General features: G+C 42.4%; 4 protein-coding genes and 1 long non-coding RNA gene across 14 annotated transcripts in view; 3 read left to right on the plus strand and 2 right to left on the minus strand.

The window, feature by feature from the left end:
* Window positions 1-14,993: 14,993 nt before the first annotated feature.
* PRCP (prolylcarboxypeptidase) lies at window positions 14,994-48,211 on the minus strand. Its single transcript, XM_062567358.1, has 9 exons — window positions 48,133-48,211; window positions 31,569-31,709; window positions 30,896-30,997; window positions 30,383-30,564; window positions 29,343-29,500; window positions 28,138-28,310; window positions 25,643-25,807; window positions 24,080-24,267; window positions 14,994-19,442 (listed from the first exon to the last, which is right to left on the minus strand). The coding sequence occupies exons 3-9, from the start codon at window positions 30,989-30,991 to the stop codon at window positions 19,238-19,240; spliced, it is 1,167 nt and encodes a 388-aa protein (XP_062423342.1). The 5' UTR covers window positions 30,992-30,997; window positions 31,569-31,709; window positions 48,133-48,211; the 3' UTR covers window positions 14,994-19,237.
* Window positions 48,212-48,844: 633 nt separating this feature from the next.
* Window positions 48,845-61,135, plus strand: DDIAS (DNA damage induced apoptosis suppressor). Of its 2 annotated transcripts, XM_062578098.1 has the most exons (7): window positions 48,845-48,928; window positions 50,380-50,680; window positions 51,573-51,734; window positions 52,620-52,737; window positions 54,588-54,660; window positions 58,617-58,705; window positions 61,064-61,135. In XM_062578098.1, the coding sequence occupies exons 2-6, from the start codon at window positions 50,568-50,570 to the stop codon at window positions 58,676-58,678; spliced, it is 528 nt and encodes a 175-aa protein (XP_062434082.1). In that variant the 5' UTR covers window positions 48,845-48,928; window positions 50,380-50,567; the 3' UTR covers window positions 58,679-58,705; window positions 61,064-61,135. The 2 variants fall into 2 exon arrangements, with proteins under 2 accessions (XP_062434082.1, XP_062434072.1); XM_062578088.1 differs by lacking the exons at window positions 58,617-58,705; window positions 61,064-61,135 and having other exon boundaries at window positions 54,588-57,401.
* A 2,057-nt stretch (window positions 61,136-63,192) lies between these two features.
* On the minus strand, window positions 63,193-112,577 carry RAB30 (RAB30, member RAS oncogene family). Of its 2 annotated transcripts, none has more exons than XM_062567359.1 (5): window positions 112,454-112,577; window positions 80,137-80,237; window positions 78,084-78,167; window positions 73,412-73,595; window positions 63,193-71,155 (listed from the first exon to the last, which is right to left on the minus strand). In XM_062567359.1, exons 2-5 carry the CDS (start codon window positions 80,227-80,229, stop codon window positions 70,905-70,907), a joined length of 612 nt encoding a protein of 203 aa, XP_062423343.1. In that variant the 5' UTR covers window positions 80,230-80,237; window positions 112,454-112,577; the 3' UTR covers window positions 63,193-70,904. The 2 variants fall into 2 exon arrangements, with proteins under 2 accessions (XP_062423343.1, XP_062423344.1); XM_062567360.1 differs by lacking the exon at window positions 112,454-112,577 and adding an exon at window positions 88,565-88,619.
* A 555-nt stretch (window positions 112,578-113,132) lies between these two features.
* On the plus strand, window positions 113,133-118,255 carry LOC134135673 (uncharacterized). Of its 4 annotated transcripts, none has more exons than XR_009957333.1 (3): window positions 113,133-113,260; window positions 114,172-114,353; window positions 115,264-118,255. It is a non-coding gene; the product is annotated as an uncharacterized LOC134135673 (long non-coding RNA). The 4 variants fall into 4 exon arrangements; XR_009957331.1 differs by lacking the exon at window positions 113,133-113,260 and having other exon boundaries at window positions 113,418-114,353; window positions 115,264-115,439; window positions 117,221-118,255; XR_009957332.1 differs by lacking the exon at window positions 113,133-113,260 and having other exon boundaries at window positions 113,418-114,353.
* Window positions 118,256-142,713: 24,458 nt separating this feature from the next.
* PCF11 (PCF11 cleavage and polyadenylation factor subunit) overlaps window positions 142,714-144,179 on the plus strand; it is a 20,110-nt gene continuing 18,644 nt past the window's right edge. For 4 of the 5 annotated variants that reach the window (XM_062567362.1, XM_062567363.1, XM_062567364.1 and 1 more), the window contains exon 1: window positions 142,714-143,177. In XM_062567362.1, the coding sequence (XP_062423346.1) occupies window positions 142,989-143,177 (189 nt within the window). In that variant the 5' untranslated portion in view covers window positions 142,714-142,988. Of the gene's footprint in view, window positions 143,178-143,335; window positions 143,453-144,179 lie in introns of those variants that run through there. The other variant, XM_062567365.1, reaches the window with a different exon arrangement.

Here is a 144,179-nt window from a genome sequence, read left to right on the forward strand (position 1 = left end):
ACAGGCAGAAAGATCCCACAGTAACCCCAGGAGGTTAACTCCCACTCTCTTATGACACTTCCAGATTATGGGGAGAAAGGAGCTGAGGGAAGAAGTGAATCTGTGAGGACATCCGGAATTAGTGACTCCCTCTGGGGCTACTGTGCAAATCAGGACATCATCAGAAAAATTAATGGTAAAAGCTGCAGATGAGGTGAAAATTGTTTTGACAGCCATCACCTTAGGCTTGTTTCTACCTTACAATTGCACGTTACAATTTTCATGTTAGGCTTACACAGGCCCAGAAGACACACAGTGGACCATAGAGCCCAGTAGACCACTCTGCAGCTCAAAGTCTCTGAGACACAAACGGCAGGAGGATGGGGAGTGCTTGGGGGAGCGTTGTGCTGCACTTCCTCCATCCTTATGGCTCTTCCCAGGCATCTCCTGGGAAGGAGATCGATGACTAAAGGAGATGCCCAATTACATAAAATGTGTAGTTCAAAAGGGTCTGCAGAGCATTCATTTCATGTGCCATCACACACCGTAGGCCTGGACATAACCTCCAGCCCAAGATAAGATCAACATCTGCAATGTGCCTCAAGACAGATGGAGAAACTCCAGACACCAGTGCCTGCACAGCTGCAGGAGCAGGCAATTAATTGAGTAAAATGCCCAGATGATGCTATGAAGTGCACTAAGCTCTTCTATATAGCAGATTATAATTAGAAGGTATTTAAAATGATAATTCAAGTATATAATGCAAAAGAAGTTGTCTTATATGTCACCCCTCATGTTTAAGATTCATTGACCGAAGAGCAGACATGCTCCTGCAGCCTAGTGACAGAGATACTTGCATGGGAAGAGATGACCTGGGTTCTGATATCTACATATCTGATACCCCAGAGCCATTTTGGTATTTTACATAACAGACCACACTGCCTCCCCTCTCACTTCCACTTTATGTTTTCTCCTCTTTCAGCAATGATTAGGTTTTCTTTGTAGCTGCATCCCATGCCAGATGCCTTCACCGTGTCCCTGTTGTTGTTGTTGATGTCCCTGTTCCACCTTAGCTGCTGCTGACAGAGAGACAGGAACCTTCTGCCTTGAGGTTGAGCCCCCAAAAGAAGGACATTTTATCCACTGGGGTTTCATCTGAAGATCAGATTTAATTTCCTGCCTACAGGGTCATTTCTTATGTAACATTGGGCCAAACACTGAGGCACCTGAAGCAGGCACCTGAAGGTGCCTGATGTCCACCAACTTCAGGTGTGACTCAGGGAATGCTGCCTAAATTCAGAAATGAGTTGTGATGGTAACAGCATCCAGTGCTGCAAGACCTGAGGGAGAAAGTGTTACACTTGTTCAGGTGTAATCCCTTCCAACTAAATCCGATCAAAAAGAAAAAATAAGTTATAAGAAATAAAAGCCCTTAAATGCTTTAGACATTTTTTGCTATTTTAACCACATTTTCCAGTTTCCTTTTCCCCATCTATCACACACATTTTTATTCTTTTGCTGCTGGAAAAAAGGGGACAAAAATGAGAGAAAGAAAAATAAAGAAGCAAAAGAAGGAAATGGTAAAACAAATTCTTTTCTGTCTTGGCAGAAAAAAAGTCTTCCCAGTTAAAAAAAAAAAAAGTCAGAAAGTTTTTATTTTCAATAGAACGCTTTTGGTAAAACAATCTCAGTTAGAAATGTCAGCCCGTCCTCGGTGACAAACTGTGCTGACAGCGGAGCCGTGTTCTTGTTTCTGTAGCTGTGGCGGTCGCAGAGGCACATCGGGCGCATCTGAGCGCTTCCTCCCCAAGGCGCATCTCTGCGTAGCCTCCCTTCGGGTGCCGCGGGAGCCGCCCGCGGTGTCCCCTGCCGCCCCCTGCGCTGCCATCCTTGGCTGTGGGCTCTGTGCATGTGTGCTGTGGGTTTTTCAATTTCAAAGCAACCGTGTGTGGACTGAAGCGGCTAATTACTTGGGGCTGGAATAACCTGGAAGGTGAGTGGTGAGAGGACTGTTGGATGCGTGGTCCTTACCCCTCTTGAGGACACAAAGTTGCAGCCTATTTACAGGGGGGCAGAAGGTGCTGGCACATTTTTAGGAGCTGATCGTTTCCTGATCAGAGTTATCCAGGGGGTAATAGCACAGTGATCGTTGCACTAAAATCCTGTTCTTCATCTCCACTTTACCCAACCTTCAAGTGCCCATAGCTGGTCCTGCTGAGACCTTCACAGTCGCAGAAGGACCCTGCGGCAGCACCGCGCCGGCGCTCAGCCGCGTTTCCCAGCACTGCGAGCAGCAAAGCAGCGAGGACAGGATGCACGTCGCCCTCTGAAGTTCTCACGACGGTTTCCTTTAGGAGCTGCTTGTTAACTCTTCTCGACCCAAAACAACAACTTGGGCCACCACCTCCCTTCCCAGCGCTGCGGCCGCTCCCCGAGCGGAGAAGAGCGTAGCGTAACCCTCCTCCGTGCGGTGTGTGGTCTGCTTTGGCGTGTCGTCATGCAGACAGTGCAGAGACGGGGGGTCACGCGGGTCATCAGAATGCTAATAAGAAATCTGATTGATGAGCCGGTGCCCGCCTGATGAATGGGATACTTAATTAATGACTTCTGCTCCGCTTAAGAAAAAGTTTCCCTTAAGTCTCGTTCCTCTCTTTCTTTTTAAAAAAAAAAAAGAAGAAGAAGAAGAAAGAAAGAAAGAAAGGAAAAAAAAGAAGAAAATCTCTATAATCCTAAGTTTTCCAAACAACATAAAGGGAACTTCAAAGACAGACATGGTCAGTTTTCATGCGCTGGGTTGCTTCAGTGATTCTTTCCTTTCTTTGTTTACAAGGGCAGCCAGGCTTGATTCCAAGGCTGAAAAATAAAAGGCCGTATTGTTCAACTAGATTTGGGATTTTTTTTACAAGAAATTTCCTCCTTCCCAGTAGGGCAATTAACTGCTTCATTTCTAGGGCCGTGAACACCAAACTGTGCCGTCGGCCCTGTGAAAATTTGCAATGTGAGATTTCTGCCAAAACACAGCTCCACTTCGGAAACAAGACATACTATGTAGACACTATTGTCTCATTAAAAGCTAACCAGCCAGCCAGGATTGTTTTTTGCAGGGAAATAAAAGACTGTCAGGGAAAATACCTGGTAGGCACTTCGCTGAGGAACACCAGACCGTGCACATTCAGCGCAATTCGAATGGGATTTCGAACTCGTAATTAGCAATGGGAAAACAGCAACAGTTTCGAGTGATCCCTTCCGGATTGATTTGGAAGGTTATTTCATGCTAAATGAATAGCAGCAGGAAAGAAGATGAAAAGAACAAGAAAGCCCCGCACGAATGAATTTTTTCACTCTGAGGTCTTTTTTAGGAACCGACTCAGCTGCGGCTTTCACTGCAGAACAAGTCGCTCAGTATCGGCGGCAGCCAGATGGGAGAAGGGGCTGAAGCCACGCAGGCGGCAGAAAGGGGCCGGCGGGGCGAAGGGCCGAGGAACAGCTCCGAGCTCTGCTAAATCCTAACCCCTCTGCCCAGAGCCACCTCCACGGGGAGAGCATCCCGTCGGATGCCCAACCCATTGCTAAGATGTTGAGGGAAGTGGAAATCATTCACACGCTTAAGGGTTGAAAGCAATGTAAGGAAATTCTTGAGCCCAGGAGCTGCGTGTGGGCTCAGAAGACCCTGCCCCTAGGCTGAATTTTACTGGATTGTGAGAGCCAAATTTTGATATTTTACTGCAGGTCTTGTTTTAAACTCCTCCACAATTCAGTATGCATTTGATACCATCTGCATATTCAGTTGTGGATTTAAATACAATTGAGAACCCTTTCTTTAAAGAAAAAGGGGGGGGGAAGGTTTAGGTACACTAAGAGCACAGGAAATCGATGTGTTTTTGAGATTTGGACACATAAGAAAATGTGCCAACTCCAGCAGAAGAAACAGCAGGCACAGTTCTAGCCTGTCACCCAAACCTACACACTAACACCTCTATTCTGGCTTCTAAAAAAAGAATGGATGAATTTTCAAAGTGACTGGACACCTACTTTGGCCAAAAGGCTTAGAGCACCAGTTACTCTCACTAGCCTCACTGCACGATGGACAAAATCCCACTTGCTAATATCCTACTTACAGGAGATTTAGGAATCCCCCCTATTTAGGTATTTTATTACCTGTAAAACACAACCTGTTTAAAGTGAAAGGCAAGCTCACAGCCACCTTCCTTCCTCCGAACGTCACTCTTTGCAGATCGCTGGAGTGATGAACTACTTGATTTTGTCTGCGAGGCAACCCCTGCACAGCAGATAAGTAGCGAAGCAGTAAAATAAAATGCAAATTTGTTCTCATTTTTTTGGAACGGATGTGGCCCACGACCATTGCTTTAAGGAGTTTGAAGGAGTGCTGGTTTAGTTCAAGCCCTTTGGGTATCTCTGTGCAAGAGGAAAACCTTTCCAAGGGTTAATAAACAAACACACTTTAAGTGCATTGGCCAACAGGAGGTCAGAGGTGTGGGAAGGAGCAGGTTTCTGTGCCTTGGAGAGAGCCCGCTTCATACACATGGGTTAAAGGAAAGGGAGAGAAAAAAGCAGGACAAGACCTGTTAGTTAATGCTGGGCAGTCAGGAAAAACCAACCTAACATTTTAGCACCCAGAGCTGATTTGCATTTGTATTGGACACTTGGGGAATACTGATAAAACACTCTTTATATTTCAGTGGAATTCAGGGAATATCGGTGGCAACATCTGTGCATAAACACAAAAGGGAAAATAAAAGTATTTCTGTGATCCTGCTCTTAGGCAGTTACAGTGATAGCATCAGTCTAATGCATCTCTCCCCCTTTCCTCCTAGGGGAGGAAAGGGGTCTCGCCAAGAAGAAAAGCAGCAACAGCACAAAATTATACTTTTGAAGATGGTGGGTGTGTGGGGGAGAGGGGAGTCAAGGAGGGAGGTTAGATGGAGGATGGCTGTCACTAATGATTTATTTCTAAATCAGGAACAAGATGAAGGGCCTGAAGTATGAAATTAACACCAGAGTTCTCGGTATCTTTTGTGGCCAATGTCTGAGAAAGTCTTCCTGGCGGCCCGCTGAGCACTGGCGGCAGGAAAGCAAACCAAAACCAAAAACCAAAAAAGACCAAAAAGCAACACCCTCTGACTGTCAGGAGCCAGCTCAATGAGTCAGTGTGGTATAGATGAGGAGACCTGACCTTATGGTGTTCCCCCATCTTGGTGATAAAATCTGCCAACCCCATGGTGTTCCTTGACACTGGTGTGTCCATATTCAAGCCAGAAGGGGAATGGCTTTGGGCAAATGACAGAGAAAAGGGCTGGATACTGGGAAAAAAACGTGTTGCTGAAGAAGAGCATTGCCCAAACCATGGAAAAGGCCATAAAACAAAGATGAGTCATTTGCATCTAATGAAACATTTTACATGGCTGATCTGCTTCTTAATCCTCCAGTTGTGGCTTCTCACCATGGAGTCAGGACACACACCTTGAACATAGAGCTTGGGCATTGCTTCTTCTGTCTCCCAACTCTCTATCAGGAGGCAGCAATCTTTCTTTTTATATATATATATATATATTTATATTATTTGATTTCTACTGTCTCCTAAGCATCATTTCACTAAGACTGGATTTGTTCTTACGCTTTTTTATTATGATAGCTGCAATGTGCTTAAATCTCAAGTAGCTTAGAATATAGGAACCTAGATCCCACACAATTCCCAAAGAGAGATCTAGTCAGACTGTTTTTCAGGACTGCCTGGGTCTGTAGATTCCTAAATAAATTAAGAGCCTTCCTAATTATATTCAGACTATTTTTCTCTCTCAATTGCATTTCCCATGCAGGGTCAGAGGCTGTCCTGGGCAGATGGACACTTATTAGCTGCTAGAGCGCTGCTGTAATTCTACTTTTTTAGGTGACTAGTCACCTGAAGTCTACTTAAATCTCTCAAAATTTAGTGTCAGTAAACGCCATCTTTTACTCACTAGTCTAGCAGTCAAAATGGAAGAGTATAATTCCAGATATTATTTGCCCCAAGTGAGAATGGCTCTGTACCGTCTCACTTCCCCACCACCACCACCCTGGAAAGATTTCTCATCGTGAATGTATCATGTGAGCCACATGAAGAGCTGGCACTAGTAGACTATGTCTGATGAGGAAAGCCACAGGCTGGTCTAATGTCAGTGCAGTCGCATTTCAGAGGCAAAAGTCTGAGACTTAATTAAATGCCTTGGTTTATGATCTGTTTGGCTTCCTGACCACAGGGAAACCTGCCATAAATAAGTTGTGAAATAGCCAAAATGGTGACCGATTTTTTTTTTTTTAGATCCTGCACCTCCATAGCGTTTGCCTCAGGCAAAGAGCATCCTTCCACAGGGACCTCACTGCACTGCCAGGCAACCCCACTGGAAAGCACAGATAGGACCTGGTCACATCCCAGTGCCCATCAAATAGGCAAAAAACAGTGCTTGGACACTTAGACGTTTCTTCAGAAAAAGCAGGGAAGGATCGCATGCTGCCAGCAACACTGAAAAATGAGAGCCAGGCTAGGCACTTTGGGTTTTTGTTCAGTAGGAAACATGAAAGCCAGTTCAAGGCACGATTCTTTTCTGTCCTTGCTCACGGGGATGAGAGCCCTTCGGACTGTGCTTTGGCAGCCCCCAATCCAGTAATGCAGTTATAATCTAACACCAGAATCAGCAAGGCCAGTTAGAGATAACTCCTCGGCTGGATGGCGGACTGTTGTGCAGATACGTCTGTGTTCACTCCTTGCATGCCTGGCGTTCAAAGGACGAACGAACTGGTCTAGAGCACTGGCCACCACCGGGCAGCTCCACATGGCTGCACTGTTTTGTAGACACTGACTAATTTTGCGCTTTGAAGGACCAAGCAGAACCAGTAATTTCATTACACGCCCCAAGCCAAAGTGTTGATCCAACTGCTCCTGTAACAACTTCAGCCTCTGGCTAGAGCAATGCTCCATGAAGGCAGTAGGTGCAGCCTGGTGTGGAGGAAGGTACCCCAGGACAGCAGTCACCAGCAGTGACCTCTCTCTAACACACACACACACATACATGTGCATACACACAGACACACACACACACACGACAACAGCCCAGATTTGTTATTGTTTCAGCGTAATAGCTCTGGGGCAGACCCTTCTCTGTTATAAACCAACATCTGCTATTGAACCCTGAGATAACGGCAAGCAAGCCTCTCCTCATCTTGTAAAAGTCCTTTTAAAAGACACCTCATTATTTAACCTCATGTTAAATAAACGGTGACTTCCTCTGCATGAGGAAGAGTCAAAAACAGGGAGTTTTTGCTTGTCCGTTTGTTAGTGGTAAATAACACACAAAAGCGTCACAATAAGTAGCTCTGCCATTTCACAGCTGAGAAACAACTATAAGTTTACTTCAGATAAGTACAGCTACATACACAGTTGCAAACATGAAGAGCGGCACCCACGTGCCTAGAATCAGTGCACCCACTGCAGGAGAGGCTGCCTCGGACACTCGCTCTCAGGTTACACCTACATCCTTTTTATCCAGGAAGTCTCAATTTACAAAGACAAATTTCTGAAGGGAATTTGCTGCCATTTTTAGATGTTTTGGAGGATGAGGGTGAGGAGAGAAAGGAGCAACTGAGCTAGCAGAGGTCAGGACCCCGGCATACTCTGCTGATCAGATCCTGAGATTCTGGCATTACCTTCTTTTTCAGCTGACCCAGTTTGAGCGGTGTGACTGCTTATTCCCACGCCACGTCAAAGAAAAGGTTTACATTGTTCACTGGATATTAATTTAAATTATTCTAGGGCGCTTGGAAACCATCTCCCCCCGTCAGTCTCCATGGGGACTATCGCAGAGGCTGGTTGATATAAATGGCCAGACACTGACACATCAGCCTTCCTCCCCTTCTCCTTCAAACTGCCGTGAGCAATTTTCACTGTCGGTAGAAGGAGATGCACTCAGACATATTTTGCTGAATGACTTGCTGAGATGGCACAGATAGATAGGCAGATAGATTTTTTTTTTCACTCATTAAGAACCGGTACAATATCCTGATAGTACTGGTTTCCATTTGTTCCTTAGGTTCACACGCTTGTGTTGTGGTTCTTTTCTTCACACCAACATCCTGCTGTTTGTTGATGGTATTAATAATATAACCAGCAGGAGACTGTGCCCCCTGGGGTCTGGCCTGTCTGAATAATTATTGAATGACATTAGGGTTGTTCTGTAAATTACTTTGTGACCTAGGAATTCAGCAGGTTACCGCTATAACTCAGGCTCTCTCACTTGATTGCACTTACCTCCTGCTGCCCTGACATTTATTAGTCTAGTTTGCGTAGCAAGAACTGACTTCATCTGCTGGGAGGGAAGGTGGGAGCCATCTCTCTCCTCCAGCTTGACCTGGGAGGGCCTGGCCTTTTCTAGCGGCCCTGCTTGCAGAGATGGAGAATAGGGAACAGGTCTTTACAAGGAAGTAATGTCCTTCCCTTCCTCCCCCATCCCTGAGGCAAATGGCAAAGTGTTAGAGGGTAGCCAAGGAGTCCAGAGTGCAGAGTTGCATGCACCAGCAACCACAGAGGTCCAGGCAGGCCTCAGGAAGAAGCACTTCAAGTCACAGCCCTGTTGTGAATCCTTGGGTGGCCTGAGACACATCACAGGAGTAGATCTGCAAACTTGACCTGGACATTGCAGTGACCTCTTGCTAGCTAGAACAGCCACATAAGGCCTTTCTCCCCTCCCTCTCCCCAGGGAAAGCCAGCAGGGTGAGCAGAGTGCTGTGTAACCTACACAACAGAAGATCCTGATGGGTGCGAGGTGTATCAAACCTTGCAAGACTTCAGCATCTTAATGCAGACATCCTAGGGGACCAGTCAGGATTCACATTCCTATACTCTTCCCCTGGAGCAAGCCACCTGAAAAGCCCTTTCTTTGAAAAGATAGCTAGAGTCTTTTCCTTCTGGAGAAGAAAGAACACTATGCATATGCACACGCACATACACACCTCGTGCTCTCACCAGGAGCTGGGACCACCATTCCCCCCTCAGACTGAAGGGATATGACTCCACATCACGCAGAGCCCCCCTCAGCCAGGAATCTAGAGGCAAGCAGTGGATCTGTAGGATGCTCAGAGGAACACCAACAGGTGATAGACATGGGGAATTGAGTTGACTTCCTGTCAAACTGACACTTACACAGGCCTGGAAGCAGAGTTCTGGGTACTCAGAGAAGTCTAGTGTTAGAAGTAATGACCCTTTGAACTGTATCTGCCATCAGTCTTGAAAATCCTCTGGTGTCTCCCCAGATAGAGTGGCCAGCCTCCTTGGGAGCAGTGAGCAGCCTTGTACCATCTGTTAAGATCTGGGCAATCATATAATGCAAGAATGTTTATAATTCCTTATCAAAAAAACCCAGCCAGGATCTCTCTGGTCTTACTCTGGTCTGAATTCTTCACTTATGAAATGGTGATAGAGTGTCTGTGATATAATGATGGTAATCCAGTACATAGTTCTCTCAAAGAGTCCTTTGAATCTATGATGCATCCTCCAAAAAACTATCCTTTGCAACTGGGAAGGCGGTAGCCCAGGCAAATCTTCCCTCCATCCCAGTTTTTTGGACTGTCCTTAATCATTAAAGCTGTTCCACAGTCCCTAGCAGAAATGACAAAGCTCTGATTTACCATGGCACTGAGATTGTGGTAATTGAACGACACTTTTAAAAATCATTAGTATAACTGCTGTACATCAGAGCTCTTCAGAGCAGAGCAGAGCAGAGCAGTGTGGAGCATTCATCATTTGTTCTGGCAGCTGGAAAGAATTCAGCTACAAAATCCAATGTCGGAGCTGACATTGTGATGCAGTCAGCAATGATGTGGTCAGAAAAGATGTCATACAGCAAACTTTCAGTGCTCAAAAGACTTCAGAAAACAGTTGCTTTTAAGACTAGTCCACACATATCTTCTAGGACAGAGATAAGATAGAAAATGTGCTGTTTTCAGGTTCCAAGTTCTTCCTTGTTGTTTCTTAGTCTTGCAGATGACACCACCCTGAGGGGAACAGTTGATACGCTCAAGGACAGGACTGCCACCCAGAGAGACCTAGACAGGCTGGAGAAAGGTGCCAACAGGAACCTCATGAAATTCAACAAGGAGAAACGTAAATTCCTGCACCTGGGCAGGAAGAACCCCTGGCAACAACACAGTCTGGGGACCAGCTCCGCAGAAAATGTCTTGGGGTCCTAGCGGATGGCAAGCTGAGCACGAGCCAGCTGTGTGCCCTAGCAGTGAAGAGGCCAACAGCCTCCTGGGCCGGATGGACAGGAGCAGAGACAGTAGATCCAGTGAAGTGACCCTACCCCACCGTTCAGTGCTTGTTGGACCACATGTCAAATACTGCACTCAGTTTGGGGCTTCCTGGTAAAAGACTAAGATTGATTAACTGGAGTGAGGTCAGCAGAGGGCAACCAGCACAGTCAAGGCTGGAGCACTTGCCCTGTGAGGAGAGGCTGAAGCAGCTGGGCTTGTTCAGCACAGAAAAGAGCTGGATTCAGGGGCACCTAACAGACCCCAATGACTACAAGGGTCATGAAGAAATCTCTTTACCATGGTGCATGTGGGAGGCTAAGAAACAACACATGTAAACAGAAATGAGAGGTTCAGATGATAAAATTCTTCCTTGAAGAACTGAAGGAAGGTTCAGAATATAATTTTTTTCTTCCATGAGGACAGTTAAGCACTGAAACAGGTTACCCAAAATGGTTCTGCAGGCTCTATCCTTAGACCTTTTCAGGACAAATGGGTAAAGCCCTGAGCAATCTGGTCTAACATTATAGCTGATCCTGCTTGTGAGCAGGAGGTTGGACTAGAGACCTCCTGAGGTCCTTCCTAACCTATGATTACTGATTGTACAGCAGTTTAGTGGGGAGATCCCAAGGCCTCGTCCTGGGACCTCTTCTCAGATTTTGCACTTAGTCCTTGAACGTTGTCTCTCTTCACAAAAGAGAACCCAAGCACAGTAGTAGGCCCATGGTAGTCAGATCAGTTTGTAGGGTTAGCTCCATGCCCATCTCCATAATGAGGATATACTGATTTTGAGGAACCTCTTTTCTTATTTCTATAGCTAGTGGTGAGAGGACACAGCTCATTTAAATACATAAAACTGGAAAAGGCAGCAGCTCATTATATTTTTCCTCATTATGTGCTGTTCCTGGGATGTTTGGATAATAGATTACAAAAGGCAACCTGCTTGCTTTGGCTATACAGCTAAATCCATATGCTGTAAAGGGTTCCAGGCAGGAAGCAATCACAATCAAAGGGTGATACTCAAGCTTTGTGAAAGCTTTTCTGCTTATGTTTATCATCCACCACTATTGCTTTGAAAAATACTTTCATAGAATCATAGAATCAGAAAGGTTGGAAGGGACCTCTGGAGATCAGCTAGTCCAACGTCCCTGCTCAGCAGGGTCAACTACAGCATGGTAGACAGGGTTACATCCAGGCGGACCTGGAAGATCTCCAGAGAAGGAGACTCCACAACCTCTCTGGGCAACCTGGTCCAGTGCTCCGTCACTCTCACAGGGAAGAAATTCCCCCTCATGGTCAGGTGGAACTTCCTGTGCTTCAGTTTCTGCCCATTGCCTCTTGTCCTGTCACAGAGGACAACTGAAAAGAGTTTGTCCTCGTCCCTTTGACACCCTCCCTTCAGGTACTTGTACACATTGATAAGATCCCCCCTCACTCTTCTCTTCTCCAGGCTGAACAGGCCCAGCTCTCGCAGCCGTTCCTCATAGGGCAGGTGCTCCAGCCCTCTGAGCATCTTTGTAGCCCTACGCTGGACTCTCTCCAGTAGCTCCATGTGTGCCTTGTCCTGGGGAGCCCAGAACTGGACACAGGACTCGAGATGAGGCCTCACCAGGGCTGTGTAGATGGGCAGGATCAGCTCCCTCCACCTGCTGGCAACACTCTTCCTAATGCACCCCAGGAGACCATTGGCCTTCTTGGCCACAAGGGCACACTGCTGCCTCATGCTTAACTTGTCGTCCACCAGCACTCCCAGGTCCTTCTCTGCAGAGCTGCTCTCCATAAGGTCAGCCCCCAGCTTGTGCTGGTGCCTGGGGTTATTTCTCCCTAGGTGCAGGACTCTGCACTTGCCCTTGGTGAACCTCAGGAGGTTCCTCTCCGCCCAACTCTCCAGCCTCTCCAGGGCTCTCTAAATGCCAGCACAGCCCTCTGCTGTATCAGCCACTCCTCCCAGTTTAGTATCATCAGCAAACTTGCTGAGGAGGCACTCTGTCCCCTCATCCAGGTCATGGATGAAGAAGTTGAACAGCATTGGGACCCAGTACTGAGCCCTACAGGATGCCACTAGCCACAGGCCTCCAACTAGACTCCACACCACTGATGACGACCCTCTGAGCTCCGCTCTTCAGCTAGTTCTCAATCCACATCACAGTCCACTTGTCTAACCCACACTTCCTGAGCTTCTCTAGGAGGATGTTATGGGAGACAGTGTCAAAAGCCTTGCTGAAGCCAAAGTACACAACGTCCACTGCTCTGCCCTCATCTACCCAGCTAGTCATTCCATCCGAGAAGGCTGTCAGATTGGTTAAGCAGGATTTCCCCTTGGTGAATCCATGCTGGCTACTCCTGATCACCTTCTTTTCCTCTATATGTCTGGAGATGACATCCAGACATACTTTAAAAAGGTGGAGGTCCTATGTACAATACTAACTGCTAAAAAAGCACTACAGTATTTCCTAACATTTCTCTAGACATGGATGCCCCTTCTGTTTCCAAATGGACATCTAGGAATCAAATAATTCAAAAGCAGGACACAGACCTATGAACTTGTTATTGCGGCATAGCAGAGGCATGAACCTGCAGCACGTTAGCTGGTCCATGGTAACTTCTCAATTTCATTCTCTTGTTATAATTGTGGGAATGACAATCAAGTTGCTTTTATTAACCAGAAAGTAACAGATTGAAGGTGGGCGTTCCTATGCAGTAGCTGTAAAATGCTGGGTTCATTCAGCAGCTGGGGTCCCACCATAGCTGCCCCTATGCCAAGGAGGCTTGGCATGCACTCCCGAATCACTCATCACTCTTCTCTGCTGTTCTCTCTTTCAGAGCACAGACATGTCCATCCCCACTCAAGCTTCACCCTGTGATAACTTGTTTGCAGGTCCAAATCTTTCCAAAAGGTTGATACTGAAAATGTGACCTCTGGACACTTCCCAAAATTACTCTTCTTGGCAACCTCTCCCAAACGTACACAGCATAGTGCTACTTTGCCAATGCACAAACACAGGCAGATCTGCGTGCTGTTGGAGAGCAGTTGCTCAGCAATCTCTAACAGACAACGATCCGGCCATCCAAGTAACCGAGATCCCCATGCACTCAGCTCGCACCATTCAGAAACGAGAGAGTGCTGCTGTATTTCACGTTCCAGGGATGTGATTTTGCATGATGTGGAGGGCCCTTTATTCACATTGCAGTCAAAGGGAGCTGAGGGTGCTCAACAGCTTGCAGGAACTGGTCTGGTATTGGTTACACCCCCAGCTATTTGAGGAAAAACTTGGCCTCTCAAAGCTCTCTGCCTCTCTCCTGTGCCTTTGTGTTCTCTAGAAGGTGAAGCGTAGGGGTATAAAAAGCTGCAAACAGTTCCTACCTCTGGAGACCAGGCATTTACTCTAAGAAAGAAAGACCAATTGCTTCCCAGAGCATTGTCCATCCACATTAGAGAAGGGATTAAGCAGATACATTCAGCTATTCTAACAGATTTTCTTTAAACCTTGAATACGCCTCTCACACTCAGTAAGATAATCACATTAGTTTTGTCATTAAAAGATCCCTTTTATAGAAAGTACCTAAACCGCTTAAACCACCCAGAGAGGTCGCATACATTAGAAAACAACAAGACAAACGGAAGGGATTTGCTATTCCTGGTCTTAGTGTTTCACTGCACCTACTTTCTAAACTGGGGGATTGAACTAAAAGACTTTGCAAATTTTCAGCAGAGAGGGAAGCACCAGAAAGCCGGGCAGCAGCCGGCCCCTGTTCGTGCTGCCAAACCCCCAGGAAAGGAGCCCCTGCGGTTACAGATGAGAGAACAGGGCCCTGCCAGAGGAGCACTTGCTCCCCACCGAGGTATCGCCCTGTTATAACAGATGCCTATAGCCAACACATTCACAGTTACGGAGGTATCCAGCGTCTCTCTAGACATTATAACCAGAGCATCCTGTCAGCCAGCTGGTTGCCCTGGGCCCAAAACCCAACTGCAACATAACCAACGACTACCATACTTATTACTGCTTTGGGGAACACATGGCAGCCATGCAAAAGGTCCATGTTCTTGCTCTTGGCTGCTGTGAGCAGCCTTTCCCTGCATCGCATCTCAGGACATGGGTAAATCTCCAGTGCAGAGAAGCCTGTCTCTGCATCTGTGTGTTGGTGAGTCAAAAGAGTCCAGTTTAAGATTTGATGTTAAAAATTAAAGGTTGACTTTAGGCTTCTACATTCATATCTTAGTACCTAAAGGCACAGCTGCAGACTCAAAGAGTACAAATCTATTGATATCAATGGAGGCTGCAAGCAGAGTCTCAGCATCTTTAAACTGAAAAATAAAAATATCCTAATTTTTCTTTAAAGACTCAAAGGAGAATTTTGAAAAGCACATAAGAACTGTATATTTATCCTCTGTAAATGCAAATTTATCATCCTCATTTTAGATCTTTTGCCTTCAATGCTCAGGCCCGCCTGGATGCAACCCTGTCTAACATGCTCTAGAGGTGACCCTGCTGGGCAGGGAGGCTGGACTAGACGATCTCCAGAGGTCCCTTCCAACCTTACTGATTCTATGATTATTGTAATTACTACTGTAATACAACATAGACATAGATTCTGTTAACCTGCACTGGCAAAAGCAAACAATTCAGCCTTTTAATATGGATAGTCTTAAAGTCTGATTCATAAAGAATACATCATTTTTGTAAAACAATGACTTTATTTTAAAAACACATGAGCAAAAAAATACAAGGCTAGATTATAAAATATAGGGACAACACAGTAGCAACACATATTAATATGCCATACGCTAACATTGATGCCACTATCATAGAAAATGGAATTCAAATAAAGCCATCTAAATGATCACTTTATAAAATGGTGTTAGGGACTAAAATATTACATACATAGCTTCAACTTCAGAAAGATTTATATTTTATGGAACATCCATTCAGCAGTTTATTTAAAACCATATGACAATCGTGTTTCTCATCCAACTCTGTGAGGACCCATTTTATTGCTCCAACAACACAGATCTGTCCCCACAGCAGTCTTATTCTAATAAAAGTAACTCGTCAACTTTGTCAAGGCTGCAAGTGCAAGTATTCAGGTCACAAATGTGAGCAGTTTCGGAGAGATACCATTTTTGATTTCAACTCAAGCAACCATAAAAATGTTTCCTCCAAACACATGGTTTCACAAAATGCATGCCACGCATTGCATTGGCTGAAGACAGCACAGATACGGTGTTCTGCTGAATCACAGGAGAGCTATCAATCTTGTACCATTGCCTATCAGCTTAGACACAGCTGGTCCTTTCTTGAGGTAGGCTTGGAGTGTATGATCCCCTGAGCTCTTTCAACCCTATTTTTGTGGGTCTTTCGTATCATCCTCCTGATTGTCAGAAAGACATTGTCAGAAAGTCCTGGAAAATGTATCAACTGTGAAAAGGTTAACATAAAACTCTTTAGGTTATTGATGTTTCCTTCCAACTCCATAAAGGTTGGATTCATGACAGCTAAAATACTCTCTTTAAGAACAGTTCTTAAAGAGAACACTCTCTTTAAGAATTTACTTTATTTAAAGTGCACTGACATTCATCTGCAACAAATGCAATCTGCAAATCTGCAGTCTGGCGCACAGACACTATGGGATGCAAAACGTGCCCTTCATTCTCTGTATGCACATACTTCTGTGATTTGAGTCATGTTCCAGGTAAACAGAGAGGCTTTCTTTTCCGTAGCTTCCTTTGACAACGCAGTATTTGATTATCTTCAAAGTTAAAATTACCTACAAACACAGCAAGGTGCACGCAGAAGCTATGTAACTTCTTCACAACCTGCAGCCTTAGACCTCACTGATAAAATATTTCAGGCTGCACAGCCTAGTCAAACCTCCACTTGCCAGGTTGGCAGGTTGGTGTGATGCACCATTAAGTCAGTCCACACAACCTTCACCACTGATATGCAGGAAGACAACATGTGTTTGCAGAACTCCAAATTTGTCTGGGCAGAAAAATTTGTGTCCTTACAAAATAAAATCCAGTTCCAGAAGCTCACATTTCTATTGGCACAAACTGCAGTTTTAGAAGTAAGAGTCATGTTTTAGAGTTATCATTAATTCTTTTTTTCTTTTGCATTTTTCTGATCCTTGGAAAACATGCATTTTAATTCAAATCATTCATGACAGCAAGTGTATACATAAGCCTGAGAGGAAATATGGCCCATCACTACATGATCGGGGAAGGGAAGGGGGAAGACAGCAATTTCCAAACATCTCTTTAGAGTGTGGTGCTGCTAATGCCAAGGTCGTGGGTTCAATCCCCGTATGGGCTACGCTGAGGGTAGGACTAGATGATCTCCAGAGGTCCCTTCCAACCTTACCATTCTATGATTCTGTTCTCACCTGCATGAAACAAGCAGGCAGAGCTAACATTTATATGAGGCAGCCAAACAACAGTCTCTCACTAGCATATATAGATCAGTCCACAGATTAAGACAAGCAGTTTTGTTTTTAATACAATTTCTCAAAATTCAACATTGAAAACGGCAGGGTTTAAGTTTCCTTAAAGGCAATTTTTTCTGTTACTGAAAAGAGGAAAAAAAAAATAAAGCGGGGGGGGGGGGGGAGAGGAATAAAAATTTAAATTACTTTGTTTGAAACTAACTATGTTTTCCAAGCAATAAACAAGTTGTTTCCTGAGAAAGAGTAAGTTAGCTGGTAAGGGAGGACGAGGAGGAGATGTTAAGATCATTATGATAAACAGTGGCTATTAATTTGGAGTGTTAACAGCCCACTGCATTAATCTACCACATTCATCTCCATACAGCATTAGTTTATTCCAAGAACATGCACTCAGAACACTCTATGCCGTTAGTGAGAGCTGGACCAGGCTCTTGCTTGTTCAGTTACAATCCATTTGTGATCCCAACATCTATATTTATGCTTGTAAATTCTATTCCTTGCCTTTCAGTAAAAAAAATATCATAAAGTAATAAATTCTTAGGAAGCAACAGTATTTTTCTAAAAAAAAAATTGACTTATAACTCACAGTTGACTAGAAAACATTAATTTTTTGTTTTAAAATTTTCAAGGCCAATACATCATTATAAAGTACATGAGCAAGGGAGGGGAATATATTTACATCATGGTACCAGGCATTAAAAAAAAAAAAAAAAAAAAAAAAAAAAAAAAAAGATCTATCGGAAAAGGGACTGCTTTCAGTCAACAGTTTTAGGCAAGTTCTGAATAGCTCTTCCTTTTACCCTTATGATTCTTCTGTGGTCTTGCTCTCTGTATGCTCTGAAGTAATACTCCTGTTCAAAACAGAGCAGGAGAGCTTCACGTTGCTGAATCTGAACATAAATGCCAATGGTTTAAAACTGTTTCTAGAACAATACAGCAAGAAGAGTATGCCAGGAACTATCAGAAGAATAGGATTCACAGGAGTTCATTAAAAGACAAAATTTCAGTGTTAGGTATGCTTTGTTCCCAGAGAATGGAGAGAGAGTGGAAACAAAAAAGGCCACCTGGTGTCTTAGGAAAATAATCAACTATCACTAAAGCTGAGAAACTTTTCAACAGAATTGGAGTTTTAAGAGTCTCAGCTCAACAAGCCTTGCCCACATCTTTCTGAAATGGAATTGTCCTTACAACTGCAAAGAATCCTTTCTGAAGGAGCGCTTCAGCATGAATGAAGCCAAAGCTGGAAAACGAGGGGATTGCCCCAGCCATTTATTAACGTCAAATATGCAGTCTCATGAATCAGGGCAGTTTGTCCATTTTGGAAGCTTTACAGAGAGCCCTAGTGCACCTGGCTTGTTGAGCTCCGCATCATGCTTTAGGCTGATCCAAGAGGATGGCTGCATTCTACGCTTTGAATAGTTTGTCCCACAAACTTTTTTTTTTTTTTTTAAAAGGCTTTTATTGAAGAGCTATCAGCAAACAGATCATGCAGAATTTCAACAATAAACAGAATGGGGAGGGGACTGCACACAAGGCACAGCCCCTATTATTTGTCTCTTCCTAAGATCTGGCCAGCACAAGTGTCACATTTGTTCTTCAAGAGAATAGCTGAGAAAGCTTCCTGATTTGAAAAAGCTAAGTGTTTGTACAGAGGACATACACACACACAAAACACAGCCAGAGTTTCTTTTTGGCTATCATTATCACTGAGGCAGATATTCTAGGGTTAGAATAAACAGCAACAGAAGAAGTAAAATCCTAGTGCATGCTCAGCAAGCTATCAGCAAAGAGTTAGGGACCAGCCCTGATCATACAGTACAGAGTAGAATGGAAAAACCAGTTAAGGCAGCTTTGATTAATACACTGCCAGAAAACTAAGGAAAAAAAAATATTTACTTGCTTTCCAGCACTGATTCCCTAAAGGTAGGGGGTGTTTTTGTTTTAGGTTTTGGAGGGGTTTTTTTTTGGTTGGAGGCTTTGTTTGTTTTTAAACAAACTGCACAGCCAATTTCCTCTTCCCTTCCTTACCTCTCCAACAAACAGAGATGATTTTTGTTCCCTCATTCTCTCCATATCCCTGCCATGACAGTTTATTCCAGCTGAGGATGTTTGAAATTCAATGCCACTGAAGGCAGCAGGAACCATGGACACTAACGGAACTGCCATTTAATCCATGCACACGCTCTCCAGCACCCAGGACAATAATCTAATGCAGCCAGGAAGGCATCAAGCTTAAAACAGGAACTCTATAATAAGGTGCAGCATTTGGAAACAGCAGAATAGGAAAGCAAGCCAGAGCAGGCAGCTCAATCCATGCACTTTATTAACCAAAGCTGGTTACTGCAGAATGCTCTCTATCCGTCTATAACCTTCTCCTCTCCCGGGCACAAGCATCAGTGGTTAGCATTGTAAAGGAGGTGAGGAAGCAGGAGTGAGACAACTGCATGATAAGGCCTGGCCCTGCTCCAAGCAAAGCCAAGGGAGGTATAACAGCCACAGTTGTTACAGTACCACTTCAGTGGTTATGCCTGGCCTTCTCAATCCACTGCTTCATATAATGAATTTCCAAGGCTCGAGCTTGCTGCACAGATGCGGGGTCACAAGGGTTGCGGCTGCGCAGATCCAGGTGATGAGCTCCGTCTGGGATCACAATTGCCACAAGGGAATCGGTGATGTTCTGGGTCACTCCCCCTGCAGACCACGGATCCAGGCCACCATTGCTGTAAGGGAAATAATACCTCATTAGGGTACATCTGCACAGCAGTCAGTGAAGCTGCAGCTCGTATCAACATAACCGTGTTGACTTTCAACTAGTTTTGCGTATGTGCTGACAGAAACAGACCTCAGCCCTGTGTCAGTGTCTTGTGTCCACCCCTCCTCCTAGATGGGCTGTCTTGACAGAGGTAGGCAACTACTGCCATCAAGGATTATCTCCTGATTCAGGTAATAATCTATAATAGTGCCAGTCTCTGGAAAAAAAAAAATCTGTTGTCCTTGCCATGGTCATGAGAAGAGGCTCAGGTTCCCCTGTACCAAAATACACTCAAATTCTAAAGCCAAAGCTCCTTGCTTTCCTCCTTAAACAATCAGTCAAACTAATAGACAGCTCAACCCTTCAGGGCCTGAATTTTCAGGCAGTTCTACCTTATGCTGTCTCAGTCAGGTACCAGCTTTTTTTTTTTTTTTTTTTTTTTTTTTGCACATAAATACTTAGATCTTTTGTTACTACCCTTACTTCTCTTAACAACCACATCAAAACAAAGCTTTTACTCCACTGAAAATTGTCTCCAGTAACTCTTCCTCTGTGATGGGGCAGTCTAAAGCGATTTACTCCCATTCAGTCAATGAAAAGATTCCATGGACCTTATATCTGCCTCCAAATAACGCCTGATCCATGGAGTAAGCCGAAGGCTAAACTGAGATTAGAGCTTTGCACCTCTCATTCTTAGTTTTGGATGCAATCTAGCAATCCCTAGAGCCCTTTATCTTCCTTTATCATACTGTTCTTACTAAATGTGGCTCCATCTTCCTGCACAAAATAGCCAATGTCCATATACTTATGTAACCACACAAATCTAGATCTATTCCTCACTAAAAACATTAGACCTGTCGACAAAAGAAAACAGTAGAGACAGATTACTCTACATTAGTTAGTGTAAGCTTCTAGGAGCAAGAACTGATAAATGAAAACACCATTGGACATTAACAGATATCCAGCTAGAAAAACACCACAATGAGAGCACCCGGAATCAGAGACTGAGTAAGAAGCGTTTGTAGAAATAACTAGAAGTAAAAATCATAAGCAGTTTGAGATAATATTTTGGATAGGATTCTATGACATGTTTCTTCATTGACAAAAAGTATCCTGAATTTCTGTAATTATTTTCAAAGGTTCTAAACGTGACTGAAATTAAGAAACATTTTCTGTCTGCAAAACAAAATGCACACAGAAGGCTGCCCAATAAGCAAAACACTGTTGATTTAAAAGGTCATCTGAATCAGCACAGCACCTTGGCAACAGGGAGTTAAGTTGCTGAGAGACCCAAGATGTACATGGACTTGGATCTTCTGGTCCCAGTCATGTGGAAATTAGGCATATCACAAGAAAAGAACACGTCTCTGGCTTTTCTGGGAGCTGCTGGCTGCATCCTCTGACACTCCTGCCAAGTGATGGCACCACATGCATTAAGGCAGTTTGAAAAGTGACACTTGCTGGGGGTGGCAGTGGGGGGGTGGTGGGTGTTCACCACAGAAGAATCCTAATGCTTAACAGTTTTACAGGATAAGAATTCAGTAACAACTAGAATGGATTATTTACATGCTAAAGCTAAGCAGGCATCTGAAGTGCTCAGTTGTCCATCTGAGGGGACGGAAATTTTGAGGTGTAAACAGAAGTAACAAGAAAATAAAAAACAAAAAGAAGTATAAAAATCAGCCCTTTCTTTCTAGCAATGGCAAGGCAAGTAGGGCTTCAGAAATAACAAATTCCAATGCAAAATATCAGCCAAGAAGATCAAGTGAGACTTCCATGATTGGATGTCTTAATATACCATTCTCTTTAATTCCATCATACTTCCAAGACAGTACAAATAGGATCCTGCCTGTTGCACAGCAAAATATTCCCTTTTCTTTGTCTCTTTAGAGCCTCCTCTGCCCTTCAGCCCTGTCCAGAACAAGCACAGTTTTACATACTCCTAACACTGTTTGCATATCCTATCTATTTAATTCTGTGTAGTAAGTCCACTCCCTCCACAACTACCCAGATTAATTCTCTAAACTTTTCTCCCCTTTTCTTCCACCAGGCATTGTTCTGCCTTCTCCTTTACTCCATTCCCTTCTTTTATGCCAGCAATCCCCTCTTTTGCACAGCCCCAGTATCCCTTCAAAACAGAGCCTTCATGTTCTAGGCTATTTATAATCCCTGCCTGACCCTTTCCAATAAAAAAACTGAATAAGTGGGTGCCCTAGCTTGGAAGTATACAAGTTCAGCTATGATTTGTCCAGAACGAAAAGTTTCAATTTTAGGACTGTGCATACCACAGTTTTATACTGTTTGGTATAATCTGTGATGTTTCTGGATTCAAGGTACAAGAAACAAATTCAGCTCTGCTAAATGCATTCAAACTACTGTCACCCTTCAAGGCTACAGTAAAGAAAACATTTTAAACATTCCAAGAATAAAAAAGTCCACTTCAAATAAAATTTTAAATTTCAACTTAAATTCTCATTTACACTAGGTTGACTTTGACTACCACAGTATGTTGATGAGACACTACAGCTCTCTGCCGCATACACAATAAGGGCATTAAAATGCAGACAGTTTCCATCACAGTATATTTCTATGCCAACTACAGAACATATTCCAATATGAATATCAGGAATGGAAATTGCTGACAAAGCTGTAATGAAACCCCCAATTTCCTCAAGCCAGCATTTTAATAAAGGTACACATCATAGGACAGGCAGGAAACATCTGCCTATAGTCTAAATAATACCCATGCACGAATAAAAATTTAGTAAGGTATCTCTGTAAAGGTACCAAAGTGGCAGTGGGAATTCCCAAGTCAACACTTGAAAATTCCAGTAGAGTTCCAGGGTGGAATCTGGAAGGTGATCTGCTGCTAGCAGAGGGAGAAGTGGTAACATGAGTTTTAGCATCCTGGCTAAATCCCACCGTGGCTGGATAAATCCAAACTACAGCGGTTCTCTCTAAATGAAGTATTCCTCCTTCCCCATGCTAAACTGTTGTGCAAGTTGCTTGACACTTCTGCATGGTGCTTTTTACTCCACAGCAGGGCCTGCATCCCCTGGTAGATATAGGGATTTTTTTTCCCAAAACATTCTGTGGTGTTTGTGGATAAAAAGCTTTTCTATCAAATGTATGGTGTTGACAATGTGTTTGTTTGAAGAGAAACAACTCAGCTTGAGATCCAAAGCTTTGTGTGTACAGCACTTACTTTTTCATTCATTTGGTTGCTTTCAAGCTTTTCTCATTTCAAGCTCCTTCAGTTGGCATAAATCCTTAAACACTTAGATTTGTTTGTCTATTGCTTACAAAGCAGAATTCTAGTGTACAGAGCTGTGGAACCTTGGAAATAAGGAAGCTTGCAGAAATTAAGTTAGATCAATATTTTTTCCTATTAATAACCACAGAATTTCTCACTTTGGAGTAGACATCCCACTGGGGCAGAAACAGCAAGAGAAAAATGAGAGGAAAGCTTTGGAGCCAAACAGACCAATGTTAACGGCTGAAATCCAGAGAATAATCCCCAATTCAAGCCAGGACTTTTTACTTTTAAAATACACTGCTATTTAGCAAGTCCAAAAGACTAATTCTGATTTTTGTTTAAGAAAGTTTGTTTTTGAAAAGGCCTTACACAATTTGAACAAGAGCAGAGGGATACATCTAGGAACTGCCCGCAGTGGGCAATCAGTAGAGTGAGTCAGAACTCCTCAGGGCACAGGCTCCAATTGTCCTGAAAATGGGTTTATTAAATGCCTCCCTACCATCTAGCAACCTAACGAACAGCCAGTACTTAGCTGTTCAAAATTCATATCACCTCACAGCAAAGTACAGCAACATGAACCTCCCTTTGAAGAAACTAGAACAGAATTTAACCTCATTAGAAACAAGGAAAGTGAAGGCTGAGTAGAGAGCAAGCAGCATGCACTAGTTTTTGTATCTGACTGAAATACTTCCTTCACTTTTTGTCCATATAGGAAGGTGTTTCAGACCAATTTCTGGTACATTACTAGTATGCCTTGCTAGAATAAAAACATCTCTTGGTAGTGGAGTCTTAAGTAATTTTGTTAAAACTTAACCCAATTATCACTAAAATAAGGGAACAATTAGTAGTGGTAGGAAAGCCCCTCACGCTACTTCTCTCTTTCCCATATCAAAGAGGAAGAGGAACACAACACCAACTCTCTGCAAGACTATCACCAGAGCAACAATTTTAGTCATCAAGATCTTGTGTTATAGCTAGAGCTTGTTTAGACTTTCCTTTCACGTGCAGGAGACAGTGCTTTGGCTTCATAAAAGCTGGACAGATTTACCAGCATGAGAAACCTGGACTTTGGCCACAAGATAAGCAGGAATCCACATGGGAAGAAAATTACTTTTGGCAAAATCCCAAGCTAAATTCTTGTTTTAGAGACACACAACCAATGACAGAACAGTTTGTTTCTTTGGTCACTGCAGATTGATCATCTTACTCTCAAGTGAAACATAAAGCACCACCATCATTTATTCAGCTGGAATGTTGGAAACAGATGCTTTGCTACTCAGAGCAGGCTCTCTGCACTGACAGCCCAAACTGATGGAAGACACTACTCTGGAAGCCAAAGCAAAGCTCACCTGAAGACGATGTTGCTGTGTGAACTGATGTTTTTCCCTCCATACATGGAAAGAATCCAAGAGGGCCGAGGCCTCACTCCCCACAGTCTGAAACACTCTTCTGAAAGTGCATCAAAGTCCCATTTCTGAGGCTCAAACATGTCATTGACACCATCTGTGCACATGGGCATCACCATCTCAGTGCAAGCCTGAAAGAAAGAGCAGGGCAACAAGATGTATTCATGGGAGACTGTCCAATAACTGCAAGTGCAATATTTAAATGTAAAGCTCAGACAGGATTCGATCAGTGATTACCAAGCTATCAGAACACAGATAAAGCAAAGGCTTTATTTTCAACCTTAAACTATTCCCTGACCTTAGTAGTAGTAGCTAGAAAAAGGAAAAGCAAACAAACAAACAAACAAAAATGCTATAGCGTGGAGGTCTCATACTGCCCACCAGGGTAACTACACAGTCCATTCTTGCTTGTCTTCTTTCCCAGGTGCCTTCAGAAGCACATAGGAAACAAGCTGCAGATTGAGGAAGTGATTTTGATGAGCCCAGCCGCCATATTCTTTGTTACTCATGTGGTGGAGAAGTGAACACAGCCCTAACTTCCTCAGAGAACAACTCAAAAATCTGCACATTTCCTGGGGCCGCCAGGTGCAAAAACCAGGAGGAAACGGCCAGGAGTAGACTGTCACAGCCTGAACACCAATTCAGTTAGCTTGGTTGTGGAAGCAGCTGCCCTTCTGCTCAGAAGAGAGGTTTGTATACAAAGTGTTGCACATGCTCCATAACGGAGATAGAGAGCAGAATGCCCTGGACCCTGTGCTAAAGAGATGCCCATTTTTATTGCCAGCTTGATAGGAGAGAAGGGGTCTCGAGGAGCTACAGCATAAATAGCTTTATTTGAGAGAAATCGGTATCAACATATCCTGGCATATTTGCATACACAAATTGAAGGGTGTGAGGGGAGAAGATGACTAAGATGCTGCTTCTGTGCATCATTTTCCAGTTAGTATATAGAATTGAAACTCAGTCAGGCAGATAACAAAAGACAACACGGACTTCTGGGGAAGTAGTTTCTCTTGTGCACTGCCCTCCCCCAGCTACAGCCATACTTGCTTCACATTCACATTTTTCATCATTAAATTACTTTATTATAATAGTCCTTTTTTTTCCCCTGTATGTTTTCTATAGGACAGAAATTAATATCAAAAACCTATTTTTAATAGGTAACTATTTTCTACAATGACAGCATAGCATAGTGTTCATCACTACTCTTAAAGAGAAAAACATACAGTTTGCAATTGTTTGGAGAACATCTAACAACATGAACTGCCCATGAAACTATGAAAATTGATCATAACCTCATTCATTTTCAGTTCTAAATCCAGCCTGATTTTGAAGGCTTGGGTTGTGTTTAAAGCTATATATCAATAAGCACAGAGTAGTGATTCTGCTGCAGCCCCATCAATTTAAATCTGGCCTAGTGTGTTGCCAGTGGAATGACTTTAATTCCCATGAGCTCTAGCCCCCCAAAAAACTCAGGGAGTTGAATTTGGAGAATGGAGCACATACCTGATAGTACCAACCCATCTGTCCCAGATTCTTTGTTGCAGTCTGAGACATGTCAAAGCACGAGGCTTCTCCTGAGTAGTTGTAGTAGACGTTTACTGCCTGGAAAACATTCTGCAGCAATGACTTGTCCGGAAGACTGGGATCCGTCAAGAACTTGCAGACTACCTATTACAAAGAAGGAAGATGAGAATCTCAATCTAAAGAGATACAGATTAAAACATTATACCTGATGGGATATCAGTTTCTTTTGAAAGTACAGTCTTCTGTACTTCCAGATAGTGTCTTCCTATGCAATTATATACCCTAAGTATTATCATAAAAAAATTACAGTATTCTATTATGCAGTGCATTCTACTACGAAGAACCTGAAACTGTTTCCTGATTTAGAATTTAAGGAGTAACTTAGCTTTTCAATTCAATGTCCAGTATTTAAAATAGAGAATACTTAATAAAGAATAAGTGGCTCTCCTGGAATGAAAGCTATTACATGCAAATATATGACAATGAAGTCCCAGGCCCAAATTGGGGTTCTCTGCAATTTGCCATAGTATAAATGGAAGCATCTATGTCAGGAAAGGTATACATATACATATATATACATATATAAGTGCTATTATATAACAGTATTATAATATTTGTACTTCTTCATATTTGGAAAATATAAGGTGGTATAATGAGAAACTGTTTTGCTGCTGAAGAATTAAGAGCACCCTTGGGTAAAGTTAAATTCAGAATCTTAACTATGGACAGATCACACTAGAGCAGAAAAAAAAATACCCAGAAAACCCCCAAACCACTGCACCAGAGATTTTTTGCCTCACAAAATGTAAAATAGACAATATGCTTCCTGGCAGAGCTTCCTCCTTACCCCTCTCTCATAGAATTGGGGTCAACACAAGGACAAAGGGCAAAGACTATGTATTTGAGCTGCTAGCCCATTAGCAGAATCCAAAATTATTCCTGCAAGAAGCAAAGGATGCACTGCAACTCTAGAGCTGTTCAAGCACAGGGTTATATGTGCAAATGGTTGACTTACAGGATTCCTACTAGTTCCATCTGTTACCGGTTATTAACAGATCGTTACTGGAAATTAAGTAGCAAACTGTGCATCTTCCAAGAAATGAATTTATTATCCATTTCTCCCCCATTTAATCTTTTCCCTCATTTTTATCATGGAAGCTCAGGAACTGATCTCTTCCTTCTTCCTAACAGACAGGGCCAACACATAAGTCTCATATTTTGCCATTCCAAGACGGTTTTGTTATTTGGCTAGCTTAGCCATCTACTCTGAATTTAGCAATTACTGGTTTGGAAAACTCTCTCTCATGAAAATACACACTGCAGACAGATGATAGTACAGAGGGCTGCAGACAACCCTGTATCCGAAATTCAGACGGTGTGGTGAAGCAGAGATCAGTATTTGTGAGAGAACACAGGCAGCCAACACTAGAGAACAGATTAAGTGATACATATTCAGCTACTCTAACATACTTTTCCCCCTTTTTCACCATCAGTCAGATCAGAAATCCTGTTTCAGAGAAAGTACTGGCACAGTTTGTGTCACTCAGATTTCATACATTACCATTGTCCAAAAAAGCAAACACCTTTTCTATTTTAGGTTTTACTGAGTTATATCTCAAACAGAAACAGTGGTGAAGGTGAGCACACTTCTCATGTTGCATTAGGTTGATAAGAAAGCAGAAATTATCTGAAAGTGTTCATACTGTCCTCTGAAGACAGCTACACAGGATTGATGAACATCCATTCCTTTCTCCATTAGTCAGCTCTAATCAAGAGGAATTCGATATCTTCATTTTATTTGTAACAACCACAATTTAGCAGCAAAAATACTAAGTGTCATTTTATCCATCTCACTTGCCTTCACAGTAACCCAAAGACATGCAGGGAATTCAGACACTAACAAGAACAAAAATTCCAAGAAAACAGAAATATGGGAGAAAGCACTGCAGAAAGCAAGCTTCACAAATGACATTTTGCTAGTGTGATAGTTCTGCTTAGAGAAGTGACTCTACAAGGAATACACTTGTGGGGAACCTCATTTCCTCTCATTAGTTTGCTCCCATCAAAAGGGACATAGGTTAGACATTTTCTCTTTGCAAGCTCTGCCAGCTAAGCTTGGTATCAGAATCTCTAATGGCATATGCTTTTTCTGTGCAGCATTTATCCTTGAGAGTAGTTCTGCAGGCCAGCTGAGATTTTTCAGTCATTTCTGCCACTTTTCTTTCTCTAGGTTCTTGATATAATCTATTAACCCTACAAACAGCAGTTGGTCAGCAAAACAGCTGATATACAAGAAGGCATTGCCCCTGGTTCTCCTTTTTCAGCTCTGTTGTCTTTACAGAACCAAAAATGAAGAGAAAAGATGCATACAGAAGGGGAGAATCAGTTAAACTCCTTCAGCAGTAAAACCAAGCAGAAAAGACTTCAACAGCCCAAGCTCAACTGAGGTCTAGAGGATATAGGCTCTCAGTTACCTGTATAGGCCAAGCTGGCAGAGGCTGTAAAAAGTCAGCTTTGTAGGGATAGTCTACCATAGCCAAGTTTACCCATGTTTCACTCAGCCAGCTCTTCAATATAGCAGCATCCTGAAGATTTTTTAATGGGCTGCACAAGTGAAATGTGCTGGAAAGCCACTGCAAACCTGCATCTTAAAAACAAAAACAAACACCCATGGAATTAACATTTAATGTATCCGGGTCAATCACACATAGGTCAGCTCTATTTTTGTTTTAAAAAATTATATATTTCCCTTAGTTTAACTAATCTATGAAATTATTCCATATACTTACAAACATAGCAGACTAAAATTTATTCAGCATCTATTTCAGTGAAAGGAAATATCCATATGCTGAAACGTACAGATTGTATGTCATAACTAAGATTTAACTTTATGCAAAACAACTTAAAACAAACCCCCCAAAAATCACAAAAATATCCCCCCAACACATACATTTACAAGGCACTTGGCATTTTAAGAAAGGAAGTAACATCCTCTGAGGAAGGAAAAATCATTTTGAATCAATTGGTTCAAAATGCAGGGCCTCTTATTTGATCTTCCAGAAATATGCTTGCTTTTTCTTCCATTATTTTAGCTGATCTAGAATTCATCCATTTCAGCTTCCCACACTAGTCAGCTAACTTGTGATACCAGGCTTTCTCTTGTAGGATTAGGAACTGAAGTAGCAAGAGAAATGGGTTTTTGAGTGTTTGGGGTTTTTTTTTTTTAATTCCTGTGCTGTACAGTGACCCCAGTTGATAAATTCACTCAAGCATCAAACTATAAGAACTGTTATTATTTTCTATTTCCAATTGCCTCAGTTCCTATTTAAACTACTTTTTAGAATAAAGACACCGTTCATTCAACTTTGCCAGAAAGGAATATGAGTCTTGAAGTTCTGGTCTGGAGTCAGCTCTTACCTGATCTTAAGTGATGTTTGGATGTTCTGAATCACAGATAAGTGAAGCAACTGATCCAACAAGACAGACCGATTTAAAAAAATAACACTGAGTCCATTTCAGAGTTTTGCATGACTAAGTATAGCACCTTCTCCCCCCCCCAAAAAAAACACCCCACAATATATATACAAGTGTATGTCATAAGCAAGCTCACTGATTTTATGAAATCATAATACAATTCAGACCATAGTTACCCTTGAAAGAAGTATTGGTGAGATCTTACCTGTTGAGGAAAGACGGTTAATGGCATTCCAGGAATTCCGTATGCTTTCTGAGCAGCCCTTCCCACTCTTTTTAAAATCATTAGTTACTATACTGAAGTAAGTGCCACAAGGAACCAAATCACCAAACTGCCAGATTGGGGCTGAGGCTGCCAGAGCTCTACAAATGCAGAGAGGATTGTCTGGTGAAACATATGCATTCTGAACCTCTGCAAAGCGATCTTCCCTCCTTTCAGCAATACCATCCCCACAGCCACTAAGTAGCATTTATAATTCTGCTCAGACACTCACTCCTAGCTAAACTAACTAAAACGTTGCAAAGCTATTCCACAGGTCTGCATGCAAAGGCTATTGAAGGTTACCAATCTCAGATGCTAACATAAAGGTATCAGTTGATACATAAAGTAGAAATTTAGAGATCACTTACTTTATGTGTCATTCTCATTGAGCCTCTAAGGCTTTCACATAGGCCTTGTTCAAACTCAACTAAAGTGAGACTCCCTGCCCACAAGAACCTATTCTCTAGCAGACAAGGGGGGGATTATTATTGTTTACCAGGGGGGCAACTGAGGCATTAAAGAGATTAAAGACCTGCCTCAAGTCACCAGGAAGTCTTATTACTGAATTAAGAATTCAACACCAGACTCTGGAGTCTGGTGTCACAAGAACATTTTGCAATAATACTGAATGCAGTTCAAAGGGGTAGGGGGTGGTGGAGAGGACAAAAATCAAAGGACACTAAAGAAGTTAGTTACAAATTCAGTGTTCATAGTGACTGTTTTTATAAAACTAACAAATAGATCTGAAAAGACACACCAGCTAGTACTTGCTGACCTACAGTTGTCTTTATAAGGAAGAAGTACCTCTTCTCAAATTCAAAATGACTTAACTCCTCCTCCTAAAGGTGAAAAATTCAAGTCAGCTTGAATTATGGTACTTGTCCCAGTGCCATAATATTTACAGCACTGAAGTTACAAATGCTGAAGTTACAAACGCCCAGAATAATAACTGCTCTGTACTCAAGGAGGACAAGCACACTCACCCAACTACCACGTGGGGGTACTTCATTCTAAACCAAGCTGCAAGCATTCCTCCATAAGAGCCTCCAATAGCAATGACAGGACTAAAACGAGCTCCTACAATGTTTTCCTTTAAGTACTCAATTAGTACCGCAAAGTCTGCCAGAGCTTGTTCTGACGTCAGGTAATTCAGATGCTTGGAATCCTGAGGCAAAGAAAGCAGATGATACGCAACACGGGAAAGACTTACAAAAGCAGCCCTTCTCCTCCTTGTAGGAGCTACTGAGTTCTAAATCTGTGTCTGATAACAATGAAATATTCTTTGTAGGTATTCCTTAAAATGCTAAAAAACACCAGACTTTTTTTAAACATCCTAGAATTGAGGGTTAAAAAATTGGATAGTTGTATACCTCTAGCACATCTGAATCTTATTCATCTTACTCAGGCAAGCAGTCATTGCACTGGCACGAATTACAATAGGCAGAATTATTTTGATATAGATCACATCTAAAGAGGAAAAGAAATAAGACACTTACACTGAAAGACTCATTTCCAAAGGGTAAAGACTCTCCATAATATCTATGTTCGGCAAATACTAACATGGCACTAAGTTCTTCAGCCACATCCCACATAAAGCCCTGGTAAGAACAAAAAAAAAGACATTTTAACAAGTTGAGAGTGAATTAGTCCAAATGGGCTGCTTTCAGTCCAGGTCAATTGAACACACATTCTTTGATTAGGAAGATAACACTATCAAAATACAACTAGAAAGACAGAGTGCAATTTGCTTTTACGGTATCATTGAAGTAAGAAAATACACAAGGCAGATATCTACCAGGAAACATGCAAAGGTACTTGTATAAATAAAAATGCAGCAAAACAGTTAGCAGCATTGTTTTGAGGGTACACTCAGACAATCCTGCCAGAAGTCCTATGGCACAGGCTTAACCCCAAGGAGGAGGGGGGAAAGAATCCCCCCATTATTTTGATTTCTATGGACTTTGAATACTACCATGAACCCCTTAAACCCCTTAAAACCTTTTCTGTGTTTTCTATTAGCTTACTTCTCCTTCTGTAAACATAACCATCATTGTAAACTTTCACTTTAAACTATATTCTGACGCTGTCTCCTTGCTCTTCCATATTTTTCAGTAAACCACTACTGAAAAGCAAGGATTGTAATTCAGCAACAACTTGTTTTATATGTACCGTGTTATTGCAGAACCATGTGATGTCTCCTTCATTGCCTGTATAAAATAGTATTGGTCCATTTCCTTTCTTCCAGTGTTGATCTGCTATTAGATATCGCTGCTGGAATGTAAGATTTTCATCAAATCCAAAATGATCAATCTGTCAAAGCAAGAAATAATATCTTCAGAAAACTAAAACAGATCATGCAGTGAACTGCAAGTGGTGGCAGTTACTTTGCTGAGGAAAAAAAAGAAAAGTTTTAGTAAGATCAGAAAATCTAAAACTAAATTCACTTACATTCTTGGATTCCTAATGCATCAAAATCTATTTTCCTCTGCTTTATGAAAGGAAATCAACCAGGATTTTAGGTCTATACATTAAGAGAGAAGTGTATTTTCAGGTACAAGATACACATGCCGTTTTTACAGTACTATATGACATGGAAATGTACTGAATGCATTCAGGAAAGCAGAAAGATCTGCTGAGGGATCACACAGTATTCTGAGACTGTACTAATAAGTAGAGTCATTGTCCGCCAACATCTACAGTCTTAGAAAAATTCCTGACTAACCTTAGCATAAATAATATAAAAAAATAAACTTTCACCTTCTCTGTCTTTTGGCATAAAGTTGAAATTTAAACAGATTCATGTCAGAATGCTGTGCGTGCTTTTTTGTTTAATTCTTAGGGGGAGAAAACTAAATTCTCTAAAACTAAAACTAAATTCTCTGCAGATCTTATGCTATTGACAGATTTTGCAGATAGTTTTGTCAAGTGCTTCCCTCTCATGGCAATTTTCATTAGTTCACATACCCTCCAGCATTTCGCCTTTCCACCTCCCTACCACTTTTAGAAATAGTCTAAGACATCATTTAAAAAACTCAGACTCCATAGTGTTAGCTTTATGGCATCGTTAGAAATACCCTTTCAATTCCTAAGGTCAATTTTTCAGCTTTCATTCATATTGCTTTGTATGCACTATCCTTGTCGACCCTTTCGCAGTTGTATATCTATACTTGATACTTTATTGAAATTGCTTTTATAGGGCAACTTGCTGCATGGGCAAAATCTTATTCTGGAATCAAAACACCCACACAGGCTTTTACATAAAAACAAAAAAGCAACCAAACAAAAAAAACCCACTCTTCCAGAAGAGCTATGCTTGTTAGTTTTCAGGTATTCTCGAATCCCAGAGCATCACTATTTTACTCATCAGTTGTAAATGACCTGTGATTTTTCTGTTTTGACTTTTATCCGCACAAAGCATCACCTTTTCTTTCCATCCTGTTTTGTGCTGGCTCAATCCATCTGACTGCACACGTCAGAGCTGCCGGTGGTAAGAGCCTGACATCTGCTGGCTTAAACATCTCCGCTCATCCCATCTGCCTTTATGCCAAACTGCCAAATTCCTCAGCTGCCCTAGGAACAAACTTTTCAAATTTTGTCCCTTTTGAGAAGATCTGTAGGTTAATGTTTAAAAAGAAGCAGACCACATCAAACTCAAGCACTAGCTGCTACTGTAGTGAACTAGCTGCTAGGCAGATTTCTCCAGCTCCAGAAAGGGAGCCTGACTCTCGACCTCCAGGATCCAGCTACTCTACACAAGAGGTCTATGCCTACTTGGGCTACAGAGAATCTAGGAACTTATTTATGCTAAACACTGCTGCAAGTTGTTGTTTTTTTTCCCATTCCCCTAAACTGTCTTAAAGCTTACCCACTGTTGGGCCTAAAGATCAGGCTCAATCAGACTGAAGCAAGGAGACAGCTGTGTGTTGCAGTTCAGTGCTATCTGAATAGCAGGAACAGTTGAAGGTCTGTGTATTATCTTGATATACAAATAAGAGAGACAAGGTCCTCATCCTGAATGAGTTAACCTCATTGACTATTTCCAAATCTAAAACTATTTTACGCACGTTCTATATTTTTGCTCAATGGGACAATTTGCTACTTACTCATAAGCACAAGGCAATGTTATTGTGCACATACTTAGAGGATTTTTCACTGATTTCAGGTCTTGAGAACTTATGCTGAATTAATTTTACATGTGTAACTACCATGGTCTTTGGTAAAATTCAAGTATGTATGTATTTTTCCTGAATACTTACTCTGGATACTGAATACTGAACTTACTCTTTAGATAGTTGATTTACTAGTTTTCTTCTGCTGTGATCTGTCTGTACTTCCACTAAACAGAGAAGACCAAAACCCCAGTACTCCAGTGAGCGTCTCTCAGTAACGACAGGGAATAAAGAACAGGAATTTAAGTTCTCCTTTGCCAGTTTTACTGGCAAAGTTGACTAAAGTGGCATGATTCCACCCCTTGATTACATGAGACATACTGCAGGCTCACTCATTGCCATTAGTCACTTCTTTCTTCTTTCCCATTCCTCCCTCAACCTGTAAAATTTGCATAGGCTTTGGCAGCTAAACTGCCTCTGTTCATTCTATTCATAGCACAAATCATAGAAACAACATAACAGATAACTGAGACCCAAGTCCAAATTTCTTCTCACTGCCCCCCCAGAACCTATTACTCAATAGAAGACCAAGAAGTTTACTGCTAGATGATGCAGTTTCTTATCCTGTAGCAACTTGTCTTTGCAAGGGTAAGATACATAGCACTACCAGAAAATAAAACCTAGTATCTGTAAAGCAGAGAGAGAAAGATGCCGTAAGGACTAGTTACTGACAAGAAAAAAAGAATTTCGGAATCCAAAGGATCAACGTGCAATTTGGAAGTGTACAGCGGAATAACTCCTCACAAGAGCAGCTATGTTTGAAAACATGCTAGGACAGGCTGGGGAAGCGTAAAATTGTAAAGTGAAACATTATGGTACAAAAGGAAAGCTGTAATCCAAGAGCAGCAGATGGAGCTATCGCACAGCCAAACTGCACCGCAGGAACCTACATGGCTCCCACAGGGGAGCTACCTGTTCTCGTTCAGTAAGGAGTTTCTTCTGCTATGTGTTAAAGAACAGACACACAAGTAAATGCCATCGTGTGTTGAACTATATTCTACAATTCAAGTCACTCAAATTTTTGGTGTTTTTTTTTTAAACAGATTTTATTAAGAAGTCGAACCAGATAATTTTTTTCCATACTTATGCAAAAGGAGTAAGACAAGAACACCCACTTTTACAACCAAACTGACTAATGAAATAGAATAGACCAACAGCAAAAGAAAACAGTTTAATACACATTTCAATACAATAAGTGCTGGTTAAGAGTAACACTGGCAAAAGCATATTAACATATATAAGACATTTCATAACTACAGTTACTACCAGGATGAGATTACATGTCAATAGCAAATGCAAGGTCCTGAGCCACCTCATATAACTCTGAAGTTGCTCTTTGAGGGGGGAGTTAAACAAGATTACATGCAGAGGTCCCCTCCAAACCATAATAGTCTAAGATTCATCTAAGACATAGATGTCTGAGACGTCATAGATCAGGCTAATACAGCCTCAAATTTTCAAGCTTCCCTGAACAGTGCTACTTAGTAAAATGGTTAGAAATAAGAATACAATCATCAGCAGCAATACAAACCATACTCTCCGAACTACAGTAGCATTTTAGAAATGCAGCTATGATGCACACACAAGAGTAGTTCTGACACAAATTGTCATTCGTAATTTTGGCAGTACCATTCTAAAAGAAGATAAATATAAGAAAAGAAAGGGTACTGGAAGTAAGAACTTAAGTTTAATGCACACTTCTCTAAACTAAGATGAGCAGAATAGGAATGGTTTGGAGAGCTGCAGCCCTAAGAAAAGGGAAGCAAGCAACAAACTGTTCAATGTACAAAAAAATCTTCATTATTAAAAGAGGTCATCTCTTTTTGTCTATAGTTTTGACCCAAAAGTTGCACAAGGCTTTTGGGAAAAACACCTACATATAAACAACAGATTGCTCGGTAGGCAGCCAACTCCAGATGGAAGACTGCAGCCATTTCACAAAGCACTGCCGCAACTGCTGAGAACTACGCATACTGAGCTTGACTGAAAATACAGGTAGGCAGCACAAGCCATTTTGTCTGAGGCTGATGAGAGCTCCAGATGCCAGGTTCAGGTCAGTCACTTTGCTCTTCCAGCTCAGAACTCCTCTCTGTAATGAAGTACAGCTCATTTGCTCAGGATGTGGAGCTTTTTCTGGACTGGTCCACTGAGCAAATTCTCATTGGAAGGAAGGCCACAGCCTTCCTCATCACCTTCCGCTCTAAAAACCAAGGCCCATTTCTGCCTTTGCCTTATATGTACACGTGTATCATGTGCTCATGCTAAGCTGCCAATGATAATTTGTCTCTGGGGTTTTTGTGTTTTGTTTTGCTTTAAATGGACTTCCCAGTCTAGCTCCTCTCCTACACACTTCTCCCCTGGAGAGCAGATGAAAAGACAAATGCACAACAGACGTTAATCTGTGTAATATACTTCTGGAAGTATTCAGAAACTACAGAAATGAGTGAAGTATAAAAGACAAAACATGACAAGGGGGCTAAAAAAAAAAAAAAAAAAAAAAAAAAAAAAACACTTCTTCCTCAGCAGCACCTTAAGATCATTAATGACCACAGAGTCAGCACGGCTAAGCTAAGCTTCCTCCAAAGGAGATTACCCTTCACAGACTAGCGTCTAAACAAAAAGCTGTGGTATTCTTTTCCACTCTCGAGTTTCTGGCAAGATTACAAGCTTCTGAAAGTCCTTCTGTCAGGTCTTGTATTCCAGTTCTCCAACAGAATATCCACGCTTGTGAAAATGTAAAATCAGTCACCTAGTTGTTTACTGGTGAGAAGCCAGAGGATTTTAAGAGACTTCCACCCTCTAAGCATTCACAGAGTTGTTTTGAGTGCTCATCCTGTCTAAATTATTTCCTCAGGATAGAAAGATACAGGATAGTCTGAGGATATCCTCTGACCATGAACAGCAGCATGGGCCCTGAGCCTCTGAGATTTCAGTGATGTGTTTCTATTCCTGGCTTTAGTCTTAACTGTCTGTAAGACTCCAGTCCAGTTAGTTATCCAGTTAGTTAGCTATCATTTTTGATTCCTCTTAAAAACATTTGTTTCTTCCGTTTAAGTTGTAAGCTTATGAGGGCAGAGATGGCCTTGCTATCTCTGTACAGCACACTATTCAAGGTTGTCCCAAATTTGTAAAGAGCACTACTATAAATTATTAAACATTCACAGAATAGTTGAGGTTGGACTAGATGATCTTCAGAGGTCCCTTCTAACTTCCCTGCTCAAGCTGGGTCATCTAGAACATGTTAGACAGAGTTGCATCCGGACAGGTTTTGACTATTTCCAGAGAAGGAGACTCAATCTCTGGATAACATGGTCCAGTGCTCTGTCACTCTCACAGTAAAGAGGTTCTTCCTCATTGTCTTGTACTGGGAAGTTCCACCTGACTCATATGGAGCTACTGGAGAGAGGGCAGCGCAGGGCTAAAGATGATCAGAGGGCTGCAGCACCTGTCCTACAAGGAACAGCTGCGAGAGCTGGGCCTGTTTAGCCTGGGGAAGAGAAGAGTGAGGGGGGATCTTATCAATGTGTACAAAGTACCTGAAGGGAGGGTGCCAAGGGGACGGTGACAAACTCTTTTCAGTTGTCCCGTGTGACAGGACAAGAGGCAGTGGGCAGAAATTGAAGCACAGGAAGTTCCGCCTGACCGTGAGGGGGAATTTCTTCCCTGTGAGAGTGACGGAGCTCTGGACCAGGTTGCCCAGAGAGGTTGTGGAGTCTTCTTCTCTGGAGATCTTCAAGGCCTGCCTGGATGCAACCCTGTCTAACATGCTCTAGGTGCCCCTGCTGAGCAGGGGGGTTGGACTAGATGATCTCCAGAGGTCCCTTCCAACCTTACTTTCACAGAACCATAGAATCAGTATTTATCAGGGACAGAATCTTGATGTCATTGGAAAGTTTTAGACTCCCTAAAACAGTGGGGCAGTTCAGAGGTTTAAACATGATGAATTAATGATTAAACAAAATACAGACACAGCAATGCATGTTTCTATACATTAATTGATACTAACTTCTGTCCAACTGTTGATGAACTAGAACAACAGTTACCAATCTTTCCTCAGCTGCCAAATGAGCTCCTTGAATAAGCTTACTTGCACCAAAATGAATGTAGGCTTAAATGCCTCATCATGGAAGCATCTTATGATGCTGTTTTCATGAACACATTTGTCTTCTACTATAATCATGCTTCATGTTTTTACTGAAGCTTCTTTTATGCTGCAGAAACCATATCATCTGCTTTAAAGAAGCTGTAACCATTCAAGGAAGTCTGTTTTTAGCAGCCTATTATTGCAGTGATTAAAAAGCACTGACAAAATTTCAGACATGATATTGCTGTGTATCATACAGTTTGGTCAGGCATTTCAAAGAAAAAGGCTGGGAACGTTTGAACAGCTATGTTGCAGGAAAGCAGCAGGCTCTAGTCATGTCAGGCCTTATTAGAAACAAGTCCCTTCTCATATGGTATATGAAAAAAAGGTTATTTCTATGTCAAAAATCTAAACTAAAGAGAATACAAAGAACAAGTTCTTTTTGAAGGTCAAGTTGTCAAAGAGTTTTGTGCTGTAATTGAAACTGCAGATTCTCCTTACCATGCAAGATAAAACTCAATGTGCCTATGGACTTTAAAACTTAAGCAAAAAAATCATCCAGTAGTCACAGTAAGGCCATAACTCCTCATTACGATTTATCCAGTTGGAAGGACAGTCAAAGGTTCCAGTCCTCCCAGAATTTCCTGCCCCACAGTTGAGGGTGGCAAAGCTCCAGTACAAGGGTTAGATCAAATCAGGAGATAACAAGAATCACTTCATTCAGCTTTACTGCTGACACTGCCATAAATATTTTTCAATAGAATCATAGAATCGGAAAGGTTGGAAGGGACCTCTGGAGATCATCTAGTCCAACCCCCCTGCTCAGCAGGGGCACCTAGAGCATGTTAGACAGGGTTGCATCCAGGTGGGCCTTGAAGATCTCCAGAGAAGGAGACTCCACAACCTCCCTGGGCAACCTGGTCCAGAGCTCCGTCACTCTCACAGGGAAGAAATTCCCCCTTACGGTCAGGCGGAACTTCCTGTGCTTCAATTTCTGCCCACTGCCTCTTGTCCTGTCACACGGGACAACTGAAAAGAGTTTGTCGCCGTCCCCTTGGCACCCTCCCTTCAGGTACTTTGTACACATTGATAAGATCCCCCCTCACTCTTCTCTTCCCCAGGCTAAACAGGCCCAGCTCTCGCAGCTGTTCCTTTTAGGGCAGATGCTCCAGCCCTCTGAGCATCTTTGTAGCCCTGCGCTGCCCTCTCTCCAGTAGCTCCATGTCTCTCTTGTCCTGGGGAGCCCAGAACTGGACACAGGACTCGAGATGAGGCCTCACCAGGGCTGCATAGAGGGGCAGGATCAGCTCCCTCAACCTGCTGGCAACACTCTTCTCAATGCACCCCAGGAGACCACTGGCTTTCTTGGCCACAAGGGCACGTTGCTGGCTCATGGTCAATCTGTCATCCACCAGCACAACACTCCCAGGTCCTTCTCTGCAGAGCTGCTCTCCACAAGGTCAGCCCCAAGCTTGTACTGGTGCCTAGGGTTATTTTTCCCTAGGTGCAGGACCCTGCACTTGCCCTTGTTCCTCTCTGCCCAAATTTCATTGCTGCCCTGCTCTTCGCCAAGCAATGACTAGACTTGTGATCCTGAAAAAAAAAATCAACCAACTGTGCAAATTTGGAACAAATTACTACAGCAGTAAGTACATTGAATGTTCACATCATCGATGCTTCAGTTCAAGGCATCATTATCTTGATGAGATGCTTCCATGGGATAAGGGGCAAGGAGTAGGGAACCAACAGGTCAAATATAGATTACTCCAGGCACATTGTTCTGTAAGGCTGAAATAAGTGAATAGATACAAAACACCAGCAAAAAGAAATTCACTCTTGTGAAAAGTCTCAGTCCCATAACAGCCACAGGCCTGTGACTTTTTCCTCATCTTTCTTCCAGACAAAATTACAACCCAATCAATATTTGGAAGATTTTGCAATACTTGGAACACTTGCTTCAGAACAGAGAACAAATTTGTCCATGAAGCTTCAATTTGTCACAAGATGAAGCTGTGTAACGAAAAACAAAAACCTCCCATCTTTCTAGTTTTGCTGAGATAATTCTGAAGTTTTGAAAAAGAATAATTAGCTAAACAAAACTTTCCAAAATTTGATTTTCCCCAATAAAACTTGTTTTCATTTGTAAGGCTTCCTCAGCCTTTTTTAAACATGTATCTGGGGAAAGTAAGCATTTCAGATGTAGGACAAAATATTTTTATTTGGACAAATTAAAATTTTATACCACCTCTACCCCTCCAAAAATTATTTAAAGTTTTGACAGCTTTATTTCCCCAGTTTTCAGAGCTACAAGCAAAATTGCTCCATTCTATTATTTTCTCAGCTCTAGTTCACCACTATTATTTGTGTTTTATTTTCTACAGATAATTCTAGGCACATCAGGGGAATTCATAAAAGACAGACAAGACAATGTGAAAAATGAACAGGATAACTGTCCTGTCATCCATCCAGCTGTTCTAATTATACAAAGCACAAGCAAGATAACACTTCAGTACAGGGATGTCTGTTTATTTGCATGAAAAGACACTTAACAATACTTACTTAGGACTAAGTGTTAAGAATTTTACATATGCCGCTGTGGATCATTTATTTAACAGCTGCCAGCTTTGTTGAGCATTTGTGGGTGAGGAAGAACCATTTCAGAAAATAAACAGGGAAGAAGCAACTACTCATACACGCCTTACACAATAGCAAAAAAGACTAACCCTACACCAACTGCTACTCTGTCATGTTTGCAAAATCCAAAACACCAAAAAAAGCAATTATCTACTTACAGGGCTTTGAGATACTGGTAGACCAGACAGTAGGAAGACAGTAGCATTGGGGAAAATATGTTTGGATCTCCGCAGCTGATTTTTTCTAGTTTCTCTAGAGATTGCTCTAGAGAAACAACATGCAGGTTTGTTGCAAGCTCTCCAGTAACTGAAAACTCTGATGAACATACAGCTACACACCAGGTCTTTATATCATTGCAATTAACACCCAGAATTGAGTTGAGTCACAGATGCTTTTCTTCTCATTGCAAAGCAAGTTTTCTGTTAGAAAGATCTCAGATTTTTATATGAAAAGATTTTTTTTCTATTTTCCTCTTTCCACTTCAAAATAAGCAAGAACATACTGTAATGGACTAGTTCTGAATCTGTTCAGAACAGATTCTGAATCACTGCACAGACTTTGCTAATAATTATTTGCCATCAGCTTGTAGAACAGCAAGTTCCTGCTAAGGAGCTGAAGGAATCTTGGGTTCCACCATAGTAACTGTAACTTGCAGGAATGAAAACTCTACACTTGTAGGTGGCCATTTATCACTGCACAGAAGAATATAGTAGGAAAGCCAGCATCTCCAGAGCAGCACATGGTTTTGAACGGCTTTTGGGGAAGACCTCATTTTCAGGGAATCAAATAGTAAGGGGAAAAAAAAATTAGCTGCTATGAGGCATAAATCAAACATTTTGTTAATGCTGTTTTTGCTTTCATTCACTTCCTGTAGTTCAAGCTGGACTCAGTCCAAGTCCCACTTCAGTCAAAGGGCCTCATGCCCTTCACTTTCTGTTCCTGTTATCTTAACAGGAAGGTAGTGCACGAAAATTACCATGCAAGCCTACTTCTGGCTAGCTTTTTCACACTAAGTCTCTTTGTGGACAACTTTAGGAAGGTTTTTTGCTTCACAGTGCAAGGAAGTCTACCCCTTTTGGAATCAGAATTGATTAATCAAGACAGAAAGGAAGTAAACCAAGCATGCCCAGATGAACTGCCAAAGGGAAAAGGCTGTGCACAGTTATGTCCTTATCTTTATATACCCTATACATCCCAACACACGTAGGCCTTTCAGTGAACACCCTCCTCTTCTGAAAAGAGATGTTTCTTAGATCTTACTCTACAAAAACCTTTTCCAGGTCATTTTCCACTAATCACTCACCTTAAGCCTGACAGCAGTCCACTTACACAGAAACAAGGTACAAAGTTTATATGAGATAGAAAAACAGCTGTTCAGTCACCTTTAGAAAGAGCAGACCAAAATGCTGTTCAGTCACCTTTAGAAAGAGCAGACCAAGATGTTTTGCTCTCTGAAGTTGCTCACTTGGCACGTTTAGAGAACAGCAACCAGACCACAGCACAACTGACAGTTGTATGTATGGCCACTTCACCATCATAGAATGGTAAGGTTGGAAGGGACCTCTGGAGATCATCCAGTCCAACCCTCAGCGTAGCCCCGTATGGGGACTGAACTCATGACCTTGGCATTAGCAGCACTACGCTCTAACCAACTGAGCTAAACCTTCCTCCTCAAAGCAATCTGTGCTCCGTTAAGAGTTAAGCTAGTTAGCTCAAGCTAGTTGGGATCACAGAATCAGCAAGGTTGGAAGGGACCTCCGGAAATCATCTAGTCCAGCCTCACAAAGATTCCCTGATACTAGTTCCACTGGGGCTTGAACCCAGGACCTTTAGCATGTAAAGCAGATGTGAGAACCACTACACTATCCCTAGTCAAACAGCCATACAACAAGTACCAGAGAGCATTCCATGCATGTCAGGGCTGAACTAAGAGCGTGAGAGAAAATATTTAAGTTTTAAATAAAATTTTAAACCCCACATAGTACAAGAAAAGTAGGACATTATCTGCTGAACTATGCTGAAGAGAAACGCAGTTCTTATTCTCCATATTTCAGACTTCACATACCTGGAAATAAACAGATTAACCATTTTTCAAACATCTCCACTGAGTACACTCTATTTTCCAATTAAACTTCTGAGTTTCACTGCTTTAGATATAAAAGCTATATGTTCCAGAACTATAAGTTTTTAATCTTAATATTAGTTTCATTTTGTCCTAAAATGAGAAAAAATATTGATCAGTTACCCGTTATCTCAGAAAAAAGTTGCTTAGCAGATGAAACAGCATCTACAGAACAGCAATGTTACAGCCAAGAAAGGAGAAATCTTCTGTGTTTCTGCAAGTTTCAGAACCACACTTTGGATATGCAAGAATCCAGAGAGAACAGACGTGCAGAACCCCCACACCTTACTACCCCATCATCTAATGGCCAATTGAAATAAGAGACCAAGGTTGCCAGATTCTGAATAAAGAATGACAGTCCAGAAGTACAAAAGAGTACCATGGTTTAACTTTTCTATAGATTGTCCATCCCAAAAAAAACCACAAACAAAACAACAAACAAGAGTGACAAAGAAAATTAATCTTAAAGAAAATTAAGATACTTCTGATTTTGAAGGCTTAAAAATAATCAAGTATGTAGCCTATTATCTCTCACAAATATGACATGTTACAAGTTATCTGCATAGTCCACAGGGACTTTTTGTGCTGTTGGATGGTTTTGATCTCTTCAAACAGGATGATGAAACCAATCAGACCTTTAATATCAAATTCCACTTTGAACACTTCACGCACGCATTTCCCTCTCCCCCCCCCCCACACACACAAAAAGAGAAATTTAGATCCATGGTTTCAGCTACTGCAACTACAAGAAGCTCAAAGACAACCAGCGCAAGTCAGCATAATTTCAATGAAATTAACAGTATTCATCTCTGCTGAAGACTCCATGCAGGTCAAGTATTTATAAATATCTTTCTAAATCAGCTATTTGATATTTAGTCCTTTAAGCTTTCTTTATTGAAGGAATCATTCAGTGACTTGTTATGGCTTTTTATGATTAAAGCTAATGCTGCTTGGGAGACAAAAATACTTATTTTCAGAGAGAGTAGTGACTACTGACACTTTTTGCAGTATTAACTGCTCCCTTGAACAAAGACTGCAAGTTGTGAGGAAATTAAATGCTTCCTGTTTAATTTGAGAAGCTGATGCCTGTACTGTGACCTGCAGATAAGTAGCGCATAAAAATAAAAATTCACTAACAAGCTTTAACAAGTACTTCCCTGATTTCCTGTCCACTGAGCAGGAGCTATTGTTTTCTGCTTATAGACCTGGTTTATAGCTTACAGCTCCATTTTTAAAATCACATTATGAAATCAGAATGAGAGTTGCCAAGTCCTTGATGAGTAAAACATACAATGTAAGTAATTCACCAATCATCATCATCACTTCTGTAACTATTAACATTACTTTTAACAGGTATACATGGGATACACAAAAAGCACTTTGTTTTTTCCTTTACCAGAAGTTAAAAGGGCTATACTATTATGTTGTCAGACAAGAAACAAGTCTATCTCAACTGTTCCCAACACTTGTTACTATTCTGAGAGGCCAACCTGAGTCACAATAAAATTGTTAATCAGAATTAAAAGTGCTAACCTCAATCTGTCTTTATAAGGGAGTTTGAGCCCCGTGGATGAGGATTACCTCATTAATACAAAAACACTATACAAACACAACAGTATTGTGTGTGTGTGTATACACACACACACACACACACACACAGAGGTATATATTTAGTGACATTCACACACAATCTTCAAAGCTTCTAAGACTGAAAAATGCAGAATTGGATTAAAATACATTTTGTTCCTTAATTACAAGATTCATTCCTGTGAGTATTACAGATGCAACATTTAAGAGCAGAACTCCACCCTTATCTTACTTCAAACTAAGACAACTTTGTCACTTCACCTCACTTTTTATTCTCCTCATTTAAACACTGATCTGACTGAAGTCAGACTGTGTATGTTTGGGGGAGGAAGTAGGGCTGTAGTAGTGGTTTTCAAGTGAATCAGAAAAATTGAGATTCATTAGTTTTCTCTAAATTGACCATTCCTGTAAGACAAGAAGCATGTCAAAAACATAGCTTCTCCCTACCAGTCTTTCTCAAATTGTCTTTTCTTCCTTGAAACCTGCATTCTAACTTCTAATCATAAGGTCTACATTTTCTATGCCTGAAACATCAGTCTGTAATATGAAATAGGATACTAAAGACACCTGATACAGCTGGAAAAAATCAGGATGTGCTGCTTCTAAAACTTTAAAAGCATCAACATAGCTTCCTTTTATGAACACACAATTTGAAGTGTGAATGCTTATAGAGCAAAAAGATTTGCATATGGCTTGACTAAGATACAAAATACATACATACAAAAATAGAAATTCATTAGAAGCAACTAGAACTTTCTTCTGAGAAGTCTATGAAAGATTGAACTTGACTGAAGAAACAGGCTTGGGAAACTTGCTAAACAAAGTTTGATTTGTATATGTTGCATTGGTTCTTAGGCCAATTTGTAACAGTTTACAAATGATACGATCACAAAGTATGATTGTGGTGAAGAATACACCAGCACATTAAGCCTTCCAGAGCCATCAATCATGAAATTGGGTGAAGACAAGTTACAGTCACTCTCTTTTTCAGAAAAGACAGTTTGTCCCTGAGATGCATTCAAGTATCAGAAAATTTAAGGCATCATCCTCTCAGCAATATTGCACATAAAACATTAAAAATTCACAGGCTATGAGTTTTGTAATACTGCTACGTGTGTTGAAAACATGAATATAGAGGTACAAGGGAAGACTCTTCAAAGGTCAGAAAAGCTACTCAATTCCTGACCCTCCCCACTATGCTAAAGGACTACACAGGCAAAGAGAAGGAGATGGCTCTTGGATGACTCACCAAGCCTTTCCAATTAGTTTGCATTGTGGTCACCAATACAGCTGTCCAAAAAGAAGTCATTCAGACAATGGTTTTCTGCTTGTAGCTCTACATAGCTCTTTCTTTGTAAAGTTCAACTTTAAATGGAATAATTTAACACCTAAACTACAAGCAGTCTTCTAGTAAGCAAGCTATTAAAGCAGAGGCATGAATAGTCTTACCTAGAAAAGACACACTACTACATCGTGAGAGCTGAAAAGGAGACCAAGTCCACCAAGACAGATGTAGTATGTTGATATAAAGGTGTGAGTGATATGACAGTTTCTTAAAAGGGCTGTCAATTAATCTATGTTAGCTTAATTTAACTTTATTCTGGCATAATTTCATTCAGGCTTTGAAGAACTGAAGGGCTGGAAGTGATTGGCTACTTAAGGGGGAAAAGTCACATCCCAAGTATTTTTAAAAAGCAAGTTGGGGAGGAAGAGCTTCTAAAGACAAAGAGTGAATAAGCCAAAGTTACAACAATTAAAAGCTTGGAAGAGAAAAAGCTTCCACTCTTCATTAGTTATATTCTACACATTCAGCAAACAAGATTTGCAAGCATGGACATACATGGGCCAGTAAGCAAGATACTGGAACTAAAGATCCCAGGCATACTGACCTAGGCACTGTCCAACCTAATTCTCAGTGTTCTATATTTTAGTCCTGTTAGCAGAAATGTTTGGCAGTTAAAATATTAAACAGGAAGAAGTTTAATGTAAGTTAGTGTTAAGATGAAATATCTGATCCTGCTACTTCCCAATTTTCATAAGAGCAAGTTTAAATCATTGCCTTTCATGAAACACCAACCATAAATCCACAACGTTACAGAAGGCCTATATGCCTTCGTGTCAGAAAGCTCCACTTAAGCATTCCAATTCCACTTCTCCTCTGTAATGAACTGTTTAAACAATTCCCTGTGAACTTATGTACAGAAATTCTAAGCTGCTGAAATGAAGTTCTTCAATGTGCCAAGTTAACAAGCTGTTTGTAGTGCTCAGGAGCTAACTCTTGAGAAGCAGAACTCATGCAAGGAATCTATTTAAACCTTTCAAAGTCGAATTTTGTGAAAGTGTGAAGTATATAAAGCCTCTATTCAAGAGATTTTTTTTAAATACAAACAGACATAAAAAGAAATATTTTTCTTTCTGACTTAGCATAATACATTGCTGTATTACAATGTCTTTTTATGCTGCATGATTTTATAAAAATAGTTTTATTTGACATTAAAAATCATTAAAAGGAAAAAACAAGAATCAAAACAAGAACTTTAGCTAAGAAGAATCAGCAGTAAGGAGCAGAAACAGATTCATGTTGTAAGCATCTTTAATATTAATTATTAAACAGTCATGTGGGGTAGCAAAGTATCATCATCCCTATTTAATATGTTGATCAGTTTAAACTGAGATACTGGAACTTGCCTGAGGTAACAATGAGTTGGCAGTGGGCTGGGACTAGACACAGGATGCCTGGTTCTTACTTCTCAGTTTCTAGCCATTAGAACTTGAGATGATCTATAGCCTCACTCTGAGGCTTACAGTGCTGACACTTCAATTAAATGTCAAATCTTAGGAAAACAGGAGGGATTCAAAAGGGTGGAGCGAAGGGAAGTCACTGAAATCCTATTAGTGATAACATCACAGTACTTATTTTCCACTACGGAGTCATAACGTAATTACAAGCTCCTAGACATCAGCACTAAGCATGCATTTTATGAGGGCTGAAGAATATGCCTGTCAGTTCTGCACACTATGCTACTAATAAGACTTTTTTTTCTTTAACCTTTGTGGAATTACACCTCTTATGCAAGCATTAGAGCTTTTAAGTGGCAGACAACAGGATTTAGATCTTTGATGTTATGAATTCAAGAATATATGAATATAATGTCTCCTACCACATACTGCAACACTAACATATCTTTGGGCAAGAAAATTGAAGTTTTAATGGTCTGTTAACTCTTCTCCTACAGCAGCCACTCTTAGCCAGTATGATTTTGCTTGAGGTGAGAAGAAACATGGAGCAGAATCCAGTGAGCAAGATGTGGCACCATCTTTCATAGTGTGTCACTGTCACTTTCCTCCCTTCTTTCATCATCTAGCTGCACAGATCTCAGATACACAGAAGCTCTGCCACTTTGTGGGCAGCCGAATGGAACACTCTGCCTGTCTCCCATGCTCTCCACAGACACCTGAAGAGCCAGATGAAACAACTCAAAGAGGGTACAGGGACACAGGAATAATACGGCAGTGACAAAGTATGATTCAGACCACAGCACACAAATTGTATCACTGATACTATGACAATATCAGCAATGAATGCACCTGAATGATAGGTGTTACATTTAGAGTTACAACACTACCACACTGATATCCTGTCCAACACAGGCTACACATTACAGAAGGCCTCTGCAGCATGTTATTGAAGTAAGATTAACAAGCACCAGGAGAACTCAGAGTCACTGAAATCTCAAATCACTACCTGAGTGACTGAAGAATATTAAATAGCGAGACTTTTAATGCATAGAAGTCCATGATTTATGCACAGAGCCCACTGGAAGAGGAGAGTTCCCAGCCTAGAAACAGCCAGCAGAACAGCAGTATTCTCAATACAGTGATTTCTGAATAAAACTGTTCCCAGTCCACCTCTTAGGGGCAGAACGACAGAGGAGCTGGATTCTGCAACTATTTTGTAGCTATCCAGAGCAGGATCGCACAGCTCATCTTCCCTTTGTGTCTCTTCCCCTTGAAGGCACACTCTCTCCACTTCGCTCTTCTTTTTTCCTCCCCGCCCGGCCGGGACAGGTGCCCGCAGCCGTTAACGGTCACCCGCGCGCGCGCCCCCCGCCACGGCCGCCGCGGGCCGGCTCATACCTGCTGCGCGATGTAGCGGATGAGGTAGGGGGCGGCGGCGGCGGGCGGCGCGGCGCCCCGGCTGTGCGGGGCGGGCAGGGCGCCGGGCGCGCTGAGGAAGAAGAGGAGAAGGAGCGGCAGCCGCGGCATCGCCAGGACGATGGCGGGGCTGCCCGCCCCGCCCCTTTATAGCGGCCCTGCTCCGCCGTCCCCCGCCCCGCGGGCTGCCCCGAGCCGGCCATGTGGGGGCACGAGGCGCGCCCGGGCCGCCCGGACCCGGCGCGGGGGCGGGGGGAGCCGCTGCGCATGCGCCCTCTCACCGGGAGCACTCGCTCGGCACCACCCTCCTAGGGGAGGGGCTATTCCCGCAGGAGGCTGGGGGGCGGAGATAAAATATGGGCCTTCTGATTGGATAGCGAGTTATGGATGGCTCGCGCGAGCGGTCACGGTTGGCCGCGGCGGCTGCTTAAGCGTGCGCTCCCATTGGCCAATGAGCGGGAAGGTGCGCGGGTCAACCTGCTCCGGCTGTAAGGAAGCAATGATTGGCTGTTTAAGTCACGTGCAGCTCCCCCAGACAGAGGGACATGTGAGAGCAAGGCTGGTGTCCTCACTTGTTATTGGACGGGTGGGACGGTCCTTCCTGGAGGTTTGTACCGCGATTGGGTGAGTCCCGCCTCGTCCCCGCCCCCTAGCAACGGCCCTTAGCAACCCCACCTCCGCCCTTCCGCGTTCCGGGCCCTGCTCAGCGCTGGCCTCCAGCGTGGGGGCCGGGGCCGTTACGGTGCTAAAGCGCGGCGCAGTCCGGCTCGGCGTCTGGGTGAGGCTGAACACGCTTCAGTAGCTGCGCTGCTCCTGGGCGCTGGGCATAATTTAACACTTAAAACGCTGAGAGCGAGCGGGAGGCGGGGGTGAAGCTCGGCGGCTCCCTCTGGCCTTCAGGTCCTGGAGCTGGGCCAGAGCCTGGCTGGCTCCGGGAGGGCCTCAGCGCTGCGGCGGTAGGAGGCTGGCGGCTACGGTTAAAATTCGCAGGATGAGGCCTGTCAGAGCTGTTCTTGTGTGTTTGGCTCTTCTTAGGGAGAGTCTGAAGTGGCGAACTCCCTAGAGAGCATCAGCCACTGAGCGAAACTTAGGTGAGAAGTAAGGAAAAAACCCGGCTGTTGAGGAGGAAAGTGCTTTGGAGTCTGGGGATGGAAGGCACGTGAAGTGTTACATGGTCCCTGGGTGGGAATGTGGGTCCAAAGATACATTAAAAAAAAAAAAAAAAAAAAAAAAAAAAGTCGGTTGGTACTTTTTTAATGAAAACTTAGGTCCAGTTAACAATCACACTTTTTCTACCCAAGAAAATTAGACTTAATGAAGCCTTTGGAAATACGTACTACACTTTACCTCCCATATTTTAGTAAATTCTTTAAACATTTGGTAAGTTTTCCAGAATGCATCTGCGTATTTCATTTAGAAACTGCGAGTAGGTAAAAGTATACTTTGATTGTATGGTTTTGAGTTGAAAACTAGTTGGATTATGAAAAACTTGGTGATTTCTGCGAGTCTATCTTATTGCTATGTTCTCTTAATTCAAAATCAGCTGAATGGCTGAATGAACCAAGGCCTTGTCATCTATACCAACTTTCTAGTGAGAATGTCAAACATCCATACATTGATCTTAGTTACAGATAAACTGTAAGTGATTTTGAATGAAGCTTATAATTTAAACCAAGTCCTCTGATGCTTTTATTTGATTACTTTGGAGCAGACGTTTTGATACAGACCTATATTTGTTTCCCCAGTCTAGCAATCTGCACAGAAGATAATGTGATGATTCACTGATGATAACCAGAAAAAAGGGGGGAAAGGGAAGGGGGAGAAGGAGTACTGAAGTCACAAATGTAGAAATTACTTGTGTTCTTGTCTTTTAAACCTCCCAAGTAAATAAAATACATATTTGAGACAAAGAAAGTTTGAAATAATTTTGGGGAGGAAGGGAAAAGAGGTGGACTCTGTGCTTTTGACAGTTTTTTGACTATCCCATGCTTTACAGAACAAAGCATGGATAATTTTGGAGCCATGTCTTAAGGAAATGAAAGAAACTATTCTAAATAAATATAACACTTGAGGGTTTTTTACAAAAGCAACGTTAAGTCCCACACATTGTCCTGTGTTATTAGATTGTATCATAGTTGGCCATTTGTGTGAAATGTTGTATAAACATGATGAATGTTTGCTTTTTAATGCATATTTTCAAGCAGCTTTTTCCCCCCCTTCTTTTTAAAGGTGTAATTAAGGCTAAGAGTAGACGTTGACTGAATTGGGCTTCTGCTGCAAACAGAATCACTATTTCCTGAAGGCTGCCTTTCAACAGCAACAAAAAATCCAACCAGCAGCAGTCTATGTTAACATCTCATAAAGTGAGAACTTGCTGAACCATTTTGAGGCACCTCTTTCAGGTGATGCTGTAACACATGAGTGGTGGGAGAGCACTTTTGGCTGCCTCTGTAATTTCCATCCAAAACTCCTGCTTCGTCTATCCTGCTTGTCAAAGCTGCTTTTCTAGGCTGATACTGGATTCTAGGAGGTATGTTGTATTTAGGGCATTGCAAACTGCTAATTGTGGGTGGCTTTGGGTCTCTGGCAGCTGAACATCTTTATGGATCAAGAGCTCAATTGTGTTAAGTGCCATATCAAAGAACAATTTAGGAACAAGTGATGTGTGTTAATGGCTTTCAACTGAATCCCCTGCAGTCCAGTTCTTCAGTGCTGTTCTTGTGTTGGAAGGCATTAGTGTAACTGAGCAAAGCTGACTTAGGACTTGATTTTTAGAGGCTCCTAATTTTTTTTTCCTCATCCTGTTTGTGTAGTGCATCGGGTTATCTTATATGACTCTTCTACTAACTGTGTGTCCAGAAACACAGGCTTTCCTTTTTGCTACCATTGTTATATCACGTCTATCATACAGAAGAACATCATATCAATAAATATCAGCACAAAATAGAAGGAGCTGCCATTGCAAAGCAAGGACATTTGTTGTTTCAAGTGCTAAGGTAGAAGATAAGATAGGACTGTTTCCTGCTTTTTTTCTTTTTTCTTTTGAAACTAGGTACTTTACTAAAGGTACAAGAAGATTTCCAAAAGAAAATAAAATACAAATAAACAGGAGCGCCAAGAAATTTGAAGTTACTCCCCAAAAGGTCCTTTAAAGCACAGTGTAACCCTCCAACTTCACAACAGGCTAGCGTTTAATAGACCTGTAGAAGAAGCCAGAGGGATTTAGCATTGATAAAAATGCTTTGCTGAGTATAGGGTAGGATTAATGCCACAAGGGGCAGAGAATAGGAAAAATCCTGTAATTTATAGTAGTGTATCTGATATATTATTATAGTGGCACATACAGCTGCAGATAAATTCTTACTTCAGCAGTGACTAAGAGAAGTATTCAATTTTTTTTTTACTTTACTGTCTTTTGTCAGGTTTAACTGTCTAAAATGTGGCTGCACAGGTGAAGCTAAAGATGCAAGCTACAGATATAGATTGTCCCTAAAGATTGCTGACACTAATGATTTGTTTGACATTACTGTTTTTGGAAGCTGCTTAGATCCGTTCTTTGGAATCACTGCAGGAAATTTGCAGAGGTAAGGAATAGATTGCTGCTTAACCATATAACTGCATCCTCCTTCTCCCCTGTCTTAAAAAAAAAAAAAAAAGAGATGATCTTGGATGGTGGTGAGAGAAGTGGAGAAAAAGTTGTTAAAATTGTCCCTTCCAGAATTTCCTCTTTAGACATCACCATGAGAAAAAGCTTAAGGATTTAGGCCATGTCTGTGTCTCCACCCTGTGTTCCTACCCCCAAAATCTTCAAATTTCAAGATGGGTTAATTCTGTGAAGGAGATTCTCCACTGTCTATTGAAGGCAGCTACCAGATGCTAAGTGACCTTTGCAATTTAGTTGGCCTCCTCTCTTGTTCTTCCTTTCTTATTTGAGATGAATGAATATTTATCTAACGGCAAATTACTAAGTAGGATAACTTTTCCATACATTTTTTCCCTCATCACTTAAGAAGAAAAGTCTTAAGGTACAAATAGAGACTTTGTTTTGAACATTCTCATGGCAGGCATTCTACATTAGACCACTGTAATATTTTAAACTATGAAAAACAACTATTTGCATGTCTTAACCTGGATGCTGCTGTTACCATAAAGATGCAGGCAGGAAGAATGTATAAGCAATATCAGTATTATAATACACAAGTCAGTGTTGGTACAAAATTCACAACCACCCATAGAACACTGAAAATTATGTGTGCGTTAAACCTATTCACAGTGGGTTTATTTACTTCCATTTCACTAACAAATTAAGCGAACTAAAAAAATTTGTAGGTTCATCCCTCACCTAGTTTTCATTCCATGTTTAGTTCAAGCTAACACAGGGCCTTCTATGTTTCCTGCCTATATTACAGCTGAAATGCTATGCAAGGTTTCCTATGTTGATGCAATACTTCTATGCATTTTTATTCAAGGTATATTCAAGACCTTAATCAGCTGTCGGGAGAAACAAATAAAGATACTTCTCCAGGAGTGTTAATTCAAGCAGTTGAAACTTGTTTCATTGGAAAAAGATTTATATTTGGCGTGAAGGTAACTTCTAATCCACATTACTCTCATTATAACGATTTCTTTTCATTAGCTTGTGGCCAAGTGGGAGCATAGACTGAGTTAGCAAACCATTGTATACATTATCATTTGGGAATACAGAGGAGAAAACTTAGGGCTAGGACACAGGAAGAACTCTATTTATTTTTTTCGTACTGACTGCCAGATTATTTTAAAGTAATTGGATTCAGAAGCCATCTTGAATGACAGTAGTCAACAGTTAGGATTACTTTTCAGAGAGCCTGGGCAACTCCAGCTCCTGTGCTGGTCAGTAACAGCTTGGAATATTTTTGTTTTGTTTTTTGGGTTTTTTTGTTTTTTAAAAACAACAAAAAAAATCAAGCAAGAAACAAAGACTGTCTTTGTAAGCACTGCCTTACCTTTTCATTGTTTGCGTAGTCTCCTGGTGTCTGAAATGTAGGAAGACACACACATGCACCCTGCAGCATTTTGATACTTCTGGTTTAAGGAAGTGTTTAAAAATGTTGATTAAAATAGAGCTGTTCAGCATAAGCATCTGTGGCTCTTTTATGTTTAACAGACTAGAAAATATTAAGAACAAATATTCCAATAGAAACTGTCTTCCAAGTTCTGTTCAAATGAGGCTTATGTGAGTCATTCATGTTATGAAGTCTGTAAACTGAATCTCATCTGGAACAGGTTTTTATTTTGGACAAGGTGTGTGTCTGACACAAGGTTTTGCCTAGTGCACAATGTCTGAATAATGGGAGTTGGAGGGCCTTGTAGATTAGCCAGAACCATTGATCAGTTCTCCGGGGCTGATGTATTTACAAATGCAAGTAATCCTTCTGCGTATCAGCAGCCTTGCTGCTGTTCATGCCTGCACAAGGGGCTAAGCATACAGTTAAAGAGCATTTGCTGAGCCTTTGGGTACAGATGTATCTAAGCAGTTGCATTAATCTATGCATACAATTGCATTCTCCCAAATAGGACTTAGAGTTAATATAGTGTGTGGGGGGGGGGAATTGGGGGTTGTTTTGCCTTTTTTTTTTTCTTTCTTTTAAATAACTTATCTAAAAGGGCATTGTCCTCAGCTAACAGCTTTTAGCCACAACTTTTACCCACTGCATAGACTGGGGGAATAGGGGATTGCTGAATCTGAAGGCAGCTCTATCTGCTTTGGTCTTCTGGCATTGCCAGATCTTGAGGGGGAGGGGAAAGGTTATCCACTTTTCAAGGGATTAGGTAATTCCTTATGGTTTTAGATGTTATTTTCCACCTGAAATTTCCATATAGTGAAAAGCAAATGAATTACAGGTGAAGCTCCTTTGAAACACTGCTCTCTAAGTAAATATAAGAAGATAAACGTTAGAGCTTATTTCTGTTTCATGGAGGCAGTGCCTAGGAAATATGCTGGCTTTGATAGTTGAGCTGCCAAATCAGGTATCTGGTACTAGAATACTTTGCTTCAAGTACTGCCCAGTGATTGGGGCGGAGGGGTGAAAGCATTAAGCAGCTAGCCAGTTGCACAGAACACCGCTGGAGGAAGACCCAGAGTCCTCAGTGCCCTAATGGGAGGGAGAAAACTTGTGTGGAGTCCTTTCTTAAAATTCTTAGTTTTTCCCAGATCTAAAAAAACCCTCTGCATCATTGCAACAAACAAAGCACCTCTTACTGTTATGCCTTTTATCAGCCTTGCTAGTGCTTATTTTCCAGAGAGTACTGGTTTGTGACAGTTTCCTCTTCTCTTCCTTGCAAATCCTGACAAAAAGTGAGACCAAAATTTAAGCCTGACTTGAAAGTGATGCCTTAAATCTTTATTTTTTTGTCTCACAACAAAACACTGCACTAATTTTTTTTTTCTCTGCCTGCAGGGTTGTGTGAGTCAAGATGGAGGGCATTTTGTTGGCAGCAGCATCTTGCAAAACTGTTCCAGAATTAATAGAGGTACAAAAAACCTTACAGCCTGCCAGATCTTCCTGCCAAACACTACTGTTACTGGCTTTACTGTTATCAGCTATTTCCATCAGCTCTTGCAGTGTGCAAAATTCGGGAACTGCAGTAGCAGCTCATACTTACCTGATGCATCTTCAGCTGCAATAGATCAGCCTGTCAGTGAGCTCAGCAGCTTGTCTAGTCTGAGCAGAAATTCCTGTTTTCTTCAGTCTAGTGGCAGAGAAAGTTTTTTAGGGTCCTGGCAGCAGTCCTTCAGCCTGACTTCGTCTGTTGCTTGGATAACTGCAGAAGACTTTCCATCTTCAGAAACGGAAAAGCTGATGAGTGAACAGAATGAACAAGAGGAGAGGCCTGTCTCTGAAGAATCATGCACTGTAAGCCTCAGCAATCAAACTCTTTGGGATTCACAGTTTCACAGCTCTTCTGTGAGGAAAGGGAATAAAGAGGAAGATAATGAATCAAGTTCACAGTCTAATCATATTAACATTTCTGCACCTGACAAATTAGAGGGAATTTCCTCTTCAAAGACAGAGTGTTCATTTGATAATAGTTCCAGGTTATTACAAAATCTCTTGGAATTTGGGGTAAAAAACACTTACCCAGAGAGTAATAGTGGAAATGACTGCTATCCAGAAAAATCCCCCAACTCCCTTTTTTACAAAGGAGACGCATCACCTTCTGATCATGTAAATGTAGCTGAAGTGCCTCCAACAGATTCTATGCTTTGGGATGAGCTCCCTTTCTCAGAAAGTCTAAATGAGTTTTTAGCCAGAATAGAAGACAAGAGTGTTGTAACATCACCCAGCCTTGATACAGGGAGACATGCCCTTGTTCAAAGTAGCAAATTGGATACAAATATTATTAAATCATATCCTAAGCAACCCTTGGTAGCTGGTAATTTGCATGAAATGAGCATATTAGGGAAGTTCTTGTCACCAGTGGAAAAGGCTAGTTGGGAGAGCATGTCTTTGGCTTGCTTTCAGTCAAATGCAAATCTTCCAGTTGATGAGGTATCACAATGTGAGTCTTTTTGTAGTGCTTTGTCTTTAACTACCAAAGGACATGAAACATCTTTCTTTAGACCGAATCCACATCAACTAATTCCGTCACAGACCTTGCCAGTTGCATCAGAGCCTTCTCCATTCACGAGTAGATCTGTGCAGTCTAAAGAAGCAAATATTAGCATTTCAAACTCTGCTTGTTCTTTCATCAGCCTACAGGGTACTGCTGAACACAAAAAAACCTTATGTTTACGAAGCAGCAAAACAGCTGCCTGTGTACCTGGTGCACATGATAGCTGTTCAGTTGATTGGGAGAATAAAGAAAATTATTCTTGCATACCAAGCCAAAAAGCAGATCTTGCATGCTTGGGGGCATGGGACTCTGATCCAGCAACTCCCAGTAATACAAGAAAGACATATAAAAGAGAATTAAAGCCACTGACAGAACTGCAAGAAAATACCTTTAGAAGTATAAATAAGAGAGAGATGCTGTGGAACAGTGGCTGCCCTGAAGGCAGCTACAATGCTTCTGCTGATCTCTTTGATGCAAGTGAGATAGCAAAGACAGTAGAATTCTTAAATAAATCACATAACTCTTCCTTACAGGAAGGTGCTTTGACGGAAAAGGGCAGAGCTGAATTGGCTGTAGATGTTCCCTGTAACAATTCAAAACGTAGATCATCTCTACATAGGTCCCCTCCTACTTTTAGGAAACACAGCACACCGGCAGCTTACTCCTTTTGTGATTCAGAATGCAATTCAGTAACTGCTCAAGACTTTGTTCCTTATTCACAGTCAACTCCCGTAGCAAAACCTCTTCAAAAAATATGTCCTGTTGGGGAAAGAAGCTCTTTTGTCACTATATTCACTCCTAAAAATCTTACTAAAATCCATTCCAAGTGTAATCAATCAAGGCCTTCCTTTCAAAACACCCTGCTGCAGCAACTTACTGGCAAATCACTGAAACGTGAAAGGCCAAGTAACAGGGGAGACAAAGAAAGTAATAGCTCTGCTTCACTGCGGTCAGTTATCAACAGCCAGCTACCTGAGGATGACTTTGAGTGGATCCCTCCATCTACAAAGAAAAGATTGAAACCAACTGCATCTTTAAATTTTAAAACAGTTAGCTTGGCTACTGACTTGCAATCAACCTGCAAGTACACTGACAGGAACCCTACTTCTGAAGGGAAATTCAACAGTGGAACTATGTGCTTCAGACGTGATAAATTAAGCTCTGGGAATACAGCCAGGATTCTAACAACTCCTGTATCTGCAGGTGTGGCCAAGGCCTTGTTTTTAAATGATACGGTCCTGGAAAATTGTTCTGCTTTAGAAAGCAAAAATCGCCTCTCGTGCAAATTCTTCTGGGTGTATATTGGAAGGGACAGCTGGCTGGTCTCCCGAGTTGTTCTTCCGAGCCCGGAGCCCTTTTTTCCAAAGGCAAAATACTGAAAAATGATGCTTCTGTACTGTGTTCTTTGTAATTATTTTTAAGACTTTGGAAAGGACCCAGATGAAGAGAAGAGCTGCTTAAAAACAAAAACTTATTTAGAAACCTATTATTGTATGTGTTCCTAAGATGAGTTATGTTTATTTGCAGAGTTTTGCACTGCAGAGATGTTGGATAAAATGGAATTTTGCTGTTGCTTTGTTTTACTGTGGATTAAATCTAAAACGTGGAATAAATGGTTATGTAAATGTGTGAGCATTTAATAAATCTCATTTTTTCAAGTAGAGTTAGGTGAAATCTTCTAAGGTTCAGTGTTGTCTCTTCCTCACAGGTAGAGCCCCTGGAATCCGTGTCCACTCCAGTTTCTTACCTGATGAATATCTGTAGAGGGACCTAGTTTTCCTAAAAAGAATTCATCACAAAATACCATGCAGGAGTCTTGTATTTGGGCACATACAGGATCCTGCTGACTTGTGAGGGAAGATGCTGTACTGAGAGGCTAATAGTAGGTCCCAGCTTTCTTGTAGGCTTTTTCAGGCTAAAGACTGCTGGTGCAGACTCCTGATACTGTGTTTCCTCTTCCTTGCTTTGGAATTTTCCGTATTTTCCACTCAAAACAGCTGCATTTGGGATGCTGGAGTAAAGAAGAAAAATCTTGTGGCTGCTGCAGCAAACTGGTAGGACATGTCCCACAGAAGGATGTTGGAATCTGACAGCACAGGAACCCATCGGTCTAGAAATGCTGAAGAAGCAGACCAAAAGTTATCTGCAGTGACTTTTTTTTTTCCTTTTTTCTTTTTTTCTTTTTTTTTTTTTTTTTTTTTGAGGCATAAAATAAGTATGTACCAATACATTGTAGTAATTGTTTTGACTGGAGACTGGGAGATTTCAGTTCGTTCTTTGCTACAGGTTAGATGTTATGATCTATTTATTTATTAGAGGTCTCTCACTGTTATTTCTAATGTACCTACTTAATACTCAGGTCATTGCTTGTTCAGGAGAGTCTTGTGTCTCTGCGAGGAGCAAACTCTCAATGCTGATAGCTGTACAGAGGCGACCTCTGGCTGAGGAAGTCTAAGAATCAGAAGTGGCTGGAAGTTAGAAGAATATTTTGGGAATGTATCACTTCTTGCTAATCTTGTCCGTGTATGTTTTTCTTAGTGTCTGTTCTTCGTCACTGTTGGGATTCAGGGCTAGATGGCCTTGTACTGTGAATCTGTATGGCTTTTCTAACCTTACACTCTCTTGGTCTCACAATAAGAGACTCTGGAGCCCTAGACTACATGTTGTTCCTTACCCAGTGTGTGAGGAGAGTTAGGTACTTCACTGGTGCACAGGGTATGCACAAACCAGCCTGCTAGGCAGATCCTGCCTAAGACAGCCAAGAAGACCATACTTTGAATGGATGAAAAAAAAGTCCTTTGGAATTTGAGCTGTACTCTTCCTGTGCATCTCTATTCTGTAAAATTAATAACTTCCCTGCTCATTATTTTTAGGACACTCAGGAAAGTATGAGTGCAGTGACTCTCTCACCACCTTGTCCTCCACTACCTTCTAGCGTGAATCACCATTGTGTAGCTTACAGGTAAGCCTTTTCAGTTTCTCAGTCTCTACCATAAGTTCTGCACCTTCTGTTCAAACCCATTTCTTAGTGGGAGTGAGAGGGAGCAAGAGTGGAGGAGGTTGTCTGAAGTTAAAGGAGTTTCTTAAGCAGAGCATTAATGAGATGCATCCTCCCTTACCAAGGGTAAGGTATGCTGATGCTGCAAGTGATCCTGCAGAAAATAACCTCATGCATACACAGCAAATCAGCATTGGTAAATATACTTCATAAAGATGTTTGATAGCAGTCAGGGTTTTTTTCACTACTTACTTACATTTGAGGAAATTGAGGCTCAGAAATTCAGAGACTTGCCCAATGTTAAACATAGAGGCTTGTTCTTGCGTATTACTGAAAAATCTTAGCCAGCAAGCCATCTTTTCTCCTTACTATCCTACTCAGCAAGTTACTGAAGCACAGACCAAAAGTTCTTCTTAGTGTTAAGGGATGCTGGAACAGTAGCTGGCAGTGGGAGGAAGCAGGCCTGTATAAGAGGATTCCTCCTACAAGTCAAAGCCTAGGTCTCTGCAGTCCCTGGATCCTAAATATAAGAAAAGGAAACAGATGCAGTTATACAAAAAACAAACAAAAAAGACCAGAGTTAAAGATAATTTGATATCTCAAGTAACATCAAACATCTTACCTGTGACTGTAGTCACTTGTTAAGTGTTGTAACAGTGGTCTCTGCCAAGCCAGCACAGCAGTGATACACATGCAGATCCCTATGCAGGACAGGACTTTCCTGACACAGCCAGGGAGATGTGATAGTAGTAGCACAATATTCTAGGCTGTGGCATAAGTGAGCAAACCTAGGTCTGTGCGTGTACCTGAATTTGCCGATGTTACGCCTGTTCAAAACTTGTTTAGAGTATCAAACGAGGTTGTCTTTGCCAGCTGGTATCCATGCCAGGCAGGCAGTGCAGTTGGGTGCAAGCTTCAGACACGTGTGCCTGAAATACATACGACTACAACATGTAAAAGGGAGACTCCTACTTGCTATTCAGGCAGGCAGCCAGAGGGTATGGAAATAATCATTTCAGCTTCAGTGCTCTCTCTATTTCAGCACTATTATGGGAATGTTGCCAAAGCCTGGGGTTTACTTTAAAAGAAGATGTTATAAATACACACTTAGGATGAGAGCGTGCAAAACTATTTCAGCAGGGGCTGTGATTCTTTATAATAGAAGACAATTTGGCCCTTGATTTCCAAAATATATCCTTAATTTGCCACAACACTATGAGAGCAGGAGAGAACTTTTTGCTGCACATCATTACTCAGAGACGTCTACTGTTGTTCACTGGAGGTCTGACTGGTTGGGTTGAAACACACCTGCTAAGCAGCCCAACTCATGAAGTAACACCTGATCTGCAGCATTTAGCTAAACAACAGTAAGTTCACAGCAAAGCAGAAAACACCACTTGAATAGGACACATGCATGTACAAAGTGGGTTCAGATCACACTAGCTGAACTATATACTGTCACCATGTTTTATGCTTGCATGAACTCAATGACACACTCTATAGTGACGGGACTCACAAGGACAGGCAGCCTGACCCCCTGGGAGGAACACCACACTGCTGGCTGTACCCAACCATTATCAGGGATATGAGAACACCTCTGAGGAGGCAGTTTGCTGAGTGAGAAGTGCTCAGAAAGCTGTAGCTGTGCATGGCTGTTCAATCAAGCTGCAAGACAATAAAGTTTTCTGCCAATAGAATTGGCTACTGTAGAAAACAATCTTTGTTAGAGACTCAGTACTAAGATTAGGGAAGAAACATGAAAGACAAGTGAATAACAAGACTAAGTCCTGTTACAATAAAAAAAGGTGATGACTCAGATTGCCTTAGCTTTCAAAGCTAAAAATCTCTGAGCTTCGAGGGGAAGACGGGGGACAATGTGCAACATGGCTTCAAGGGTTGCCTCTCAGATTGCCTATGACTTCAGGGATTCAGAAGGACCCTGAGGGAGAGGAAGGCCCCAAGTGATGTGCTTGCAGAACACACAAGCCCCCTCTCCCCCTTGTGAAGGGCTTTGCAGAATTCTAGGATGTCTTGAGTAGGGGCATAAGAGCTGTCTGAATCATACAGATCTTTTTCAAAAGAATCTAACGTGTAACCTCCTATGGAACAACCTAAATAGACCAGGAGATTTGAGCTACTAAAAAAACTCATGGGAGGCAGTAATATTGAACTACACAGTGACACTGAAAACAAGACACTGAAACCAAAAATGAGTTTCTTACTTGCAAGTAAAACCCTACTTGATGAATCTACATTAGGGGAAGGGCAAAAGGAGTGAGTAATTCAGCCTACTTTTTAAATCTGCATTTGTATCTTATATAGAACAAACCAAAGAAGAGACTGGAAGTCAAGAACAGCATTACTCATTCCCACATCACTGGCAACAGGAAAGCCCATGTTGAATCATCAGAGATCAGCAAATAACAAATAAAGCATATGACTGAAACTAGTTTCATTCTGCTGCAGTCTTGCACATCATGCAAGACCATGGAATATGGAATAACTGGCTCTTTAAGGACTTTGTAATGAACTGCACTTTCTTTGCAATGAACCTGCTTTATCATGGGGATTAGTGCTAGCTGCATCAAATCTCTGGCATATTAAGCTGAATCTAAAACATTGCTAGAGTTTCTACATTGTACATTGTCATATACCTCACAGCTTCCTGATGTAAAATCTTGCATCCAACATGGAGTAATTTTATCCAGTGGATGATTCACCCACCTAATACAGATAAGTGGTAGCACTGGTGCAAGCTGATATTATATAATTCTGGATTTTTGTATGCAAAAAGAGTAAAACCTTGTAGGTTTAATTTTCAGGGTAATAAACTCTGAAACAACATACCAGCTGTGTGATCAATTCCCTCTCCTCAGAAAGCCCTAAACGAAGACTAGAGTTTAAATCAAGTAGAATTGGCTATAAGATACTGTAGAAATTCATGCAGGGCAGTCGCATCACCTGTGCTTCATGGGAGATGCCTGCACACTCTTACCAAGACCAAAAAGCACTGTTGCGTGAAAGACCCTTGTCAGCGAGCTAGCTGGTATCTTTTGCAGAGCTTCATGAGTGCTCTGTAGGAAGCACTGGCATGGGAGAAGATGGAGGAGAGGAAGGAAGCTGTATCCTTTTCACTTTCATAGCCTGTTGGTCTTGCATCTGTTCCCTATGCAAGTTGTTCCCTTTTTTGCAGGGAGCCTATGTGGTCCTACAATGTTTCCTAGTCCTATCTACACACACCAATGCCTGCCACAGCAAAGGCTTTCTGCACGACATTGCTGTTCAGCCGCTGAATAAGAAGAGTGCATATCCAACACATTACATCTTGCAAGGAAGAGCAGCCTCTCAGCACCAAGCAGATGCATGCACAGAGCAATCTCTACAGCATAAGGCTGACTCAGCTGGGCACCTGCGAGCACATGGTTGCTCCACAGCTCAGGTCTGCTGCTCTTCACCTTTCCCCAGGAAGGAAGCCTTCTTCCCCACAGGCACCACACTCCAGCCCATCTTTTTCAGTGAACACTAAGTCACATACTGTTTGATTTTTAAGGATGTTTTTCTTAACCTCCCTTTATCTAGTTCCCAGCCAGAGGCATGCAGAGACTTTTCCAGTACTTGTTTTATTGCTGATTCAAGTTGCCAGCTTCCTGGGGGATGTGGAGCAGATGGTCTGGCCCTGATGTCACAGGCACTTACCAGGGAAAGAGCTTCAAGGTCACTAGAGAAGGCAGTAGAAGACACATGAGGTCTTCAGTCTTCACAGCTCATTTCTCAAAATGAGTGTGAACAGAAGTCATCCTTGATGTGGAGTAGAGCACAGGGAAGAAATCTTATCCCCAGAATGAGTCAGAGCACAGACTTATATATCAACCAGAAAGATTACAGACTGGTAGGAGACTCCACTTTTCTTTTTTTTTTTTTTAACAGAGGTCTTTTCAAAACGATTCAAGTCATCCAAAAGGGCAGTTCGTTAGGAAGCTCCACTACAAGGCAACTCTTTTCTTCTATAAGCATGAAAGAAAAGCATGTTGAAGGCTGGAGAGAAGCACTAGAACAGAACAGAGGCACTTAAGCAACTACAGGTTCATAACGACCGTGAGTGAAAATGCTACCTGGCCTCGGTCAAATACTGCCCTCTAGTGATCACAACTGGCATTTCACACTTAGCTGTGAACTCTCTGGGTTTAAACGTAACTTTTTCTTTTGCTCTAGTGGGAAGGGACATTGCCCCCAAGGACAACAGCTCTATCTTTGCTCTTGCTGAGAGAGCCCAAAGCTAGGAGAGTCGTGGTATGCTGAACCGAAGCAGAAAATCCTCAGCAGCCATTCATTTGTTGATCCGATATTAAATCATGTCCTTCTAAAGTGAATCAATTTATCTCATATGTATTTTAAAGGTAACATTGCTTTGCAGATTTTGATCAAACAAATCAGACATTTAAAACAGCAGGTGGAAAGGATTAAACATTTATTTACATACAGATACATATGTAAGCAATTCCTAAGTATAAAAAGGACATTACAAATAAACATGAAGCTTCATACATTCATCATCCTGGTCATCCAAAATACATTCCTTTCTCAACCCCACTGTACCACACTTGACAACAAGAAGTTAAAAAACAGACAAGTCAAATGCTTCTGACAGTTTAATGATTCACAGTTTGGCAATTTGCTAACACCTATACTTTTTCCAAAGACAATATTCCAGCAACTGAAGAGAAGTGCTCTGACCGAATGTAGTGCATTTTCACCACTGAAATGGTTGTGCTTGATCAACAAGAAAGGTGTCATCTCTTCATCCTTCTGGCTATGTGTTTAGAACGTTTAAACAAATCAGGATTCTTACTGAAATGCTATACATTGTGCAGAACTCATTATTGTTGGGAAAAAAAGAACAGATCTTTAAAGAACAGCTGAATGTGTGGGAAAATCTCCAATCCAGGAAATTCCTTTAATCCTGTGGCTTCACTGGCATGGAAGCTGCAAACAGAATGCTGGGTTTAGCCTGTAAGCAAGCTTTTAATCTGCAATTCAAACTACAGCTGATGGTATAAAATGTACTTAGTTCATGCTGTAAAAGCAATTACATGCTTCATTACTGATTTATTAGTAATCAAAGCTGAAGATAGATCAGCTTTCTCTTCTGTGGAAGAAAAAACCCTTTATAAATCTCTAAAATTTATTGTAGCTCTTGGGAAAGAGGAAACATTTTAGACTCAATCTAAACAAAACACAGAATATGAAGAACTTGTCAGTTAGGTAACATTACAAAGGGGGACAAGCCATTAAACATAAAATTAAAATGCCTACTCGAAAGTATTAATGAATTCAAAGGAGAGCTGGGTGAGCCTGCATAGATCAAAGGCAGTCAGAAAAGAAATCTCATAATCTGCAAATTCACAGAACAGCCGAATACGTGCCACAGAACAGAGTGAAGTGGAAATGAAAAGGAGCAGAAAGAGCCTCGTGCCACATTGACAGCTGAGTGACTGCAGCTGCTCCAGTCTCAGATTTTTTTTTCTTTTGTAAACATCTGTGGGGAATGAAGTGAATGTGACATATCTGCAATGCATCTTGTTATGTTGAAAACCCATAGTACATTTTAAACTCTTTCTCTAATATTCAGAGATAGACTTGTAGCTCAAAATCATTTAACAAGCAAGCTCAGGGCTTACTCACTTGTCACATTAGATTGCCCCTTTTTCCCCAAAAATGTTGGCTTAAGTAGCTTTCATTTTTTTTTCCTTCAGTGCTGACTGTTTGAGAAGACCAGCTGTAAGGCTTTCTTTCCAAAGAGCCTGCAAGAGTTGAGGCAACAGCAGTGCCTGAATTCACTGTTACTTTCCTTGTTGTTTTGCTCTTACTCCATTAAAATACCAAAACAATATTCCCCTCTTCCTCTTTCCCTGTAACAGCTTGGCTGCTGGGGACATCAAGACCATTACATTTACTAAAGCTGGTGCCAATGATGTAGCCCAGCCCCTCAGAGATAGTCACCTCACGGCAAAAGTGGCAGCTCAGAAAGACTCTTCACATCAGTTGGCACATCTCATTGGATTAAGAACAGAGTCCACCTTCATACTGGTAATTTACTTACTTACTCCAAACCTCCAATGGCTCTTAACATCCGAATCTCTCACATTGGTCCCATAAAACCTTGCTGGAAAAGAACTTCAAAGAAACTGTTCATATCCAGGAAACATTAATAACTAGCCATTAATGCTAAAACAGAGAGAGACTCAAGAGTATACACCATAGCCAGTCCTGTTATCCATGGACAGATGAGCTGAACTGCTAACCATGGCTACACTCTTAAAACCACAATAAGCTTTCACTGACAACATTTAGAGCCTAGTTATACTCATGCTGTCATCTTGGCTTCTACTTTATCCCAAGTTGCTGTATTTGGAGCTAAATGCATCAGAGGCGAGCTTTTCTCTGGATCTGCAGCTCCTAGCTTTAACCAAACTTAACTCACATGGCACACAGTTTTTACGTATAGTTTTAGTTGCAGCTCATGCACATGGTGGAGTGGTTGCATTCATGAGTGATGAGAGCTGGTAATTATCTCAGCTAGACATAGTGCAGCGTAGCAAAAGGAGGCTTTGGGACAGTTCAGCTTGGTGATTAAGACGGTAAGTCAGATCAACACAGCAGGCTACGTTTGGAGTCTTGCATCATGAATTCACATCAGTGTGATGACCTTGTCGCCCATTTTCCTAGCCAAAACAAATCCTAAATTATGACCATCAACATTTCAGACAATTTCTTACTCACTAGGAATTCACAAGGTTTCCTCAAAGAACAACTTTTCTAACTGAATAAACTCAAAAAGGTCTTCTGTATATATATTCTTCTTCTATATATTCTTCTATATATTTATAGGAGCAGCACCTATGAGGATTACTGGATACCCTGATATTGGAAGCAGAGAATCCTAAAGAACTCAGATGAAAGTCGAATTCAAAGCATCTCTTATTAAAATCCAGAGCAATCAAAATCATGCAGTATTGGCTATTAGCCACGAGAGGGTGGCTCTGTTTGTGCTCATGGCCGTATCTGTGATGGCACCACAGCCTCCCCAGGGCAGTGCATCTTGCATGCTCACTCTGGTACTTCACTAGCTTGAGAGTTTTGCTCATTTTCTAAGTGAATTCTGTCTCTGAACATAGAATTTTGCCAGCTCAATATCTTAGCAGGATTTACGGACAGCTCTTCATGCTGAAAAGAGGACAAGTGGAAAAGCAGCTGAACAAACAGCAGTCCTTAGGGATAGTGAACAGGGCAAAACCTAGTATTGACTACAACTAATCACATCCCTTGTCAGCAAAAACTCAGGAAAGGCTGTTGTCCTACATGTGTGCACCCACTCTCCTCCTGCATCACTAATTTCCACTTTCCCTCTTTTCAAACCACTGTCTGCAGTGTGAACCTCAGTCTGCTGCTATTATTGCTGATGCTGAAGGAATTCAATAGCCATTAACCAGTCAACCCAGACTAGCAGGAGCAGACTGTAACTGCTATAGCTGTTTCCAGAGACAAACAGCACTAACAGGCTAATGGATTAAGAGCTGTTTCATGCATTCTACAGCAAAACCCAAGTAGCCTTTCTGATAATGTTATATGTGTTTTTATTGAATAGTAATCATAAAGTCATTTAGCATTCAGCACAGGCAGGTAACTGACTGCATGCGCCAGTGACTTACCTGGCAGTCGAATCAGAATCTCAATGTGAGAAGTGGGAAGGGACGTAAAACACCCTGTTCTTTTCAGAGCTCAAACTTTCACTATTTCCATCATAACTCTTGACCTTGTCTTTCTCCTGAAGAGGAGTTAAGAAGCTTTTCCTTAACGCTTTCTTTCTTATGGGAAATACAACTAGGAACAGAAGGCAGCTGCAGCTTCAGGAAACTTGTGGTGTAAACAGCCAATGCAAAGTATTAGTGAGAACACTTTACAGATAGTGATCTGAAGCACAGAAAATGTAGTGGTTTTTCCAAGATCAGCTTGACTAAATCAGCAGCTAATCTGAAAAAAGAGTTTCGATCATCTAGTTTTCAGAAGGTGCCTTTACTAATCTCTCCAAACAGGTCTGCTTTGTCTGCAGGCAAACACGTGTTGAACATACGTATTGGCTTCTCCTTGGAGCTAGTCATAGTAAGAGGTTTAAAGAACAAATAATGTAATTATGAGACTACTATAAAATTTTATGTTCACTCAGAAATAAGATAACTCCATGACTGTGGCTATATTGTCTTGAAAAACACATCAGCATTTAGCAACTGCACTAAAGCCAGCATCTTATACTCTCATCAGTAGGGAACATTTCCAGTCATATTTGGCCCTACCATATCTCTTGTGCAGTTTTTGGACCCTTGCCCCAGCAAGCATCATAGTTTTTCCTTACTCTTCTCTTGCAAAAGTCCCTTCATCTAGCTAGAAGGTGTTTGCCATAGATGGAGAGATGATTGCCATAAAACTGAGAGTTTTTTTTTTTTTTTTTTAATCTCCTGGTATTTTTCAACTCTTTGACCAACGTGCCACAATGTTAAATTGTCATTTGTAGTTGATAAAGCTCCTCTTCTAGTTGTAAAGCCTTCAGCAGAGGACCAGATTGCAGAAGAGATTAGCCCTCAAACCCACAAGGAGAAGTGGGTTCTATGCACTAAAGATAAAAATTAAAATGCATAAAAATAACTCCTGCAAAGGAGTTATCATGACAAAATGTCACTTACCAAACAGCTAGTTTTTGTTAACTTGGGGGGGGAGGCAAGTTTCAAACTACAACTTTGGCATACAGCCTTAAAGCACTGACCATGTAACCAGTTTCCTTTCAACCCTGTAATAATCTGCACTCCTAAAAGACTTAAAGCACTCGGGCCCAGAATAAATTTTGAAAAGAAGGATTTCAGATTTGTCCGTGGAGAAGAAATTTACCTTATTGCCCTGTCAATTCAGTTGCAGCACTTCACTGGAATAGCACATCACTGTCCGGAGATTGAATTCTTGAAAGATTTGCTAGCAACAGAACAGACACTTGCCAACTGGGAGGCAGCTAGTATACAAAATCATCAGCTAAGGGGTAGGAGAGCACTGAGAAGAGACTTAGCCTTTTAGAAACCTCCAAGTGAATATTCAAGTAAATAAAGTGAGCAATTTTCGCTATTTGATCAATTCCGCTTGTTCAGTCATGATGATGCATTAGTGTTCAATCTCCAAAGACGATGCAAGGAGCATTTTAAAATGCATTTGTAATGGTACTCAGCAGGAATAAACAGTACCTGTCCAACTCAAAAATCAGGTTTATGCCTACAATCATTATTCATTCTCCATTTATTCCCATCTCACTGGTGTTTTAACATCATTCCCTCAGTGATGTGATGCTCAAAAATATTTCTCTAATATTCTGATTTTCACTAGCAACACATTTATGTTTATTAGCATTGATCTTAAGCCGCAGGAAGGTCATCCAGTTAGGATAGCTCTATCACAGAGGTGTATATATCTCACAGAGCTTTTTCTGCATGTGTTGCCTGGCCAGAAAAACAAACAGTTAAAGGCTGAGTTGTCTCTATCTTTCCTTCTGTGGGGCACAAATTCGGCTCTCTCATACTTAACTAACAGCTTTCAAAAACACACAGAAACTTCTGAAACTTCTGCAGGCTGAGGTGATGGGCCTCTCTGTCAAGTCAGTTTGAAAGCAGCCAATAGCTTCCAAATTTCGCAGAGGAATGTTTTGGAAGATTGGGTAGATGAAGAGGGTGTTGGACAGTTATACCTGAAGCTTTGATGCTATTGGAAAATAAGGCCACCCATACGTGCTGCAGTGAGCAGTCTCTTTCCCCCTTGATTACCTTGATCAAATAGCCCTGCCTTCTTTGTTAGTAAGTTTTATGCTTTCTGACAAGGTCCACCATCTGCAGAGTAAGAACTTTTACAGATTAAATGTATGTAATATTGATTTCTAACTCCAGTATTATCTTACATATAACCTCATGAGTCTTGCTTTAAACAAATACTAAGAGCTATAGAGAATCAGCTCTTTCAGAGCTGAATGGTCTTTCGGAGTTGGTAGTCCCATGCATTTCTAAATCCTCTGGGTTACCGCATGAGCAGAGACTAAAAAGAACCAGTAGAAGCCAGTGTGACATTTCCCCAGCATTTAACACTTAGAGCAGCACTTCATAAAATGTTACTTAAGTGACAAACAAGTTTTGTACCACAACTTCTACATTGCATTTTGACCACAACTTATGAAAGAAGGAAGTGACCTAAACAGTGGCAAGAAAAATATTCATTAAAATGGCTACATTATACAGTACTCTCCTCTCTCTCTCAAACACACAAACATACAGTTAGTTTCCATTGGAGATCAAAGGCACAATATGATATAGCCCAAAGAAGGTTGGTTGTGTGTTTTTTTTTTCTTTTTTAGGAAAATGAAAAAAAAGCATTTAAAAATGGTAGTGTTTTTTTTTTTTTTTAATCTTCAAGAAGTACTTGTTGGCAGCTTTTTATGTCAATACAAAAGCTCAGTTATAATCACCAGTAAGTGCCAAATGATATTAAGCTGATTAGTTCTAACTTATAGCATATCACACCCATGTTATTATCAGGAAAGTTTCATCCAGACTAGCTAAACTGATGTCAAACTTTTTTTAAAAAACATTGTTCTTGTGCGTATTAACCTCTCCTCTAATTTTGCTTTAACGTCAACATGTAAATTTGCAATGCATTATTAGAGTATGGCACTAGAGGTGTAATAACAAATTCCATAATGCTTCCACTCCAGGGGGTTTGTAGAAAGAAATTGCCTTAACAGTTATACATACACCAGAGTCTGAGATGTAAGACTACAAAGCATCAAGTAAATTAAGTGACTCTACAACCCTGAATCTGAAAGCTACTCTAAAGAGAATAGATGCCAGGAAAATACCTTTAAGAGCTTCTCAGAGTACAGTTCCACATGGTGATTGCTGGATGAGTTAGACACAGAATGATACCACTTGCAACCTGTTGCTATTTCCACTTAGCGTAAAAAAAAAAAATTCTACAAAACTGTATGCCTGCTTCTCAACAAGAACGGTATCTACAAGCTTTATATTTACTCAAACATATTGCAGACTGCCATTTAAAACTGTGCTCTCTTTGAACCCTTATATACAATCAATGCACACGCAATATTCTGGTCAGGTCTGGCGCATTTTTTCCAACTCCAGTAATAAAATTTCCCAAATTTTTCACATAAGGACATTACTAAGTAGGGAGGAGGAGAATTTGTTATTTTTTTTATTATTATTTCTGGAAAGTCTTTTCATCCTATGTTGGATGTCAAAAAAGCACAGTCCCTACCCACCATGTTCAGGCTAGAAAAAGAGGTAATGAGTTTTTTTTTTTCTTTTTTAAATGAACAGTGCTTATTAGTGTTCTTTTTCCTAATTATTCTAACTTACACATTCAGAGGACAGTAATGTAGTAAGACTACATTTGGTCTATGGAATACTTGCTGAACTGGTAGCACCAAGGGGAGCAAGGGAGTTGTATCCATATCTCTTCTCAAACCATTGTTTGGAAGTGTTGCTATATATAACTATTCTTTCTTTTCTTTTTAGATTTCATGTTCATGAAAGTGCCTGTAGATAAGAGAGATAATACTGTTTCAAACACCAGAGTCCTCCATGAAGATGTGTGGACAGACTCTACAAACATGTCCTAAAAACTCATTGGCTGGCAGCCCACAAGATTGCCAGTACAGTCCAGGGTCAGCATTCATTTCCTCTCTTTCTTTTTTTAAAAAGGACCAAACACATTGTCCTGTAAGAGAGCATTTGAACCCTTCAGTATCTTCAAGTGAGGCTGTTCTAGTCTCCTAAAGAAGGAAATACAGCAGCTCATGTTCTCCATTTCATGAAGCACCTTGTACAATTCTTCTTTTCCTATCCAACTCCAGCGACTGCAAAAAAATTAAAATTAAACCATGTTATATTCTGCTATGTTGCCATGCAGCTGGAGCTGTCAGCCTGCCGTGCTTCTAGATCTGCAACCCGACTCACGGTAAGTCAGATGGGTCACAGATTGGCAGGAATTCCTTTAAAGGAGATGAATCCCAGAAAAACAATCCTCTTGGCCCACGGAGGACAGGGAATCACGTGCCTGCTCTTTAATTAAAATTACAGCAAGTCAAATAGCTGATGCTTTTCCCCTCTCCTGGTAACGGAGATGCCACATTGTTCACAAGGGTGTTCTGTCGTGCCTCACTGATCAACCGACAAGCTAAGTCCAGGAAGAGTTTTTCCACATTATCTGATTCTTTTGCAGAGGTTTCCAGATAGTACATGTCTTGCGCTTCAGAAAATTCTGCAGCTCTTTGTTGGGACACTTCCCTCTTATCAGCTAAATCAATCTTATTACCTGCATTGATAAAAGATTTTAAAAAGGGAATTAGACTTCCGAGACAAAAGGAACAGAAATGGATCAGCAACGAAGTAGTTTTTGGTGCACAGATAGGGCTTTTGATGGGAAATTCTTAGTGCCAGCCCTCCCCTCCAAAGAGCAGATTCCCTGATATGTGCAACCAAGTTCATTTAATGTCAGGTCATTTAACAGAATATGCCCTGTGAACATACAAGTCAGTTAGCAAACAGATGCATTAGTGCTAAATTAAAGCTAATCAACTGACATTAAAGGATTTTCATTTTAATAACTATTGAAAATTCTCCTGTTCTTGCTCTAGGGAGCACTTAAAATGTCAGGTATAAAAATGTCAGGTAAAATCAGGTAATGGGATGCTAAATGTGATATTTTTCATGTAATTATAAGCTTCAGAACAAGCCCAGCACAGAAGGCTGCTTTCCTGTTTTAATGAAATATTCCTGTGAGTGATATGGCTGTGGAGCCTGGAACATGGATGGGCTCAAGGGTGCTCATAGAACAAGGTGGGTAAAGAAATCAGCCCTTTCCTTTGGGAGCTCACTTTAGTAGACAGTTGATTAATGTCCCAAGCAAATGTCTGCTACAATTATATCCTAATACTGCCACTTCACTTTAAACGTTATGTCTTTACCATAAATTAATCTCACAAAAAGAGACCAAGACCTGTGACTGCAGGGGACTGTGTGTCCAGGGATTCAGCAGGTTCAAGAGGCAACCTCCTCGACCTAGTGTCTACCTCCTCCAAGGCTACTGTGAGGATCAGTAGGAGGAAAAGCTCTTTCATGCTTTCATTGGAGAGCCACATCTCACTGCCATCCATTCATCTGAGATGTCCTTTTTTTACGATAACTACTTGAACACAGTATATACACCAAAGTTACATTTATAAACAGATCATCACAAGCTGGGTAGGTCATCACTTGTCAATCACTAGCAATCACTTGTTAATGTAAGTGGGCTATTGCTGGTGCCATCTGCAAAAGTGTGCACAGAGGCTACTAGCATTTATATTTTATGCCGTAACTGTTGATAAGAAACTTAATGTTCCACAAAAATCTATGTATACATCTGTCAGTCATTTACTAATTATTTCTGCATTATTTGTACAAGTCTCGTATTCTTCTTAGGCAGTGTAATGAGTTTCTGGTATGGAAGTGCCTTAAATCCTAACATTTATGTGCAACAGCATTGGGGCATGTAAAGCTCAAAGGATTTTTAAAAATACCATATTTTTCAAATGAAATTGATAATAAAGATACTAGATCATCCTGAAGAACTTTATTATTTTTAATGGCAATCTATTAATGAGAAAAGGACACTGCAGTAAAAAAATTAAATACCCCCCACTCCAATTTTTTGGCTTTTCCCAAGTTAATTTTTTATTGTTCTTCACATACTCTGGGGCCTTTAAAGGTCAGGTTCTGACTGCCAGATTCTGAAAGGAGAGCCAAGCAAAGCACAGGCAGGCACAATACCTTTCACCTTGCTTGTAGCAAACAGATGGCATGAGGTCTGTTTTAGCTTGAACTGAAGCTGCTACAGATAGATGGTGGAAGCTATATTATCTTTAGTTTCACTAAAATCCATGGGAAAAATGTAGATTTCCAGCTCTGCCCCACCTATAATTTTAGGATACACACACCCTTGGAGTTCTGCCTCCCAGGTCTTGACCCACTCTGGCCAAGACACCCGCTGTCCCACAGCTAGCAGGGTATAACAACCTGCAGGCGTTGCCAGCTTCAGCAGGTCCCCGTACCTTTGCAGAGATCTCAGCTGGGAGTTGCAAGGGAAAGGGCTCTGTGGTTAGCTTTATTGGTAGCTGCACAGTCACCATTTTAGTTCAATCTGCAGGAAGTATCCACCTCTACAGGCAGAAACCTTAAGCCTGGGAGAAGTCCACCCTTTGAGAAGTAGCTGTTGCTGTCCTGCACATCCTCATCAGGGCACTGGGGTTATCCACAGCATCCAAGCAGTGGGTCATCTCATTCAAAGGGACCAGCTGCACCTTACACCCATGGGCTGTTACAGCTCCAACTGGCAAGAAGAACTATTGTATCCACCTGGAAATGCTGCACTGCTGTATCTGTTTGGGATTCTTGCACTGTCACTTAATGCAGGTGTTGCATTTTCCCCCTGCTAACACCTCCGTCCGCCTTTGGCTCTCAGCAGGGTCCCAACACACACAGCTCACGACCTCTCCTCAGACCCACCCTTTGAAGGATGGCCGGCACTTACCGACTAGCACAGTTATGACCTTGTTGCTGGCGTATTGCTCTATTTCTCTCAGCCACTCGGGAAGACATCGGAAGGACTCCTCACAGGTTATGTCATACGTCAGTATTAACGCGTTGGCGCTGCGATAGTAACTCTGCGTTATGGACCGGAATCGCTCTTGTCCTGCCGTGTCCCAGATCTGCAGCTTTTAGCATAATAAGGGGAAGGAGGGAAAGAAAAAAAGAATAAATTTAACATTCTTTATTCGATAGCCGCACCCTTTTGACCTAAATGCCTTCAGGGTAAAAGCAATGCTGGGAAAGCACTTAGCTCTTCTCCCCTTTGGCTCCCCTTCCCCCAACAATTTTTGTTTCCATTTCTGCATTTACAGATTGAAATGCAAGGCACAAGCTCGGATGGTAATCCAGCCGGCATCCCTGGGAAGCCAAGGGTCCGCAAGCTTTCATGTAACTTTTGGCATTTCGCTCAGCAGCGGACGGAGTCAGCTTTGCCAGCGTGGAGTTATAATGCAGGCACTGGAGGGAGAAAATCACTTCTCAGGCTCCTTCCCCCGATGTCCAACGGGCGTCCTGCACCAACAACAGCGTCCATCGCAGAAGCGTTAGGAAAGCCTCTCCTCTAGCTCACAAAGTTATTTAGTTCTGTCGACATGATGTATCAAAGGGGTAGAAACCGTAGGAGCAAACGGAGAGCTCAGACTTGCAGCAGAACGCCGATTCAAGGTTTCTACTACATCTCCCCTACGTAACTTGGGATATATCACCCAGTTGTTTGCGACCTTTCTTCCCAATATGTAGAAGTGGTTAACAACACCTTCTCTATACAGAAGAGGTCATGAGGCTTAACTGATGCTTGTAAAGCTCTCTAGGGCCAGGAATACAACATATAAGACATTTCCCAGTATGAATTAAACTTTTCTGATTTTTATAATTTGACCATCTGATCAATTTTTTCAGTATTTCAAAAATGCAAAGAAGCAAATACCCAAAATTAAAATATTCCAGCTTCAGAGAGTATTTCTCTGCTTCATCTGTTATTTTTAAAGTGCCCCTCTCTGGAGCAAAGTATATGAAAGGTTGATTTCCAGACAGAGTTTTTTGTACTTTGGGCAGCAGAAGTTAAAATATTTAGGATTTTTTCCATATGTCGCGCAGCCCATAACAGAGCAAACGTTATTCTCGCTGAGTTCCAAAGCTGAACCACATCAGTTAATCATCATAAATACGTTATTTTGAATTGAGAGCCCTCAATAAAAAGCTTTCAGACATAGAGTATCATTTTGAAAAAGTACATTTTTGCAAAAAAAATAATTTGTGGCTCATTCACGACTCCTAGGCAACTTGCAGTCTATTCCTTTGGCAACCTGCGTTTAGATGGCTGACATGGCACCTGCATTTAAGGTATGCAAAGCCATAAGTGAAACTACTTGCATGTAAAATACAGACAGCAACCAAGCCCTCTTTAAAACAGATCAGCCTTCAAACTCTGACAAATTGGGGGGAAAAAAACACAAATAATTCTGTGTTGTTCATCAGTTTCTCAGAAAAAAAGCTTATTGATTAGTCTACTTGTTAACGAGTTTATAAATTCTTTGCATTTATTCAGAAGATCTCTGAGACAATAGGGACTTTTTATGTGGCTGTGTTCTGCCACTGCTTTAATACAACAGCTTTTGAAATCAAAATGGACTGTACTGGGCTGCTTTGGGGGAGAAGGTCCTGACTTTTGCTGTGAATCTACCTGCTAGGCAGGTACAGACATTAGAAGAAAAGCCCTAGAACTTACAACCACAGATAAAATTGGCTTTGAGACAAAATGAGTGTCTCGCACTTTACCCCACTGAATTTATTTCTGCCAAGTGAAAGACTTGACAGCAGCCATTTCACTCGTCTCATTTTGTCAGAGCTACCAAAGGCTGGTGGATGACTCAGCCTGCAAAAATCCAAGTTATTTGGATGTTAATTTTGGGAATTTTGGGAAGCTCATGCTTCCCCATCTCCCAGCACTTGCATACATGTTTAGATTTATGCACATGAACACTTCTGCATGCACAGTACGATCACAGATGCACACAGCACAGCGCTGTGTTTGCAGCACTGGAGACGTTCATCTCTGACCCGCATTACAATTGCCATCTACTTGGCTCGAATTTGTGCAGCCTCTTACAAAGTGCATATGCTAAGCATATTTTGGGGCCTGTTAGAAAAGCTCACACAGACCAAAAACCCTTCTAAACTGCACAGTGCTGTCTCACACACTTCACGACACTGTATGTAAAGAACACGAAGGGAAGCAGGCGCTCTCTTTCGTCTTACAGTTGGTCCGTCATTCAGCATTAGCAGCTCTTCTGACATCCGAAGCGGCTTGCACAGCCCTCGTGCTAGCAAATCCTTCTCCACCGACTTTAGAATGCAATTCTGAAAGCTAGGAAGTGATCTTCCCAGAAATCTATCTTTTCTTTTTAAAATTTAAAACCTTTTCAGTAAATAGTGCTGCGCTCTGATCCTGGATTCTGACAGACGTGCAGGAGACACTGCCCGGAACGGAAGCGGAGTCACAACTCGAGCGCTGTTAAATGCACTAACGGCCACAAAGCGCTCAGATTGAGGAGTATGTTGGTTTTATTGCTCTGTGCTCTGAGTCATACTGCTTTTCCCACTAGCTCATTCAGCGTTTATTCCTACCAGCATTGTTTATTCAAGAAGTTTTAGATCACTGCCTGTTTGCACTCATGTGAGAGGTGGAAAGGAACCATTTTGTCTTTCAGACTTTGGAAAGATTGTTCAAAGGGGTGAATTTATAGTATTTCTTCATACACTGGTGACTTCTGCTTTCTCCACTGATGGAAGAGGGAGTCCTTTAACTTAACAACAACTCTTATTTGACTTATCAACTCTTATATGAAGATTCAACAGCTAGCACTTACCAACTGCTCTGTTGATCTGATGGTTACCTGTGTATTTGTTAGATGTTTTGAAGGCAACAGGGATTTATAATGCAAACAAGTCCACACTCAGCTTGTACAGCCTCCTTGCACAGTCCCTGTCTCTGAGTTACCCACGTTGGCATAACTATGTTCACAACCTTCTCTCCATTAAAGAGTTTGCACCCTCAGGCCAAGCAGATTATGTCACAGGTACAAATAAAACACAGACAAGTCCTTGCTGAAGGTAACTCCACTTAATTTCAACCGGCTAAGAAACTGGATCTCAAATACAAGCTGAGTTACCGGGGCTCCATCTTTGCTTGTCAAGGTAGTGTTGCTTGCCTGCCTGCTGCTCTATCCCACTTGCAAAGCAATGGGCAGCACATTAAGTCGGTCCATATCCTTATGTAGATATTGATATCTCCTATCCTTTACTTGGTTAAACTGTACAGTCTTTTGGTCAAGGACTATCTCTTGCCACAGGCTTCTACAGCTCCTCACGCAGCAGAGTGAGAGCCTGCAGGCATTATCATAGGTTTTCCAATCTGTCCTGAACTTATGAACACGATACCCATTTTTTTCCTCAAAAACTCTGCACTGAAAAAATGGGTGGAGGATTAAAAAAAAACACCCAGGACTGAAAATCTGCGCAAGCCCACTGTCTCCATCCCACCACTTGTATGAGCTTAAAAATGGGTCCAGATCTTAAATCTAGTCACTGCCACACTGCTGCAGGTTCTTCTACTTGCTCACCATCAGACTCTGTGTAGGTAGCAAAGAGAAAACAGCTGTTACTCACTTCCATATCCTTGCAGTTAATACAGGCACAGTAATTCTCAGAGTAGTTTAGGGACCCTGGACATCTTCTTGACACCAGAAGCTCATATAATCATATTCTTCTCCCACCTCCTGAACACCACACTAGCTGTGACTAAACCTCTACTAATGAATTAAACAGTGCCAGCCAACATCTCTGGGCACTGCCCCCTAATCCTGTATCTCATTAAATTGTTAGATTGGGCTCTGGCATGTTTTGGCCTGGGTCAACTAGTTCTCTGCCCAATGATATCCAGCTTCAGTTCAGGAACTAGCACAGGACAAGGACAGTTTCCGGCAGGCAGTTTGGATAGGACTACCCTGTTTTGGAGGGAAAATGGTTAATAGTGTGGACATAGGTCATTGTTGCCTTTATCCTTAGGCCTGTTGACTTAAGGGCCAGTATTGCAACAGTCTCAACTTCTCCCACACTCATAGCTCAGCAGAAGTTGACAATGAGCCTTCGCTTTGCAGAACCCTCCCCCATGCAAGCCCAGAAATCTGCTCTGCCCTCCTCCAGTAATCTCAGGAGCTCAGCGGGAGGAAACCTTCATCGAGCACATCCCAGGAGGGATGAAACAGATTTCAGCTTACCAGAAATGCAATAAAATGGAGATTGCATTGAAGTGGTTCTTTGCACTTCCATAACCCCTGCCAGCTAAGATCTCTGTGCCTTATAAACCAGAACAGAGTTTTGCAAAACCTCCCCTTTTTATTTTCTTCCTTGGAAGAGGTTCACTATTATGATCCTTACAGTAGTTGGGAAGAGGGGCACAGAGATTAAGCGTGATGCTCAGCATCTTCTGAGCCAAGACGCAGAACCTCACACACCAGTACCTGTCCATGGGTCTCCTATCAGCAGGATGGCTGCTTTCAAAGAGAGACCTGAACTGCTATCTGACTTTAAGCTGAGAATCATCAGGTTCCTACCTTTACTTTTTCACCATTGATCTCCACAGTTTTAATCATAAAGTCAACCCCAATCGTGGCTCCTTGACCTGGTGGGAAAAGCCCCTGGAAGAAAAGAAGAGTTTCATTAAGTTCTATAGCAAGACAAAAATTTCTCTGCATACCAGTTCTTACCCTTTTCCACCCCCAATACTATTCCACCCATGTCTCCTTTCCCGGACACTTCTTTCCAATCACATTTAGATAGGAAAACAGCTCTAAATGAACAGCACTAAAAGGTGCAACTGGTTGTTGAGTTGCCCCAGGCAGGAGGAATGGGGTCTGGCAAAGCTCTGCATGCTGATCTGGCCTCAATTACATTGAAAATCCAGTGCAGGAGAGAGCAAAATCTGCTTCTGCATCTTGTGGGGAATAAAACGAACATTTCACATAGTACAAAGGTTACCATAATCCAACCCCACAATGTTTTCCTTGCTTACAGGTCCCTAATCCTGTAGAAAGCAACTGACTTGAGGTAGGAGAATAAACAGGAGAAGAGAAAGAGGACAAAAAGGGAAAAATAGAAGGAAAAGCCCTTTTACTTCTGTATAAGCTGCTGATATTGGCAGCCTCTCTGACCCATTTTTGTAACTCCTTTAAAGAGATGGGAACAAAACTGTAAGGAGGCAGGATTAGATGAGATGACTTTGCTCCTGCAACCTCATGCCTCTTCCCCTCCAGTGTGCCGCAGGAGCGTCAAAACGCTTTTCGGCCAGGTCCTGTGCGACAGGCTCACGAGCCTGCACAGCAGCTCAAGAAAAATGGCGAGAGCTGTTATCAGCACTGCAGCAATGCCAAGAGTCTGTAGCTGTCACGTTTCTGGCAGCATTCAATCTCGATGCCATCTGAAAGGAATAACAGCAAACCAAAAAAAAAAAAAAAAAAAAAAACACCCCAGAAAAGAGCTTTTTGATTTCTGGTGTCCAAGCCTACAAAGTCACGTAGATTTGGGGGCGTATCCATCTCTTACACCAGCAGCAGCAATAGTGCTGCCAAAGCACAAGCAGCAGCAGAGCTGGCTACAGATTTCCCAATTAACCCTTCGGGCCCAGTTTTATTGCCATTAGCTATTTACGCTCAATAGGAGAGCATGTTAAACATTACTACAGTTTTAAAAATGAAACTAACAGTTGGAGGAAGTTGCTGACAACTCCCAGTGAAAACTTAAAAATAAACAAACAATCCAACACTGCAACAAAAACAGAACTAACATTATATATTGCATCATGCAAACTTCTCTCAGCTAGGATCACAGAAGTCTGGTCCTTTACTCACCAGCATTTAAAAAAAAGAAAGGCGAGGGGAAGACAGTTCTTAAATTTTTGCATTTAATTGATTTTCTGCAATTAGGGTGACAGATAAGGTCTGCCAATGCCCAATCTCAGGCAAGGTTTTCTGGAGCCTATGCATGTAAAGCCACAGAAGCAGGGAGCTCAGGTTTTCCCTAGGCAACACCAGGTCTCATTTTATTGCCGGCAGCCCACCACAACAGACTTCAAGTCATGCTCTCAGTAAAACTCTAGAAGTATAAACTCTTTAGAGTCTGATGTTTAACAAAATACACTGGCCTGGCAGCCCTGGACCCTGAAATTATCTAATTGTCTAATAATTAAGAAAAAAAGACATCTTTTTGCACAAGCAGACTGACTTACCTCTTCAGCCTTGAAGGGATCAGATAGAAAAGGCATACTGGAAAGTGCACCAGAAAGTGTTCTGGTCAAAACCAGGAGGAGTTTTTACAGTAGTTTTAGAGAAGACTTTCCATTGTAGGAGGGGGATGTGTTTTTCTAAGCACCAGGACCCCAATAAGCTTGCCTACGGCATTAGTGAGGTATCGTTTGTGCTGGTGAGGTTGCTATTAGTGACACGTGCCCTCAGAAACGCAGCCAAGAAAATACCTCACTGCTGCACTGCCAGCAGACACCTTAGCTCGCAGTCACGGGGTCCGAGTTACTTTAGAGCCCATTCCTTGTCCGAACAGGCGCAGTAGCATTCCCATCTCCTTGGCACACACGCGATGGACACCCAATCTTACCTGAGTGAAGCGACGGACTAAGCAGGTCTTCCCCACACCAGCGTTGCCAATTAAAACAATTTTGAAGAGGAAATCATAATCTTCCATACTCATTTACGCAGCTGCAAGAGAGAGCGCAACACAAGATGAGCCAAAGCGCCAGTTGCTCCGTGGTCCAACTTGACACCCAACGCTCTTGCCAGGCACTAGCGGAGAGGAGTGTGGCAAGTTCTGGCTCCCTCCCACCTGGAGAAATACCCTTTCATCCCTGCTGAACTTTATTCCTCCAAATCCTCAGACCAAAGGTCACGCCAGCACTCACACGGCTTCCAAGATAACAGAGAAAGGCTCCTTGCACTCCAACACAGAGACACTCCTCACGGACCTGCCTCCAAGCAGGCAGAGTCCAGTCCACCTAGTCAAGTCGCAGCTGGTGTGAAACCTTGACCGCGTTGCAGCTCTCATGCCATCCTGCTAGCTCCCCACAAACGCCTTACACCGATGGTTCAGCCTTATGGGCATTGCTACATAAGCCTGAGCATGACGTTTCCTAGATTCCTTCTAACGCTTGTTTCACTGATGATTGCGCCCACTCCAAAGGACAGTCTAGACCATGCCACATTGTCTGAGAAGACCACGGAATTTATTTCTGCTATGGCAATACCCAGAAACCTGCAGTGAACCTCTCGACAGCACCGGAAAAGGTGACAGTAGGGGTCTCTTGAGGGACCTCCAGCCTGCAGTTAGCAGGACACCAGTTGATGAGATGGCCAAACAGCAGCACCCACATGTTGGGCCACAGCAGCAGGAGGACAGGAGAGACAGGAAAATTAAAAATAAGATCAGCAGTGTTTGGTATAAGGACAAAAAAAAAAAAATCGCACACAGAGCCCAATCCAACATCTTGCACCTGAGTGTGCAGTTGGCACCAAAGCGAGAGGAGAGGGTTGTGATGGTCAAGACAATTTGCAACAGGCAGAAAAGATTAAATCAGAGATGCCAGGCTGAAAATCCACAGACATGGAAGCAGATCGGCAGTGTCCTTGCCTAGCTGTGGCCAGGTACTCGTGTCAAAGAACCAGGTAGCACTTGAGATCAGACAGCACGAGGGACTTAGTCAAGAGAAAGATTTACAAACCATCACTGGAGATACCGGAGAATAGGCTGACGGGGTATTAGTACTTACAGGACAGGCACTGGATGAGGAAGTAGAGCCAAAACCAGGAAGCTTAAGAGATGAGAGGAATAAGAAGAAAAGAAAAAAAAGAACAGAGTGAAGAATTTCAGTTCCTCAGTAAAACCCTAGATGGTTTAGATTGCTTCTATGGAGCTGCTGAAGAGGGAGCTACCACCACGTGGCAGCACACCAGACACTCCCAGCTACAGGTCCAGTCTCACTGCACAGCTGTAATAGGGCTCGTAACCAAACAGTAAGAGCAGTCAAAGAAGTCACAACAAAATGACACTGCCTGAGTCGGTCTGACGAGGGGCACACCAAAGCATCACCCAAGGGTCCAAGCACCACCAAGTACTTTACACACCAAAAGGCAGAAGAGGTGGAGGACTGATTCAGCTGCTTTGCTTGCATGACCCTTGGTCCTTCCAGGAGCCTACAAAAGGGTAACCGCTACCAGTCAGTGACTAATGATCTACATCACATCAGCTGATGGTGAACAGGGACATAAGTCACTACACCACACAGACACCTCACCTTACCAGGGCCAAACTGCACTGCTAGTGACACAGCTCTGCTCCTAGTTTACTGAGCTGCAGCTATGGTCCCTGGCAAAATCTCACAAAGCGATGCGTGTCAGAGCAGCACAGATGAGGATTTAACCAGGCCTTGCTCTAGCAGGCAAGAACTAAGCAGTTCCCCTCTCTCTCAACATGGCGAAAGCAGGACCTTAGAAGTGCAAGTTCTAAAAACTTGTTCTCATTTTTGAGGGTTGTTATTTTGCACAATAATTCTATTTTTTATTTCCTGGCACTGGATAATAATCACATTACAAAAATGTCAACATTACTCTTAAAATCAAATTAAGTTTTTATATTAATATACAGTTTCAAGCTTTCAGACTAGCCAACATGAGAAAAAATGCAATCATCCATCAAAAGTTATTTACAAGCACTGCATAATTGTCTCTGGGATTCTTCAAAGCCTCAAGGGCATTGCTCCCTGGAGCAATTTCAGTTATATTATTTATACCCTAAACAAGCCAACATTCAAATTTATCTTCTCAGGAAGCTTAAAAATAAACTTCCGTGGCAGATCTTTAAGCTCTACATTCACAAACGTTAAACAGCTCAGACATACCCTAGAGTCATGTCTGATCCCCTTCATTAGGCTCCAAGACTAATCATACATGTTACTAACCTAGAACTGGAAGAGGAGCCAAGGCCGTAAAACAAGCAATACAATGAGCTTAAACACCAGAACTAAAGCGATGCAAAGAGGGTGCGGTGGAAGGGGAGGCAGAGAAGAGGAGAAAGAGAGCAAAGAAGAAAGGGAAAAGCAATTTGGGAAGTGGAGGGGACAGATGGGGCTGAACACCATTGCCCCCACTTGTCCTTTTCTCTCTCTCATCACTCCCACCCCAGTTATATAGGTGGAAGGGAGAACATTATCCCACTCCTATAGGCACCATCTCCAGCAGCATCACTCCCATTCGCACGGAGCACCTGCAGTCACCTCCTGGCCACAGATGGGCTGTGGAAACCCAGCTCCTGCTGCGTGGGCCGTGGGAACCTGCCTCCCACCGCGGTGCACGTGGGCCCTTCCCGCCGAGAATGCTCCCACCAACTCTCCAGCCCACAGAGACAGACGCTGACTGCCCTTCAGGGACGGACGGACAGCGAGCTGTCATCTTTGGCCGCTCACAACATTCCTGCTGGGTTGCGGGGAGAGGTCCATGCAGAGCCAGAGCCCTAGTTACAATTTCCTTGCTTTAAATGTGTAAGAAAATTGGTATTTCTCCTCTCTTGCATACACACACACACTAACCTATTGCACAGCCAACAATGAACAGGCACAAACATTGCATCAGTTACTGCTATGAAACCCTCTTGCTTCTGCACTTTGAGCCTTTTGGCCAAGTGACCTTTCCTCCAGGCTCGGTCACAAATCCAAGCAATTCCCTCTCTCAACAGAGAACGCACGTCTCAGCCTCGGTCCTTGCCCTCTGCAATCAGGGAGTGCAGATCTCGCAGAAATACATCACACTATGTTTTTAACACAATTCAGAGGTCAGGTTTTTCATACCCTTGGGGCCCAGCTCTGCTCCATTTCACCACAGCCCATCAGTATTTTTCTACAGTTAGTCATTCTAATTTGACCAAAAGACTGGTCAGACTCACCTGCAATTAATATTCACCCAAGTAGCAGGTGCATTCACCTTTTCTTCCCCGCTGTGTCTGTGCAAGATGACACAAGCTAGTGTCATCTCCTAAAGAAACATCTACAAAAGGAGGCACAAAAGCCATGGGCTGCCTTCTCCCTCGTTGCTAACACAATGGCAGAAACTTGCCAGACCTTCCCACTTCACCCAGCATCTCAATTACTAGAAACTCTCATGTGAGCATGGTCAGCAGGACATGGCCTTTTGTTTTAACTGGCCATGGGGTCTTCAGTGCCTATAAATGGGAGAACAGTACAGCTGATGGAAGAACAAGGTACTCTCTCACCTGCTTCTCCTGTTCACCATGTGCCACAAGGCAAGAAATCGTAATCTGCAATAAATACACACTCCAGGGAATAGAAATTACAAATACGTTTTAGTTTACTCCCCAATGTGATTTCTTCTCCTTGCATTTGCTCCATTCTTTGCTCTACCAGTTCTCCCAGATCCAACTCAGTTTATTTCCTAGGGTTTTTCATTGCAGTTTCTGCCATCTGAACTAGTTTAACCTTATTTCTGCAGTGTTTTCTCACCCACGGATTTGGGTGGGTACAGAGGGTTCCTCCTGATCTCTGATTGCATGACATAAGATGGACTCTGCCCATGCCCTCCTTAGTGTCTTTTGGGTAACAAAGAAGTGGTAGAAATACAGGGCAAAGATTCAAAGGTTATCTGGGAAACAGTAATCACTTTGGAGTGGTGAAGCTCTCCTTTGCCCTTCTTCAACTTCTATGTCAGCATCACTCTTCGCAGAACCTCAGCTCAAACTGCACAAAATACACATCACTTATGAGCAAGGTTGATGTCAAGAAATCTCTGGCACTTCTCTCTGGACTCCATTGCTTCAGGAAGACTGTTCCCCTCTAGGCCTGGTGAGCAGGCTCTGTGATAATGAACTCACTCCAGTCATTTTGGCTTATGAAGCCAAAAGTAAAAGTTGGAGGCTTCAAAGGAGCAGGCTTTCTCAGGTCAACCACAAGGTGTGCCAATCTCTGTCTTTTGCTCTCCTCAATGATCACAAAATAACTTGTGTTCAGGAAACAAGATGAACAGAGACCTCAGTCTGAAGTCAAAAGCTTTTTTGTCTGAGAGAGCACATTTGTTTTAGACTAGCAAAACAGGTGCAATCTGTTACAGCTACACCTCCTTGGTATCTCAGTCCCTCTCTAAATTATAGAGGTCTGTGAGTCTATGGAGCAGCAGTTCCTACCTCTGCTGGTCCAGGCGACAGTATAGATGACAGGTAGGGACATAATCTTCTCTCCACATCAGTCTCACCTAGAGGCTTTCATTTCCTGTAGCTTTGAGAAGTTTCAGAAGATTTCACAGGCATGTCCTGCTTACAACCCATAGTTTGGGGACCGCTGCTGTCAAATTTTTGCATTACCAGAACACGTTTAATTTAGACAAGTGATGCAGATCCATGCACAATCTTAGGTGGCTATCCACAGCCTACAGTTCAATCTACATTACAAAGGCAGTACCACATGAGGTGGTAAGAGGTGAAAATGAGGCACTAAAATATGCCATTTATTTCTTTGGACTACAACATACCACAGACAAAGCCAGGAATACAGATAATTTGAATTCCAGTCCAGAGTTCTATCCCAACTCACACCCTTATGGTATTTTGGAGACCTATTGCTTCAATTCAACACAGAAAAAGAACCATAGAATCAGAAAGGTTGGAAGGGACCTCTGGAGATCACCAAGTCCAACCTCCTTGCTCAAGCAGGGTCACCTAGAGCACATTAAACAGGGTTGCATCCAGACAGGTTTTGAATATCTCCAGAGAAGGAGACTCCACAGCCTCTCTGGGCAACCCGGTCCAGGGCTCCATCACTCTCACAGGGAAGAAATTGCCCCTCACGGTCAGGCGGAACTGCCTGTGCTTCAATTTCTGCCCACTGCCTCTTGTCCTGTCACACGGGACAACTGAAAAGAGCTCGGCCTCGGCCTCTTGAAACCCTCCCTTTAGGTACTTATACGCACTGTCTGCGACCTCTTCTATCTGCTATATCTTTAGTTGGTCAGAGCAGGACTTGATGCATTTACATAATCCTTATTGAACAGAGATTCTGTTCTTCATTATCCAACAGCTATAAAGACAGGCAATCATTCAACAGCTACAAACAAAAGGCAACTTACCTAAACTACCGAAATTCAAACAGTAGTAGTTACGTATATAGGTATAATTCTGAATACGTTTGTGATATTAGCAGGAAATTCAAAGCTAAGGCTAATATTTCAACTAGAAAAAATATTTCTTGTAGGCCAGGAAGTTGCCAGGAACTCAGATTTGGACCTGCTGTTGTATTACATAACACAGGCTAAAATATTTCATTTTGAGAAACCTGCTAACCTAAAGAGACTCCTTGCACTTGGCAAACAAGTTCCCAGCTCATACTCCCTCTGTGAACAAGCTGCTTGCAGAATCTAGTCTTTCCCATCTCCTTCCCATCTCAAATGGGCAGGAGAGCATTTTCCCAGTTACCAGCACACTGGGAGTCACGCCGGCCAGCATTAACCACTCCTCTTCCTCAAGGACTCTCGTTTATCTAGAGGAGACAGGACAGAAATGGATCTCAAGTACAGAAATGCTGTAACTCTAAGTGGAATTTCCCTAGGTAGAAATCCATATGTATTAATGCATTATGCATTTTTTTTATGTTCATGCACTACCTGCAGACTATTTGCACATACACAGCAAACCTAGCAACTCCAGGATGCAGCAGGTTTATAGCTCAACAGTTGACAAACGCAGGCACAGCAAATCCATCTGACCCTTCCAAGAAGCGTGAGGCTACCAGGCAAGCAGCACAGGGACATGTAGGATCTCCCTACATGCAGACACCAGTTGGGACTGGTTCACAGGTGTCCATTTTCCAAAAGTCTAGACAAATCTTTTTTAAAAAAATCTGCAAATTGCACCCAGACTTTCCAGCTGGAAAAATATCATTTTGGGAAAAAGTTCAGCCCTGCCCAATAATTTTATTTGGAAACATTCCTGCTTCTCAACCCATTGCTCAATACATTTCTCCTATGGAAATCCAGGTGGCTTTCCTGCCTAAGTGGCAGGTATAAGTTTATATGCACCACAAGGTATGATCTGTCTCACAGAGACAGTCCTATAAATAATTTTTAAAACTCCAAAATTGCATAGTTGGATTTAATGGCTGTGCAGAACACAAAGTCTCTCCCCTTGCCTCTTTTGCACACCAGGGAAAATCTGCAACTCACTGAACTACTGTGGTCAGACCTTGGTTCATACACTACATGGCTCCCAGGAGCTCATATATGTGCTAAGGAGCAACTCATTGATCGAGGATTAAGTATTTTCACCATAAACTAATAGGTAAAAACAGCATAAATAACATTTCAAATAAAAAGCCTGGGAAAGGAGCCCTGCTTTTCTCTTCAGGGTGAACGCTTGGCAGGAGCGTAACATTCAGCTGTGATGCCCACACTCGACACGAGAGTGCTCAGGTTTGCCATGAGCCATAGCTGGGCACCAAGTCTTTTTTTAATTATTGGAGACAACAGACTGCAGAACGCTACCTTGGTTTGCATGTTTTATCCTAATGCTCTAGGTCACAGATCTCATATTTCACATGAAAGACCAATCCTTGATCTTTCACACAGTATTTGCATTGCCCTAATATCAAAACAAATTCATGCCCAAACTGTCCACCATTGGGTGAAATCTTTGAGGGAGCTCTACCAGTAGAAGTATCAAGAGCCAGATTAACATACGTCCCCAAACATTTTGGGGAGGACAGTGGAACAGTTAGGGAAGTTTGGCTTCAACATGTCCCTGAGAGGCAGGGAGGGACTCTGGTCTAGTCTCAGTCCCACCAAAGACTCATGAGCAATCAGGTAAATCACAGCTGCTGTGGTCCACTCTCCTATCTTCTGGAGGGAGGAGAGACTTGACGACATTTGTAAAACACTTCTAATGCAAGGGGCTATGGAAATGCAAAATATACAGACAGCAAGCTGTAGTCTATCAAATATATTTTAGGCTTAAACTAGTAATCAACAATTGATTCTCCTCACACAGATCAGTTACTGCTAAATTCTGTGTTATTTAACGAAAACATGAGAGAGCGAGGAAAGGAGAGAAAGGTAGAGAGGACAGAACTTGCAAAATTACAAACGGATTTTTTTTTTCCTTTCTATAGGATTGAAAAGATGCTGAAGCACAGGTTCACAATTCCACATTAGCAGCTGACCAAACAACATACAAGAAAAAGCACTCCCAGCACACATACCATTTTAGGAAAACTGTTTTCAACAGCCCCACACTTCATTTACTGACACAATCTGGGTTCCAACTACAGAACGTCAAATCAGCCAATGCAACCTTAATATACTCTTACAAACACCTTTCAAGACACTTGTGGACATGGATACTCAATAGTGCATGCTCAGAACAACACTGCATCACTTTGGGCCACGTCTGAGCAAGCCATTCAGCCACCAAGGTGTATGAGGTGCAGTGACTCCAAGGCATTTGTATGGAAGAGGTTAAAAACAGCCAGCACAGCAGCAGGGCAGACTTTCAAGTGTGGAAAACTGCGCTGCCAGAAATCCAGCCAAAAATGCCTTTATCTACTCAAATACAACATTTTCTTCCCCAAGGACAAAAAAAAAAATTATATATATATATAAAAGCTACAGCCAAATGTTTGCTGGAATGTATCTTGCATGGCAAAGCCAGGAAAGCTTCATATGGCCAATTCTCTGCAACAGAAGATAAAGCTTTCCTTCCAAAAGCTGCCATTTTAAAAGGCTGCCATCCCCCACGGGTAAGCCAAAGGGAAAAGCAGCAATGCCACCTCTTGCTACCTCTTCCTTCTCCTTCCCTGCAACCATCATGCAATTCCTGAGGGACATACAGCCCCCAAACTTCCTTGCCTCCCAAAGGGGATGGACTGAGGATGCCATTTCTGCTCCAGCACTGAGACCTGGCCACCAAAATGGGGAAACCTATAAGTTAGGTGAGAATTACTCAGTTTTTAGGAACCCGAAAGCAAGAACAGGTCTAGCCTCACATGTGCTCTCCACGTTGCTGCCCAAGCAAGGTCTCCGTAAACTCCAGCTCCGCTGGTGGAAAGCATATGTTGTGAAGTCTGCAGGATGGCAAAGCAGAAGTAGGAATGATTCACCCCTGGTATGCAAGAAAGCTTTGTGCGGTGACTGGGTAAAAGGCAAGGAGTCTCATGATGCATTAGTTGCTGGGTAGGCACACTTTGGAGTGGAGCTGCGGCTGTATGTGAAGATATTTTGACACTGTGTAACAGAGCCCTGATGAAATGCTTGTAAGATTAGACTCCACATGATACCAAGGTTTTTGATAAGATACTAGAAAAGCTATCACAACTAAAGGATCTTGATAAAATATTTGTAAGGCCATTGTGACCGCAAATGTGGAAGTAGCATAAAAGTAAGTATGTTACTAACCACTGACATCAGGCTCCATAAATGTATTATGAAATATAAATGAGTACGTGCATTAGATATTTTTATAAACTATGTCTAAGGACATTTTTTGAATTTTAACCATAGTGATATATCTCACTGCTGTTGATCATCTTGTTCTGATTGTGCCAGAGGCTGTGGTATAAAAGAATAAAAATCTTTGTTAATGAAGTTTTGTTTTGTTAGAATGCTTTTTAATGTTAAAGAATAAAAAGCTACTAATTCCACCTCTTGATTTCTGCTCAAGTAAGCTCGTGATTTACCAGGGTTTACACCACTTGCCAAACCTAGTAAAAATAAATGGTCATTAAGCCTTATCTACCCTTATTTTTAATGTCCAAGCTGCTGCCAGTAGGTACATGAATCTTGGGCTGGGTCCATGTTGCACTAAGCCACACTATGGTAGGGGCATACTAGGCTAGCGTCAAGCAGCCTTGAGGTTTTGGGTTTTCTTAGCTGCCTTGGTTCACTTTGACACCATGGGTGGGTGGCCAAACCCCACATCTTACTGAGAGTTGAGGCTCCATCATAAGTGCAGGCCTATGCTTGTTTCACAGCATGAAGATATCAGAGAGCTTAAACCTGTCTGAGACCCTCACATTTGGTCTCACCTAAGAAATCTCTCCTTGCTGACTCTGGCAACTGTTTAGGAGGGTAGATGTGGGGGGTACAAGTCTAGGAAAGGCATTTGATCTGTTATAGATAAAAAAAATCACGGTTAATGGTAGCTAACTCTCTATAGTAGAAGTCCATCAGCTCAATACAGTTGAACTTTCAGAACATCAGCAATGAAACCTACTAACAAACATTCATCACAAGCACTGGCACAAGCATGTATTTATCTGAACTGTACTAGCTGCAGATGTCCAGTGGAGCTTCACCTGGGAGAAACCTGTCCCACACAATGTTATCAGTCACCTATAGATAGCCACCAACATAAAACCAGTACCACCACTCCCTTGGGTTAGGCTCATGCTAGAGATGCACCATGTACATCAGCCCAGATATGTTAGCTCATCGTGTGGGGTATAAGCAAAGAAACCAAAACCATACGTTCCCCAAGAGACTGTTGTGTTAAAAGAAGTCATTGGTACAACCCTAATGAGAAAGGGTCTATTTTTCCTTTGCATAAAGAGGTGGTGGAGCTACATTGGGAATGACTCTGCTAAATGTGCTTGAGGGCTTCACAACTCTTACGTGGACTGAAGCAATGGCACAGACAGCAAATGGACCCTTGTTCTAGGCAAGTCAGGGTCTTCCAACACTACAAGCATCTACAATGTGAGCTGGAGGGATGATGGGGTAGTCAGACATCCTTGGGGGGCCTGCAGGCTGGGATGACATCATGTGAGTGCTCCTCAGCTGCTTCAGTGCAAAGTTTTGGGTAAGTAACCCCTGAAGTGCGTGAGAAATCCAGACATGGTGTGCTGCAAACTTTCAGGCAGGTCACTGAAACTGAAAACAGGCACAAATAAACCATTTCAGCTGCTTACAAAGTGACTAGGCTCCACGGTGTTGTTTCTGGACCAGGCAGAGAAAGGGCTGACAGAGACCTGCCACACAGATGGCCACCTTAGGGTGGCAAGGAGACTCTGATCTTTGCTGATGGTGACCTCCACCAACCTAAATTTGGCAACAGGGACAGGTGGAAGCAATAGTTGAGCAACACCCAAAGGCAAGATGTGGCATCACTAAAAGTTTTTGGGAGCAGATGAAGAAAAATTGAGGCTTACAAAGGGGCACCAAAGAAGCACAGGAATGGCAAAGGATTTTTGCTACTTTGTGTAGTAATGCAAAAAATAAAAACTGTCACTGCTGTATTAAGATGACAGCTGCTGTTTGTTCAGAAGGCAAAAAAGCAAATAGCTTTCAGCTGCTGGCTCCGAGACTAGGGACAGACAGCAGATCTAAAAGCAGCTTTTCAGACTACAGGTAGCAGCTTGCCAGAGAAATAATAATAAATTAGGAATACCAACAGTAAAGAAAAGAGCTAACAAACAAGATAAAAGTCACTGCCTGTCTCACACACCAGTCCTGACATCAGATTTCATCCATTTACTTTACTGTGCTAGCATTCAGACAGCTACATCTCTGGAGGAGCAGACACAGCACCTATTTTTCATTTATATCAAATTCAGTGTGCTTCCTATATCTCCAGATCTCTGAAAAGGAGACAGATATAAGCTATGTCCTATTAGACAGTTACATGCACTTGTGTTAGCAGTTCTCTTAAAATAGCAAAAAAATCAAAGTCAAAACTGCAAAAAGCCAAGATGCTACAGCTGTAAGAACTGTACGTGCACTGTCAAAGCTGCAAAAATTTAAAAAATGTTTTCCTGAAGCACTTGGACCTATAACACCTCAGTAACAAAGCTTTTCCAAGGCAATTCCTTGAGGAAGTTTTCTCCAGCAACAAGCACAAAGCTCTGTTAGAGTAAGAATTAGCCCAGTACAGGTAACCCACCTTAAATCATAGCCTTTTGCATTTGGGATTTCTGGAGCAGCATCTTCCCAGTGACTGGAGAGCAAACAGGAGGCTGGAACACCATGCTGCCCTCCGCTACCGTCTCCACGCATGGCCTTCAGCAAATCATTTCACTGCTTGGTGCTTTCCTTTACCCATAGGTAAAATGGAGCAACACAATTACAAAATGGTATTTTGCAGAGCGGTAACATCTACCATTTCTCAGTACTTTACCCTGAAGATGCGGGAGGCTCAGGTCAGGCATAACAGCAGCCAGTTCAAAACGCACTTAAAAATAAACTGGCCGTGTTCATCTCGCTATCTTGTTTGCCCCTGCCCTCAGAGTTTGTACAGCAGTAAGAGAAACCTCATGTGCCATTGCCACTTATAGACTAATTCAAGAGCATACAGCCTGCTACAGAGCAGGAAAAGGTGGGTTTCAGGGGATCTTTTTTTTTAAACACATGCTTATACAGGGACATACAGGGATGTCAACCCTCGAGACCATGTTTTGTTGTAAATCAGCCAGAGCCGCTCTTAATTACATCAGCAAAAATTTGGGGAGACTGTCGTCTTCACTGAAGCTACTCCCGACTGAAATACAGCTAACGAACAGGACTGGTGCCACAAAATCAACCTGACATCCACAATTCCTGCTCTTTGCAGACACATCCCAGAGCTTCGTCATTATAGGAAAGTATCTTTTCTGTAACTAATAGCTCCATAATGGTCATTTCATATGAGAATGGCTCCTGAATAAGATTTTAAGGATACCGCAGGTCTCTTCATAGAAAAGAGAAAGATATTTATGTTCTGGCCAAATTTCAGCTCATATACTAACATCTGCCCTCCCCATCCCCATTCCCCTCATAATTTTAGTTCGTTACAGTACTTTTTGCTTGTCCTGAACCACTGCAAGAATGCAGTTGCTTCTCCAGCACGGCTATCTGCTGCTAAAGCTTCATTTCAGCTCTAGGCTAGTTGTGTTTCAAGACACTGCACAGGTTAAAGTCTAAACTAAAAAATCCTGAAGGCAAAAGGAGAGTTGTTATTGGGACCCTTCTACTCTAGATTTCCCACCACTGTAAACAGACGTTCTAGATTTTCCTAGGTAGGCAGCACTATATTACATATAGCAGCACATAAGATTGAGAGATGGTCCTTCAATCTCTTGGCAGGAACCTACTGAAATTTTGACTTCTTCGATATTAGGAAGCAGAAAAAAATTATTTCCTTTTGTTTACTTAAAGCAAGTAGCTTCAGCACCGAGGCCACCATGACGTGCACAGTCCTGGGCCTTGCTGCCACTGCCCAGCTACAGGAATGCAAGCAGAGCTTGCACACAGCTTTACGGTCGTGGGGACAGGAGCTGGTATATCTGCAACTTGTTTGTGACCATTTATTTTTGTTCCTTAGCAACAGAGCAGTTCTTGAGTTTTTCTGTTTTGAATCTATATTTGGTGTCCTGGGGAAATTCCTCAGCAGAAGACAGCAATTTTTAAATGGCACAATAAACAGTGGGAAATCAAGTGTGCTGATGATGACTGCAATCCGGGGCTTTTAGTTAACGTGAAATGCTCAGACCCGGAGCTAGTGAGAGCTCTCTCATGGACCTCAATGGCAGCAGAATCAGGCATCAAGAGTTGCATCTGTTACGTTTTCTACCTTTGCTAAACTTCACCCTGATGTAAGAACACAAGGGGATTTATTGGGTTATAAAGCCCATCTCTAGAGCCCTTTGGGTGACATGCAGACCAACACCTCCCTGAATCTCCCCACCACTAAGCAGCACTCACAGGTCTCATGACAATTTGGCATTTGCCCTGTGTAAGCCAGGACTCGGGTATGGGTAATGCCACCATCTCGGAGCAAAAGAAGAAAAAAGGTTTCAGTACAATACAACAATTCTGAGCTAAGACACTGCTCTTAACATGAATCATGGAAATATCAATATCCCTCCAGTCTCTACGGCCCCTGAGCAAGCATGCAAATTAAATTCTACCTAATCTACATGAGAAAAACAAATAACACCTGATGTTTCCCAACTCTGTGAGCAACATGGCCTTTAAAAACAGATTTAATCATAGGAAGGATAGCAAAATCGCATAGCTCTGCAGTTTCATGGGTTGTCATGGCAAATGAAAATCCCTGACTCTCCAGCTTGTGTGTTTTGGAGGAAAGGGAAAAACAAAATGCCTTTTTTCATGACTAGAAAGGAATGTTTTCCTAGCAATCATTCTGAACCCACTCTATGCTCTATACACACAGCTGCTATTCCCAGGAAAAATGTTTGCTCTCCGACTTACTGAAGAACCACCCGAAAGTCAGCGAATACAGGCAATTCAGCATAAGCAGACATGCAGAAACTGGTAATGAGAACCACGCGCTTTTATTTGTGACGACTTCTTGCCTGCCAAAGAGACAGTGCTGAATTAACCACCAGGATCTCAGCTGCATCAAGGGAGCTCACTGGGGAGGCCAACAAGGTACCACATCAAGAGAACCGCACAGCTTCCCAGGTTTCCTCTCCCATTCCCATATGCCCCAGGAAATTCAGTATCACGGCAGCATTTCTTGCCGTACATCCAGTAATAGAAGCTGCTTGAAGTAAAACAAGAATATAGGTATTTCTGCATCTGTTTTAATCTGAGTAGAGGCAGGACATAATTTGGCTGTAACTTCACCAGCCGGCCCCCGGAGAGTTGCTTTTTTCCCCAACAACGCTGCACCGCCTTTTGTTCTTTGGCTGGGCGCTAAAAGGTTGGAAGTCCAGGACATCCACATGACAGATTTACATCATCCATTCCGCCATGAGGCTTATTCAGTCACGTTTACTCTCAGCCCTTCCCCTCCTGCAAATCTTTTTTGGTACTGGGCTCCAAGGCAAGGCCTTTCGTCTTGAAGGAACAATGCGACCCTAAGGAATAACGGTTATTACATGGTGTTGTAAGTGGTGCTTCTCTGTGGTTGGGATTTTTTTATACCACACTTCCCTGCCCTTATCCGTACAACGGCATGGAGGAGACCAGAAGTTGCACAACTGCACACATGTGATTTGCTGGAAAGCAACCCATTCTTTAATCAAAAACACAAGGCTCCCTTACTTATATTCAAAACTCCACCACCCCACTCAGAAGATCTGCATCTGTACATCAAGGGCAATATCTGACCAAGGTGATCAGCATTTACTACCACACACTATTGAAAAGATCTTGTAGCTACGAGAACCCAACTGGACCAGGCTCCTCCTTACCCTTCATCTGCAAAACTCCTCATCGAGTTGCAACTGGGGATGGCAGGACAAATCAGTTAAAATTAGCAAGCTTTTAACAAGGATAACCAATTTGGATACTTTACTTCTTGGATAGGAGGCAAAAGAAAGAATCATAGAATCAGTAAGGTTGGAAGGGACCTCTGGAGATCATCTAGTCCAACCCCCCTGCTCAAGCAGGGTCACCTAGAGCACGTTAGACAGGGTTGCAGACAGGTGGGTCTTGAATTTCTCCAGAGAAGGAGACTCCACAACCTCTCGGGGCAACCTGGTCCAGTGCTCCATCACTCTCACAGGGAAGAAATTCCCCCTCACGGGCAGGCAGAACTTCCTGTGCTTCAATTTCTGCCCATTGCCTCTCGTCCTGTCACATGGGACAACTGAAAAGAGTTTGTTCTCACCTCCTTGACACCCTCCCTTTAGGTACTTGTACACATTGATAAGATCCCCCCTCAGGCTTCTCTTCCCCAGGCTGAAGAGGCCCAGCTCTCACAGCCTCTCCTCATAGAAGGTTCCTCATCTTTCTCCTCCCCAGTTGAGCATCTCCTAGGACAGGTTGTGGTGCGGGCTGCTGGCTACCAGCCCAACCTTTTGTGTAGGAAGTGTCCACAGGCCAACATCAAGCATGGGACAAATGGATTTCCATGATCACTATTCAGCTTCAAACCACAGCAAATCTACCCGAAGTCTCATATGTTAACCCTTACCCTAAGCCACACCTCAGATAGGAAATGTTGAGGTTGCTAAAAATCATTGGAACTACAAGCATATTGCAGGAGACAAGGAGGCTCTAGCCATTAGCCTACAAAGTCAGGCAAAAGTACAGAGGACAGGGCCTTCCTGCACAGGACAACGGGACAGAATACCCTTCAGCATCCCTTCCCTGCAAGGGTTTCTGGCGAGCACATTCGATCCTCTGGCTGCTTGAGGTCTGGAGCATTTTTGAATTCCTACGCAAGTGGGTGGATGCTGGAAGCGAGCAAGAGGACAAAAGGGGAGTTAAAAAAGTTATGTTGAGAAAGACAAAGGAAAATAAGAAAAACAAAACCAAGTAAGAAAAATCCTTTTATTAGGCTGGAGTTGCTTGACAGTGCTGGAGCACAGAATAAACACAACTTCAGCCCTTTATGCTATAAGGATATGACAGAGTAAGTGTTTTTTATCCTGGAGCAGGAGGCTTGGTCCTGAGGCTACTGCCAGCTAGTTACAAGGAGGTTTTCAAGTCTTAACAGACAATGCTGCAAGATGGGGTTTTTCTTCTTTTGTATTTTTGTTTTTCTTTAAAAGTGTTTCAGTCAAAAAAAGACTGCATTATCAGCTTCTTTTATACATATAAATGTACTCTGACATTTTTCTTTAGGAAATGGCTTATCAAAGGAAGTGGCATGTAACAGACTGCTTGTGCCTTTGTGCAGATGTGGAACATCTTATGTTTGTTTCTTGCAGCTCCCTAATTTTATACAAAATAATTCAAAGTGCCACCATTTGCTCGTTAGCAGAATGGGCAGCAGACTGCCCAAAAGCAAGAATATTTGCAATTCAATACCAAACATAAGGCATTTTCGTTTAGTAAAGCAAAGACTTCCCTCTTAAGGTTTCAGCTAGCCGTCTATGCTATCAAACACAACCAGAGCCTTACGGTTCCAGCATAGTGCACTTCCACGAAGCATAAGGCCATGCAAAAGCACCAGACTGCGCTGCACAAGCTGCCATTAGAGTTACGATTTCAATTCTGATGAAGTCTAGAAAGGAGAGCCTTCCCCTAGAAGGTATTTCTATAATATATACAACTTTCAATTTGCAACAGAATATCCGAGATGGCACCATAAAATCAAGAAAATAACAGATTTATCCTCACAGCAGGGAAAACAAAGAGCAAGAGAAGTGAGAACACTGGATGGTTTTTCTGGCTCTGCCAGCAATGGCTTGCATGACACGTCCTCTTACCTGACACTGGAGAATTTAAGCTTCCACATGTGACAACAGGCCATATAAGCAGTCTCAAACTGGTGCTGTAAGACTAAAATCATGCACTCTGCAAGGCTCTGTTAGGAACTTTTGCAGAAGCATTATCTTAACACCTAAGTTCAAAAGCAGATTTACAACATCATTGATTTCCTCCCATCTTCTCTCTGAGCACAGGGTGTTTGCAAAGGCTTACACAAATTTGCAACAAATTAATTCCCGTCAGAACAAATGAATTCCAGCTTCAAACTCTTTTCAGTCTATTCTGTTCTTCCATCTAACATCAGTGCAAGGGATGACACTAAACACCAGGTATTTTCAGAATTAGCATGTCACTTAACATATTGCTCCCCCTTAACAGATTGCCCCATGCTCCCTTTCAGCATAAACATCTCAACATCTCTGCAATTCTCACATGCAGAACAACTTATATTTAGCCAAGTTAAAGCAGCACTCGATATATATATGATAACAAGCAGAAGAGAAGCTATTGCAGTGGTAAAGAATACAAGAATGGTAACAAGGCTCATGAAACAGGGTTCCTCCAGAGGTACTTGCTTAACCGGCAGCACCCCAAATTGCTACACTGAGAGGTAATATTTTATAGCTGTAATACCTAGGTTTAAATATATATATATATATATATAGGTAGAAAAAAAAGTCCTGCAAGGCAGTTTCCGATGATGGCTATAAAAGGAAGCAATAAAGGATATAGGATAAGGAAAGGATATCTGGATATATCAAGGATAGGATATAAAGGATATATAAGGAAAGGAAATAAAGAATATATGAAAATACAGGGAAAACAGGAAGGACACAGGATGGATCTGGGATCAGACCAATACTGCTAGAACAAGAAGGCAGGAGCCCAGTACAGTGAAGGAAAGCTGGAAACTCAGGCATACAAGGGGCAGGAAGCATTGTGGAGAAATGCATTCAGAGAACGAACTGACAAAAAACCATCCGTGACCCTGGAGGACACTCGCCAGCTACCCGTGGAGACAAACAGCAGGGCCGTTTCAGGATTACTTCTGCCAAAAGTTAGGAAACACTCCATTTTTGGAAGGACAAAGGAGATGTGTGTTCTGTTGAAACTGTGTCAGATCTGTGAATCTCAATTCAATCCTAAACACAAATCAGATTTCAGTGAAAAATCTCGGTGCCAATCTGAACAATGCTCATTACAACACATTGTACAAAACAACATGGGAGAACCATGGAAATTTAGGCATTAAGTGTCAAGCAACACATTCGTGGTGCAAATACAAGGGGACAAGTTTAAGCATTGCTTTGGCATAGAAGTTTAGGTTGGCTCATGGCAAAGACAAGTATTCTGCATGAAGAAAAGCGTTTTTGTAGCCTTCAGAGTGAAGAACTTCATCTCCGCTGAAGAAATCCAAGTTCTCACTGTGCGCTCCCTAATCTGCTTCTTTGGTTCACTGCTCCGCGTCTGCTGCTCTGCAGTAGCCTCACATACTGCCTGGGGTTAAAGCTGGCAGCTCCAAGCTTTCACTTAAATTGGTTCAAGTTTCTCTTCTTGGCAACTAATAACCTCTCCTTCCCCTCCCGCTCTCCATGAAACTGGGTAAGCATCGAACAAGTCTTCCCAGGTACAATACCCGGGTAGCAGACGATGAGGATTTTGCAGAAAGCACCGTGTTTGCATTTGCTGGGTTATTTGCTACCCCTGAACACAGAGTCAGGAAAGACAGGGCATGCCCTGAGGAGCCGGGCTGTGCCACCTCATGCTAACCCCAAACATAGCAAACTAAGGCCCCAAGCACAATTACAAACACAGTTGCCTTCACTCTTGATACAAATACACTTCTGAAAGTAGTCCAGATCCCTGTTGTAATAGGCATGGGGAAATTAGGAAGTCGTGATTTAAAATATATTATTGTATTAAGGTAAGTTGTTCATTCATCATGCTCTTACAACATCCAGCAACACAAATATAAAAACTACTAAGACATCTGTTGAGTTCTTCGAGAAAAGAGGAAGAATACTGTAGATCCTATATACGTGGCTTTTCAGCTTAGACTGTTCTTCTCTCTTTTTTTGTTACTTGCTATTTGTTTGCATCTCCTTATGCATTGTATGAGTTGTATTGATACAAGGCTGTACAAAAGGTGAGGTTTCAAATCAGAAAAAAAAAATGAGTGCTGTGTTTTGGAAGAATATATTACAGTCTCTCTGGTCTACCATGTTGAGGGAGACCTCTTGGCATTTTTCAAAGGTCAGAGATAAAACTCAAGAACTTTATTCAACATTTAACTATCGCAGGCAGCGAGTATGGAAGCAAACACTGCACCACGTGCATGCCCACTCATGCACCCTTTGCATTTTAAAGCAGAGCATCAGCTGGGCACAAACAGCCTGTACTTCATTCTAGGTCAGCACTGCCACTCTGGGAATAAATATTACATTCTTCCCCCCTTTCCTCCTCAAGAGTAAATTCAAATTTGAATTACCACAAAATCTGAGATCAAAACCAGGCTGATGACCTCGCTGTACTCCATACTATAGCTCCCTCTTAGTGAGATTTTCCACCTCCTAGGGCTTTCAGGACACACAGGCAAGGCAAGAGAGCTGAACAGATAAAGTGACTTGCCCTAGCTCGGAAATTTGGGAATAGCCTCTCTGTAGGCAGACCATAGCTAAAGGCTCTATTCATTGGACTGTTTCACCACTTCTAACTGTTTCTGGTCTCCTCCACCACCACCACAACCCAACACTACTACACTTCCCTTTACTGTCTGTATTTTTTTCTTTCTTCTTTGACTCTCAATCTTGATACCTGTCTTGCTCTGTCCTTACATTGCATTCTCTACATTTTTGTCTTTGTCTTTCTATTTTTGTCCTTGTTCTGACACTCCACTTTTCAAGTAGTAATTCTTATGTAACAGTTACAGCTCCCAGAACTGAGAAGATAATTCTCTCTTCCTGCATCTCTCCCCACCATGCCTAGGTGCTGAAGCATGGGAGCTCCTCATGGCTGCACAGCTTTCCCGCAATCTGTCTCAGTTTCCCAGCGCAGATGGACCATATTCCACTCTTCTGTAGTTGCCTAAATCCGCCTCCAGCTGCCCTCATGCCATTTCCTTCCCCATCACTGGCAGAAACAATTTTAGTCCTGATTTAGTGTTCTGCGGGCACAGTTGAACTGACAGAACAGAGAATAGCAAGAAAAATGCTATTTTTTCTTGCACTCCAGGTTACAAGACTCCTGGACAGCAAAAGCGTCATTGAGGCTGTTGGCAGGCTTAGAGCTCATTTGCATTTGGAAAACTTCCGCAATTAATAACCAAGAGAGCTCCAGGAGCTGACGACGAACACCCAGGAAGTCTTCCAACTTAAAACAGACAACATCCACCTCTTCTTAAACCCCCTCCTCCTTTTGCTGGAGAGAGCCACCCTCCCCTCCCCAAGTGAAGCCTGGCCAACACAAAGATTTGCTGTTAGCGCAGGTCATTCATTTGGAGAACTGGCTTAAACTGTGCTGGCAAAAGAGCTTTCCTGCGGAAGTACATCAGCGAGTCCTTCTAGGATAAAGAAAGTCCCTTCAGAATTAATCTAACCCAACAGTTGGGTTGGACACGGTGACCATCCTCCTTTGGCCTTGACAAATCTCGTCTTGCATCACTGGCAGCCACTCAAAAGCCACTGTTAACGAACAATTTTGGCGGTTCACAACTTCAGGGTTTCGCTTTGCTCCTCCTTGCTTCCACTGGCTCACCCGTTCCTGATTACTTTTCACATTTTACAGTCTACTCCACATCTCACTAATTATCAGCAACACATAGCAGCCGTTTATCACGGTGTGCAGTGCCAACTATTCCTTCTCCACCCTGCTTCCGAGACAGCCACGAGTTTCGCAAAGAATATTAACACACAAAGATATCGGATAGCCCTGGAAGTTACACTTGCTTCATTTTCTATTCAGGTTTTCTTGTTCTCTCCAGCTAAGAAGTAAAACTTAGCTAAACCTTCATAAATCATTACCTGCCACTTTTTCCCATCACATACACCATCATCACAAAAATTTTCACAGCACACACCTTCACACTGTCAAGCACGCTCTTCCTCACGCGTGGGAAGATCTCCCCATAAACATCCACCAAGCTGTCTCCTCTCAAAGTCATCTCAGGCTCTGCTGCCTGCTGTAAGCTCAAAAGGTAGGCAGCCAGCAGGCTGTCACTGCTGCTCAAAATAATGGTCTCGCTGTTCCCTGGCCTTCTCCTGGCTGTCTGGGACCCTGATCTGCTGTCACTCACTGTAAATCTCTACAAGATGGGAACAGATTCTGCTTTCTGTTTGCCTATATAGCAGCAGGGCAAGGATGGAGCCACTTAGTGCTACTGCAATACAAACGAGCAAGAGTCAGCAAAAAGGATCCTGCTCGATAAACCACCTGGGGCAGTCCATGTCCGCATGTGTCTACGTTTAAAGCAGGAAAGCTTCCATCTTGAAGTTTACTGCAACTATCACTATGCAGAAATGTCAGTTTGTTATCCACACACCACTCATTTTCCCGCGAGTCTGATTCATGGTAGATGTTCCAGCTCCATCAGGTTGAGATGTACAGATATACACTTTAAACTCACTGTCAAGTTCCTTGCAAACATCACGACAGCAAAGAATTCAGAGGAGGGATCAGAACAGTGTAATGAGACATTTGTAGATGCTTTCAGGGAATCCTATGACTGTCTATAGAGAGGTCTTCCCAAGCAAGAGCAAAAGTATGATGGAGAGTATCAAGACTTGCCTAAGGACAGTCAAAATAGTGATTAAGAGTTGGTCCTTTGTAAGAGGAACATGCAGCAGTCTCCAGGCACACTCTGAAACTCTGGGAAGCATTTCAGTTTAGATAAAATAAGATTGCCTTTAAAAAAAAAAGTTGGAGAGTGAAATGTCAAAATCTTCAAAGTTTCAAGTGCCAGAAAAACTATAAAATATCCTACACATTAATTTTTAACTTCAGTTATTGAGAATAATTCACATTCTCAGCAACAAACATATCTTGGGACATACCAAATCCATCTGGTTTCAGCATATAATATTTTCCAACATATCCCCCATCACCATATGTATCAACACATATTAAGATTCAATTAATACCTCCTCCCTTTAGAAAGCGCACACAAATTACAAGCCCTTCCTTCCTATGAGGCGATATATGCTGATTACTGAACGGCATTCTCTGCAATAATTCTCCTCGTAAAGCAGATCAATTGCCTTGTCCATTTGAAAGGTGCATTTGAAAAAAGCCTTCGTAATTAGCAACGCCTGAACTTCTGGCATTGAATTTGCTCATGTATTTGCAACGTTACCTTTTTCTGCATAGTGCTGCTTAAAACCCCATCACACCTTCCCAGACAAAGCTCCATTAACATGCAAATGAAGCATTCACACTCCTCGTTCATCTGGTGCACAAACAGCAGGTCCTATTTGGGATGGTACACTAATAATTAAAGTCATAAGCAAAGATAATAAAAGGATCAAAATGAAACAGGTTGGTTATACATGTCACAGTGATACTTGTGTCAGCCTCTCCTCTAACTAGTGTAGTATTTCCAGGATGAATTGATTGTAGCAATACGGATGGATGAATGAGATTCTAAAGCCAACAAAATATCTCTGTATTAAACATTAATGCAGTCATTGATTGTCATCAATACAGACATTTAAAGCATGGGCAAGTGTAGCAGTGGGAAGAAGATGGCTTAACAAAATATAAAATTTAGAGGGGTTTAAATACGTACAAAGACAAGAATCTTGGACTCAGAGTCACAGCACCACAATATAACCAAAATACACACTTTTACCACATGCTATTATTATTTGGGAAGCACACTCGCTGTTTAGTTTTTATCATAAAGATTGGCAAAGCATATAACTCAGAGACAAAGGCAGGAAGCCCAGCCTGGACCTGCAGTCTATTGACTGCTCAGTTCATCAGTCCAGACCAAGCCTAAAGATCATACAACAAAACTTCTCCATACCAGGTGAGCTTTGGACGAGCATTGCCAGACAGGCATCCGAACTCAACAAGCTGCCCTCTCCTCCAAGTACTATGCACATTCTAATCCTATGGCAAATTGGCATTTGCAATCATATAGCCAGGCTGACCAAGAGCTTCAAAAAGTTACTGGAGAAACAACTATTTCAGCAAAATTACAAAAATGATGCTATTTCTGCAAACTTTGTTACCAGCTGGCTAGAGGAGAGATCCCCAAATTAGCATCTGCATTGAAACTAAGGTGGACTGGCCCCTGATTTTTTCTTTTTTGTTTGGCTGCAGCCAACTGCTCACTCAGCATGTTAACATCAGTCCACCTCTAGCACTCACAGCAGCCACACATCTCATCTCTGCACGGTCCTGTCATCGCTTCCAACTGTAGCTACCAATTCACGGGAACTGGTTTCTGGACCTCTCCAGCTTGATTTTTTTAGTGGCTCCAAGTCCTCATAGCCTCGGTGCCCAGCCCTGGCACTGAAGGCGCTCAGAATCTCTTCAAAGCATATTCTCACCCTGGATGCACAAAGGCTGAGGAACCTCTAGTTAATAAATGATTTGACAACTTTAGCCTTAAGTCAAGTCTTTTAAAGCACCAATATGTGACACAGATCTAGCAGATTACACTCTACACAGTGGTACAGTCTTTTTTTTTTTTTTTTTTGCCTGCCTTTGCAGAGCTAACTGAAATGTCTACATCAGCCTCACACAAGTTCTAGTTCCCCCATCTAATCATGGGGAGAAATTACCTGCTCTGACAGTACTTCTAAATCTGCCTATTTCCCTCCAAAGACTGTCTGGGATCTACTGTAACAACACTCAACCTCAAACAACCTAATTTTGGTGCCTAAAATTCAGGGGAGATGCCAAGGCTCCGTCTTTATGCAGATAAACACAACTGAACATCATAAAACCTTAGCCAACATCTCTGCAAAGATACTTATGCTTTCTAAAAGGAAGCGGGGTTAGCAAAACTTAAATTCTGCAGTAGATTATCTGGGTTATACCTTCAATTTCTTCAGATGTACAGAACAAACGGCAAGTGCCTGTGCAGCCTGAGCCTGGTCTGTCACCTCCCTAAGGAAAGGACACTATCGGCATGGCCGCACCAGAAGGACATGGCTGAAATCACACCGTTGTGCCACAGTACCCAAACAGAAGACCTCCAGAAATGCATACTTCTTGCAGAAAAGCAAAGAAGCAACACCCCAAAAGCAAACAGCTAAACTCTTTTGCTTAGCTAGAACTGAACCAGCATTGCAGCATAGTGGGATTGCAGCACAAATGCTGTATGTCACACGAGAGCCGCTTGCTCTCTAGGAATCGTGATTCACACTAAAGCTAAATATCAATTTAGGTAGTGAATTCTGCCTTTCCGTTGGTCTTTCCAATTAACTCTGCTGTCCTCCATTTAACTCTGTGCTACTTCCACTGCATACAGTATCATTTCTCTCTCGGTATTTTGCTGTATACAGCTGCCAACCATATTACAGCATCCATCACGCAGCACCTCACTGCTAGCTGGCAGCTGATAAGGTGATAGCTGCACTTAGAGCAAGTCTTTGGAGTCCTTTGAAAGGAAAAAGCACTGCATAAACTGAAATTATTGTCACCTATGGACTAAATGCAGTTAAGAATTTGCTAGTGCTCATGGCAGAGAATGGAGATGTCTGAAATACTGATCAGTCTGCGATGGAGAGGCTGAGGAACAGACTTCATTAACACTGCCCATAATGCTTTTCATCAGCAGCATACAATAAAACAGTGATGAATATTCACGGTATCCCTCAGAGGTTATCTTCATTTTACAGATGGATGCAACTAAGATGCAGGAAATTTAAGTGACTTGCCTATATCCATAAAATGGTTAGATGCAGAAGAACTCAATTGTCTTGCCTATAAAAAAAGAAAAAAAAAGTCTTTCTAGATAAGATTAAAAATTATAGATTTACTTGCAGTAAAACTAAAAGAAACTGGTATGTCGCAGATCATTAATGGTTTATCCCTTTTTCTCTCCAGTTACTGCACTGGTTACTTAACTGGTTTTTATATTACCGTAGCACCTCTGGATTGCAGATCACTTCAGATTCGCATGGCACAAAGTAGGGATTAATGGATAAAAGCTCTTTCCTAAAGGCCTGACAACTGATAATAAAATGCAGCCTATAAATATAATACTGGAATGGTCAGAGAGAGATGAATGGCTTGAAGAAAAGCACACCAGAGACAAACGGGAATGGACTAATGCCTCAGAATCCGTGGGATACCGAGACCCATAATTAAACTAGTTACCCAAGTTACCACTCTACATTGTGAGAGAGGTATTTTTAAAGCATTCTTGTATCTGCAAGAACTAATGTCAGCAAGCAAAATGAGGAATACTGAGAAAGAGGTATTAAGACGATGGATTTTTTTTTTAATTTAGTTTTATACATTTCTCAGCAGAGTTTGACATTTAAACAGGATGGCCTGGTTACTAACGGCTCCTCCGTGAATGTATGCAACCTGCTTCCCGGCACGCTGACTGACAGCCGAGATAAACAAACAACAATCCATGCCAGGTTTTTCCCCCTACGGCGACAGCTTTTGTAAAAATGCAGAACTTAATGAGAGACTTTATTTAATATTTATTTCACAATCAGCCTCGTTTATTCTAACGGAACCAACCTCAGCCCACAATGATTTCCCCCCCCCCCCTTTGGTTATTTAGCTGCACAAGTCAATACTCAATATGTTTTGAACTTCATCTTTGAATTTCTAACTTGGGGGATTTTTTTTTATATAGGTGTATTTTTATTAGTTTCTAAAGATCTGAAATTTCTATGCCCTTTAGGAAGAAAATTTGCTGTTTTATTTACACCTTCATCCTTTTTCTGCATTGCCACACGGTATTTAAGTGGTTGAAAGCGCACACAGTAGGTGCCTTCTCCATACTTCCACCTGCCCTGTGCTGCTCACGTTTTTGCATCAATTAATCATCTGCATGGCTGCAAAGTAAATTAGTAGCCCCAAGAAAATTAACTTAGCATAAAAGATTCCTTTTGCTTTTTTTTAAGGTTGTTTTTAACCAGGTAGTTTCCTGATTCAAACTGTTCAGTGGATAGAAACACTTAAGTGCAGGACACCCCCCCCCCAAAAAAAAAAAAATATCATTCCTACAGAAAACAAAGCAGTTTCCACCTGATTTGCAATCTCCCACTTCTTTTGTGGACAGGTCGAACAGAAATAAGTTATCCTCTTCAGTCTAAAAGAGAAGTACTAAACTCCACAGTCCCAGTTTGTCTGCTGAATCTAAAGAGTTAACAGGAATCTGGGCTTGTTTGGGGGTTTCTCTAAGCACATGTACATCTATTTGAGCAAAACGCTACTACTACTACTACATTTTAGAAGTGTGAATACTGCTGGCCTGAAAAAAAAATGGGCACAGTTCCCTGTGCAGGGGGAACAAATTGTTCAGAACAAGGACAAATGCAAGAGAAATCAAGCAACAATTTCTGATGTTTCAAGCTTCTCTTATCTCCAACTCAGCACAGTTTTATTTTATTTTAAGAAAACAGACCCCAAATTGCTCAGGAATTGCCCCATAGCTACGTAATTCTCAAGCCCAAATATCTGCAGTGGGGATTTTAGTTATCAGATGTGTACGCGAGAGATCAGAGGGTGCCACGGCCTTCCACCAGCCACCGACCGAGGAGATTCTGGAGAAGCACGGAGGACAGTGCAGACATTCGCTTCACTCGAGCGGATTTTAGACAGAGAACATCAGAGTTGCAAACTGTGTTAAAATGACCCCTGCACGGTGAAAGCACTACTCGTTCTGTAGTCACACAGCAGAAACACCAGCGAGATTACCGGAGAAGAGCAGCAGACCCCGAACCCATCACTGGGTTAAACTTCCAGCCTGCAAAATTTGCTGTTTTTACCTCAGGGAAACCAGGATGCAGAACCAAACACTGGAACTGCAGCCGTGCGTTCTCGCGAGTTCAGGGACGTACATAAATCCCAAGCCTGTCCCTACTCTCTTGTGAAAGCTATGGACTACTTCAATCTCCACTGGTGTCTTAATTAAAACTCATTAACTCAGGTAAACCTGTGGTAATACCTCTTTTCCACATGACACGATGCACCATGAACTTCGGGGGCAGGTGCAAAAATAAGAAGGCTAATGTTATTTCTCTTAACCTTTTTCATGATACACAAGAACAAGCAGATATTCCCATCATGATTTCAGGAGGAAAGAGAAAGGCTATCTGATCCTCACGTCCAAGTATTAGTCGTCTCAGGATGGAACAATCTGCTGCTTTCTCCAGAGGATCTGGTGAGGATACCAAATGAGTCAAAAAAAAAAAAAAAAAAAAAACACAAAAGGAGTCTCTTTTTTAAAGTGGCAGCCTCCTCCTCTCTCAGTTAATCAAGCTGGGTAGCCAGTTTAACAAAGCCTGAATCTCCCATGTTAGAGACAGTGGAATTGAAAATTCCCTTCTGTCACCAGAAAACAGGAAAATAAGCCAACACAGTACTTTGTTCTCAGCATGGAGACCCCGAAGGGGACTTCCTGAGGTCACTAACAAGAATTCAGATTAAGCAGCAAATTAATGAGTTTTTCTTGCAGACAAATGTTTTTAAGGAGGTTATTTTAAGTAAATATTCCCATGCTGCATCCATGTTGCAGTCATGAAAATACCATGCATTAGACCCTGGAAGCGTAAGAGATGACACTATTGGGAACTTATCACTAATTAGAAGTGAAGCTGGCTTCCTTTAAAACCTTCCTAGATAAGAAGCCTCGACTGATCTATTTTCCATTACTCCGAGTTCAAGCAATGAAATTTAAATCACACAGAAGTGCTAATGATTATTTTTTCAAGTCAGGTTTTTATTACTGAAAGCATTTCTTTACACCACAGCAAAACCAAAATCGAGGGAGGGTGTGCGTGTGGGGGGGTTAACAACACGATTTCTTTTTTCATCCTGACAACCTCTTTCATTTCTTTGATGATTTGTAAAGCTGAAAATCAGCATGCACCTTTTGACCAAAGATGTCGATTTAAGTTCCTAAATGTGGCGCTCTCAGATTTTTCCTGCAGCTCTATCACTTCCATAGCTATAGATGAACAGGCATTTGGAGCGAAAGACTAATTGGTAGAAAAACAGAAGCTCTCACAAGCCCCTACGCCTTGAGTTTCACTGGCTATAGGGCAGAGCATAGGTGCAGGTTTGCTAGTCACACACACACGCTCGTCTTTCCCCACAGCATCTTTTGCAACTTGTTCCTTATTGGCATTATGTCTCTTTTAAGATGAGAGTCTCCGTTTACAACATTCCCTGGATTCACTGGCAGTCAGGGAGCATCCAAGCCTCCCAGGTCATTGCTGAACGTAGCTATATAGCAGAAAAGCTGTTGGGAAGGGGAGATGCATTGGAGGAGGGGGAACGAGGAGGCAGATGGAAACGAGTATTTCTGCTCTATGGATGCGAGAGGCTTGGTCAAATGTGCTCTGGAAATACCTGCAACTGCTTGTCATACAGATCTGCATCTCTGCAATAGCTGTCAGATGCCCTTTTCCTCCCCATTTCCAACAGATCAAAGCCAAGGCTGATCACCACTCTACCTGGATCAGGGGTGTCACAGCAGTTCCCTTTTAAAAGGTAATAGATGAAATACTTGAATCAATTTCAATAAATTCAAAGAACTACTTGAAATGTACACTTGCTGCCTTTTGAGTAACTGACCTTTTGCTTAACACAATAAACCAAATTGTATTTTTTGCCAGGTAACTTTATAATGAATGAGGAGCAACACAGTAGAGAAGCAGGTCAAGCCGCCGGGGCTACATGTTCCACTATCCACGGACTATGTCTTAGTAGGACCCAGTTACCCAAGGACTGCTTGGCTATTGGGCACTTCAGCATCTCTTACATCTTTGTATTTGTATTTATTTATTTTTTTTAAGGACTGCTCAGCCTGTAAGATAGTTTGAGAAGCCACATACAAGCGCATCTTTTTTTTTTTTAAATGAGAGTTTTCCTTCCTCTTCCCCTTCACATTATTCTTTAAGTATCTGAATAATTATATATATACTTTTTAACTTTGAAAAGAGTACAGTCAACTTTCACTTCAGCAATACCTAGAAGAAAGTATTTCTGTTAAAGCAAAAGAAAATAAAAAGGATATCCTCTAATCTTTTGCTGGAGAGTAGCAATTTCAGTAAGGCTCTATCTACCTGGAGCAATACGAGGCCTTACTGGAAGCTTTTTCCTCTGCACGACTATTCTCTAATTAGTCTCAGGACAAAAAACAAAAACCAAACAAATAAAATCTCCACACAGTTAGTTTAAATAGGTGTTTTAAATTTCATCTGAAGTATATTAGGGAATAGTGCAAATCAACATATAGAAAAAGCGTGGTGCAGTGAGAGCAGCAGCTCTGGGAGGGTAGACAGCAAACAGTAATCAAGTCTCAAGCTGTTTGCAACCTAAACACCTATCAATGCAACCAAGCGCTCTGACGGTTTTATCTATGCAGGGTGAAATCAAACAACAGTACATCACAAGTCTCGCTAGTACCTTGCTTTTGCCCTACATTCAGGGCCAACGTTTAGTAGCAGATTAGTTATGCAACTACTCTAACAGTGACACGTATTAACGGAGGCTTGATTGCGTTTAAATACTGACAATTTTTAAGGGCCACGTTCATTCCTGCTGTACCTTAACGATTTCAATAGATTGAGTCAAACATTCCTCTGACGCTGATCTCCTCCCTTTGATTTCATAATTAAAGAAGAGACCAGCTAAGAGGCACGAGGATTGTCTCACACACTCGACAGCACTGTTTCACACTGTAAGGCAGACATTAATAATAAAATTTAGTCAGTTCTTGACAGAACAAATTGGGGGGGGGGGAAGCTGAACGACTTGCTGCAGAATGAAATCACAGAAACTGCAGATGAAATCATAAGACTTAGGTCATCTAGTCCACCTTCAGCCAAAGCAAAGCTGCTGCTCACCACCCTTGTTCCAAGCTTCATTTAAATGAGCTGCTGATTTTGGCGTCGGAAACCCATCAGGAATACAGAATATTTTATAGTCTGAACTATAGCCCTAGCACATCTCCTGCTCACATTTCTGTATCTATTAAGAGTAAAGCTCGTGTTCAAACTGCAGAGTCCTGTCCTAAGGAATTTATCTAATTCCCAGCTATTATAATTTCTTGCTCAGCTGTATTTTATGTGAAAACATGAAAAGCCAATCATCAGCCCTTACCCCCAAGAAAGAGCTGCATGTATACCTGCCCGGGACATATCACAGAAATTACAGTGAGTGCTGCACTTTGACTGATGGATGCCACCTTTTGCAAGAAGGTATCTCCTCACCAGACCCCCAAAACCTAGGCTAGAAAACCAACATCTTCCCTTTGTTCAGCACTGTAGGAGAGAAGAAAACAAAACTTGGGAGGAAAAAAAAAAAAGTGAGTCTGCTACAGCCCTCCCTCTCCTGGGGTCCCCCATCTCACCAGTCTTTCGGACCCCCTCTATGCATTAGGTGTGAATCACTCCAGCATATTAGGGGTGGCTTGAACCTCCTTCTGCAACAAGTCTGCGATGAGGACAATTTAATACAATTTAGGGCATGTAGCCAACACTTGCTGTCTTGCAAAGGCATGATTTCTGGTTTTACAAATATCACAAATAATGCACTTTAAGAACAGGACTACTACAGGGAGACCAAGAGACCAGAGATCCGAATCAGACCAGAGATTGCAGCTCTGACTCCCCTTTGAGACTCCAGCCACTAATAAGACACTGAAAAAAGTAAAAGAACAGAGAAAATACCTAACACTACTTTCCTGGGATAGTCTCCCAGTCCCCAGCAACTGGCATCTTGGGGACTTCTTGAGTCAAGTCAAGAAATGCACATATTGAGATCTTTGCAGGATCATGACCTAAATAACTTGAGGGCAAGGGCCTGTGAGCTTGTCTTTGCCTTTTCACAGCAATCACTCATCTCCTGAGCTTCGAAGCTTTGGCCCATTTTTATGGGGTCTGTATTTCTGTTGCCGCAAGGCAAAACTTCACCTGGTGATTAGCATGGATTTCTGAGCTACATTTTTAATACACTTACTGCTGTACTATAATATAGCTTGAAAATGCTACCACACAGGACATTATTAGAAGTCTATCTAATCAACCAAATCCAGTAATTTGGAAGAATAATAAAACCAGCATAAACACCAATACCTACATGTAAATAAATACATACACTTAAAATCACTAAATATGAAGGCAGAACCAAACAGGGATATCACAAAAATTGTACCATTTTTCAAGTACAATCCTTCTGGCCATGGATTCCCTACTTGTTCGGCAAAACTTCTGTATTCATATTCCCCAGAATAATTCCCAGGCTTTTAAACTATCACTTTTATACTATCGTTTCATTTCCAGTGCCTTTGGTTCATAGCTAAGAATCACCGCTGTAAAACTTCACCTTTTGTAGCCAAGATGGGAAACCTTATATTAGGTTACTGGCTCCCTCCTTTGCAAAGTAAAAATAAAAGAGGAAAATGCCATTCCGGGATTTTTTTTTTTTTTTTTTTTTTTTTAAGAAAGACCAACCCAACAAAGGCATCTGCTGCATGCACTGTTTTTCTTCCCCTCTGAGTCAATAACAAAAGGGAAGGAAGGAAAAAGAATAGAAAAAAAAATAAAGGCTAGGAGGAGGTCTGGATGCAGAATGGCCACCCTTCAGGAATTTGCTGGCCAGAGGAGAGGATGTAAGCGGCCGGGCATCGCGCACCCGGACTCCCTGACCATTGTGCTGGTGTTTACAAACACTTTGATCCAAAGAAACAGGGAGCAGCATTGTCCACCCTGCACTCATGTCACCCGTCCCTCTGTGCGGCGATCCCAAGGAAACTCTGCCAGAGGACAAAACAGTGTCGGTTACACAAGAGAGGCGCAGAAGCAAATACGCAGCAGAGGGGGAGGAAAAAAAGAAAAACAAAAATCAGTTCGGCTGTAGGCTCTCCTCCTGCTCCCAGAGGAGGCTCCAAACCAGGCTTTGGGGCAGGTTAACTTTGAAGGGCGCTGGAAGATGCTGACAGCCAAGATGAGCAGGACTCTCCCACACGCATGCATTTACCTGCCACCGTCGCCAGCATCATCAAATTAGGTGCTTTGGAAGCACAAATAATTGCAGCAATAATACGGGGGGGGGGGGGGGGAGAGAAATCCTGAAGTTTTGCACAAAAGAAAGAAAAGATATATAGTATTTTGCACTGACATCTTTGCACTGTTCACTCGGGAGACCTGAAAAGCACCTGACAGAAACAAGAAACAGGAAAAACGAACTAAAGAAAGAAAGAAGGAAAGCAGTCACACCAACAAAACGCGAAGCTGCGCCGGCAGGACCGCGGAATTCCCGAAGAGCTCCTCCTAAAAGGACTTTTTAGCGCGGCTCCGCGGGCAGCAGCGAGCGCCGGGAGCCGCCGGCCGCCCGGGAGCGCGGAGCGGCGCGCTGCGGCCGCTCATCTCCGCCGCGCTTTCCTCTATTCCGTTATTATTATTATTATTATTATTGCTGTTACCGCTCCCGGCAGCGATGGCCGCACGGCGCGGCCCCGCGCACCAGCGCTTTACCTCCGCGGGGGAATACGCGGTACGCGCAAGCGAATTGGGGACAGAAAGAGCAAAAAATGATTAATTTTTTTTTTAATAGAGATAAATAAAGGAAAGCGCGGAACTCACCTGGCTTGGGATTTCCCCTCCCTCCCCACGACCATAAAACGAGGCGGGAGCCGGGGTGCAGCCAGCCGGCGGCGGGAGCAGGCTGGCAGCCGTGGGAGGGCGGCGGGGCGCGGGGCACCCCCCGGGGCCGGGGCCGGGAGCGGCGGGGCCGGGCCGGGCCGGGCCGGGCCGGGCCGGGCCGGGCCGGGCCGGGGCGCGGGCGGAGGCCGGTGCAGGGGCCGCCCCGCCGGGCCCGGCGCTGGCGGCGGCGGGAGGCGGCGCCCGCGGAACACAATGAATCGCGACGCGCCCCCGCTCCCTGCCCGCTCGGCAATGACATCACCTCTCGCGCCCGCCCGGGCGGGGCGAGCAGCCGCGCAGCCGCCTCCCCATTGGCTGGAGCCCGCCGGCACCGCTGCCTTCTGGGAGTTGTAGTTCCGCGCCCGCCAGCCGCCTGGCCTCACGGGCAGGCGGGGACTCCAAGTCCCGCGCTGCTCCGCGCTGCGCAGCCGCAAGGAGGAAGAGCGAGGAGGGGGTGGAGAGGGAGGTAGCGGCGGCGGCGCCATGTTGATGGCGTTGGCTGCTTTTAGCCCAGGGGGAGAGAGGAGGGAAGCGGGCTAAAGTGTTGGAAAAGGGGGATGAGTGGGGCACAGGTGTTCTTGCAGGGGCCGGAGGGCACAGGGGAAGGGGGCGAGCGAGGAGAGGGTGGCTGACGGGGCATCGGAAGACCTGTCGCGGCGGCCGGTTACTGCTGGCAGGGGGCGCAGCGCTGGGCCCGGCCCTTTCGCTCGCCCGCTTTGCGGGCCGGCGGGGAGCGGCGCCGCTGAGGTGGGTCCGTGGAAGCGGCGGCTGCGGCGTGGGCCGGGTGCCGCTGGGTTTGGGCAGGGCGCTGCGGCCCCTGGGGCGGTGTGGGGGACGTGGCCGCCGGGGGCAGGGGCAGGGGAGTGGGATTAGCCGCACTCCGTGATCTCAGGTGCAGGGCTGAAATCACGGCCTCGCCGTGCTGGGGCGGGAGAGGCCCTCGGCGGGGCGCAGGCCAGGACGCGCCCGTCTCACGAGGCCGGTGGGTGACTGTGCTGCCCGCTCTTGGGCCCTTTCAAGGGTTGTGGCTTGGGTCTGATGTTTGGTGGCGGCGCTGATGTTGCTCGCCGTCAGCATGTGTGGCTTCTTGTGCCCAGCAGGAGGAGCTTTGCTTCATCCTAGAGGCAGATCCTCTCAGTGTAGACTGTAATACTGTACACTCTAGAGGCTTAAACTAACGTCGAAGAAGCTGATGGGGTGAATGAGATGGTATAAGACCTTTCAGCATGGTGTGGAAGCAGCCAGGTTAACTTGCATCTGTATTTTCTTACCTGCGTTAGCTGTCTAGTGTTGGTATGGTTTAGCCTGCTGATCAGCTTTTAGATGCTCTCTTGGGTTCAGCAAGCCCTTGCACCCAGCATACCTTCTGGCTGGTTTGGAGGACAGAGGCTAGATTTTGAGCAGTGGGTTGTGATTTCTCAGACTGAACAGTCATGCCTGATCATACCAGGCTCCCTGCTGGGGAGTAGGAAATGATCCTTCTGTCAAACTGGAGATTAGTTAAATATCTGTTAATTTTTAGGAGCTTGGTGTTCCTTTGCTAGTCCTGAAATGATTTGTGGAGGATCTTAACTCAAAACTGGGAGGGAAGGCAGACATTGTTTGAAGGCTTGTATGGTTTGTGAAATAATGCGTGTGTAAAATAATACGGTTTCTAGTCACAGCAGATTCCTGTGAAATAAAGTGCTTTATTGCTTCAAGAAGATACTTCATTGAAAGGAGTTAAGAAGAGTTATATGGGCTTCCTGGAAATTCTGGCTAAAGCCACGTAGTGGTGGAGTAGCTTAGGAAAAGGGGGTTATAGCTTTATGTTTTTAAAATACTTTGGCTTTTCCTGGAGGTAAGTACAATGCATTTACTGCATAAATGCTATGCAAAGTACAATGCATAATGCTTTGCAGTAGTAGCGCAAAGGTGTAGTATCCTATTTGCTATGTGGTACGGTCACATGCTGGAGGGAGGCTGTCATGACAAATGGTTTTTGGTGCAATTATGAATAACTTAACCTAAGCCTTGTAGTCTCTTGAAACTACAGCAATACATTATATATTCAGTTCTTTCATTTCCTTAAATCCGGTTCTGTCCAGCATTTAAAAAAAAAAAAAAAAAAAAAAAAAAAAAAGAGGGGGGGAAGATCAATTCTCTGCCTTTCCCACTCATTCTCCCATAAAATGTCAGTTGTGTTGGGAGAGGAGCTGCACCTTACATAGCTGCCCTTCTCTCCCTGCCCAAGTTTGTCCAATTTCGCTAAATTCATTGCTAGAGAAAAGGAGGAGAGAGAGAACATAATAAACTTTTGCTCATAAAACTTTCAGTGATAATTGCACAAATTTTGAATAATTTTGGATTACCAAATATATATAGCTTTTGGATTACCAAATATATATAGCCTTATTTGTTTCTTTTCTTACTCTGTGTTCCTGTTGTGGATGAATTATCTTCTGGATTAGTGGGGGTTTTTGGGGTTTTTTTTTTGTTTTTTTTTTGGGGGGGGGGGGGGGGCAAGGTGAGGGCAGCCATTTTAGACTTTAAGCCTGTGCTTATATTAGTGCAGCTGCTCATTGAATAAGGATGGTAAGTATTGTGATGGTGTAATTGAGGGGGGTTCTCTAACTGGAAAAAAAGAATACTAGATTTTTATGCAAGTCAAGTCAACTGACCTTATGACTGTTTACATTTTTAGTTAAATTACTTTAGTAACAATTTGTTTCACATGCATTGATTTTCCCCCCTCCTCACCTCTTTCACAGTGGTGCTTCTCTGGGGAAAAGGCATGGAAACATTGTTTTACAAGTACAGTTCTTTCAATGCTTCAGTATTTCTTCAGTCTTTCAGATGTTTCTTCATCTGAAGATACTGCTGATACCATAATTGCTATAGCCCGTTGAAATGTGGAAATAAGGAATTGACTTAAGCAACTGCCCAGGTGAATGCCTAAGGCAAGAGACAAGTATGGTAGAATTCTGCGTGTTTTATAGGTCACTTTCATCAGTTCAGGGGTGCCTAATATTTGTCAGTGTGTGGATTTTGCTTGTAGATTACAACTTGTCAGAGGTTCTAACGATGAAGCCTGTGTCACATGTCTGAAACCTGCATATTCTTATCACACTGTTCATTTAGAAAGTGCTAATGTCAAAGTCTCTTTTGTGACCCGACAGGTCTTAATTGCAAGATCCGTAACGGGCACACAAACAGGCTGCAGACTGTGGAAATACCCGTTGTTTCAACACTTTATATAAAAGGCTTAAAGTGACACGAAGGCTGCCTTTGGCATTTCTTAAATACGTAGGTGGAGTCTGTTTTAATGCCATCTGTGAAAACTTAATCCACCCGATGGTCGTGAGGCTACTATGCTGTTGCATTTGTTTGTACTTGGACTTAGCATCCTATGCTGCAGATCCTGCAGATTGTCTTTGCTACTAAAGTGATTTTAGCCATGTGGGTCTTGGGTAAGCAGCCACCCAGTGTCCTGCAAGCCCCAGAAGAGGTTGGATGCTCCTGCAGGAGGGATAGGGAGGATGAGGATATGTAAAAACATGTAGCTACTCTGTTTGTCTTCTCAAATTGCTTAGTCGAGGTCATATGTAGGAATCTGGCTTCATCTCTCAGCTTTCATTCTGACAAGTTACTTCTTTTTATGGAAACTTCAGGGGGTTAGCTGCTATAAATTCAGCCTTTACTAGATAATTATTAAAAACAGGTCTGCAGACTGGATGAGAAATACATGTTTGAGGTTAAACATACACAAAATAAGAAAGGTTGAACCTTTTACCTTCACCTGAACTGTGAATTAGGCTGTATCATAATGTAATTTTAAGTGTTTGATACCACAATATCAACATCCATGTCAGTGCACCACAGCAAAACTGCTGTCAAAATGGTGATTTCAGAGTTCCTGCATATTAATTGTCAGTCCTTATGTAAATTCTTGCTACATAAGTTAGCTGGAGTGAAAATTTGTGTGCACTCAAAAAGTGGAGGATTGTTGTTAAAGACTTGATGATGCTGACTGACTTGAACTGTGCTAGTCTTGGCACATAAAATACCATAAAATGCAGTTTTCTAAGTTACTCAGCCATGAAACTTTGTAAGAGCTGCCCATACTTTCTTGGTAAGGGTATGGACTGGGAAAGAAAAGTGAGAGTTGAGAAACTTACAGACCATTGCCTTTTAGAGCCTGTAATGAGGGAAAGGGGCAGATTATTTAGCTTTCAAATTTCTGCTCTGGTTTTAGAAGCTGAAGAAACTGCTCTTAAGGCTTTTGATATATAATGGCTCCACATGGCTTCAGGATGGTTTCCTGAAGAGTTATTGGGGCTGCAAAGTAACTGAGTCAATTCAGCATGAGATAAGTACTTTTATATACTACATGAATACTTTCATATGGTGTTATTGTTTCCCAGTATCTTAATGATAGCAATATAGAAAGAAAAGTATGTTTTTAAGTACCTTACTGTCTACTCTGTTCTTAAGGAGAAAGTTTGGAAAAATACAGGTAAGAGAAAAAGGCTTCTATCTTCCTTCTTAGTTCTTTGACTTTGGGAAATTCTAGTGAGGCAAATGTTTAAACCAGTTTCTAGAACATAGGATTCCAGGGTAGCTGAAAGCTTACATAGAGTTTCTCTGAAATAATTGTAGTAACTGATGAAAACAAGATACTAACAGTTACATGTTTGTTCTTTCTCTCTCCCCTTCTCTCTCTTTCAGCACAAGAACAGTGCTTTAACAACTGTGAAGAGCTTTAAGTAGCATGGACATGTTCTCTAACTGAAACATGGCAGCACTTCAATAGCAGTTATATAACAGGAAAGGAGGTGCAAGCTGCTGCAAGTCCCTGGATTCATAGGAACTGGTTTCTGAAAGAACTGATTTTTATCACAGATAAAAACTCAGATTCTTTCAGAATTTTTAACTCCTGTTGACTTCAGATGAGACCTAATGGCAGTACTGAATCAGGAAATTACTTCTATCCTGGGCACTGGGGAAGGGGATCCAAATAGGAGATTTATAAATGCTATTCACTGTGATGGGCCTGGGGGAAAACAGGCCATCCAAATGTAAGAGATTGCAGATGTGAAACTTGCTCCTGGGAAAAGCACACTAGTATTGCCCAGAACTGGCTAAACAGAAGAAACTTTGGAAATTGTGTGTGTTGTGCTGCTCCTTCTTGTTAGGTATGGATGTATTTATTCAGGTAGGATGGTCTAAAGTGACCATTGAAAACTAGGATCATAGGCAAAAGAGTTTCCCATTTCTGATGAGAGTATATGTTCATCCATGCAGTTCAGAACCACCAGAGCAGCATCAGGCTTGAACAAATATGATAATACTGCCTGCTTAAAATAATAGCCTGGCTTGGTCCACCTGACTCCTGCTGAGCTAACTGACTTACTGCGAAGCACTGTACTGAAGACTTCCCCACCCTGAACTGCTGGAGAATTTGACACACAAATGCAACTTAGGGTTCAGTGCAGGGTGTAAATCCTGTGGTTGCCAGCATTTTAATATATTCAAAGATGGACCTTGCAGTTAATCTGGGAAAAGATGAGAATGTGCTGAATGTGTGTGGTGTGCACTTCAGTACATAACTCACAGTTAAACTAATGGATTGCACTAAGTTGAGTATTGTGATGAGGTAACACTAGGTGTGGACCCCTCTCCACACCACTAATCTTGGATGGATCTATTTTTGTATGTGTTCAAGTAAACTTGAGCTGGTAGCTGGCAGTGTTTTTCTGGCAAGCCAGTCTGCATGTCTGTGCCAGGGAGATGAGACAAGCTGTGATCTGAGAAATTCTCAAGCATAGTACCAACTCTTGAAAAAAAAATTTTTTTGAGTCACAGTAAACTAAAAGCCCACTAAAAATACTTTTTTAGCAAGAAATAATTGTAAAAACACAAAGGATGTTGTGATAAGATAATGAGAGAGTTACTGCAATCTTGAAACACTGTTCCTCATCCCTGATGAGGAACACCCCCTAAAATAGCAGGGGGGGGGGGAGGAAGAGCAGAGGGCAAAGTGAAAGCCATAACCAAGGATAACAATGCAATGTTACAGCTATTTTCCATCAAATTGTGCACCATTATGTATTTCTAAGGAAATCCTGCAACTATGTGGATAGGCTGGGCTGCCTGACTCTACATACTAGTGCTCAGCTTCTCTGGGGAATCAAGTTGCAGTGACACAAAATTATATGTTGCTTTCTATATGATTCAGCTTAAAATACAAGCTTTTGGAGTGTGAGTACATAAACAATAGCACACAGAGCATTCCTTCACAGAAGCCATTTAATTTAGGGTAAGCAAACACTGCACTAAAGGGATTAAAACAAAAACAAAAAAAAAAAAAAAAAACAAAAAAAAACTTGGTTGGGTCATCTCAATCTGCTAATGTACCTGATTATTTTTAATTTGCTTTTGCCATTTTTCTTCAAATAATCTCTGGAAAATGGGGAACAACAGTAAGCATCTCAAGTCCCTGGCCAAATTTCCACTGACGTGGTTTCATTTGCTTCATTCTGTCAAGTAATTTACATGTAGTGTCCTAAGGATATAATTTAGTGGAGTGCTAGTAAGAAGCTAACCTGTATGTCTTGGCTTCAGTCCACATAGGTCAGATTTATGTAAGCCACTGAGTTCAGTGGCTACTCTTAAAAGTCCCTGGTTTCCTATTACGCTATCCCAGGGAAGAGATAGTGTCCTGCTGTTCTTGCAAAGACTTTAAAAAGGGTACTTTTGCTTCTCACGTATTACATGACGCAGAATCTTCTGTATCTTACTGTTATGTGTATACGAGACTTGGGGCTCCTAAAGTGAAAGGGGTAGGCTTTCAATGAGTGACAGGTCTGGCACGCTCCAATATAAGACGGATTCTTAAAACTAATGTAGATAAATTAAGCTGACCTCTAAACTACCTTGCTCATAGCACAACTGGTTCCCTATTCTCAGATTTTGGTTTTGGCCATACTGGAGTTGTTTTGTATCCAGTATGGCATGCATTCTTGGAGAAATGCTACCTGAGACCTCTGCTTTGAGCTCACAGGGAATGTAGTTTCACAACATGGAGGCTTTGAATCAGAATCGTAGAATCACGTTGGAAGGGACCTCTGGAGATCATCTAATCCAACCTCCCTGCTCAAGCAGGGTCACCTAGAGCACGTTAGACAGGGTTGTATCCAGGCGGGCCTTGAAGATCTCCAGAGAAGGAGACTCCACAACCTCTCTGGGCAACCTGGTCCAGGGCTCCGTCACTCTCACAGGGAAGAAATTCCCCCTCATGATCAGGCGGAACTTCCTGTGCTTCAATTTCTGCCCGTTGCCTCTTGTCCTGTCACATGGGACAACTGAAAAGAGTTTTTCCATGTCCCCTTGACACCCTCCCTTCAGGTACTTGTCCACATTGATAAGATCCCCCCTCAGCCTTCTCTTCCCCAGGCTGAAGAGGCCCAGCTCTCGCAGCCGTTCCTCATAGGGCAGATGCTCCAGCCCTCTGATCATCCTTGTAGCCCTATGCTGGACTCTTTCCAGTAGCTCCATGTCTTTCTTGTCCTGGGGAGCCCAGAACTTGACTCAGGACTCGAGATGAGGCCTCCCCAGGGCTGCGTAGAGGGGCAGGATCACCTCCCTCCACCTGCTGGCAACACTCTTCCCAATGCACCCCAGGATACCACTGGCTTTCCTGGCCACAAGGGCACATTGCTGGCTCATGGTCAACTTGTCATCCACCAGCAGTCCCAGGTCCTTCTCTGCAGAGCTGAGTAGTGGTATTGCTAGTATAAAGCAGTCGTTAGCTACTCTCTGCCACTTGCACGCCTGTGCCCTGGCAGACAGCTATCATAGCAAGCTATCAAAGCTGCATAGCAAGCTATCAGCTTGTTAATCTGGGTGTGATGCACCCCACCCTGTCCTGTGTATGTTTTTCTTTACCCCTAGGGTGGAAGTGGAGGAAGTTTGTATTTGTGTGAGTTTTTAAAACTTGGATCAGATCAGATTTAGAGCACTTTTAAGACAGCAATAAAACCAGGTGGCAAGTATACAGCTGAAGTCAGGTAGTGTTTAGGCTTTGTTGCTGTGGCCTGTGTTTCATTAAACTGCATCGAAGGATGCTGGGGAGGAGAAGCAGCAGTATTTCCATTGTGCACATGCATATTAAGTATGTTTTTTTCTGCTTTGTAGGTCTCTGACCCAGCCATGTGTTACACTGTGTGTAGCTTTCTGATCATGCAATTGTGGTGTTAGAAAGCCTGTAAACAGCATTGGTGATTGCTAGATGTAGTTAAGACAAATCACAACAGGAGAAGAGAGCTAGAGTAAGATGTGGAGAAGTTTTTTTCCATGTTTCTGTCTTTTAGGACTATTAGAGTCCTGATTTGTTATAATTATGGAATTGTAAATTGCCCCAACACACCTGGCCAAATGCATCTTTTATATTTAATTGAAGAATAGATCTGCAAGAAGAGAATTAGATGTTGAGCTATATCGTAAATGATGGATGAAAGGCATAATCTCAACTTTGTCAACATTTTTGGACTCTTCCTGATACAACTGAAGGCAGATTCCCTACTATGAACTTTTTTGTAATGCAAATATGATTTGTTGCCTCTGTTCTGATAGTAGTGTATGTTTTCCTGCTGTTCCAGAGTGAAATGTGCAGTGATTTCACTGTAATTGCTCTGGTTTAGCAGATTTCACATAAAATAATAATTGAGTCCCCTAAGAATTTGATCATTACTGTTGTTAACCTTTCTAGAAAACAAAGGAGCAGAAGTAGAGGCAGATGCAATCCTCAGGTGAATTGGAGGGAGGATGTTGTGCAGCCATGTGGGTACATCTCACATGGGATGAAGGACAATGTATGCTTTACTATTTCATATTAGTGAAGTCTGTTAACCCTCCTACAAATCCCTGCCAATTAGAGCTCCTTTCATCATCAGGGTAAATTGTGAATGGAGCAGCTACCCAATGTTACCTCCTGGAAACAAGCGGATGAAGAAGGGAAATTTTAGTAGCTACTCTGGTCCAGTGAAAGTGAACAAATTTGGTTATTCCCCTCACTGAGAACTAAAAGAATCAAGCCCTGAAAAGCCTAGTTTGTTGCCACCTGGGATGGAGTATCTGTTCCCTCTTGAGAACAGATGGAAAGTGACAATTAGTTCCAGACAAATACAGTTTACATCTGAATCATTTTGTGTGAAAACTTCTAATCTTGCTTTTTTTCCCTAGCTCTCATCCATGAAGAGGTTGTAGGTTAGCCTTGTTGGGAACAGATTGGCATGTGGCATGCTTGGCCATGGAAGCAGGTGTATGTGGGGTCTCAAATTCCCAGCAGCACTGTCTTAAGCATTATTGCTCTTCAGAATGGATAGCATTGCCGGCATTTATTCTGAGTGAAGTTACAGCCTCCTTTACATAGGTTTTATCCAGAATACCCCAACCCTTTGCTTTAGTCAGTTCTCTGACTGACTGATAAATTTAGGCACAAATCATGACACGAGAGCCTTGGTTTGGAATAGGCCTGCTTTTTTGTAATAGTCATACTCTCTGGCATGGGTATATCTGCGTATTACGGTGCAATCAATTTGGCAAATATTCGTTCCTCTTCAAGCAACCACGCAGCTGAATAATCTGTATACTATGCTTATACTGTACATGCACAACCTGTAGGTATTCTGCACTTCTCTAAGGCACAATGGGATGGCTACCCTCGTCTTGAATTTAATGCCCAGCAGCCATGCAGTGATGCAGCTGTGAATGTACAGCATTATTTTACTCATGTCCATCAGCCATGCATGGAATTTGGTTTTGTCACCATTCTATTTCTTGACAACAAGTACTTGAAGGGAGGGTGTCAAGGAGGTGAGAACAAACTCTTTTCAGTTGTTCCATGTGACAGGACAAGAGGCAATGGGCAGAAATTGAAGCACAGGAAGTTCCGCCTGACCATGAGGGGGAATTTCTTCCCTGTGAGAGTGACGGAGCCCTGGACCAGGTTGCCCAGAGAGGTTGTGGAGTCTCCTTCTCTGGAGAAATTCAAGGCCCGCCTGGATGCAACCCTGTCTAACATACTCAGGGTGACCCTGCTTGAGCAGGGGGATTGGACTAGATGATCTCCAGAGGTCCCTTCCAACCTTACTGATTCTATGATTCTATGATAATGCATAAGTGTTAAGGTAGGTTTTGTGCCAACATACAGGTTGGGCAGACATGGGCATTTCTGTCCCCATGCCTTCTGTGTCTCCCTTCCAGAAACTCATGCCCTTCCAATTTGGGAACAACTTTTAATAGATAGGGGCCTTTAGCACAAGCTGTTAGCCTTTAGTGGTAGGGGGCATTAATGTGTCTTGGCATGCCATCAGATGAAGCTTGTTCTTAGCTGACTGGAGAGAGCTGCTGTGCCTTAAGTAGTTCATAACAGAGATGTGCCCAAGATGTCTTGTGTGTGACCTCTACTAAATTTGACCAAGCGCTTTGTCTTTATCTTCTGTCTAGAGGCAGTGTGATCAAATATTCTCCCTTTGCCCTACAGTGGTAGTCATGCAAGTTATTAGGGTTTTGAAATCCTTTGTTAAAAAAGGAGACTATGATGAGCTCAGAAACAAAGGTGGCTCTGCACTTCCTTTGAAGAGTCCTGCAGGTCAGGTATTGAAAGAAGAAACAGATTTGACCATTTTTAGTAGATGTTTCAGCTAAATAATCCTTAGAGAAGCCCTCTGTATTCTATGCAAGTTATAATCATTTTCATTTCTCCATTTTCTACATACACACTATGTTCATTTTTATGCAAAGGCATATAAATGATATTTCTTAGTAAGCATTTCTCTTTCATATTTTTTATTACAGCCGCATGTATCCACATGAGATAAGTGAGGAATATTTGAATAACAAATGCTAAAATTAGGTCACAAATCACAAGAGTTACTTCAGAGGATCTGGGTCCCATTCTGTCACATTTAGTGGGCAAATTGTTTACACCTCTCAGGACTGTTTTGCTCTGGGTGACATCTGTGACTTTCTAGCTGCTGTGTTGTTGACATCAACAGTTTTATTCTACTTTGGCATCTTCTTTCTCTGGGGACAAAAATCTTTCTTCTGCTTCTCATTAAAGCTCTGAAAAAGATAGATCTAATAACACTTAAGAGGTAGATGAAAAGTGCTTTCCGTGTGCCAAGTTTTGTATTTTGAATCTTTTCATTTAAAAAATGTAAAGTAGCACCTTTCATTTCTTAAACTGATGATACCTGGGATAAGGATGAGTTTATTTCCCCGAGGTTAAATAGACCTCTTCAGCCACTTGTTTCAAATACTTCATTTACAGGAAGACAAATACAGTTGCTCTAATGTCCAGAGGCATAACACATCCACTCCAAATACTTAGTATTTTCTGTAGTGCTCAGTCACTTGGAATCATTTCCTTGCTATTTTCCAGGAGACAGTGATTCTTGCCTGATATTTGCTTGGCTGCTTTTCTCTACATGGACTGTGAGCATTGTAATTGGCTATATATTTTAAAGCTAGTTTCACACTTGGTCATCAGTGGCAGTTTATTGAGATTTAGATACTCCTTTTCCCAAGCTTTGCTGGGGCAGCCTTTGATGAACAGGCTCTGGGTGGGGTTTCTTTAATTCATAAGCTGTGTAATTATTTCAGCTTTAACTTTTAGATGGCTGATTTTTCTGTTGTCTTGGAATGTGGTACTAAAATCCATTGTTCGATCAAAATTCTGGCTTAGGGCTAAAGATGTACCATCTTAGTACCTAAGATGGCAGAAACTTAAATTTTCAACCACCTGGTAAGACAAAATACCATTTTGCAAATGTCAGGTGAAGACACGTGACCCCAACATTGCTAGAAACCAACCAGACACCAGCACTGAAATGCAGCAGTGAAAAAAATCATTTTTTCAGCAGGTCAGGGAAACCCAGCCCTTCTTATGATATGCTGTGCCTAAAGTGTTCTGCCTAAAACTTGTCATCCCTTGGAATGTTGACAACACTTAAAGAGGAAATTCAAACAATTACATTACATCTGTAGGGTGTCACCATTTTAACACACTAGGGAGTTAGTAGACTACCACTTTTTTAAGGGTTAGCTTGGAAGGAGTTTCTTTCCTTACATATAAAATGTAATTTTTTCAACCTTCCTGTAATACCAATTTTAACTACTAGGTTAGCCATTTTCATCCATGCTTTGGGGCATCACTGAAAATGTTTCTTTTGCTTTTCTACATCCAAGACATAAAGGAGCTTTGTGTGTGTGTTTTTTTTTTTCTTTTTTTTTTTTACAATCAAATTCATGAGAGGGAGTCTTGATTATTATTCAAGATAGGAACATGAGACTTTATTTTTTTAATAAAATGAATGCATGCACTAGCTTATAGAGTCAATGATCAGGCAGGGATTGTGGTTTACTAGCAGATCTATTTTGTTTACAACAGAGAGAATATGTATCACATTACTGGTCATAAATCTTCTCCCCCTAGGGATGTGGCCGTAAGTTGGAACCTGAGGGTGCCAGGGAGGGCCAGCTGCAGCGCGGGTGAGGGACCGCAGGGTTACCCCGCGGGGCGCAGGACGCAGAGCACACGCGATGCCCTGTAGTGCCGACGGGCAGCGAGATGGTGTGAGCGCCTCCATTGCCTCCACCACTCGCTTCGCATCTCTGATCGAATAATTCTGTGCATCCAGATACCACACGGTGCTGCCAAATGCATGTAGGAAGTATCGGGCTATGGCAGCTTTGAAATTAGAGACGCTGCTGTAACTGATGCGGCTCCTCTACTGTATTTGTGGGCATCTACCAGCAGAGGGTGGCTACCGGAGTGTTTCAACATTGCTTTAAAACATTTTTCACTTCATAGTGAGTGTAACAGCCTTAGTGCCTTTTTTTTTTTTTTCCCTAATCCTCCAGTTACCTTTATTTAGGGAATTACAAATATGCAACAAAGTTTTTACCTAAGCTTTTTATCATCTTGCTTTGTGTGTCTGTGGTTCTTCCAGCTGAGAATAGCCAAACATTATACATATACATACAGGAGCCTGCTCCTAAACATTATTTGTGCATGTATAATTACTCTCATGTGGAGTCCCACTATCTTCCACAGTTAATCACTAGACAGTTAATTATGTGAGTAGCTATTATACAGGAATGGGCTCAATTCTCATGCTTGTGTGAAACTAATTTGTCTCTTGAGATGCTTGTTCCTTTCTATTGACTACAGAGGGAGAAAAGGCCAGACTGGTTCAAAATTATTCTTCTAATCGATACACCTACCTTAGATAAATTTTGCCTGTTGTGTCTATAGGCTAATGTTACTAATATTGGGTAACACCTTGCCTAATTTTTAAAAGCCTAGAGGTACTCATCAGATTTTATGTGATCTGATTTCATATCCAGTGGCATGAAGTATGATAGTTACTCATGTAATTACTAGGGAGTCATTAACTTTTCTGGAATCAGTGGATCCATATGGGAATAATAGCACATGTATAAGTGTAGTTCAGGCTGTTGTTGACTGAAGATCTGTTAGGAAGCAATACACAGTAAAAGGTAGTAGTAAGTGATGATGGAAAATTTATCATGTTCATGAATCGTGGTTCATATTCTGTGTTAATGTCCTGCAGACAACTTTCCTACACAGTATTTAGGTGTTTTTAAAGGGTTTGAACAAAGCTTTGAAAATATCTATTCTTGATTTCAGTTGATTTATCAGTCAGCTGGAGTGAAGGAGCTCAAAGTTCAAATCAGGCTGTAGTCAGCTGTAGAGAGCAGATTTGGTGAGTCACAAAATCTCTAAAGTAATTTCACTTACTTAAAAGGCAAGACCTGTATTTTTGAAACTGAATTCCTGTTTAAAGTGCTTTAAATTTAAAAAGCTGGATCCTAGCAGTTCTCACTTTAAAACTGTCTCAGAAGCATAGCCTCTCTTGGAGCAGGCAACATTCTGTCAGCCTGCAGGAAAAGAGCAAACTAGTGACCAGCTCAAGCAAAATACTGAAGATTTACAAGGCATCTTCCACAACGGCTACAAAGAGATAATATCTCTCTGTCTTCCACAAAGCACAGGGAATACCAAAAACAAGAGTAAGGTTTGCATCCACCTCTTCTGCAGGGGTCAAGCCTTTGGAACCAGCTTCCAAAACTATGTCCGCAGTACAAGGATGTTTGATGTATTAGAACACAGAGAAACGCCACAAGAATGATTAAAGGATTAGAGAAACGGGGTCAGGAGGATAAGACAAGGTTATAGCAGACACGGGGGTGTATCCATGACACCAGCATATGCTGTGGCTCATCCACAACAGGTTTTCAATCCACGCAAACAGTACAGAAGGATCTGCAGGAGTTTGTGTGCTCAGCCCTTGAGCTCTGTTCAGGGTTACTAACAGAGAAAGTCTTGTCTGTGATTCCTGGCTGTAAGGACTTGTTAGGATACCTATCGTCTTTCAGGTTATGGAAATGACCTATGATTTCTAAAATAGCCTCTTCCTGTTTGCGATACTTCAGTGAAATATTGAGTCATCTCTAACCCTTTAGCCTTCCCTGTGCAAGCTCTTTCTCATTTGCTGTCTGTCCCTTAAAATTTGAATTGATGAAAGTGGACAAAGATTTCCCACCACCACCAGCACAGGAACTAGTCTGAATTTTTTTTCACTTTTGGATGAGTTACTGCCTTTTCTTGAGGAAATGTTTTTTGAGTTACACCACTGATGTTTTGAATTGTAGTAAAAAAATTAGCTTTATGCAGTTTGGGCTAAATTAATGATTTTTTTGACTATTTGATTTTTCCTAAAGTAAATTGAAGTATGTCAGTGTTTTAGCCTTAACCCCTTTCATTGAGGAGACAAATTCTGTTTTGCTTTTTTTTTCATATGATGACAGTCCAACCTATGCAGCTAGATTAATTGTGAGAAGGTCATGTTCTAGCCTCAGCTTGGTAAGAATGTTCTTTGGCTTCATTAAACAGGGCCAAACTATAAGGAAACTCTGTCCTAAAACTGTATTGCAGATCTGTAGATAATAAGACCAAATTTGTTCAGATCTATGAAATTACATCCATTGATGACCTTATCTTAGAATCTAGTTCAATTGGTTTTGGTTCCACCTACTAAACTGGTGAGTTTTATTATTGCTTGCCATCCTAAAGTCTACTTGCCTATGAAAACCTGCTTCACAGATCACAGTCCCCATAAAGATTTTTTTCTGCCCTTTGTGCAAACCCTTCTGGATTTTGTAGGACTTGCAGTAATTTGTTTGTATGCCCTGATTTTATGTTCGAAGTGTCATGGCTGCAAACACTCCTGTCCTCAGCTTTTCCAGCAAGTTGTAGGCAGCTTCCCAGTTAGCTTACTGACTTGAAGTGGTATCTTACTCACAAAAAAAATATGTATATATATTGTTTTGTGTTGTGTGAGAAGGCACCTAACTCTTCTCCTGTAGTGTACTGAGCCCCGGTGCCTAAGAGGAAGTTCTAGATTCAGCTGGAAGATGGAGATTTGCAATGCTCCACCAGATTATGTTTCACAGCCCTTTTCACTGAGCTCCTAATCCCCTTGAAATCTCAGCAGTAAGGCATCTGACCCTTTGAAGGCTGAGATGGAGAAGGTTTCTGAAAACAGGACATAAATTCTTTAATCAGGCTTTCACAGTTGGAAATTTTAGCTTTTGTTCACAAAATATAGCATGGGTTAAAATAAAACAGGTTGGATGTTCTCATTTCTTATTCAGAATGGCTCAATTTATTTTAATTTCACCTCTGAAAATATAGTGTCTGGCTGCAAGCTGCATTTACAGTGGTTATGCAGCCTGATGGGTGTGTTGACAAATAGCTGAAGACCACAGAACTATGTTATTCCTTTGTGCCAGAAAGATGTTCCTGTTCATCTCTTGGACAGTGTCATAATTCACTTAGTGGTCTTAGCCCTTATGTCGCAGCTGCTTGAAGCTGATAATGTATGACCTCATGAATATTCTAGATGTTAGTTGTATAGTCATCATGCCTTCCTAGAGGCAAGTCTTTTTGGACATATCTCACAAAGAAAGACATTGGAAATTTTGGACATTATCTCACAAAAACAGAACAAGAAAAGTGACATCAATAGGAAAAAAGAGCCAACAATTTTCCAAATTTGAACTACATTGCCTTTGCATACTGAAAATTTAAAATTCCTTTGACTAGTTGTGGAAGTTTTCAAAATCTTTGACAAGGAAAATATGGATGTGACATGTTGTTTTCTCTTATGGAACATTTTAATGGCTACACTCAACTTTCCCAGTAGGCTCTTACTTTCTTAGAGCAGGAATTTGTCCCCACTTACTTGATTTGGAGGAACTTGCTGCCAAAGTCAACAAGGAAGGATTTGACTGTATGGACTTTAGCAACAGGGAAATTGTGACATGACTACAGAGAATGTGTGCAGGGAGGAGGGGCTATTTCTGTTTCAAAAAGCAATTTCTTATTGGCAAAACAAGTTCCACTCTTTCCTGCAGATGTCTTGTCTCTGTCTTGCAGCAATGCTAAGATGTTTCTTCTCGTCAGAAGCCAAAGACAAGAGATTTACTGTAGTAATTATATCTATACACATGCTATTTTAACGCTATTGCTATTAACAGAATGATTATTCTGTTTAGCTGAACTAAGGCAAATTTTTAAAACTAGCCAGGACTGTAATAATTAGAAGTCTTTGCAGTTATTAGAGGTTGTTTTTCTGCTGAGTTCACACACATGCTGCAGAGTCTAAGACAAAGGAAGGAAGCACGCATTGGTACAAAAGCACACTAAAATATCACTCATTACCCTTCTGCTAACTGGTCATGGGTGATTGGGGCCAGGCATGTCTGTTTTCCAAGAGAAGAGAAGTCACTGGCACAAAACCTGCATGTACAGAAAATAATATTTTTTATACTCAAAAATCTGTGCTAAAGCAATGGAGGTGCTAAGCAGCACACAGAGCAGTCATATCTTTTGGAAATGTACACTCAAGAGCCCAGGAGTCCAAAATCTGTCTTAAAGCAGTGGTGAAGCTGGTAGGCAAATTCTCTTCCTCTCTCCTTGCTTTTACTTGGAACACTATGACCAAAATTAATAATTCACCATGTCTTTGCACGCCTGAACATTCACTCATGCATAAAGAAAAAAACTTGGAAGAATTTTGAAAGCACCGTGGTAACTGGGACAAAAAACTTGTTTAGCTATGAGTGGAATGTGCTCTTAAAAATGCAAAATAGCCTTAAAAAATCCCCCCAAACCTCCTCAAAAAAGTGTTTTTAGGTCAAAAGCTAACAAGATGAGCTATGAGCTCTTACTATTTCCCATATTCTTCATAGTAAAGATCTGGCGTTTTAAAAATACTGAGAACATGACAGCGATTGACAAATAAAGACTAGATGTTGAGGAGATACTGTGCTGAATAAATTTTATTTTTTTCTATAAGACACAGCTGATATTGATGTAGGTCTTGCATTTGCAATCTCAACCAGAAAAACAAGATAAGTTTTCTCTACAAAGACCTTTACACGCCTTGCTTTTCACACTTGTGCAAGCACACCTAAATGGGCCATATGCCTTAGGGAAAGAGATTCTAAGAAATTAAACAACTCTCTGCATTTCTTGTGTTCAGCTTTGTTTCGGTGAAAGCACGTCTCTTATTTTTAGTGTGTGTGCAGTATGTGTGAGACCATGTTTCCACTGTTATTGTTACTGGATCTGAGCACTACCGGTTCACCAAACACAGAGGTCCGGCTCCAGTTAGGTGGGGGGCACATGACTGCATTTCTGTTGAATTACTCAGAGCCTGTGGTACGGACTTTATAGCTGGTAGAGGATAGGTGATGCCTGCTGTGACATAAAGCGACAATGGCACAGAGAGACAGAAGCTGTAATCGCATTAAGCATGCCAGCACAAAATTAAACCAGCAAAACTTTTGAAGAAATTTTAGCTGGCAGCGCAAGTTAAAGCTGGGTGTGCATAGCAGGTTATGGCATAGCTATTCTGATACCAAGGACTCCAGTGTGGGATTTACTGTGTCATCAAGCCACAGTCAGAGAGAAGGAGGGTGAACTGTATCTTTTATAGTTGCTAAAGATGGAAAACACTCTGTTGCTGGTATGCTCTGCTCAGTGAAAAGGCCAGTGCTATTTCAAAACTGCTGTTGGAGATGATTCAACCACCATTTGCATGTTACATCTCTGAGAAGATTCTGTGTTACTGCATAAAGTAAGGGGAAAAAGCACAATGGCAAATTGATAACATACACTGACGGTGAGATTTAAGGGAGATGCACGTGCGTTTGTTTAACTGCATTTCATTGAGCTAAGCCAGGTTACAGTTACTGTTTGCTTGGATCATTTAAGGGGCCTAAGACCTAAACATACTCTTAATATCATACAGCCACTTCTGGTAGTCTCCCAGTGGCATGTTAACGATGTTAATAAAATCTGCTAGCTAAATACTAGCTGGGTTTTTCTGGTTAAAATAAAACTCGTCTTCATTAAATTTTAAGATAAAAAAATCTGCCTTTCACTAGGTTCTCTGGTTTTCTGCTGTATTAATTTGATGACTGGATAATTTAAATCAGTAATTTATTGACCTACCTGAAATCGCAGCCTGAACTGTATAGAATGTAGCGTATTGCTTTGTTTCTCAATTCGTTCGGTGAAATTGTAAGTGAATTGAGTAAGTAACATATTTTATGAGATTTACGTTCGAGCACTCACCAGTTTTATGCAACCCATACATGGGATACAAGACCCATTTACTTCCTCAGATTGCAACACGGGTCCCAACTCCGGAGGGTGCGAAATCGCCAGCCTCGTGTTGCGCCTGTTTCCAAATGACTCCCAGCGTCCCTGACACAACACAGACCGTACCATCGACAGCACGGGCAAAGGTAACAGCTGTCTTGCAGTGTTGAGAATGCAGCTGTTTGTCAATTATAGATATATTAGATATAGATATATTGCTTGCCTGCCTTTATTCGCTTGCATAAATCAACGGAAGACGTAGAAATGCCAAATGTGCCTACAGCAGATGCCTTTGGCGATATAGAGCCAGTTTGAAACAAGGCAAAGTAGGTGGCTATGTAAGAGCAGCTGACTTCTGCAGGGCAAACCAGCCATGGCTGTTGGACCTACTTTTGCAGCCTGGAGAGGTGGGACATGTTTTGTTCATTTTTGCTCGTTTTATAGATTGTGTTCCTTTAAAAGGCTGTGGTTTGGCAGCAGGGAGGAAGACTGCCTCCTTGTCCTGTCTCAGATGCTGCAGCCCCAGGTGGACCTGTCGACGCAGGACAACAAGCCTTTCTGTGGAGCAAGTAAGCATGATGGGTTGGTTGAACCATCTTAAGTGTAGGGACAGAGAGAGGCCTTGTCGAGGAGCCTGCTTTAAGAGCAGAAACAAGGAGGTTTTCTGAGAAAAGCAGGGAGCAGTGAGACACCTGGCCTGGAAGATAGGAGAAAGGGAAAGCTGGGCTGTGCGGAGTTTGTTGTAACCTAGGAAAGTAGTAAAGAGTTGCTCAGATGAGAGCAAGTCTGAAAGAAAGGACCTAAAAGGAAAGGGCCTAAAGGACAGAGAGAGAGGGAAGAGTCATTTACCAACTTCCTGTTTTGCCTCACTTCAAGCGTTTTCTATTAAAAAATGTTCTCATTTATGTTCTAATAAAACCTATTTTCTCAAATTGAATGCTTTGTATTTGGGGAAATTCACTGTAAAGAAGAACCGGAGGTACCTCAAAGCTCTGCCAATTTCTACCATAGTGCTAATAGCATTACATATGCTGTTACCTCCAAAATGACTTTGCCTGCCTTCAGCTGTTTTACAGGGATTATAGCGTGAATCCCTTAGTTACTTTCTGATAGCAGCGTTCCACTCCTCGCGCTTTGTGTATTGATTTGCACATTTATAAAGCAAATTGCAAAACATAGTGATTTGAATTTAAACGCATTGCTGAACTTTGGCCCGTAGGCGTCAGGTTGCAGTTACGATCATTCGCATTGCCACGTGCCAGGTACAGAGGTAAAGACCAATATAAGGGCAAGGCAAAGGAAAAACAGACTCAGAGAGCACCTCAGAGCTAAGTAGTGTTACCAGGCTATATTCATCAGTCTGATTTTTGCCCTTTCAAAGGTTTTTGTCTTTGTAAAGTGCATCGCATGGGGCCCTTTATTAGAGATGCAGAGCTTGAACAAAGCACTTACTGGTTCCCGTATGCTTCTTAATGTGGTAGTGCGTAATTTGTGCAGTGTTTCCAAAAGCATGACTTGAGACAAACAGCTACATGGGTACTTCCTTATTCCTGTGACAGAGGAAAGAAGAAGCAAGAATTCTGCTAACAAGAAGAAAAAACAGTCACAAATAATCTAAAAAAGATTTTATTTGAGCAGGAAATAATGTTCCTGTTTATTGTTAAAGTCCACTGCAGTCTGGCAACACAGCAGCAGCTTTTGAAATACCAATATTCTAGAGATGTTTTCAGTAGCAATGTATATATACACACATACACACGCACACACACACACACACATATATATTTATATATATGGAATATCTAGGGTACATTTTATTTTGGGGATGGATTCTGGCACCCTTGATAGTGTTATGGAGCACTGAAGTGCTTAATCTGACACAGAAATACATTCTGCTGACCATTTGTCTAAATAAATTAAAAGTAATGCCAAAGTACCTAAACACTATATCATCTCAAATAAATCGTACTCTAAGCAAGAACTAATCATGGCCAGGCTTGTAACCTATCCAGATTCCTGTCTCACTTGGAACATATCCAAATTATGATTCTTATAGTATATCCAAATTTACCAGATGCTCCCAATGTAAAGAGAACAGCTTGTTAATTCATTATGGACTGTTTGCCCATGATAATTACTTTACAAGTTGAGTAACGTTTACTGAAAGTATTTTTTTGGACCAACACTGTTCGTGCGTTAGTGCAAACAGGCAGGGATATTAGACAGCTATATGTTCCTTTCCTTCTTTTATATGTAGATAAACTATAGCTGGAGTTTTTCTCTCTGCTAGCAATTCACTCAAGTGGATTTTAAAAACACTCGAGAATTAGTCCAGGAGTTTTATGCTAGTCTTGGCAAAGAACATTGTGAGTACTTCTTTAACCACCCCTGCTTAGATCAGCAAGTAAATAGTTTTTCTTTGGTTATCTGTGGAATCCTGGGAAAGGTTACGCTTCAGTCCGGCATTACCGGGGCGGCGAGAGCTTTAGGCACCACCTAAACCTGAAGAAGTTCCTGTGGGTTTATTGTTCAGCCTTACAGCCCCCAGGAGCCTCCCCGTCCTTCGCACCCCCTGGCCACCTTGCACTTTGCAGTACAAGTGAGGTGGCTCTCCTCCTCCCATACTGAGAAGACGACTCCGTTACAACCAAAACAGGAAGCTTTTTCCAAGGATCCCTTGGCACGTGAATGCAGCTACGATGCTTTGGGGCGCCTCTGAAGCTGGATGCAGATGGGCATTCTGGCTCAGAAGTCCTCAGGAGCAGCATAAAAAGGTGTGTAATCGTGTCCTTCTGCTTACTCTGTCTAAGATGAAGCTATGTGTCATAAGCTTAACATTAAAAGGACTAAACAGGTCACTTGGTTCCTCTTTAATTCTTTTAATCCTCTTACAAGATACAAAATAGGCTTAAGTCAGAAACTGTTCTTTAATGTAGAAGGTTGCTAGTTTATCAGTTTTGTGGTGACAGAAGTTCTCCCCTAGGAACACTGGTTTCGCAGAAGCACTGATATTATTCCACCTGTCAGGTTTATGCCTCCTTACTCAATATCCATAAAGATTCCTGGGAGTCAATTACGATCATAGCAGCAGGAATAGTCAGACTGCAGTTAAACCTTCCAGCCCACACAGGGTAACAGGAAAATCCTGTTTGAAGAACAGGGGAAGAGCCTGTCCTGGGGAACAAGAGAGAATGTGTCGATAATGCCGAGCCGCTCCACCCTCTGCGTGGTTACTCTGGTTTAAGTGGTGACTACAGAGTCTGGCCCGCTCTGATTCTTTATATTCTTTTATATGCTTTTATAGAGGAGGGGGCTGTCTACAATGAGATAAGAGGGTTTGTCACTGAGCTAGCAAGAATTTTGTTTAATGACCAAATAGAGGTCTCCGCAAAAATGCGTGTTCTGTGGCCAAGGTGTGAGTTTTCTTGTCCAGATTGAAAGCCAGGGAGGGAAGAGCTCCAGGGCTGTTGTCAGGGCGGACAGATAGCAGCACAAGCTGTCCAGCATGGGAGAAGGAGGAAAGAGGATCTGGTCTGGCCCCTACTCAAGGCCCCATGAGTGTAATGTTGGCATACAGCTGCATTAAGTAAGGGTTAAAATGCCATCCTTATAATAGATCTTTCTCTTCTCCAGAGAGATGTTGGAAACTTTTTGCAAAACATTGCACCCACAAAGAGTTTTCACCACACTATGGAGCTATGGTTGGTCTAGTAGTGTAAACACGACCCCAAAATTGACACTTCCACACATAAGGGTACTTCCAGGCATACGGGCAAGCGAGAAGGGATGCCTAGCCAAGAATCACAATGTTTCTTCCCAGAAAGATACCCTCAGGAACAATATTAAATTCACTTTATGGAGCTTCTTTCTAATCTAACCAAAGGGCCAGAAAGAAAGATCCATCTTATCTGTGGATTTCAGTGAAAACTACTTTGTTTCTTGTCAGCAAATCTAGTGGACAGCGTGCCTTTGTTTCATTAATAAGATCTAAATATTAGCCTTTAATTAACCCCCTCTGCAAATATATAGCAGATATTTCAGTTTATCTTTTTCTTCTGCAGCAGGTAACCAAGATAATAGAGGGCAACATGAATTTATCTGAGAGAAATCTTATCAAACCAAAAGGAATCCTTTAATGAATGGGTAAGAAGATACCCACAGAGGGGAAAAGCAGTAGAGATGTCCACTCCTGTAGGGCTTTTGTCTCTTACAAAATGTTCTCCTAAGCAAACTAGTTGAAATTTCCACTGTTACATTAACAACAAAACTGCAAAACCGTTGTATAACTGTACTTGGGCAGTATTTATCAATGGTTCATTGGCAGAACAGAACGATGTTCCTGCAGGGGTCTGTCTTGCGTCTGCTTCTATAAACAAGTAAAGGAACAACTTTTCCTGTACACAGCTTTGTGTTTGCACGATTCTTTTCCCCCCCAATGGACTTCAAAGTGCTAGTGCAAAGATTAGATGCTTTGTTGCTAGTCAGATCCTTACAGCGTGCATGGCGTTGTGCTGGCTGTAAATTAATTACGTAAATCTCTTCCAGAATTTCTACTAGGTTAATGTAAGGAGACATGCAACTTCAATGCTATCAATGAGATGTGGGATCGGATGGACTTGGTCTTTGGAACTAAAAAAGTTAAACGCCAGTCATCTTCGCTTCCTTCAGCTTGGAACATGTAATAAAAACTTATTTGTAAGCATTTGGAAAATAACAAGAAGAGGGCTAGCAGTTAACATGGATTTATGGGCAGATATTACAATCAAATTTCCTTCTAAAATAGACTAACAAGACTCATAAATAAGCAAAAATGAGTAGATATTAGATAGTTCCACTTCAGTAAAATTTTTGCCATATGTAGTATTCTCGTAAACAAACTAGCTGAAACTCTTGTAGAGTCAATAAAAGACTGTTTTTGTTCATTGGCAAAACAGAAAGGTGTGTGTACAGGGGCCTGTCCCACATCTGTGTTTGCTTAATGTTTAATCCACTAACAATATGGATGATGCAACAAAAAAATACATGTATGAAATTTGCTGATAGTGCAAAACTATGAAGGTTTGCAAGTAAAAGGGGGGTGTGATTCAAATTCAAATCACTCTTGATAACTGGAGTAACATTTAAAAAAATTAAACTCAAGAGGGACAAGTGCAAAGCTGTACACTTAGGACTGAATTAGGAGTTGCACAGGTACAGGATAAAGAGCAACTTGTTAGGCAGCTGTTTTTACAGAAGGATCTGGGAAGTATAATCACAAATATTGCAAACAAAACATCATATTGTTGTGCCATTACAGAAAATGGCCAACATCCTACTAGTATGCTGGTGCTGTTTTAAGTAGGTTGTGGCTTCTTCATCTGTGCAAGCTTATATTACGCAGTTCTCTGGGAGAGAGAGATGGGTTGGATGACCCCACCTGGTTTCTTCTAGTCTTGTTTTTTTTTCTGATGCTATAGTTTTACTTATGAATTTGGATATTTACAATTCTACCTGTGATTACAGACACTGAGACATTCCTGGTTAGTCTAGTTTAATTCAAAAACTGTTAATATACTTTGACCAACATGCTTTCCATCATCACTCATATCTTCACTCTTCTGCAATTGTTTTCTGTGGTAGCAATGGCAGTTGCACTGCTACCAGAGGATAGAGGAGGTGGTCCTTGTCCTGTGGTGGAGCCATATGCTGTCACTGTTCAGAGTGGAAACCATAAACAGAAGTCTAGAGCACTTCAAGCTGTGTATGGTTTATTTTACATAGTTGGCAAGCTAAGAACATTTCCACAAAGGGACCTAGGAAAGTCAGATATGTTCTCCCAAAATTAACTGTAAACTGTCAGTAAGCTGGTTAATGCACAAACTGCAAAAAAAATATGGAATATCCCACAGTTAGTCACAGAGGGGGGAAGGAAGGCCTGCCCAGCTGTGCAGCAGCTCCCAACAAATTAACTCGGCAGCCACCACCTCCATTAGATGCTGCTGACCACTGAAAAAGGCAAAGGAAATCAAAGAGCTAAATGATTTTCTTATTTTGATACACATTGCATAAGGTCCAGTGTGCTGCTTACCAGATCAAACTGAGACATAACGGAAAGGTCAGTCCATGATGTTAGCATGAGCCAGGCCAGCTCCGGTCATGTTAAACACAAATAGGACCTACATAGTGTTTCACAACATGCACCTTGTTACCCACAAAGATCTCGGATGATTGAATCGCTGAAGGCAGATGAGAACTCAGGTTACCCAAACACTGCTGCAGATTTCTCTCCCACAGTCATCTACCCCATATTCTTTGAAAACAAATGTAAACGTGGATGATGTTGCTGCTGTTGTGGCAGAAAGAGCTGAACTCCCAGACCAGAAGGAACAGCAGAAGCTTGGTAGAGAGGAATATGCACTGAGGATCAAACTGCTGGTTTGCACAGACTGGAAAACCTCAGAGTGAAGCCGGAAGCTTTTAGAACTTATACAGAGGGAAACCTCTTGAATTTTTCTAAAGAAGAGTTTTTTTAATAGTTATACAGCTTAATTCATGTTCTAACAAGCAGAGTCAAACCTGGTTCCAGCACAGTGCATGAACCAAACCCAAATGCCATTTTTACTGAGCTGTGACAGCTGTTGACAGCAATGGTTACGTGGCAGTGTCTGTCCCAGTGGCCACTGCTCACCATATGTGCTGACATCCAGTAAAATCTGAAACACGAGGAGATCTTTTTCTGTGTTAATTCCCTAGTGTTTTGTGACAGCCTCCTCGGTGGCTTTGCTGCAGTGTGGGACAACTGGTAGAGCGTGAAGTGATGTGATATGAGTGGTTTTAGTTCAGCGACGAGCCCCTCCCATTATTTTTCTGAAGAACTGTTGACTGAGAAGGTTGCTGATGTTGCCCCCTCCCCGTTTTTTTTACAAAAAAGACTCTGAAATGAAATGCTTTGAAAATGTAATGTATTTTAATAAACATGCCCTTCACTCTCTCAGGTATGAGTTCCATCTAATCACAGCTGTTTTCCTCTAAGCTAGATTTTCCTCTAAGCCTGCTTATAGGGAAGACAAGGAAAGCAGCCCAGCAAAAACGTGAATTATTTATGCTCTCGCTGAAAGCACGAGTCGTGTCACTAGAGCCTTGTTTGATCGAATGGATCTGTGGAGACAGTTTCTGTAGCAACACAGAACCTTGCCCGGCAAAATGTCACACAATCAGTCACAGAGCAATTCAGAGCAGTAGCTGAAGATGACATAGAAATCCCAAAGAAAAATACATCTGGGTTTGAGTCCCTCATTCTTCCAAGATCCAACAAAATGCTAACTCAGATGATGAACTGTTGGCCTGTCAACTTGGCTAATTCGGGTACCGGTAACAATCTAGCTGTGACAACACCAGCTTTTTAAAGATTATACAAGCCTTTGTGGGAATTTGGTAACTCCTTAGCATCAGGAACACATGCTGTTGTCACTAGTACCGCAGCTAGTTAGAATTAGTTTAAAGGAAGATGGGGTTTGCAAGAGCCTACCATCACGCCTTTAGTTGTTATATAGACATACCAAATACTGGGTTTGATAATATCGTCCAAAATGTTTCAGAAATCCGGGTTTTATGCCATCTTACTTAACATGGATTAGTAAAGACAGGAATATGTGGATTCAACAGGTCTTTCCCTGTCTATCATTAGCCTTTGATCATGGCTCACTGTTGTTTGCAGTCTGTCTGCCTTCTTCTAAAGATGAAACCATCCCAGTGAAAATGTTACGGAAATTGCAAGCTGTCAGGGCTATCTTGCAAAGCTCTGTAGGGCAATAGAGTAACCTATCAGTAGCTGTGTCTAGACACACTAAACGTATTTTTCAGTATGCCAACTTAAAAATTTCCCTATTATCAACCTATCAAATTATCATTTATTAAATATACTAATTTGTCTTAAGAAGTTCTGAGGATGTGAAACCCAAACCCTACTTAAAATGTTCCACTGTGCGAAACTTCTTAAATACAGAAATGTTAATCAGTGATTCCTTTATCATGCATCTCCAATTTAGCCCTCTTCATTACCACTCACTAGTAAAGCAAACTGAAAGCTAAGGAAGGGACAAATGGAATTTCTGTGCTTTCCAGAGTTCATATTTTAATTCCAATGTTTCCTGCAGTCTCACTGTGTGAAGAAAACATATACTCTCTGCATTCAGAGTAATATTTAGGTTCTTAGCTTTAAGCAGGAGATAATTCAGTTATAAAAAGCTTATGGTTATCTTTTTTTTTTTTTTTTTTTTTTTTTGGCCAGAGGTCAAAAAAGTATAATTCTAAATGTGAACAAAAATGAAGGAAGCTTCATGAGACAAGAAGTGATCTGACCAGTAGAGAACTGGGGCCTGATTCATAACTTTCCTGATTTAGCAATACCAGAACTATAACAAAATACAGCAATCGATATTGCTGGCAAAAACTTGTAGTTTCAGTGGCAAAACATCTTCTGTTTTGATATAAGCAGTATGTAGTTATTGTACTGATTCAAATTGTATCCCTGCTCTAAGACGATGTACCAGATTTTCTCCTGTAGCTACACTGGCAAACTTTCTAGTGGAGACTGTTCTACAAATAAACTGCTGAAGAGTGTGAGGCTGATAAAAGCAAAGCTACTTTGGAGACTTGACAAGAGCATGAAGCTTTCCTTCCCTTTGGGAGGAACCACAAAGAAACACTGTCTGCTTCCTTAAGTGAATCTCTTCTGGAGAACAAAGGATTCCAGCTCATATACTGCGTCGTAATTTACATCTAATTAAACCAATCTTTAAAAATTTACAGGATGTTTGTTTCTTTAATATCTGTTCTTTTTTCTCCCAAACACGTTAAGAATTATGCATTTTTTTTCACTTTGCCTGAATGAAAAGCAGCAAGAACATTTCTGAGTGCCTAGAGATCGTTGTTTTTTTACTTGCCTAGCTCTAAAGCAGTTCAAATTAATTTTATTAAACTTCCCAAGAAAATTCATCTCAAGTATAAAAACAGGTATGAACATTCTCCACCACAACTATGAATGTTTTGGAAGGTTATAAATTCTTGGAAAAGACTTCTTACCAAGATGCATTTTCCCATGTAGTACTATAATATCACAACTACCCAGCAAGATTTCTTTAATTATCAGTTGCTGGTGATTCTCAGGTCAGATCAATTACAAGAAGGTGTATCCTAAAAGCTTTTTAAGGAGACTTAGACCAGCAAAAACTTCAGCTGCATCTGTAAAAAGGACTTCAGCTGACAATTATGTCAACTGGGAAGAGAGATGCACCAAAAGGATTTCTCACTAATGATTTCAGCAAAGCTATGCTTTTGATGGAGTGATTTCTGTGGTCTTGAGGGGTGGTTCTAAAAACACATATATGAAGCATGTTTTTGCAGGCATACATATATCCATAATCTGGACATATTGTTGATCCAGTAAAATAACCAACTTTTCACTAGGCAGTGAAAAGGCATTTCTCTGCCACTCTTGATGAGCTATTGCAAAAACTGCTTAATCCATGCAGTGCTCCCTCATTGCACATCCCGTTCAGCATGGGTGCCCACAGGCAATCTCCAGACTTCTTGCTGGCAACCTGTAGCCCTCATTCAAATCCTACTTGCTTCATATTAAGACCAGTAAATACAAACTAGCAGCATACTAAAATCCTGGATATGCTCAGGCACATAGTGTACTTGGATGCAGTGTTCTGCATGTTGTGGAGGAGAGCTAACTGCCTTCCCTCCTCTCCAGCTTGATGATTTGCTGATTAGTAATCAGCAAATTTGGTTCTGAGGGTGGCCTTAGACCACATGATAACCACATACAGGCAGTTTTGCTAGTGTTATTGGTTGTGCTCCAGTAATTAGTATAAGCTAGCATGCTAACTTACATATATAGCAGTTTCAGGAGAAGGTAGATTTCCCCACCCCCACATCCTTCCCTTAGCAGCAGACCAATATATACTGTTTTTACCAAACACAACTGGGTATAAATTATGGCGTGACTCCTGGTACATAATTCATGTTGGTCATAGGCAGTTTTTCTTCAAATAGCTGTCCATTTGTCATGGACAAGAATTGGTTTCATAGTCAGTTCTGCTTCCTCAGTCTGCCTGAGGCAGAAAATTTAGTTTCATTTTCTTATCTTGTGACGACACACTTTAAAGGAGAAGTGGTATGTACAAAGTACAGCATTTCTGAGTTTACAGGAACAAACATGAACACACATTCAAATAGGTAGAACCGAAATGTTGTTTATTTCCCCCCTTTTCTCTGTTTGGAAAGTCGAATTCTTCAGAAAAGGGATAGAAATATAAACCTAGAAACCAAAATACATTTTTATCCAGATAAAATAGCAAATAGCAGCCCTTATCAACGTTTTTCCAGGCCTCACTTTTTGCTCTCTTTTCTACTGCAGGCACCCTTTTAAGATGATTTTTCTCTCACAGGAGCGTTTTGCAATGTGTATTTTAATGAAGCAGTCACACACGGCCTACTTTTAAACGCTGACAGTTCTGCACAGCTAATAAGTAACATGTAGAAGGAGGGGGTGGGGAAGGAACCACTCCACCTTAAAAAGCTTTGCCAAACCAGCAACTTCCAAGAGGAATCGGCCGTTACTACCCGTGGGCAAATCTCATAACCGAGAGCAGTTTTTTTTTTTTTTTTTTTTTTTTTTTGTTGTTGTTTTGCCTGCACTAGTGTCCCGCTGGGGTAGCTAAAACGCGAAGCACCTTCTTGGCGCTGTTTATTGGGGCCAAGACCTAGGGGCTTTGATCAGGCGCAACCAGTTAGCAGGAGGTGGGAGCGTGGCCTCAGAGGAGGGGCAGGCCAGGCTCCCCGCCGCCCCCGAAGCAGGGGGACCGCGAGGCCTGGGACACGCTGCGGAGGTCCCGGCGAGCGGGCAAAGCCCCCACGCTGTGCTCAGGGCCGCTCGTCACCCCGGGGCGGGCTTGTTGAGGCGGCCGCTGCCGCCCGACGGCTCGCAGGCCGGCGCCAGGCCGCGGGCGCGCCCGCAGGCCGCGGCGTTGCCATGGCGGCGGGCGGGCGCGCGGCCGAGCCAATAGCGCGCGGGGCTTCGCGCGGCGCAGCAGCGCGGGAGGGAGGGAGCAGAGGAGGCGGCGCTGCGCGGGGGAAGCAATCGCAATTCGGAGCTTCGAAGAAAGGCGGGATTACGCGGAAGCACCAATGGCAACTCCAGCCAGTACAGGAAGGCGGGATGAAGAGGCACAGCGAATCAGAAGCACGGGAGTAAGGCAGCGCAACCAATAGGAAGTCAGAGCGCAGAAGCGAGCGCGGAGCCTCAGCGCTGGAGCCAATCAGAAGGCACGAAGGAGCGTCAGTCGCCCATCAGAGGCTGCTGTGGTGATGGGTGGGCCAATCGCAAAGTGAGCAGACGGGGCGCGAGCCAATCAGGACGCAGTAAGTGAACAAAAGGGGCTTTCCAAGCAACCGGCCCCTTTCCTTAGAACAATTTCACATGACGCAACGGTTGGAGGAAGAGGTTCGCGAGCCGTAGCCGCCGCCGCCATTTTGTGAGCGTTGAGACTGAGTCGGCGGCGGCTGAAAGAGCAGCAGCACCGACGGCGCCACCACCGTCAGCGGGAGCCGCAGCCCGGAGGATGCGGTAGAGGAGCCCAGCGGCAGCGGCGGGGGGGCGGCATCGCTCGGCGGCGGCGGCAGGGGATCGCGGGGAGGGGGCTCTCGGTCGGTGGGTCGGGTCCTGGTGCGGGCCCCGGTCGGAGGAGCATGTCGGCCCCGGAGAGCAGCGCTGGTAGCAGCGAGGCCCGGGAGGACGCGTGCCGCGATTACCAGTCGTCGCTGGAGGACCTGACGTTCAACAGCAAGCCGCACATCAACATGCTGACCATCCTGGCCGAGGAGAATGTGCCCTTCGCCAAGGACATCGTCTCCCTGATCGAGGCGCAAATCGCCAAGGTTTTTATATTCCACCGACTACTACTCCTACCTATACTGCTGGGGGGGACAGACCGGGGCAGCGGGCTAGGGCGGCCTCGGGGGCTAGGAGAAAGGGCGTGGGGGCGAGGGCCTGTGGAGGGGCGCGGGCGGAGCCGGGCAGGAGCGAGCCGAGGGGAAGAGCAGGAGGAGGAGAAAGGGAGTAGAGAGGGGGCAGGGGAGAGGAAGCGACGAGGGGATGAGAGGGATGTGGAGACGAGAAGTGGGGCGAGAGCCTCGGGGAGGAAGGGAGCCAGGTGCGGTGAGGAGACTAGTGGCGGGCGGGGGTGGCTGGGCTCGGGAAGGGGAGGGCGGCGAGGCAGGGGGCTTCAGGGCACACAGAGGCAGCGGCGGGGGGCAGGCTAGTTAGGGGCGAGCAGAAGGCCGGTTTTCGGCGGAGCTGGAGGGCGCTAAGGCTCGGGTGGGGAAGGGAGCGCCCTGGCCGAGGCACTCGGGGAGACGGTCAGGAGCTTGGGGTCGCTGCCGGGGGAACAGCTGGAGGGAAACGAGTCCCAGATGGGATCAGGGAGCACGGGGCGAGGCGTCGGGGGCTCCTTCTTTCACCGCTAAGCTTAAGCTCCTTCTTCTACCCCACCCCCCATAGGGAGCAGGGGACTCGAGGGAGGGGACCAGCCCCCACACCACCCTGCCACAGAGGAGGGGTGTGCATAGTAGGGGAGGGTTTGGGACATGCCCCACCAAAAGCGCTGGGAGGGCAGCGTGGCTCGGGATTTAAGTCCCGTGTAAATAGCAGACACAACATGGCGGCCTGGCAGTGACTGGGCAGCAGCACCTCGCCCTTGTAGCTGGGTTTTTCCCCTACATGGAGGCAGTATTTCAGTGTCACTAATCCGGTATCTAAATATTTAACAATTTCTACAGTAGATGAGTGTTGTGATCATTAGGCTGATTGGGAGGAGAGATTTGTGGAGTTTTTTTCCGAATAGTTTAAAGGATTGAAAATAAGATTGAGCTTAACATTCA

Source organism: Rhea pennata, chromosome 1 (genome assembly GCF_028389875.1).
Source record: "Rhea pennata isolate bPtePen1 chromosome 1, bPtePen1.pri, whole genome shotgun sequence".
NCBI classification, from domain to species: domain Eukaryota; kingdom Metazoa; phylum Chordata; class Aves; order Rheiformes; family Rheidae; genus Rhea; species Rhea pennata.

What these genes read in the sequence shown, in the direction of transcription:
- PRCP (XM_062567358.1), bottom strand. Translation starts at nt 30,991, where the DNA reads ATGTGGGATGTGGCTGAAGAACTTAGTGCCATGTTAGTATTTGCCGAA. An exon ending in TACCCCCACGTGGTAGTTGG is followed by an intron (nt 29,501 to 30,382) that starts GTGAGTGTGCTT and finishes CTGCATTTGTAG; the next exon opens with AGCTCTGGCAGCCTCAGCCC. An exon ending in TAACCGTCTTTCCTCAACAG is followed by an intron (nt 28,311 to 29,342) that starts GTAAGATCTCAC and finishes TTTGTTTTTAAG; the next exon opens with ATGCAGGTTTGCAGTGGCTT.
- DDIAS (XM_062578088.1), top strand. Translation starts at nt 50,568, where the DNA reads ATGAGTGGTGGGAGAGCACTTTTGGCTGCCTCTGTAATTTCCATCCAA. An exon ending in CTGATACTGGATTCTAGGAG is followed by an intron (nt 50,681 to 51,572) that starts GTATGTTGTATT and finishes GTCTTTTGTCAG; the next exon opens with GTTTAACTGTCTAAAATGTG. An exon ending in GATTTATATTTGGCGTGAAG is followed by an intron (nt 52,738 to 54,587) that starts GTAACTTCTAAT and finishes CTCTGCCTGCAG; the next exon opens with GGTTGTGTGAGTCAAGATGG.
- RAB30 (XM_062567359.1), bottom strand. Translation starts at nt 80,229, where the DNA reads ATGAGTATGGAAGATTATGATTTCCTCTTCAAAATTGTTTTAATTGGC. An exon ending in TAGTCCGTCGCTTCACTCAG is followed by an intron (nt 78,168 to 80,136) that starts GTAAGATTGGGT and finishes CTTTTCTTCCAG; the next exon opens with GGGCTTTTCCCACCAGGTCA. An exon ending in GGTCATAACTGTGCTAGTCG is followed by an intron (nt 71,156 to 73,411) that starts GTAAGTGCCGGC and finishes TTATCAATGCAG; the next exon opens with GTAATAAGATTGATTTAGCT.